General features: G+C 36.2%; 2 protein-coding genes across 2 annotated transcripts; both read right to left on the reverse strand.

Annotated features, from left to right (window-relative positions):
• Positions 1 to 19,561: 19,561 nt before the first annotated feature.
• On the reverse strand, positions 19,562 to 21,587 carry LOC117338394. Its single transcript, XM_033899741.1, has 3 exons — positions 20,543 to 21,587; positions 20,127 to 20,349; positions 19,562 to 19,930 (listed from the first exon to the last, which is right to left on the reverse strand). Exons 1-2 carry the CDS (start codon positions 21,380 to 21,382, stop codon positions 20,134 to 20,136), a joined length of 1,056 nt encoding a protein of 351 aa, XP_033755632.1. The 5' UTR covers positions 21,383 to 21,587; the 3' UTR covers positions 19,562 to 19,930; positions 20,127 to 20,133.
• A 3,741-nt stretch (positions 21,588 to 25,328) lies between these two features.
• Positions 25,329 to 109,490, reverse strand: LOC117337029 (F-actin-uncapping protein LRRC16A-like). Its single transcript, XM_033897777.1, has 38 exons — positions 109,331 to 109,490; positions 108,145 to 108,242; positions 93,381 to 93,431; positions 92,404 to 92,463; positions 91,737 to 91,864; positions 91,166 to 91,331; positions 90,637 to 90,710; positions 90,249 to 90,324; positions 89,621 to 89,709; positions 88,216 to 88,310; positions 78,469 to 78,659; positions 77,781 to 77,858; positions 77,155 to 77,342; positions 73,521 to 73,672; positions 71,200 to 71,299; positions 67,984 to 68,038; positions 67,220 to 67,323; positions 66,785 to 66,922; positions 66,296 to 66,389; positions 64,524 to 64,622; positions 64,142 to 64,270; positions 63,639 to 63,755; positions 62,929 to 62,991; positions 62,543 to 62,652; positions 61,245 to 61,332; positions 60,400 to 60,564; positions 59,959 to 59,994; positions 51,538 to 51,604; positions 44,781 to 45,113; positions 42,355 to 42,453; positions 40,020 to 40,254; positions 39,533 to 39,607; positions 39,058 to 39,314; positions 38,183 to 38,460; positions 37,180 to 37,372; positions 36,841 to 36,948; positions 34,325 to 34,522; positions 25,329 to 34,205 (listed from the first exon to the last, which is right to left on the reverse strand). The coding sequence occupies exons 1-38, from the start codon at positions 109,365 to 109,367 to the stop codon at positions 33,940 to 33,942; spliced, it is 4,890 nt and encodes a 1,629-aa protein (XP_033753668.1). The 5' UTR covers positions 109,368 to 109,490; the 3' UTR covers positions 25,329 to 33,939.
• Positions 109,491 to 116,346: the final 6,856 nt, after the last annotated feature.

Here is a 116,346-nt window from a genome sequence, read left to right on the forward strand (position 1 = left end):
GTTTATATGGTGTCCGGAAACATTAGGTACAGCTATGATAACCCGGTTAGGTTGTCCCTAACTAGTTAGTTTATATGGTGTCCGGAAACATTAGGGACAGCTATGATAACCCGGTTAGGTTGTCCCTAACTAGTTAGTTTGTATGGTGTCCGGAAACATTAGGGACAGCTATGATAACCCGGTTAGGTTGTCCCTAACTAGTTAGTTTATATGGTGTCCGGAAACATTAGGTACGGCTATGATAACCCGGTTAGGTTGTCCCTAACTAGTTAGTTTATATGGTGTCCGGAAACATTAGGTACAGCTATGATAACCCGGTTAGGTTGTCACTAACTAGTTAGTTTATATGGTGTCCGGAAACATTAGGTACAGCTATGATAACCCGGTTAGGTTGTCCCTAACTAGTTAGTTTATATTGTGTCGGGAAACATTAGGTACGGCTATGATAACCCGGTTAGGTTGTCCCTAACTAGTTAGTTTATATGGTGTCCGGAAACATTAGGGACAGCTATGATAACCCGGTTAGGTTGTCCCTAACTAGTTAGTTTATATGGTGTCCGGAAACATTAGGGACAGCTATGATAACCCGGTTAGGTTGTCCCTAACTAGTTAGTTTATATGGTGTCCGGAAACATTAGGTACAGCTATGATAACCCGGTTAGGTTGTCCCTAACTAGTTAGTTTATATGGTGTCCGGAAACATTAGGTACAGCTATGATAACCCGGTTAGGTTGTCCCTTACTAGTTAGTTTATATGGTGTCGGGAAACATTAGGTACAGCTATGATAACCCGGTTAGGTTGTCACCAACTAGTTAGTTTGTATGGTGTCCGGAAACATTAGGTACAGCTATGATAACCCGGTTAGGTTGTCCCTAACTAGTTAGTTGATATGGTGTCCGGAAACATTAGGTACAGCTATGATAACCCGGTTATGTTGTCCCTAACTAGTTAGTTTATATGGTGTCCGGAAACATTAGGTACAGCTATGATAACCCGGTTAGGTTGTCCCTAACTAGTTAGTTTGTATGGTGTCCGGAAACATTAGGTACGGCTATGATAACCCGGTTAGGTTGTCCCTAACTAGTTAGTTGATATGGTGTCCGGAAACATTAGGTACAGCTATGATAACCCGGTTAGGTTGTCCCTAACTAGTTAGTTTATATGGTGTCCGGAAACATTAGGTACAGCTATGATAACCCGGTTAGGTTGTCCCTAACTAGTTAGTTTATATGGTGTCCGGAAACATTAGGTACGGCTATGATAACCCGGTTAGGTTGTCACTAACTAGTTAGTTTGTATGGTGTCCGGAAACATTAGGTACGGCTATGTGTCCGCTGCACGGATCGGACAGCACTATGTCAACAGGGTCCTTCAGGCATCATTCCGTTGAATCAGCATGCTTCTGGAGAATATCCTTTGTAGCAGTCTATGTTGGATCCAGACCGTGTTCCTGGAGAATATCATGACTTTTAGCAGGCAATGTCAGGTTCGAACCATGTTCCTGCTGGAGAATATCCTGGCTTTGCATCAGTCTATGTTAGATTCAGACCCAATCAACATCGACCTACGTTAATTTACTTTCCGTATGAAATGGCGACTTCCTCTACTGGTCGGTGTCCACCGTGACTCGACCATCATATCCAATGTCAGCGTTTTAACATCTCTTTGCAGGAAACTGATCTATTCCGCCTTACTAAACCTCCATCCTCTACCTGTGGTGACGTCACTAGTCTTCTCTGCAATATGTCCCTGGTCCACCTGGATGTTGGATTAAAATGTGATTTAAGAAACAATGGTGATACAACGTCATTTTGTCTACACGTATCTTTAACAAGGATGAGGGGCGATTGCATTATATACATATTTTTGTAAATCTTACCGATACGAAAACAGTCAGTAAATTTTTCTATAACAAGGACAATGGTCGTTCGGCATTGACACAAGATTTTATTCTTACCTTCACTCTATAACCGTTCGGAATCCTTTCTCTGCTGACTGACCATCCACTTCGTGAGACAGTCGTTTGTTGCCGTTAATCCTCTCACAGTAAGCTGGGGACGACTCACAGTATCGGCAAAATGTTTGCTATATCTCATCCCACTTTCTGTCGATGCCCCGGAGCTTGGTCTCGGAATTTGGAACTGGAGGCTAAATGACGGCAGGCGTGGCCCACGTGCACCCTAGAGATAAATAGCAGTAGAGATAATCAAGTACGAAGAATAGCAAATCTACTACAAACAAAAGCATCTTTCATGTATATATTTAAGTTAGAAACGTCGAGGTCTTTCTTCGATATTGGTCTTGATGTTTGGTTTAAGCTAAAGAGAATTAATTAAGTAATAGACTTAACAATGTAACTTCCTTACCCTTGGTCGAAGTTGTCTGTTTCGGTAATCTCTGGTTGGTATAGCATGTTCACCAATTAGTTGTTCAACTTCCGCTTCAAACTCGACGATGCGATGAGCAATCTCCGTTGGATCTGGGTCTGCTTGGACACGTTTTCTAGTACCTCTTGCGGCATTAGGTCTTGCTACAACACGACAGTTGACATGTGGAGGCAAAACGGAATCTTCGCTGCTGGAAGAGGAGGATGGCCTACCATCGTCTTCTATATCTAGATCTGGCATGTCATCCCTTTCTGAGATGTCACCATTCATAACTTTCTTGGCGTATTTGAGAGTTGGTGTAGGCGACCACTCACACCCACTTGACGATACGGCATCTGTATTTACGTCTCCTCCGTTGTCCCCATTCACTGATACATCGCCATGAATATTTTGCTTGCTCCGTTTTCCTATTCGGAAGAAGTTTGACAGTCTTGATGAAATGCTGGAAGGATATCGACTTTGAACTGACAGTGATGATACATCACTGATTGGTGTGACTTGTCTGTAGTCCGCGATTTCCTCATCCTGGGAAAATGTGATATCCATTTCACTTTCGGCTGCCATACTTATTGTATCTGAATATCCATCTGTGTAAGAGGGAGGATACATATGTAGACTTAACACTTCATCCTCTTCTGTATTCGCTTTCAATATAGCTTGTTGACATTTCTCTATAATTTCTCTCGTGACTGGTGCAGTATGGCTCTCGAGATCTTTCTTGGAGTCCGTAAAACTAGAACTTTGGCTAATCACTTCCGACATTTTCCCGCCATCATCCCGGGAACGCTGATCCCTTACTTTGGTAAATTTACAACCCATCTTTATCTGTTTTTTTAGCAGTTAGCAATTGCATGCGTTAATCGTGGCTCGTAGCTAGGCTAGAGTTGCGCGATCCCAAAATGCAATTATAACAATTACTATGACGTCATAATGCTTCAATGACTATTACGTCATGAATAAATTACGGGAGTGATACCGCCAAGTAGCATATATATATATTGGTTGTTTTTTTTGTTTTGTTTCCTTTTTTTGTTTTGTTTTATTATCTTTGCGTGTTTTTCCTTTATATTTTGACAACGTGACGAGCTCTTCTACATCATTTGCTTATACTCAGCATACCTACTAATGAACGTAGTTACCTGTAGATATCATTGCGTATACATGTACTATCTATTGACTCAGATAATGCCCGGCGCATCTAAGGTACTGTCCAGCATGATTTACCCTCGACTTGGTTAATATACATGTACCCAGCAGTCCTACCCGGTGACTTAACTAATACCAGATATATCTAATGAAGATTTCAGCTGTCTTTTAAACGTACATGTATAAAGAAGTATGTCTGTCTGTCTGCAAAACTGAGTAATTGAGGTATTAACAAGATTATGTAAATTTGGATATTGTGTATGTGTAGGATACTGATGAATCGGAAGACTCAAAATTAATAAAGAACTTGAACTTGAACAATAAGATGATTGTTTACGTATATTTACGTATACGGATACGTATATGCATATACGAAAGCCGGTTGTGACCATTTTCGTAGAAAATATATTTTTCGCGTTATATCGCGAAACTTACGCGTTATATCACGAAACTTGAGCGTTGTTACGCGAAACTAACGCGTTATATCGCAAAACTTGAGCGTTATTACGTGAAACTATCTATATATATCTTTATATCTATCTTATATATCTATTTATTAACACAATGCATCATATACACTATGTTTTGGTGATCCGAAGATATAGATTTGAATTTCCTGTCGTAGTTGTACCGAGAGAAATATTTATAATATATGTACAATTCGTATCCATGTATATAAATACATTGCGATCAAAGACCCTTTCATATACATGTATGTGTGTGTAGGATAGGGATATTCCTCCCGAGGGGTCACAAAATGTGGTGAAACCGAAGGCTTGCTCTGTCATTTGAATAGTAAATCAAGGGACAGTACTTCAAGTGTGAGGTTCCATCTATGTCAGTTCGAAAGTGACGTCAACAGCAGCAGAACGATGACAATATCATTTAGTTCACGTCCAAAAGATTGACGAGCTTGAAGTTTATAGCATGGTGGTGCGTCCGTCGACAGTCCGGCGATCATATATCTATGTGACCATTTCAACCCTGTATAGATTTTGACCAAATATGGTATGGAATATCCTCACGTGAATAGGACTCAGTTTTGTAAAATCCTGGGTATGTTCTCGGGATAGAGATCGGGAGTAAAATAGGGGTAATATTTGTAAATCAAATGATTTCTTTAATCCAATTGTGTCTGTAGGATCAATAGAACTTAATCTGGTGTCTTGTCCTCTGTGGTAGAGGGTGGGTCCCGATACGGTAAGTATTTAAAAGTAAAACTTTTAAGTTTACCTTCTTTATCATTTTGGTCTGACAGTCCGGTAACCTCAGATGACACGTCGTTTGTACAGGGTTTCCGGGAAATACAGATTGAATATCAAAGTTGACTGTTTACAACTGAATTTTCAATTCATCCTCTCTGGAATCCAGACGTCCAATACAACATGTACTATTGGTATATCAGTGAGAGACGCTGATCCTGAGATAGCTGAGAGGTCACATATTCTATATCAATTTAATCTTTTTATATCAATTAAATATAACCACCAACAAGAATTTTTTTCAGTATTGCTGAAATATTTCGCCCATCGATACTGGCCATTTGTGCCCTTTTGTAGTATCAATATAGGACAATAGGTCCCAAAGACATTGGTTATTGATGTGTTAACAACGATGAATACACATTTAGGTATGTACAATTTATTTCACACATGAATAATACAAATACATTATGTACATATATATATGCAAGAAATAATGAATAAATAACATTTTATGATTGCTGTGAAGACACGCAATATTTGATCATTACATCATTATAAAATCAAACACGTGTACTACGGTGGCTGATTTGTGCCATTTCGTTATTTCGTCTTTTCGCCCCGAAAAGACGAGAATCAACACACTTTAATTCTCGTCTTTTCGCCCCGAAAAGACCAAAAGACGACAAGTCATACGCGAAAAGACGAAATTAATGCACGCTAATTAGCGACCTTAATTCTCGTCTTTTCGGGTTTAAAAATCTCGTCTTTTCGTCTTTTCGCCCCGAAAAGATTAAATTTAACAAACCTTAATTCTCGCCTTTTCGTCTTTTAGCCCCGAAAACACGAAAGGACGAAAAGACGAGAATTTAGGTTTGTTAATTTTCGTGTTTTCGGGGCGAAAAGACGAGAATGAAGGTTTGTTAATTTTCGTGTTTTCGGGGCGAAAAGACGAAATAACGGAATGGCACAAATCAGCCATCGTGCGTGTACAGTACAATCATTATTTTAAATATATTACCCAATCATGTGTGTAACCTCTTAAAAACTGTTAAAAACTTCATAAATCGCTTTTCATTTGATGGTTTTACCACACTTCCGAGTCAATGATAACCCGGTTAGGTTGTCCCTAACTAGTTAGTTTATATGGTGTCCGGAAACATTAGGGACAGCTATGATAACCCGGTTAGGTTGTCCCTAACTAGTTAGTTTATGTGGTGTCCGGAAACATTAGGTACAGCTATGACAACCCGGTTAGGTTGTCCCTAACTAGTTAGTTTATATGGTGTCCGGAAACATTAGGTACAGCTATGATAACCCGGTTAGGTTGTCCCTAACTAGTTAGTTTATGTGGTGTCCGGAAACATTAGGTACAGCTATGACAACCCGGTTAGGTTGTCCCTAACTAGTTAGTTTATATGGTGTCCGGAAACATTAGGTACAGCTATGATAACCCGGTTAGGTTGTCCCTAACTAGTTAGTTTATATGGTGTCCGGAAACATTAGGTACAGCTATGATAACCCGGTTAGGTTGTCACTAACTAGTTAGTTTATATGGTGTCCGGAAACATTAGGTACAGCTATGATAACCCGGTTAGGTTGTCCCTAACTAGTTAGTTTATATGGTGTCCGGAAACATTAGGTACAGCTATGATAACCCGGTTAGGTTGTCCCTAACTAGTTAGTTTATATGGTGTCCGGAAACATTAGGTACAGCTATGATAACCCGGTTAGGTTTTCCCTAACTAGTTAGTTTATATGGTGTCCGTAAACACTAGGTACAGATATGATAACCCGGTTAGGTTGTCATTAACTAGTTAGTTTATATGGTGTCCGGAAACATTAGGTGTCCGGAAACATTAGGTACAGCTATGATAACCCGGTTAGGTTGTCCCTAACTAGTTAGTTTATATGGTGTCCGGAAACATTAGGTACAGCTATGATAACCCGGTTAGGTTGTCATTAACTAGTTAGTTTATATGGTGTCCGGAAACATTAGGCGTCCGGAAACATTAGGTACAGCTATGATAACCCGGTTAGGTTGTCCCTAACTAGTTAGTTTATATGGTGTCCGGAAACATTAGGTACAGCTATGATAACCCGGTTAGGTTGTCACTAACTAGTTAGCTTATATGGTGTCCGTAAACATTAGGTACAGCTATGATAACCCGGTTAGGTTGTCCCTAACTAGTTAGTTTATGTGGTGTCCGGAAACATTAGGTACCGCTATGACAACCCGGTTAGGTTGTCACTAACTAGTTAGCTTATATGGTGTCCGTAAACATTAGGTACAGCTATGATAACCCGGTTAGGTTGTCACTAACTAGTTAGTTTATGTGGTGTCCGGAAACATTAGGTACAGCTATGACAACCCGGTTAGGTTGTCACTAACTAGTTAGTTTATATGGTGTCCGTAAACACTAGGTACAGCTATGATAACCCGGTTATGTTGTCACTAACTAGTTAGTTTATATGGTGTCCGGAAACATTAGGTACAGCTCTGTTCCCGCTGAACGGATTGGACAGCACTATGTCAACAGGGTCCTTCAGGCATCATTCCGTTGAATCAGTATGTTTCTGGAGAATATCCTTTGTGGCAGTCTTTGTCAGATCCAGACCGTGTTTCTGGAGAATATCCTTACTATTTAGCAGGCAATGTCAGGTTCGGACCATGTTCCTGCTGGAGAATATCCTGGCTTTGCATCAGTCTATGTTAGATTCAGACCCAATCAACATCGGACTACGTTAATTTACTTTCCGTATGAAATGGCGACTTCCTCTACTGGTCGGTGTCCACCGTGACTCGACCATCATATCCAATGTCAGCGTTTTAACATCTCTTTGCAGAAAACTGATCTATTCCGCCTTATTAAACCTCCATCCTCTTCCCGTGGTGACGTCACTAGTCTTCTGTGCAATATGCCCCTGGTCCACCTGGATGTTGGATTAAAATGTGATTTAAGAAACAATGGTGATACAAAGTCATTTTGCCTACACGTATCTTTAACAAGGATAAGGGGCGATTGCATTATATACATATTTTGTAAATCTTACCGATACGAAAACAGACAGTAAATGTATCTAACACAGACAATGGCCGTTCGGCATTGACACAAGATTTTATTCTTACCTTCACTCTATAACCGTTCGGAATCCTTCCTCTGCTGACTGATCATCCACTTCGTGAGACAGTCGTTTGTTGCCGTTAATCCTCTCACAGTAAGCTGGGGACGACTCACAGTATCGGCAAAATGTTTGCTATACCTCATTCCACTTTCTGTCGAAGCTCCGGAGCCTGGTCTCGGATTTTGGAACTGGAGGCTAAATGACGGCAGGCGTGGCCCACGTGCACCCTAGAGATAAATAGCAATAGAGATAATCAATCATTGAAGGATAGCAAATCTACTGCAAATAAAAGCATAATATGTGTACTCATTTAAGTTCGAAACGTTGAGGTCTTTCTTCGATATTGGTCTTGATGTTTGGTTTAAGCTAAGGAATAGACTTAACAGTGTAACTTCCTTACCCTTGGTCGAAGTTGTCTGTTTCGGTAATCTCTGGTTGGTATAGCATGTTCTCCAATTAGTTGTTCAACTTCCGCTTCAAACTCGACGATGCGATGAGCAATCTCCGCTGGATCTGGGTCTGCTTGGACACGTTTTCTAGTACCTCTTGCGGCATTAGGTCTTGCTACAACACGACAGTTGACATGTGGAGGCAAAACGGAATCTTCGCTGCTGGAAGAGGAGGATGGCCTACCATCGTCTTCTATATCAAGATCTGGCATGTCATCTCTTTCTGCGATGTTACCATTCATGACTTCCTTGACGTCTTTGAGTGTTGGTGTAGGCGACCACTCACACCCACTTGACGATACGGCATCTGTGTTTCCATCTCCTCCGTTGCCCCCATTCATCGATACATCGCCATGAATATTTTGCTTGCTCCGTTTTCCTATTCGGAAGATGTTTGACAGTCTTGATGAAATGCTGGAAGGATATCGACTTTGAACTGACAGCGATGATACATCACTGATTGGTGTGACTTGTCTGTAGTCCGCGATTTCCTCATCCTGGGAAAATGTGATATCCATTTCACTTTCGGCTGCCATACTTATTGTATCTGAATATCCATCTGTGTAAGAGGGAGGATACATATGTAGACTTAACACTTCATCCTCTTCTGTATTCGCTTTCAATATAGCTTGTTGACATTTCTCTATAATTTCTCTCGTGACTGGTGCAGTATGGCTCTCGAGATCTTTCTTGGAGTCCGTAAAACTAGAACTTTGGCTAATCACTTCCGACATTTTCCCGCCATCATCCCGGGAACGCTGATCCCTTACTTTGGTAAATTTACAACCCATCTTTATCTGTTTTTTTAGCAGTTAGCAATTGCATGCGTTAATCGTGGCTCGTAGCTAGGCTAGAGTTGCGCGATCCCAAAATGCAATTATAACAATTACTATGACGTCATAATGCTTCAATGACTATTACGTCATGAATAAATTACGGGAGTGATACCGCCAAGTAGCATATATATATATTGGTTGTTTTTTTTGTTTTGTTTCCTTTTTTTGTTTTGTTTTATTATCTTTGCGTGTTTTTCCTTTATATTTTGACAACGTGACGAGCTCTTCTACATCATTTGCTTATACTCAGCATACCTACTAATGAACGTAGTTACCTGTAGATATCATTGCGTATACATGTACTATCTATTGACTCAGATAATGCCCGGCGCATCTAAGGTACTGTCCAGCATGATTTACCCTCGACTTGGTTAATATACATGTACCCAGCAGTCCTACCCGGTGACTTAACTAATACCAGATATATCTAATGAAGATTTCAGCTGTCTTTTAAACGTACATGTATAAAGAAGTATGTCTGTCTGTCTGCAAAACTGAGTAATTGAGGTATTAACAAGATTATGTAAATTTGGATATTGTGTATGTGTAGGATACTGATGAATCGGAAGACTCAAAATTAATAAAGAACTTGAACTTGAACAATAAGATGATTGTTTACGTATACGGATACGTATATGCATATACGAAAGCCGGTTGTGACCATTTTCGTAGAAAATATATTTTTCGCGTTATATCGCGAAACTTACGCGTTATATCACGAAACTTGAGCGTTGTTACGCGAAACTAACGCGTTATATCGCAAAACTTGAGCGTTATTACGTGAAACTATCTATATATATCTTTATATCTATCTTATATATCTATTTATTAACACAATGCATCATATACACTATGTTTTGGTGATCCGAAGATATAGATTTGAATTTCCTGTCGTAGTTGTACCGAGAGAAATATTTATAATATATGTACAATTCGTATCCATGTATATAAATACATTGCGATCAAAGACCCTTTCATATACATGTATGTGTGTGTAGGATAGGGATATTCCTCCCGAGGGGTCACAAAATGTGGTGAAACCGAAGGCTTGCTCTGTCATTTGAATAGTAAATCAAGGGACAGTACTTCAAGTGTGAGGTTCCATCTATGTCAGTTCGAAAGTGACGTCAACAGCAGCAGAACGATGACAATATCATTTAGTTCACGTCCAAAAGATTGACGAGCTTGAAGTTTATAGCATGGTGGTGCGTCCGTCGACAGTCCGGCGATCATATATCTATGTGACCATTTCAACCCTGTATAGATTTTGACCAAATATGGTATGGAATATCCTCACTTGAATAGGACTCAGTTTTGTAAAATCCTGGGTATGTTCTCGGGATAGAGATCGGGAGTAAAATAGGGGTAATATTTGTAAATCAAATGATTTCTTTAATCCAATTGTGTCTGTAGGATCAATAGAACTTAATCTGGTGTCTTGTCCTCTGTGGTAGAGGGTGGGTCCCGATACGGTAAGTATTTAGAAGTAAAACTTTTAAGTTTACCTTCTTTATCATTTTGGTCTGACAGTCCGGTAACCTCAGATGACACGTCGTTTGTACAGGGTTTCCGGGAAATACAGATTGAATATCAAAGTTGACTGTTTACAACTGAATTTTCAATTCATCCTCTCTGGAATCCAGACGTCCAATACAACATGTACTATTGGTATATCAGTGAGAGACGCTGATCCTGAGATAGCTGAGAGGTCACATATTCTATATCAATTTAATCTTTTTATATCAATTAAATATAACCACCAACAAGAATTTTTTTCAGTATTGCTGAAATATTTCGCCCATCGATACTGGCCATTTGTGCCCTTTTGTAGTATCAATATAGGACAATAGGTCCCAAAGACATTGGTTATTGATGTGTTAACAACGATGAATACACATTTAGGTATGTACAATTTATTTCACACATGAATAATACAAATACATTATGTACATATATATATGCAAGAAATAATGAATAAATAACATTTTATGATTGCTGTGAAGACACGCAATATTTGATCATTACATCATTATAAAATCAAACACGTGTACTACGGTGGCTGATTTGTGCCATTTCGTTATTTCGTCTTTTCGCCCCGAAAAGACGAGAATCAACACACTTTAATTCTCGTCTTTTCGCCCCGAAAAGACCAAAAGACGACAAGTCATACGCGAAAAGACGAAATTAATGCACGCTAATTAGCGACCTTAATTCTCGTCTTTTCGGGTTTAAAAATCTCGTCTTTTCGTCTTTTCGCCCCGAAAAGATTAAATTTAACAAACCTTAATTCTCGCCTTTTCGTCTTTTAGCCCCGAAAACACGAAAGGACGAAAAGACGAGAATTTAGGTTTGTTAATTTTCGTGTTTTCGGGGCGAAAAGACGAGAATGAAGGTTTGTTAATTTTCGTGTTTTCGGGGCGAAAAGACGAAATAACGGAATGGCACAAATCAGCCATCGTGCGTGTACAGTACAATCATTATTTTAAATATATTACCCAATCATGTGTGTAACCTCTTAAAAACTGTTAAAAACTTCATAAATCGCTTTTCATTTGATGGTTTTACCACACTTCCGAGTCAATGATAACCCGGTTAGGTTGTCCCTAACTAGTTAGTTTATATGGTGTCCGGAAACATTAGGTACAGCTATGATAACCCGGTTAGGTTGTCCCTAACTAGTTAGTTTATATGGTGTCCGGAAACATTAGGTACAGCTATGATAACCCGGTTAGGTTGTCCCTAACTAGTTAGTTTATATGGTATCCGGAAACATTAGGTACAGCTATGATAACCCGGTTAGGTTGTCATTAACTAGTTAGTTTATATGGTGTCGGGAAACATTAGGTGTCCGGAAACATTAGGTACAGCTATGATAACCCGGTTAGGTTGTCACTAACTAGTTAGTTTGTATGGTGTCCGGAAACATTAGGAACAGCTATGATAACCCGGTTAGGTTGTCACTAACTAGTTAGTTTATATGGTGTCCGGAAACATTAGGTACAGCTATGATAACCCGGTTAGGTTGTCACTAACTAGTTAGCTTATATGGTGTCCGTAAACATTAGGTACAGCTATGATAACCCGGTTAGGTTGTCCCTAACTAGTTAGTTTATATGGTGTCCGGAAACATTAGGTACAGCTATGATAACCCGGTTAGGTTGTCACTAACTAGTTAGTTTATATGGTGTCCGGAAACATTAGGTACAGCTATGATAACCCGGTTAGGTTGTCACTAACTAGTTAGTTTATATGGTGTCCGGAAACATTAGGTACGGCTATGATAACCCGGTTAGGTTGTCCCTAACTAGTTAGTTTGTATGGTGTCCGGAAACATTAGGGACAGCTATGATAACCCAGTTAGGTTGTCCCTAACTAGTTAGTTTATATGGTGTCCGATAACATTAGGTACGGCTATGTGTCCGCTGCACGGATCGGACAGCACTATGTCAACAGGGTCCTTCAGGCATCATTCCGTTGAATCAGTATGTTTCTGGAGAATATCCTATGTAGCAGTCTATGTCAGATCCAGACCGTGTTCCTGGAGAATATCCTGACTTTTTAGCAGGCAATGTCAGGTTCGCACCATGTTCCTGCTGGAGAGTATCCTTTGCATCAGTCTATGTTAGATTCAGATCGACCTACGTTAATTTACTTTCCGTATGAAATGGCGACTTCCTCTACTGGTCGGTGTCCACCGTGACTCGACCATCATATCCAATGCAGGCGTTTTCACATCTCTTTACAGAAAACTGATCTATTCAGCCTTACTAAACCTCCATCCTCTACCTGTGGTGACGTCACTAGTCTTCTCTGCAATATGTCCCTGGTCCACCTGGATGTTGGATTAAAATGTGATTGAAGAAACAATGGTAATACAAAGTCATTTTGCCTACACGTATCTTTAACAAGGATAAGTGGCGATTACATTATATACATATTTTTGTAAATCTTACCGATACGAAAACAGTCAGTAAATGTATCTAACACAGACAATGGCCGTTCGGCATTGACCCAAGATTTTATTCTTACCTTCACTCTATAACCGTTCGGAATCCTTTCTCTGCTGACTGACCATCCAATTCGTGAGACAGTCGTTTGTTGCCGTTAATCCTCTCACAGTAAGCTGGGGGCGACTCACAGTATCGGCAAAATGTTTGCTATATCTCATCCCACTTTCTGTCGATACCCCGGAGCATGTTCTCGGAATTTGGAACTGGAGGCTAAATGACGGCAGGCGTGGCCCACGTGCACCCTAGAGATAAATAGCAGTAGAGATAATCAAGTACGAAGAATAGCAAATCTACTACAAACAAAAGCATATTTCATGTATATAATAATATTTAAGTTAGAAACGTTGAGGTCTTTCTTCGATATTGGTCTTGATGTTTGGTTTTAGCTAAAGAGAATTAATTAAGTAATATACTTAACAGTGTAACTTCCTTACCCTTGGTCGAAGTTGTCTGTTTCGGTAATCTCTGGTTGGTATAGCATGTTCTCCAATTAGTTGTTCAACTTCCGCTTCAAACTCGACGATGCGATGAGCAATCTCCGCTGGATCTGGGTCTGCTTGGACACGTTTTCTAGTACCTCTTGCGGCATTAGGTCTTGCTACAATACGACAGTTGACTTGTGGAGGCAAAACGGAATATTCGCTGCTGGAAGAGGAGGATGGCCTACCATCGTCTTCTATATCGAGATCTGGCATGTCATCCCTTTCTGAGATGTCACCATTCATGACTTCCTTGACGTCTTTGAGTGTTGGTGTAGGCGACCACTCACACCCACTTGACGATACGGCATCTGTATTTCCATCTCCTCCGTTGTCCCCATTCAGTGATACATCGCCATGAATATTTTGCTTGCTCCGTTTTCCTATTCGGAAGAAGTTTGACAGTCTTGATGAAATGCTGGAAGGATATCGACTTTGAACTGACAGTGATGATACATCACTGATTGGTGTGACTTGTCTGTAGTCCGCGATTTCCTCGTCCTGGCAAAATGTGATATCCATTTCACTTTCGGCTGCCATACTTATTGTATCTGAATATCCATCTGTGCAAGAGGGAGGATACATATGTAGACTTAACACTTCATCCTCTTCTGTATTCGCTTTCAATATAGCTTGTTGACATTTCTCTATAATTTCTCTCGTGACTGGTGCAGTATGGCTCTCGAGATCTTTCTTGGAGTCCGTAAAACTAGAACTTTGGCTAATCACTTCCGACATTTTCCCGCCATCATCCCGGGAACGCTGATCCCTTACTTTGGTAAATTTACAACCCATCTTTATCTGGTTTTTTTTTAGCAGTTAGCAATTGCATGCGTTAATCGTGGTTCGTAGCTAGGCTAGAGTTGCGCGATCCCAAAATGCAATTATAACAATTACTATGACGTCATAATGCTTCAATGACTATTACGTCATGAATAAATTACGGGAGTGATACCGCCAAGTAGCATATATATATATATTGGTTGTTTTTTTTGTTTTGTTTTGTTTCCTTTTTTTGTTTTGTTTTATTATCTTTGCGTGTTTTTCCTTTATATTTTGACAACGTGACGAGCTCTTCTACATCATTTGCTTATACTCAGCATACCTACTAATGAACGTAGTTACCTGTAGATATCATTGCGTATACATGTACTAACCATTGACTCAGATAATGCCCAGCACATCTAAGGTACTGTCCAGCATAACTTACCTCGACTTGGTTAATATACATGTTCCCAGCAGTCCTACCCGGTGACTTAACTAATACCAGAGATATCTAATGATGATTTCAGCTGTCTTTTAAAGGTACATGTATAAAGAAGTACGTCTGTCTGCAAAACTGAGTAATTGAGGTATTAACAAGATTATGTAAATTTGTATATTGTGTATGTGTAGGATACTGATTAGTCGGAAGACTCAAAATTAATAAAGAACTTGAACTTGAACAATATGATGATTGTTTACGTATACGGATATGTATATATGCATATACGAAAGCCGGTTGTGACCATTTTCGTAGAAAATAATATATTTTTCGCGTTATATCGCGAAACTTACGCGTTATATCACGAAACTTGAGCGTTAATACGCGAAACTAACGCGTTATATCGCAAAACTTTCGCGTTATTACGTGAAACTTACGCGTTATATCGCGAATATATATATATATATCTTTATATCTATATTATATATCAATTTATTAACACAATGCATCATATACACTATGTTTTGGTGATCCGAAGATATAGATTTGAATTTCCTGTCGTAGTTGTACCGAGAGAAATATTTATAATATATGTACAATTCGTATCCATGTATATGAATACATTGCGCTCCAGGTATTCATATAATCTAATAGACGACTTCCACAATGATCATGTCAAAAGGTATCGGGCCGACCATCACTGCGCCATTGAAACGTTCTTTTTAAGAACGCCGATGTGGCGCAGCGGCATAAGCTGCGGGTATTTCTGGCTAGGCGATAAGGTGCCGTAGATCGTGAGTTCGAGGCCCGGTCAGGGCACGAATCAAAAATTGTCTTCCTTCGTCATTTGTGTTACTATGTTATATATACATGTATATATAATAAATGTCGGCTACGCGGTACTCTGGCTTTTCTCCACCTCCACACCTGGCACGTCTTTAAAGTACCCTGGCTGTTAATAGGATGTTAAACAAAATAAACCAAACCAAATCGGCTACTTTTGAAGAGTATCGACATGAGGCAAATTAAGTTTAGTTAGATTGTATTTTGAGCTTGGCCTCTCCCAAGCTGAAAGTTTGAGTTTTTTTTTTAGCAATAGTAGATAGAGTTGTTCTAAGCAATTCAACACTTAAACGATATTTGAAACGACAGTGTTTAACACGAAAGAAATTAAGTTCTCGGATATATACGATGTTGCATTATTCATTCTCAATGAATTACAAAATTCTGGAGAGAAAGAAAATCTTCGTCCTCGCCCTCCATCTTTAACGTCAGTATCTGATGCTCGAAAACCATTTCATCGTCTTATATAACCTGCTTCTCATAATAACGCAAAAGTTTCGTCATATTATACAATTATCGACCTGTTTTTATGTAAATATGCATGATTTATCAACTCGAGAAAATGATATTTCCCGAGGCCGAAGGTCATCGTATTCACCTGAAACCAGGTTGATAACTGCTTTATTTTATGACAAAACTGAGACATTTTCCTATTACAGAATGATTTTCATTACCTGTTGAATTCATGAATTAAAGATACTAGATATATAAACGGAGGGTCTGACATCTGGGGCAAAAGAGCGGACCTGTATGTCTTAGATGATTTAAATCCTGCTCCTATCGTTGATTCATTAAAGGGTAATTTGGTCTGACAGTCCGGTAACCTCAGATGACACGTCGTTTGTACAGGGTTTCCGGGAAATACAGATTGAATATCAAAGTTGACTGTTCACAACTGAATTTTCAGTTCATCCTTTGTTGAATCAAGACGTACAATACAACATGTACTGTTGGCATATCAGGAAGAGACGCTGATCCTGATGCAACTGAGAGGTCACATATTCTATATCAATTTAATCTTTTTATATCAATTAAATATAACCACCAACAAGAATTTTTTTCAGTATTGCTGAAATATTTCGCCCATCGATACTGGCCATTTGTGCCCTTTCGTAGCATCAATATAGGACAATAGGTCCCAAAGACATTGGTTATTGATGTGTTAACAACGATGAATACACATTTAGGTATGTACAATTTATTTCACACATGAATAATACAAATACATTATGTACATATATATATGTAAGAAATAATAAATAAATAACATTTTATGATTGCTGTGAAGACACGCAATATTTGATCATTACATCATTATAAAATCAAACACGTGTACTACGGTGGCTGATTTGTGCCATTTCGTTATTTCGTCTTTTCGCCCCGAAAAGACGAAAATGAAATATCTAAATTCTCGTTCTTTCGTCTTTTCGCCCCGAAAAGACGAGAATCAACACACTTTAATTCTCGTCTTTTCGCCCCGAAAAGACGACAAGTCATACGCGAAAAGACGAAATTAATGCACGCTAATTAGCGACCTTAATTCTCGTCTTTTCGGGTTTAAAAATCTCGTCTTTTCGTCTTTTCGCCCCGAAAAGACGAAATTTAACAAACCTTAATTCTCGCCTTTTCGTCTTTTAGCCCCGAAAACACGAAAGGACGAAAAGACGAGAATTTAGGTTTGTTAATTTTCGTGTTTTCGGGGCGAAAAGACGAGAATTAAGGTTTGTTAATTTTCGTGTTTTCGGGGCGAAAAGACGAAATAACGGAATGGCACAAATCAGCCATCGTGCGTGTACAGTACAATCATTATTTTAAATATATTACCCAATCATGTGTGTAACCTCTTAAAAACTGTTAAAAACTTCATCAATCGCTCTTCATTTGATGGTTTTACCACACTTCCGAGTCAATGATAACCCGGTTATGTTGTCCCTAACTAGTTAGTTTATATGGTGTCCGGAAACATTAGGTACAGCTATGATAACCCGGTTAGGTTGTCACTAACTAGTTAGTTTATATGGTGTCCGGAAACATTAGGTACGGCTATGATAACCCGGTTAGGTTGTCACTAACTAGTTAGTTTATATGGTGTCCGGAAACATTAGGTACAGCTATGATAACCCGGTTAGGTTGTCCCTAACTAGTTAGTTTATATGGTGTCCGGAAACATTAGGTACAGCTATGATAACCCGGTTAGGTTGTCCCTAACTAGTTAGTTTATATGATGTCCGGAAACATTAGGTACAGCTATGATAACCCGGTTAGGTTGTCCCTAACTAGTTAGTTTATATGGTGTCCGGAAACATTAGGTACAGCTATGATAACCCGGTTAGGTTGTCCCTAACTAGTTAGTTTATATGGTGTCCGGAAACATTAGGTACAGCTATGATAACCCGGTTAGGTTGTCCCTAACTAGTTAGTTTATATGGTGTCCGGAAACATTAGGTACAGCTATGATAACCCGGTTAGGTTGTCCCTAACTAGTTAGTTTATATGGTGTCGGGAAACATTAGGTACAGCTATGATAACCCGGTTAGGTTGTCCCTAACTAGTTAGTTTATATTGTGTCGGGAATCATTAGGTACAGCTATGATAACCCGGTTAGGTTGTCCCTAACTAGTTAGTTTATATGGTGTCTGGAAACATTAGGTACAGCTATGATAACCCGGTTAGGTTGTCCCTAACTAGTTAGTTTATATGGTGTCCGGAAACATTAGGTACAGCTATGATAACCCGGTTAGGTTGTCCCTAACTAGTTAGTTTATATGGTGTCCGGAAACATTAGGTACGGCTATGATAACCCGGTTAGGTTGTCCCTAACTGGTTAGTTTATATGGTGTCCGGACACATTAGGTACGGCTATGATAACCCAGTTAGGTTGTCCCTAACTAGTTAGTTTATATTGTGTCGGGAAACATTAGGTACAGCTATGATAACCCGGTTAGGTTGTCCCTAACTAGTTAGTTTATATGGTGTCCGGAAACATTAGGTACAGCTATGATAACCCGGTTAGGTTGTCACTAACTAGTTAGTTTATATGGTGTCCGGACACATTAGGTACGGCTATGATAACCCGGTTAGGTTGTCCCTAACTAGTTAGTTTATATTGTGTCGGGAAACATTAGGTACAGCTATGATAACCCGGTTAGGTTGTCCCTTACTAGTTAGTTTATATGGTGTCCGGAAACATTAGGTACAGCTATGATAACCCGGTTAGGTTGTCCCTAACTAGTTAGTTTATATTGTGTCGGGAAACATTAGGTACGGCTATGATAACCCGGTTAGGTTGTCCCTAACTAGTTAGTTTATATGGTGTCCGGAAACATTAGGTACAGCTATGATAACCCGGTTAGGTTGTCCCTAACTAGTTAGTTTATATGGTGTCCGGAAACATTAGGTACGGCTATGATAACCCGGTTAGGTTGTCCCTAACTAGTTAGTTTATATGGTGTCCGGAAACATTAGGTACGGCTATGATAACCCGGTTAGGTTGTCCCTAACTAGTTAGTTGATATGGTGTCCGGAAACATTAGGTACGGCTATGATAACCCGGTTAGGTTGTCCCTAACTAGTTAGTTTATATGGTGTCCGGAAACATTAGGTACAGCTATGATAACCCGGTTAGGTTGTCACTAACTAGTTAGTTTATATGGTGTCCGGAAACATTAGGTACAGCTATGATAACCCGGTTAGGTTGTCCCTAACTAGTTAGTTTATATGGTGTCCGGAAACATTAGGTACAGCTATGATAACCCGGTTAGGTTGTCACTAACTAGTTAGTTTGTATGGTGTCCGGAAACATTAGGTACGGCTCTGTTCCCGCTGAACGGATTGGACAGCACTATGTCAACAAAGTCCTTCAGGCATCATTCCGTTGAATCAGTATGTTTCTGGAGAATATCCTTTGTGGCAGTCTTTGTCAGATCCAGACCGTGTTTCTGGAGAATATCCTTACTATTTAGCAGGCAATGTCAGGTTCGGACCATGTTCCTGCTGGAGAATATCCTGGCTTTGCATCAGTCTATGTTAGATTCAGACCCAATCAACATCGACCTACGTTAATTTACTTTCCGTATGAAATGGCGACTTCCTCTACTGGTCGGTGTCCACCGTGACTCGACCATCATATCCAATGTCAGCGTTTTAACATCTCTTTGCAGAAAACTGATCTATTCCGCCTTATTAAACCCCCATCCTCTTCCCGTGGTGACGTCACTAGTCTTCTCTACAATATGCCCCTGGTCCACCTGGATGTTGGATTAAAATGTGATTTAAGAAACAATGGTGATACAAAGTCATTTTGCCTACACGTATCTTTAACAAGGATAAGGGGCGATTATATTATATACATATTTTGTAAATCTTACCGATACGAAAACAGACAGTAAATGTATCTAACACAGACAATGGCCGTTCGGCATTGACCCAAGATTTTATTCTTACCTTCACTCTATAACCGTTCGGAATCCTTTCTCTGCTGACTGACCATCCACTTCGTGAGACAGTCGTTTGTTGCCGTTAATCCTCTCACAGTAAGCTGGGGGCGACTCACAGTATCGGCAAAATGTTTGCTATACCTCATTCCACTTTCTGTCGAAGCTCCGGAGCCTGGTCTCGGATTTTGGAACTGGAGGCTAAATGACGGCAGGCGTGGCCCACGTGCACCCTAGAGATAAATACATGTAGCAGTAGAGATAATCAATCATTGAAGGATAGCAAATCTACTGCAAATAAAAGCATAATACATGTATATATTTAAGGTCGAAACGTTGAGGTCTTTCTGCGATATTGGTCTTGATGTTTGGTTAAAGCTAAAGAAAATTAATGTAGGAATAGACTTAACAGTGTAACTTCCTTACCCTTGGTCGAAGTTGTCTGTTTCGGTAATCTCTGGTTGGTATAGCATGTTCTCCAATCAGTTGTTCAACTTCCGCTTCGAACTCGACGATGCGATGAGCAATCTCTGCTGGATCTGGGTCTGCTTGGACACGTTTTCTAGTACCTCTTGCGGCATTAGGTCTTGCTACAACACGACAGTTGAGCTGTGGAGGCAAAACGGAATCTTCGCTGCTGGAAGAGGAGGATGGCCTACCATCGTCTTCTATATCGAGATCTGGCATGTCATCCCTTTCTGCGATGTCACCATTCATAACTTTCTTGGCGTATTTGAGAGTTGGTGTAGGCGACCACTCACACCCACTTGACGATACGGCATCTGTATTTCCATCTCCTCCGTTGTCCCCATTCACTGATACATCGCCATGAATATTTTGCTTGCTCCGTTTTCCTATTCGGAAGAAGTTTGACAGTCTTGATGAAATGCTGGAAGGATATCGACTTTGAACTGACAGCGATGATACATCACTGATTGGTGTGACTTGTCTGTAGTCCGCGATTTCCTCATCCTGGCAAAATGTGATATCCATTTCACTTTCGGCTGCCATACTTATTGTATCTGAATATCCATCTGTGTAAGAGGGAGGATACATATGTAGACTTAACACTTCATCCTCGTCTGTATTCGCTTTCAATATAGCTTGTTGACATTTCTCTATAATTTCTCTCGTGACTGGTGCAGTATGGCTCTCGAGATCTTTCTTGGAGTCCGTAAAACTAGAACTTTGGCTAATCACTTCCGACATTTTCCCGCCATCATCCCGGGAACGCTGATCCCTTACTTTGGTAAATTTACAACCCATCTTTATCTGTTTTTTTAGCAGTTAGCAATTGCATGCGTTAATCGTGGTTCGTAGCTAGGCTAGAGTTGCGCGATCCCAAAATGCAATTATAACAATTACTATGACGTCATAATGCTTCAATGACTATTACGTCATGAATAAATTACTGGAGTTATACTGCAAGCAACTTATATATGGTTTTTTGTTTTTGCTTTTTTGTCGTTTTTTTTTTAATTTACATCTTTGAGTGTTTTCCCGACGCAACGGACTGTTCTACGTCATTCTCTTATACTCAGCATACCTACCCTTTGACTTAGCTACTGTCCAGTATAACTTACCATCATTTACTTACAGTAATACATATCCAACATATTCATCGACTTAGACATGACTGATACCTAGTATATTTGATAAGTAATCTAATTGACTTTTAAAGGTATGTGTCCATAACTACAGAACGTCATGACCTCTAGTTATGTTCGTCTACACGTGTAGCGGAACTGGATTGAGCCGTATACGTAGCTAACGTGGTTAGAGTCCGGAGGTCACTGGTTCGATTAATGGTGTGGTTCTCTCGCTTTCTCTACTACTACACACATAGCGCTTTGTTCCGGGTTGTGCATGCGCTCTCTACTTTTGTTGAAACTGACAGAAGGTTTGGTTTGGTTTGGTTTATTTTGTTTAACGTCCTATTAACAGCTAAGGTCAGTTAAGGACGGCCTCTCGTGCGTGCGACATGCATGCGTGTGGTGAGTGCGTATGTGTGTTTTGGGAGGCTGCGGTATGTTCGTGTTAAGTCTCCTTGTGATAGGCCGGAACTTTTGCCGATTAATAGTGCTACCTCACTGAAGCATACTGCCGAAGACACCCAGCAGCACACCCCACCCGGTCACATTATACTGACAACGGGTGAACCAGTCGTCCCACTCCAAATATGCTGAGCGCTAAGCAGGTATAATGTGGATCATCAAAATATAATATTTCGTACTGTGATACCAATGAAATTGGTGACGAATTTCATCATTTGTTACGATGTCCATTTTTGGCTATTGATAGAAAGCAATTTGTAACAAAAATATATTAGACACGACTAAACATTGTTAAGTTTTTAGAGCTAATGAATACTACTTGTATCAAAATCGTACGTAATCTGTACGAGTTGATACAAGTTTGTTTAAAATGTCATATTACTTTTGGTTTACTTTTGTTTAACGTCCTATGAACAGCCAGGGTCATTTAGGGCGTACCAGGTTTTGGAGGTGGAGGAAAGCCGGAGTACCAGGAGAAAAGCCACCGGCCTACAGTCAGTACCCGGCAACTGTCCCACGTAGGTTTCGAACTCGCAACCCAGAGGTGGAGGGCTAGTGATAAAGTGTCGGGACACCTGTATATTTGTTGAATGTTGTATACATGTTTTTTTTGTGTACACCATATGTTTGTAAAGAGAATTAAACAAATAAATCTGTCCACTCTAAAACATATCCGATATTTCGTAAAACCGCACACCCACAACTTATTTCTCGGTCATGAAATATCTTTACTTCTGAACTTATATACGTTTCCCGATTATCTCGGTTTTGAATCGGAGAGTTTGGCCTGATAATCTCGGGTATCAAGATATACGTTTCCCGATTATCTCGGTTTTGAATCGGAGAGTTTGGCCTGATAATCTCGGGTATCAAGATATACGTTTCCCGATTATCTCGGTTTTGAATCGGAGAGTTTGGCCTGATAATCTCGGGTATCAAGATATACGTTTCCCGATTATCTCGGTTTTGAATCGGAGAGTTTGGCCTGATAATCTCGGGTATCAAGACATACGTTTCCCGATTATCTCGGTTTTGAATATGAGTGTTTGACCCGACCGGTCCGATAATTCCGGGATTTTGGTCCGATAATCTAGGTTCGAAAACGAGTTTTCCGATAATTTCGGTTTTGACTGCGGGAGTATCCCGATAAACCCTATTTTCAATACGATAGTTTCTCGATTCTCTCGGTTTTCATAATGAGTTTCCCAAGTACTCTGTTTGAGACAAGTTTTCCGATTAATTGGGTTTTGACTATGGAATGTTTTTCAATGTCTCCCCGGATTATCAAGATGATGAATACAAAACTGTCCAAACATCTAAGGATTGAAGAATGAAATGTAGTGTATGGGGTATCTTGAGTACGAGAGTTTGTGGTGTATTTCTGTTTTTGTTATTAAGGTTATTAAGTATCCATATCATCTTGGCGTTATATTTTTCGATATGGTACTGTATAACGTATGTATCGAATACGAAAGTATCTGGGTTATCGATTTTTTAATCTTTTTTTTCCCTTTTGGAAAGTATCCGGAACTACGTGTAAGCGAGAACCTGTAGTCGGGACTTGGCCCCGGAGACTCTGAGGTGGGCGGAGACTCTGAGGTGGGCGGATTCTCATGAATACTTTGCTTGCTCTGTTTTCCTATTCTGAAGAAGTTGGACAGTCTTGACGAAATGCTGGAGGGATACCGAGTTAGACTTATAACCGACAGCGATCGGTGTATATTGTATAATGCTACCAAATCAATGAAGTCATGTTAGTCAACTACTAACTACGGAAGATTATGGAAGCAGAATTTGTCTTCTTTTTTTTAACCATTCAACTTACTTAAATAAGGAAATATATCTGAAATATTGTATATTCGATCAAGATGTTTACGAGTCGTATCAGTGTGGGAAAAACACATACAAATAAAAATTAGAAAATGTCTGTGAGATATAAATGCCCCCGTGGCCACTTGACACCCGGAGACACAGTTTGGTGAGGATCGCATCAGCAGTTCCTGAGATTAGCTTTTTACATTGCATCAGGATCGGACGGGATGGACATGGGTAGCACTAGAACATGCAAGGTCAAGGTAATTCTTGGAAGATTGACCTATTTTGCAGTTTTGGGTGCACTCGTCTGGGGGCCTATCCAATATAGTGTCCAATATAATAATTATCTTGACCAAATTTGAGCGAAATTGTTTTACAGATGTGACAAGATTATATTTTTGTATATAAAGCCCATATAAAGAAAGAAAATATGATGTGACATAGGCAAGCTCTCTAGGAAAGGGGAGGATTATATAGATTTACTTCTATGCTTCCTCTCCGCCCATGAAACATTCCTGTAAGACAATATAATTCTACAGACTGTTTTGGCAGTCTCCAGAGAGAATGTGGTCTCAAGAAAAATGATCTATATCTATAATTTCCCAGTTTGACCTGTTCATTTCCCAGTTTGACCTGTTAATTTCCTCCTCTGCACTCAAAAATTTCCCCCTTACACAACATCAAGTTCCCTTTACCATTGCCCCAGGCCAGACCAAATTCTGTCAGTAAAATCTTTGTATCAATGACCTTGACCTTTGATGTACATAATGTTCATTATCAAGCTATCCATGACATTCCCTTAAAATTGGTCAGTCTGTATGACCTCTAGAGTGGTGACAAAGGACACCATGGCTAGACTGACCAACAGCCCCAACAACGTTTACACAGGTAAAAACAATACGTTTATACAGGTAAAAACAATACGTTTATACAGGTAAAAACAATACGTTTATACAGGTAAAAACAGTACTTACTACCAATTTGGCAATAACATCAATATCATTGTGGAAAACACATGTATGCTGTGATTTTGAACTTTTAACATGGCAAATGGTGGTATGTGAGGGTAGCAAATTTATAAAGGTAATTTTATAGTGAGGAAATTAAGGTTTAAGTTGGCAGTATGTTTGGGTGGTGGTTATAGATAGGTCGGAGAACTGTAAATACAACTACCCCATGCTGAAATGACAAATATCCTAATTACATTCTAAATATAAAAATTCATCCTACAACTACCAATTCTGCCTGAGACCCCTATATACATTATCAGACCAATTAGGTCTCTGAAGCTATGGTAAAAACTCGTTAAACTTTCAGGAGCTAAAAAATAACTAGAATCACAATATCATTATAAATGACATTTTATTGCAAATTGTTATTTTAAATGAATACAAAAGAAAGTTTCCACTCTTTCTTCTCCCCATACTTCAGTACAATGTAGTACACATAATATAAAGGTAATATGCTTAATAAAGGAGTCACATATGATACCTTACTGAATCAGGTAAGCTTGTATTACATATTTGTGATCTGTGCTCAAATCCCATACTGTGTGACCTTTTCTATGACCTTCAAAGTCATAAGGCCAACAAAATATTGATAACATCAGTACCTTTAAAACAATTTAACAGATATCATCATTGCATAAATCAAAACAATGATGTTGTGAGCTTATTAAATTAAACAAATCTTAACTTTTAACATACAAGTTTATCACCAAACTCAAAAGTATTTTAAATATTTTATAGTAAATCATATCAAACTATTCCAATCATTACATCAGTGGTTAAAGCCATCTAATGTAATACTGGATATAAAGGGGGCTAAAATTTCTATTGCATAGATTGACTGAGTGATGCTGAAGTAGGAACCACTTCCCAATTCCAGGGGTATTGTTCACAGTGTTAAAGAAAAACAAAACCTTTGGACATTGTACGAAGATGTAACAGGAATGCAAGAAGACAAGTACAGAAATTGTATCAGATTATATAACAGGTCCGTCCTCAGAAATACAGATACCAGGATATAACAGGTCCGTCCTCAGATATACAGATACCAGGATATAACAGGTCCGTCCTCAGAAATACAGATACCTGGATATAACAGGTCCGTCCTCAGAAATACAGATACCAGGATGAAACAGGTCTGTCCTCAGAAATACAGATACCAGGATATAACAGGTCCGTCCTCAGAAATACAGATACCAGGATATAACAGGTCTGTTGGTGATCGTGTGACTACCCAGTGGGTGATAATGTGACTGCCCTGTGGGTGACAGTGACTACCCAGTGGGTGACAGTGACTACCCAGTGGGTGATAATGTGACTGCCCTGTGGGTGACAGTGACTACCCAGTGGGTGACAGTGTGACTACCCTGTGGGTGATAGTGTGACTACCCTGTGGGTGACAGGGACTACCCTGTGGGTGACAGTGACTACCCTGTGGGTGATAGTGTGACTACCCTGTGGGTGATAGTGTGACTACCCAGTGGGTGACAGTGACTACCCTGTGGGTGACAGGGACTACCCTGTGGGTGACAGGGACTACCCTGTGGGTGATAGTGTGACTACCCTGTGGGTGACAGTGACTACCCTGTGGGTGATGGTGTGACTACCCTGTGGGTGATCGTGTGACTACCCAGTGGGTGATAATGTGACTGCCCTGTGGGTGATAGTGACTACCCAGTGGGTGATAGTGTGACTGCCCTGTGGGTGATAGTGTGACTGCACTGTGGGTGATAGTGTGACTGCCCTGAGGGTGACAGTGACTACCCTGTTGGTGACAGTGACTTCCCTGTGGGATACAGTGACTACCCTGTAGGTGACAGTGACTACCCTGTGGGTGACAGTGACTACCCTGTTGGTGACAGTGACTACCCTGTAGGTGACAGTGACTACCCTGTGGGTGACAGTGACTACCATGTGGGATACAGTGACTACCCTGTGGGTGACAGTGGCTACCATGTGGATTACAGTGACTACCCTGTGGGTGATAGTGTGACTACCCTGTAGGTGACAGTGGCTACCATGTGGGTGACAGTGACTATCCTATGGGTGACAGTGACTACCCTGTAGGTGACAGTGACTACCATGTGGGTGACAGTGACTACACTGTGGGATACAGTGACTACACTGTAGGTGACAGTGACTACCCTGTAGGTGACAGTGACTATCCTATGGGTGACAGTGACTACCCTGTAGGTGACAGTGGCTACCAAGTGGATTACAGTGACTACCCTGTGGGTGATAGTGCGACTACCCTGTGGGTGACAGTGACTATCCTATGGGTGACAGTGAATATCCTATGGGTGACAGTGGCTACCATGTGGATTACAGTGACTACCCTGTGGGTGATAGTGCGACTACCCTGTGGGTGACAGTGACTACCCTGTGGGTGACAGGGACTACCCTGTGGGTGACAGTGACTACCCTGTGGGTGACAGGGACTACCCTGTGGGTGACAGTGACTACCCTGTGGGTGACAGTGACTACCCTAAGGGTGACAGTGACTACCCTGTGGGTGAGTCTTGATTCTCTTAGTCATATTATTCTGAGGATGGATTTGTTAATCTACTTTCTGAAGTATGACAGTTGGAACAGAAAAAGACTTATTTTTATTCATTCTTAAAATTACCAAAATCTGTTATATTGTTTATTTATGTTATTTGGTATGAAATGATGGCATTTGAATATGATATCATCATAATGAAATAAACAAGATTCTGGTGACAAGGTATCATCTCCCAAGGTTGGAGGATAAACAGTTTACAATAACTGAATGTAGAATATTGACCATAATAACTGTTAATGGTATATTTCTCATCAAAGAATCTCATGTTGTTAAATATTTATTTCTCAAAGTAAATATTAAAAGACTTTGATATCTTTCAAATTTATCTCCATTCTGACAACTATGAACTACATGTACGCCAAAAGCTACCAAAACAAATCAGTAATGTTTCTATGCTGATTAACTTAAACTAAATCTCTCTAAATAACAGAGATAACCTCCACAGCCTTTAACTGAATTTCCTGACATCCGTTTTTTTCTGTGAAAATAAATTAAATTAAGGTTACCGTATAAAAGTACTCTGAGGCCATCCATCTGATTTTCTTCGACAAATTAGTTAATTAATGTCATAAACCAATTACATTTGTGAAAAATCTAAACAAACTAGAACAATCTAATAATCATTGGTCACAGAATTAGTTTAAAACAAAGCGAACAGGTAAATCAATCACAGATATGACAAGAAAGAACAAGGCACTTCATCATGTAATGCCATTTATAGGTGATGCTTTGTTAGAAATGGTATTTTCTTTAATACTTAATCAACAACATTGAAGGTAGTTGTTTTTTTTCAGTCTTCCTCTGAATTTAGAACTGATTCTACAATGTATAATTCAGGTAACTTCTCCAATTTCGTAATGACCATACATGTATATATATTATCTCACAGACACCAGTTACATGTTACTGTCAACAAATAAATGATGGTTAAGGCTGTATGCTACCTTATTGTTGAATACCTCCTTTCAAAAAGAGTTCCAAAAAGAGTTCTACAGTAACTATAGAACTGTAACATTGTATTTTATAACATAACATGGTTATTTAAATCAAGAGAAAGTTTCAACAAAATGTATACCAAGATCTAACATTGTAGTCATTCAAACAGGAATCAACAGTAAAAAATTAAACGTTGTAGGTTTCCTAAAATTATAAAACAAACCGTTGTAAGTATATACTCCAGGTAAAGGAATGCATTTTTTGTGTATAGTTCTTTATCTCAATTATAATTCATGGAAGTTAAAATCACAAATATTTTATCTCAAATGATAATTTGAGGAAGACAAAATCACAAATCTAACAAAAATTCAGTTTCCCATGAAAAAAAGGCCTTGGTAAGGTCACAAACGAAGGGACACAACTCTAATAACAGTACAAGGCAATCCAATACCCCACCCATATTATAGTACAGATAACACACACACACCATTCTCCCACACAAAGAGTATTAGCACAGATCAGTTTAGCTATATACAGGAATCAATGTATGACGCAGGAAATATATGCAAATTAGTGTCAACAAAACATGCTTTATGACAGGCAAGTAAATCAAAGACATAATCATAGAAAATTTATACCGGGTATACATAGATACATAATGTATATCTACATATATACATATCTATATTACATAAATGAATAGGGTGTTTTGTTTATAAGCTATTTGTATGTATAATCTATATTGCATGAATGATGAAAAATCAGTGTAATGGCCATATTCTAAAGCAGTGATTAAAATATATATATATATAGAAAAAATAAAATAAAATAAAACTGCTCTGCAGCTTTTGAACACAATTCTTTGCTAACTGTGTATTTGGCACCTTTACTCTTTAATAGTGATAGAATACAATGACAAGTGACAAACAACAATGTGTTATAACTAATTGTCAAATGAGATGTGAGAAAATTGCAGCAACATGATCGATGTAATTGTTATCAATGTATCCGTCCTCATTGTGTACCGTCCTTTGTTCTTTATATTCAAATTACAATTTCTGGGCATTAAAACCTTAAAAATGATGTTGACCAATTTGAATACATTATAAAAAAAAAAAAGAAAAAAAAAGAAAAAAAAAAAATTGGGATTGTTCAAATCAACATGGCACAAAAACTAGGTGAACACTGTTACTTTTTTGCCAAAAATAAATGATGAACAATAAGAATTGCATACAAAATTCGGTTGTTTGATTTAGAAATAAAAAATATAAACTACCACACGAGTGTTTTAGTCACTGCAAACGTATGGGTTTTTCCTCTTTTTGAATATTTTGTGGATTCATGCAAACAGGTTTTTTCTTTTATATATTTACAGTATACCATGGAAACATATCTTGATTACTCATTAAATATTGGAAGGTTTTAATTATTCTTGTGTATATTTCTACTGACATAATTATAATAAATATGTACATTTTTGAAATTAATCAATTAACTTGTTGAATTGTAAAATAACATATATTGCTACATCTAAAAACAATTCTGAGCCCTTATTTCAAAATCCGTCATACAATATGATATAACATCACCAAAACTAATGATAAAGCAATAAATTTACAAAATTCAATCAAATCCTGACAAGAAAAATATTTCACAACGAACATCCAAAATTACAATGTACCAATCCACAGAAACAGCTAGACAAGAGATAGGAATGTCAACAATTTGAACTGGTCTATGGCTATATTTAGTACTTAAGGATATATGCTACCTTACTAACAGAAAATCAATTTCACTGAATGGTACCTTATATTCAGCAAATTTATAATAGGAAATTAAAATTAATGCTGTCAAACTAAAAATACAGTGTACCTGAAAAAAACTCTCAGAAAATAGCATTCTTTCAGACATTGACTTGTGAAATTTAGAGTAAAAAGCTTGATAAGTAGCATAAATCACATGTAAGAAACAAACAGGTATAATATTGCTATCCTTAAGGGAGATAACTCTTTTAATAAACATTAACAAGATCTCATTACAAACAAATTGTTTTCATTATACCAATAAAACCCAAAATACCTGTGTTAAATAAACTTGTTGATTTCCAAATTTGGATAATTAAATTATAACTTGTGACTATACTGATTAAACAATATATCATATACATTGTGTATCTATATTTATTTACTAAATAAATCAAAAACAAAATGACTTTAATGTGCTTGTCCACTGCTGGCAATATTTACCTAAAAAAATCTTATAATAGTGCACCAGATTTTTTATCATCATTACAAATGAAATATTCACTAATTCAGGAAGCCAGTCGTAACATACATCTATGAATGCTATATTATTTTCTGTTTAATTTCAAATACAAATACCAAATACATTTATACATAATGTATGTGTTGACTATGTGGACTGCATTGTGTAAAGTCTGGGTTCAAACTGACATCAAGATTATTTATGACAGATTTTAAATACTGTAATAAAAGTTTTTTTCACACAATGACCTTATTTTTATAACCAGTGACATGATTTACAATCTATGTAAGCAGCTCCACTCATAACAACAGCTACATATATCTGTTTCAGATGATTACTAGAGTGGTAATATTGACGCCTCTCGATACCGTATCCATTAATCCATGAATATAAATCAAAGATGTATCTTTACTGAGAAGTAAGAACTTCAAACAAATCCAGTCTAAGTCTTTACAGCAATATTACAAAAAATCTAGGATCCATAGGTATTTTTCAAGGTAAATTTAATTTAATTAGTAATTTAATTACTACTAACTTACTTTACGTGCTATTAGTTTTATGTATATTTTCCCCTGTAGATAACCACTAACTATTTTATGTATATTTTCCCCTGTAGATAACCACTAACTATTTTATGTATATTTTCACCTGTAGATAACCACTAACTATTTTATGTATATTTTCCCCTGTAGATAACCACTAACTATTTTATGTATATTTTCCCCTGTAGATAACCACTAACTATCTTATGTATATTTTCCCCAGTAAATAACCACTAACTATTTTGTTTATTTTCTCCTGTATATAACCATTAACTAATGTATATAATATATCAAACCTATTTTTTCTGGTTGAGTATGATATATTGAAAAAGAATCCACCCCTAAAAATAGTCTTATTGGTATTTTAATATTTACAACTGATGACAGCAAGGGCCCTTCACCTCACCTCCACTGGTAATGGAGAGGTGTGTAACTGTAGGACAGGTAGTGGAGAGCTGGTCTCTGTTAATTTGATATATCTGTATCATTCATCATCAGCTGTGCAGGGGATACTTCTTTAGAAAAGTAATACTATATAGCCTTGCTTTTGTGACTTCTTCACAGCCATTAAGACAAAATAACTTAAATACCTCAAACTGATATAATAATAACGATAATAAAATACACTCGATGGTAACCTGACTCACATAGTGCTGGTAATGAAAATTATAAAGGGCAGGTCAGCCCTGAAGCTTCGTACATGGTATTAGGCCGACAGGGATACATACTTTATAAAATGTATAAAATTTCTGTATAAGTGAAGATTATACTACAATGTATGTACATTCATATCAAGTTAATACAAACAAACCAGCAATAGTTTGTTATCTACAAAATCACGTAGAAATAGTACATTATATACAAACTTGTTAAACAGCAGAATCTTGGTCTCCTGTAAAAGTTAATTGGTTCTGTCTGCCCTACATACCTCTACATGTCAGAAATATCTGGTCTTCGTCCGGACTAGATTAACTACAATATACCCACCAACCTGGGGAGTGATAAGTTTCTCACTACATATAAAATATGTCAAAAATAGCTTTTAAGTTTAATTATTCTCCACCAAAATGAGACATTTTTCGCAAATAAGAGGTGAGCATAACAAATTTTAACAGCAAAGAATTAAAGCAAGCATGCAGATGTATTTAATAAATAAGCACTATAATTCTAATTTGATTAAATGGAGCAATATGTACTTAATTGGAAGCTATATCATACTCTAAATCAAAGTGTGACTATAGTAGATTTCCCTATATCCGAATTAATCTGGAGAACAAAATCTTTGGTTTTAACAGTTTCAGAAGTGTAGAAAAAATTGATCTGTTTCGATAATCAGATACTGTACATATTTTATCACGAGTTCTAGACTAACACTCATCGAGTGATGTTACATATCAATGAAGGCACTTGATTGCTGTAAACAGTAACCGTGATCAATTAAACGTAGGGTTACTGTTACCATACATATTTCAGTGGTTATCTTATTTTCAGTGATTTAATTTGTATTAAAAGCCTAGATTTTGTTTTCGGTAATTGTAGTTTTAGTACATTGTATTTTACAGTAAGTAATGTGGGTGGTGCTAACTCATCCCGACATTAACATGCTCTAATTAATTTACTAAAATTCAGCAGTAAAATTTGATCTATTGCCTCTAAATAAATTTGTTTAATTAATTCCTAATATCAATAGTTTAAAACAGGTTAATATTTCGACTGATCTCATTGACATCTTGTATTACTACCCACACATCTTGTATCAGTACATTTATGTTTTAAGTCTGTTTTGTCATGAAATTAAGTAGAGATACCACAGTAAACCAAATTTTGATTTTAATTTTCACTTTAATGATGTGTATTGTTTGTCAATAATTTTTAATAGGTATTAGTACCATTTCTACATTAAATGTGCGTGTCACGCAATAAAAATATCACACCAATTATACTTCCTCTTGGCTTCAGAAAGTCGAAAGCCTCAAAGAGCCTAACTGATCATGAATTATCTAGCCTTTCTTGGCTTTTCAAATGTAACCAGCTTTTTCCTTATTGCCCTTGTTGAGACTGAGGGAAGGAATTCCTCCATGAATTGTAACATATCTTATTTTTTTTAATTGTATTACACTATTTCAGGCCCATTCATAAATTCAAGCACTTTGTATAGTTTAGATGTAATACTGGAATTTTACAAGAAATAAAACTTTCATGTGTTCATATCAAACAAATATGGCTTAGTCAAACTTTAAAGCAGGAGGTAAAAAAATATTTATCTAGTAATTGGGAAGGGGGGGAGCAATGCTGTTGCTTTTTGATTTGAGGAGGGGAGATTTCTATCTGAGATATTTGGGAGCCATGTGATAGTGTATCTGGAAGACCTGTATCCAGCAGTACTAAAATTCACAACATGAAAGTCCTCACATTAATTAGAACAATATCCGTACCTCTAAACTTCACAGTTTCCGAGGACTTGGAGAGCTCAAAGTAGAATAAGCTGTTTGATCCTTTGCATGGAGGCAGGACAAACAAAAAAATACACTTAATTCCTTGTTCCCACTTCATATTCCTTATATAAGTTTGTATTAGAAGGGGTGTCTCTGGCTAAGTGTGGAGGGAAGCTTATTGATAGGTTCTATTATAAAACATAGCATTATACCATGATCACATCATCCGCAGCACTTCCTTTTTTATCTTCTGTATCAGGAGTAGATAACTCTGCCTTGTTACCGTTATCATCTTCCTTGTCTAAGTCTTTCCTATTGTCTTTATCTTTGTCTCCATTCACCGATAGTTTCTCTGCGGAATCTGACCTTTTGTCATCAGTCACAGAGATGGGAGATAACTCCTCTGAAGTTGTGGATACGTTCATAGGATCATGAATTGATCGATGTTTCCATTCTAATGAGTTTTCTTTTTCTGGAAAAAAAGAAAGAAATGAAACTGAAAATAACCCAATATTAATTACTTTTATAATTTATGAAGTACTTTAACATACTAGGAACTTCTGTAATACCGTTGATATTTGTGACACTAACCTTTACTTATGTTAGGTAAAGACTGGTCCCGGGGGAGGGAACTGCTCTTTTTCTTTAACTCTGGGGGTGGAGCACCAGTCGTGAGTCCCATTTTCTTTATTTTGTCTTCCACGGACAAACGCAGGGTCGCGGAGTCCACTACCACACCTTCCTCAGTTTTGTTACCTTCTGAAGATTTGTTCTCTCCATCCAAGGAATCTGCTCATTAACAAATAGTTTACAATCTTAAATGGACTTGACAGTGTTATAAAGACAATTGGCTTTTTATACATGTAGTAAAAATAAATTCAGAAGAGTATTGTACATATGCCTAATATATCCATCATCCTATTGTCTTACAAATTAAGTGAAGGATTCATCAAACTTGTAAAATTCGGTGAATGAATTAAATGTATGAATATTAGCCATATAGACTATATAAAACTCTATGAAATCTCATTATGTATATCTGAAAAGTCCTACAAAGATGAAAACTTTCCTGTGACATTTAACACTGGCTACACAAGTCAGATCATAAAGGGAACTAATTCTACACAGTGAATGTTTGGCAGACCACTGTATTAAATAATTGTATTTGGTAGTAAGTATTTGATAAATATGAATTATCTTAGTAGGCAGTATCAGAATTTCAATAGTTCCTTCCAGTTTACAGTGGATGACTAATAATTGTAGAAACTATGTCAGAATTATAGATCTACATAGGTTAGTGGAAATAGAGCAAAGCTGAATGTCTAATTACTAAATCTTCAGCCAGTAGAAGTTGGCCCCAAAAACAATCGAGTTTAAAATATGAAAAAAAGAATCTCAACATAAACCAAAGTGCCAAGGCCACACTCATAGTTGCTGTGCATGAGGGAATGAAATACAGAAGAAAAGTAAGTAGTATATAAAAACAAGAGGCCCATGCAATGGGCCTGTATCGTTCACCTGGCTCTACAGTCACTTTAAAGTTGGTCTAGATCATTTCTGTAGATACTATGCTGATTACCATTTTTTTCAAATATTAGAGCAGGCTAGGTTAATTCATGTCAATAAATTTTCTAATCCTTCATTCTACATTGGCCTAAAATCAGGATTCTTGGCTATCGAGAAATCATTGTTTCAAGATTTAAACCTATTTTGACCGCTTGGACCTTTAAGTTAAGTCAAGATTGTTCATTTGAACAAACTTGGTAGCCCTTCAACACATCATACTACAGGCCCAATATCAAGTACCTGGGCCTCTTGGTTATTGAGAAGAAGTCATTTGAAAATTTTAGCCTATTTGATCCATTTGACCTAGAATGAAGGTCAAGGCCATTCATTTGAACAAACACAGTAGCCCTTCACCCCAGCATACTACAGGCCCAATATCAAGTCCCTGGGCCTCTTGGTTATTGAGAAGAAGTTGTTAAAAGGGAAAAGTTGACACTGGATGACGGAGGCCGCACCACCGCAGGTGAGCTAATATAAGAAGACATCTTCTTCTTTTTTTTAAATTGCATTCCTGAATGTTTTACTGATGATTATCCTATGTCATTTTAAGGAATTTTATTTACTTTAAAAAGGCTGTGGTTGCATTAAAGTTGTGATGAACGGTGAAGATGCATGTTTTAAAACCTCACTTGAATTGGAAATACTATAATTAAGTTTAATTCTTAGATCAACTAATTTGACAACTTTCATGAAGAAAAAAGTCTCTGAAATTTGATTTAATTTGTTCCCGATGAATGGGCGTACGGTCATACCTTATCTGTTCTTGTGACTTGATGAATCGCACGTTCATGTTATATATTTTGTACACGCATTTCACTATCGACTGATTCAAAACATGCAACCACTTTATTACTAACAGAATCTCTGTTGCGGAAACAAGCTTACATTAAGTTTCGCCTCATAACCACTTCAACCAGCACGGCCAGTTTTTTGTGTGGCCTATTTCTATTTCTATCCTACTTTCATTTAAGTATCATATGTAAAAACAATTGTAGATTTCACTTATCGATTTCAAATTGGAAAATCTGAGACTAAAAGCAATATTCAACGGGCGAGGGCCATTTTTATCAACCCAAGAGCTTGATGTGACTTTCCAATGTCGCATCAACTAGAGTGTATACGAGTTACCTCCCCTCGCACAAACCAGGAAGCAAGCGTAATAATTTCACAGAAAATAGTCCAGAATACAGGTCATTTTGTACGATTATAACTGTTTTTCTATAATTCATTTATCTTAAACAAATGTCTTAAAACATATAAAAGCATGAATCATATTACTTAATCACAAACAAGTACTTCGAAGAAGGAGATATTATTGTGTATTATTGGGTGGTATTATTGTCTAGTGTGTTGTTAGCCTAAGGTGGCTGTTTCACAGCACCTAAAAATTAGCATCCTTAAATAATTAGTTCACGAAAAATCATCATCTTAAAACAATAAGTCAGTAAGAAAGAGGACAAATCCTGAACTGTACTGAATGTCTGAAAGGTCCCTGACTACAACTGGAATGAGCCCTTGAGATTAATTTCACTCTTAATTACCATCGCTGACAGAGCTCGGGTTGGAACTTGTGCGGGGTGAGCTCCCAGGTTTGTTTGGAGGTTTCGGTGGACGTGGTTTAAGAAGAGGAGGAGGAGGTCTCTTTCCATCTGTAATTTCAAAGAAGGAGCAGTCATTAGTGGTTCATTGTATTAAATAATTGATAATATCATGCTGATTTAAAATAAACAGTTTTAATAATCTAATTGTATTTCGGATTGCTTTTTCTTAGTTTTCTATTTTAATAACCGATTGTTATGCATACTTCAATTGAATAGAATATCAAAATCTAACCAACTAATGTACACAGGAGTATAAAGATATTTCAATGTGTTATTCACCGATTGACTTCCTGTCTCCTGCTCCTAGAGTATCTTCCGCCTCGGAGCGCCGATTACGTGGGGCTGGTCTTGGTTTTGATGCGATTGCAGGTGTTTTGGGGGATCCGTTAGTTTGAGGTGAAGGGGAGCTTGCTGTAGATCCTCCGCCTGGCGAGGTAGCTGTTGGAGATTCCTCGTCATCTAATACATTATTCTGAAATTTGAAAAGATTTTATTCTTAGTCTCTTCTCAGTTGTCAGCGGACTTTTAATTAGTCTACCACTCCTGAATGAAGTTGAGAAGAAAATATGACATCCCTGTGTGATGTTGAACAAGAAAACTGGAAATTATTAAGTTTCAACTTTGGAAGTCCAGAAAGACACTTAACCAGATTACAAAGAAGAGCTCCGCAAGCGGGAGCATGATATGCCCGTCATGCCAACGAGCCAAAACCCCGTAATATATGTTAAACATAATTGTTTCTAGTTGTATTGTGCAAAATCTTTAAGAAATTGAATGAAAAATAGAAAAGTTTATTCATTTTCTACACAATGCCCATATTTGGCAATAAAAGGGATATAACTCTGCTAAAGTAAATCGCGAAATTCTGTAACACTAACTCGCTTGAGCTTTTGTGCCATAAAATATTTGTAGCCAGTTTCATAAAAATCTGTTGATAAATTAAGGCTAGACAGCACTAACAAGGAATAGTCAATGGATAGACGTACGGACACAGCACAGGGTATACCATAATACGATCGCCGTTTCTGATATTTTGACCAATCAAATCACTGCTTACAAATGACAATGGGGATAATGAAAAGCTTATCTGGTATATTTTGCTATAAGAATGCAATAAACAGAATATCTAACAGTAACTTCAGTAATACGAAATATATTTCACGAGTGGGGCAAATATCTTAATCAAAATAATTTTATCAAAATATCAGCCTCACTTATGAAATATATTTGGTATTACTGAAGACACTGTTAAATATCCTCTATTTCTTCTGAAACTACGCACCGAGGAGAATCTTTTGTTCTGTCGAATCTGTTGCATCATATTCTCGCTGAAACCCATTGGTTTTCCTCCGCCATAGCCAAACTTGGGTTTCATGGGTTGCTTAACCTCAGGTTCAGGTTCGGCCTTGGGTTCAGCTTTGGGTTCGGCCTTAGGTTCCACCTTGGTTTCTGCCTTGGGTTCGGCCTGGAGTTCTGGAGAAGGCTCACGGACAACCTGTGGCTCCGGTGTAGGGTCTCTAGACACTTCCTTCACTGTCTCAGCAGGTTTCTTCTCTGCCTCTAAAATACACATGAATAGCAGGCATTTAATTTACGTGATGCAGTCTCTAGGAGGGTTGATATCAATAAAATATTACCTCAACCTTACAAACATACATCATGTACAACTTAATAGTCCTGTTGCTGTCCAATCAAATGTGATTTTTTTTTTTGGGTGTTTGTGTCAATTTAATTAATGATTAATTCATTTTCTCAGAAATTTCCAAAGTCTGTAAGACATAAATTCAGGACGGAACAGAGAAGACATGAATAACACTATATGCCCCCCCCCCCGACATAAAAATATACATACGTGTAAGTAATTTCTAAACATAAGGATTGCCAGGGTTGAGAGGCCCTGGGTTCAACCCCATTAAAAATAAACGTCCTCAAACACAAGAGGGCTTTCATAAACAAGTAACACATGTATTAATGTAGAACGAATTAATATCAATAAAATATTACCTTGACCTTAAATATATGTACAACTGAATAGTCCTGTTCAATCCAATCAAATCTAAGAAATTAATATTAATACAGAGTGCAATGACCAATCACCTTCCAGTATGTTAATCAGAAGTACATTATAATTAGGATTTTCCTACAATAAGACCACACCTGTAGGTTTCTCCACCTTGGTCTCCTCCGCAGCCTTGCCGTTCCTATCTGGGGATTTGTCTGCCTTCTTATCCTTTTTATTCTTGAAAGGAGACAGTCTCACTTTAGAGTTCCTCTCAAATAGTCCTCCCCCCTTGTTCGATGAACTTGATCGGTCTGGCGAGGATCCCTTCGCCTTGCTGCGGTCTGGTGACTTGTCTGCTTTAGCAGACTCATCAACGGATGGTTTCTTTTTTCTCCCAAATAAACCTGCAAATCTGTTGGTAGAGAATGTATACCTAGGGTTAGAACCCACGTCCCTATAAATTTTGGAATCTGTCACAGTAGTGTAGAGATTTTATCAAATGAATTTATATTTTATAAACTCAGGTTTCAAGTTACTACACTAACTTCGAAAGTCACAAAACAAAACTCTGCTCAGCTACTGTAAATATACTGAGGAATTGGAAAAACAGCTTACAGGAACAAAACTCACCCTGATCTCTTAGGCTCCTTATCTTTATCTTTTTGACTCTTCTCCTTTTTAACTTTGACATCTGAGGCTGACTTACTGCAAAGATACACAATTTGGACTTGCCTGTTTACACAAAAAAATTTTTTACCGAGAATTTTCAGATAGCTACAGGATACAGGATGGATCGAGTGCTAATATGCTGTTAAAAACACTGCTGTGAGATTAGGAACAAATAGTTGATCACATATATTAAAGATTAAAGAACAAAGTTCAAGGAAATAAACATAAGGCTTGTATACTAATCAATTAATTATTTGGTGATAAGAAAGGTTGATGGATATTTGACAGCCACCAAAACATACCTGGACTTTGTATTAATTGGGTAGTACATGTATTCAGATCCACGAGGGATGTACCTAAGGCAACAGGCTGATTTCAGTATATCACTACCTCCCCTGTAAACTGTCTACAACCTAAAATAATCAGTAAAGCAGACAAAGGCACTGACCTTGACTGACCACGTGTGACCTCTACCACTGGCGTTGTCACTGTATTCTCCTTTATGGTTTGCCTGTTGAAGAACATGTCCAGACCTTCGTCAGCTTGAAGAGGTTCACTCATTGCTAGTTTTGCTGTGGCAGTTGGTCGCCGTGACTGATGGTTCTTTTGCCTCTTGACACGACCCTTGTTGGGATTTAACAGTTTTGGACCACTTTGTCCGAAGTTGTCCAAGTCAATGGTGTCTGACAAATCAATCAAATGCATTGTAAACTTTCAACATAATCAATTATACATTGGAAGGATTTGTTTTCTTAATAAACTTGAACATTTCAAAAACAAAAATTAGCATTATTCTGTGTATGCCACAATGCACATAAACTTTTGCTGCAAGATAAATTCCCAAAATGTTCTCGTAACTAAAAGACATGTAGTAAACAGCGACCTTTACCTTGACCCAAAAACCCTGAAACTCCAGTGTGTTTAATTAACAATTAAACGCTTGGTAGATTGTATTTATTGGCAAGATCAATGCAATCTGGGTGACAGATAAATAGAATGACGCCCTGTCAGGGCGTCATGAATATTTATCTGCCACCCAGATTGACAATAAATACAATCTAACAAGCGTTTAATTGTTATATTTACATTAAGATACGTTAAACTTCACTTTCTCTTTGCGAAATCTGGGGTTTAAGTTCAGCTATTCCCCTGTTTGCTCAATTGAAAGAACGGCACATGTCAAATCGATTTCATTGTAGTGCTTGGGTTGCATTCAAATTGATGTGTAATACAAAGCCTCGGCGTGACTATGATCAACGAAGCACCAAAATGACGTCATAATTACGCGATTGTTCTAAGTCGAAATCGTTGCTATGTTTGATTCACCCGCAACGCATTGCTAAACATCTTTTTGACGCCGACGGAAGTGACGTCATGTGATCTGGGCTGCATTTATACGGTGATCAATACCATCTGGTTTAACACAGGAGTAATGGGAGACTGTCACACAGAATGTAAATACAGTGGACCCGCGATAATCCGGACGCCGATAGTCCGGAAAACTCACAGTCCGGACGGAATAGCACGGGAACTGATTTCCGTAACGTTATTTGTACTCACCAGTCCGGAAATTCCGATTCCGATTCCGGAAACCCATTTTGGGAACGGAACGTACTTTTTAATAGTAATTTTCCCGCAATAATCCGGACGATTTTTTCACCACGAGGAGAGAAAAATGTCGGGGCAAGTCACCCGTGTCGACAGCTGTACAGACTATCACTTGATTCGGTGCGTAGTCATAGCGACCGCTGCCAGGTCATAGCCCCGGGTGTTTACCTGTGTTACAATGTAGCTCTGTTTTTATAGCAAGAATTCATGCACTAACATACAGTACGTGATACGATAATTAATCAATCTCAAATTTATGATCAGTAATTTAAAACATCATTAACACTTGTATTGGGTAAACACGGATATCGCCTTGTAGGCCTAACACCATTACGGGAAACGACGACTCATGTGTGTTGTTTGTAGGTCACATATGCCCGCTATAAATAAAACAACTTTCACTTTACATGTTCTTTTAAAAACATAGTTTATTTTCTAGTTTCTACAAAATAAAACAAAACTAGAATCATATCAGAAACATAAGTATATTTATTGTTAAAAAGACTGACAATTAGACGTGTTTATGAAACGTCCCGGATTGTGTATCATCAAGGGAGATAACTCTTACACGACAATTTTTTTGACCTGGTAGACGAAATTTGGCAGTCCGGAAAACTCGTAATCCGGACGGTTTGGGCTGGGAACGAAGGTGTTCGGATTATCGAGGGTCCACTGTATGACATTATGGTCCTTAATCATTAAGTAAAGTTTGATAAAATCAAGGAATGAAACTACTGACAAACTTTGGTGTTACATACAAGACGGATGGAAAGGAAAACTATAGTTGTAGTTTTGTAGTATGAAATGGTGGGCTGATGTATATACCGTAAATATTCGCGTATAATGCACACTTTCCCCATAATTTGATGAGCGTAAAAAATCCACTGCGCACTATACACACTATACCTTTGCCCATCTGTCAAATCTGATGGGTGATTCCAATTAAATGTTGTAATGTAGCTTTGATAACTTACAGATTCCTATCCAGGTGCTATGCTGTAGAATTTAGCCACCGTGCAGTTAAACATTATAATTTTTTTTTTTGAAAATGAACCTCAAAAACTTACCTTCACCCTATACACGAGTGTGCACTATACACGAATATTTATGGTACTAGTAACTTTTGTAGCACAAAACAGTGGGTAGATGTTTTATATTACTGATACTGTAGCTACCTGATGTGACAGAAGATGACAGCGAGCTTGGCGGCTCTTCAGGAATGGATTCAGTCTTGTGGAGTTGACTGTTGTTGGCAAGGTCTTCTGTCGATCCCACTAAATAAGACAATTATATAATTTAATGCCACTTCAAGACTCACCTGCACTTCTTTCAATACATGGCTGATATTTTTGATGCTTTTATACTTACAGTTTAAGTCTGATATCATACGGTGGGCAAAATCACCAGCCACCAATATACAGTCAAACCTGCTAGAATGGTCACTTTGAATAGGCAATCACCTCCGTTCTTCGGCCAGTCTGTGGTCCGCCCGATGGAAAATACTATATAATGAACCTTAAATAAGATGTCACCCGTCTAACACGGCCAGTGGTCACTAAAATCTAGCACTAGTCGTTATCTTATCCTGCATTGAGCAGCCATTGTGTCCGGAGTTAATTAACAACCGAGATGATCACATGACCGGATTTTACTATCGATCATCACATGATTTGTTTTGTTTATGATAATCTTCACACTTGTCGAGTCTTTGCAGGATTAAGCATTATCGTGCAAACCGAGGCTGATCATAGCAAACGTTATGTGAAATGTGCAAACAAACTACAATTGGAGATTTTTTTCAGAAGCAATAAATTTATGAAATTTTGTTTTGTTGTGAGTAAACCTGGATTTACCAGCCACCTGTCTGAGCAGCCAATTTCTGTCGGTCCCTTGGATGACCGCTTAATACAGGTTTGACTGTATGTACAAACATATGAAGTAAAATTGGAGTTGTGATCGACTGAAAACCCAGCCTCTAAAAATACAAGATTTTTGTGTCTATTTATAGCCTGTTAATTATTGTCTTTGATATGTCATGCTAAACTAATATACATATCCTTTGTTTCTGAAGAAACAGAAAAGCCTGTTTTCGATAATTTCCTTGAACTTAAGCCTACTTCCATCAGTACCAGGTAAATAACATTTATATATATATATGGTAAACCTCCGGTTAGTTCGAACAAAATTAGATAACAATTGACGAACCTGTTCGAATTATTCGAAATTATGCTTCAGAAAATAAGCCAGAGTTCGAACTATCCGAGTCTATATATCGCCGAAAATCTCGGCAGAGTAAAATCATTAGACACAAACACACCCATTGTAGATCTGATACGTAACAACGGCGGTCTGAACAATGGCACATTTATAAATAAGTAAAATGATAGTATTTTATTTAATTCAATGTTAATTGATCGTTAAATATTCTTCATTTCGCGATAACTATGATGGTTATTGCGCAAAGCCGCTCGGGCAATGCATAGCCTATAGGCCCCAAAACAGTACAGTACACGATTCATTTGTGACACAAAAGTTAAACATTTGTACAGTATAATTTCCACATGGCTATATTTTTTATCTGAATCAGAAACTATCGCTTTATTATTGTAATAAATGGTCTCTTTAATACATCGAAAGCATAGTCTACATAACTTGTTGCGTTTACGAAAGCAATAAAAATAGGCGATATATGTCGATAAAATTAGGTCAGAACATCAACATGTCTGCTTTTAAATATGCCCAGTCGTATTATCTACCAAACATATATTTGATGCCTGCAAAATTATCCATCTCTAATTGGGACACATGCGGATTGTTTTGACTGGATATGAATGCTTTTTCACATCACTCAGCATGACCGGGCGGCCGATCCTTTCAACTTTAGTGCAAGCGACAACTCGCGTGGCCTGCTTACCTAGCGTGAGGTCGCAGGTTTTCAGGTAATAATTATGAGATGTCCAGTCACAATTAAATAATCATAATGCTAAGTTAACACTATATTTGAAAATACACGGATGATTTCTTAGTTTGCTATAACCACCGCGAATACAAATATCGCATGTTATTTATACATTGTCGGGGCCTAAATTTGCAATCAGCTGTCTCGTGCGTGGTGTATTTTGCAATGTAAAAACTGAATTAACGCTAAAATATGTGGCATATATTAAATCACAGACGCATTCCAATGATCACACATACAATCTAATAACCAAAACGTGCCTGTTGATCAAATTTAAGACTTGGCATTTTTTCTGGGCCGGTCGTCGGGACCGGGTCGTCGTGAGCTTTCAATGGAGTTTGCTGAAAAAAATCTTACTTTACGTTCTTATTTTGACAAGTTCGAACTATCCGAAATAGTGTCAGTTATAAACAACCAGAGTTCGAACTATTAGTAAAGCTAAAAAATATTGTTTTCTTGAAAAAAAATGTGTGTTCAAACTATCCGCGTGTTCGAACTAACCGGAGGTTTACTGTATATACTGACAACAATAGGTTGATATAATTTTGCTATTTTGGAGGACCTTTATATAAATACTAGATTAAGAATAGAGTTTATAAATACCAGATTTAGGAATATCGCATGTCACAATACCTTGTTTACCTGTAATACTTGGACTGGTCAGTTGCTTGGTAACCCCCTGACCTTCACTCTGTTGCTTGGCAACACCCTGACCTTGACTCTCAGACTTTCCTGAGACTGATAACAGCACAGACCTTCTCTTGATCCGAGGCTTGGGAACAGGATCATGTGAAGTAGGGGTGGATTCTGGGGAGGGACCAGCCAATGTGGGTGTGGTCTGAGGGGTGGTGACTGGTGTAACCTTTGGGGTTGTTTGTATAGGGTCAACATGTTCACCTTTGGGAGGAGAAATTTCAGCAGTGGCTTCCAATTTTTGGTTGTGCATTTGTAAAGCTTTTTGTACCTGCTCAGCATCTGGTAAGGAAGCAAGCATGGTTAGCATTTCAACACTACAAAGCACGCAGTTATAGAATTGTCAATGTAAACCAAAAAACTTTTTAAAGGAATATTTCGAAAAAAATAAATGGACATATTACACAATTCTTCATTTTTCACAGTGACTTATATTTAACATTATCACATTCTTATTTTTGAAAATGAAACACCATTTTAGAAATTCTATTTCAGCTTTTTGGTTTACATATCTGTTTATATAGTGTATGATATGATCTGTCCCTAGTAGTGGTAAGCCTGTCTACAGTGGTTGGTAAGCCTGTCTACAGTGGTCGGTAAGCCTGTCTACAGTGGTCTGTAAGCCTGTCTACAGTGGTCAGTAAGCCTGTCTACAGTGGTCGGTAAGCCTGTCTACAGTGGTCGGTAAGCCTGTCTACAGTGGTCAAGAAGTCTGTCTACAGTGGTCAAGATACCTGTCTACAGTGGATAGTAAGCCTGTCTACAGTGGTCAGTAAGCCTGTCTGTAGTGGTCAGTAAGCCTGTCTACAGTGGTCAGTCAACCTACTGTCTACAGTGGTCAGTTATTCTACTGTCTACAGTGGTCGGTATGCCTGTCTATAGTGGTCAGTTAACCTACTGTCTACAGTGGTCTGTAAGCCTGTCTACAGTGGTCTGTAAGCCTATTGTCTACAGTGGTCTGTAAGCCTGTCTACAGTGGTCAGTCAACCTACTGTCTACAGTGGGCGGTATGCCTGTCTATAGTGGTCAGTTAACCTACTGTCTACAGTGGCCGGTAAAACTACTGTCTACAGTAGTCAGTAAGCCTACAGTCTACAGCGGTCAGTTCTTGAAATAGGCTTTACTAATATCTTGACCAAATATAACTGATATTTTGATAAAAACCACTGTTGACAAGGATTACGACTAGAGGGCAGTGTGATGCCTTATAAACCCTGCCTTTTATAGAGAGAATTAAAGTTAGTGATAAAAATCCAACCAGTATAGAGGGCAGTGTAGTGACAAGTATTCCTTATAACCACTAGATGGCAGTGCAGCAATCTATCAATATTTTAACCACTAGAAGGCAGTGTAATGTCTTATATTCCCTGTATTTTATAACTATAAGAGATTAATGCTGGGTATGATAAAATCAACCACTAGATGGCGGTGCAGTTTAATAGAAAAAAAGGGCAGGGTATTAACTATTATACACTTATGTCCACAAGAGGGCAGTGTACTAATTAGTATACACTTTAAACCCTCAACATCATTAATGTAAAACATATTCTACTGATAAGGAGTATTTTTTAGAAGTAGCATTGTCTGTAACATTTAATTAATGGCAGATATAAAACTATTCTTGGTTTATAAGGCAACACACTGGCTTCTATCTAATAATGGTACTTATACAGTGATAACACACAGGTATAATTATTTATATACATGATATATGGTATATGATACAGATACACAGGATTGTCAGTACAGTAGAGTGATGGGCCTTGGCAGAGAATCAGAAGTGCACAAGAGTGATGGAAAAATGTATAAAATATGTTTCAGAGAAATTCTTACAGGATGAAATTCTCAATTGTTTTTAACCTTGTCTAGTTTAACTATTAATGACCTAAATGTCATTAGCAATAAAATTTTAGAAATATGAATTATGTGTCAACCCCCTGTACAGCCCTGGTTCTGCTGCTGAGGTTTCTGGATAAATCATGATATATACATACTCTATGTAGTAATTTATATAGTTATATGATATAAACATATAGTATGTAGTAATTTATATAATCATATCTTTTGTAAAAATAATATGCATGCTACTTCTAATGAAACATGATATATATAACTACAAGAAGGAAACTTCAAACATATTAATTGGTTTAAGCCTTTGGGAAAAGTCTGTACATACTGGTAAGTATCCCTCAGTCATTAAAAGTAAATTCATGACTAAATCTAGTACCTATAAATTTGTATTAAGAGCTACCAATTATGTGTAATAAATCATTTGTGTTGCTGTTATGGAAAAGAAAACCAAACCATGGACTGATGTGATATATTATATTATTTGGAGTCTCAGGGTTAGATATTTTAGATAGTCTATGACAACCTCCACATTGATCCATCATCAAAATATTAATAAGTGTTAAATCACTGATCTAATTACTTACTGTCTCCTGTAAATCACTGATCCCCTACTGACCTGCTATCCTAATAACTTATATCACTGATCCCCTACTGACCTGCTACCCTAATAACTTATATCACTGATCCCCTACTGACCTGCTATCCTAATAACTTACTGTCTCATTTATATCACTGATCCCCTACTGACCTGCTACCCTAATAACTTACTGTCTCATTTATATCACTGATCCCCTACTGACCTGCTACCCTAATAACTTACTGTCTCATTTATATCACTGATCCCCTACTGACCTGCTACCCTAATAACTTACTGTCTCATTTATATCACTGATCCCCTACTGACCTGCTACCCTAATTATCATGCACTTTACTCTGTATATATGTTGTGAATACACATGTCAACCCAAGTTCAGTAATCACTGATTTTTGTAAAACATATTAATATGACATTGTTCTTTGTAAAAAATAAGATTTGTCTTACTTTTGCCTTTATCCATGAAATTCAAATCTCCCCAAGGAATTCCTGGATATGTCCTTTGTTCTATCTTTAAAGTTTTTTTTCTGACATAGTTTAGAAATGTTGTTTTTTTCAAGTAAAGACACGTTATTGTTCTATCTTATTATGTATACATCATTTTGATATAAAGAAGAATACATCTTAATGGACAATATGGCGATATAGACATACACAGCTTTACCTTTTCCTGACATCTTTCTTCCTGTTAAAAAGTTTTATATTGGACAAGTAATATCATTTTGTCATGAATTAATATCAGGTATCTAATCATTTCTTTATAGTTTGTGTCAAGGTGTGCTTCAGAGTTACTTCTTCATGGGAAAATGACAATTTTTTATATTATATATATGTTCATAACAAATTCCATCAGATGAGAGGACATCGTTTGTTTTATCTGAAATTTGGTAAAAGATTCTAAAAAGTAAATAAGGTTGAGCTGAATCTGTGAATTTTAAATTACTTCGTAATAAGCAGAACTTGTATTAAGTCTGTGTGTCTTATGATTGTAGTATTTTACCAGTAAATGTAAAATGTACAATTTAGTTTCTCTGTTATGAATAAATGTATATGTAGACTTAATGAAGCTCCTTATTTTACTGACACCCAGGAAATATGAATAAGATGACTCAATGGTGAACATGTATATGAAGAAGAAAATATGATTTGATGTGGTGAATACTAAGCGTTTTAGTAGATTTGAAAAACTACCTCTGAGACAGATTGAGATCTCAAATTCTTTACTACGAGGTAATTTGTATTGAAATAACTTCATCTGAAAGACTCAAAATTGATTTTCTTTAAAAAAGTGATCAAATCTTTATTAAAATTTTGAGATCCCAATGCTATCTACTAATTCAGAGAAATTAACAACCACCCAAGTTAGTAATAGTATTATATTAGTTCTAGCTAGCTTACTAAGTCTAATACCAGACCAGATGCAGCTTGTCTATCAAAACTAAACCAGGGCATGGAAATTCTACAAACCCATAACTAAACCAGGGCATGGAAATTCTACAAACCCATAACTAAACCAGGGCATGGAAATTCTACAAACCCATAACTAAACCAGGGCATGGAAATGTAACTCGACAAACCCATAACTAAACCAGGGCATGGAAATGTAACTCTACAAACCCATAACTAAACCAGGGCATGGAAATGTAACTCGACAAACCCATAACTATATAAACCAGGGCATGGAAATGTAACTCGACAAACCCATAACTAAACCAGGGCATGGAAATGTAACTCTACAAACCCATAACTAAACCAGGGCATGGAAATGTAACTCGACAAACCCATAACTATATATAAACCAGGGCATGGAAATGTAACTTGACAAACCCATAACTAAACCAGGGCATGGAAATGTAACTCTACAAACCCATAACTATATATAAACCAGGGCATGGAAATGTAACTTGACAAACCCATAACTAAACCAGGGCATGGGAATGTAACTCGACAAACCCATAACTAAACCAGGGCATGGAAATGTAACTTGACAAACCCATAACTAAACCAGGGCATGGGAATGTAACTCGACAAACCCATAACTAAACCAGGGCATGGAAATGTAACTTGACAAACCCATAACTAAACCAGGGCATGGAAATGTAACTCTACAAACCCATAACTAAACCAGGGCATGGAAATGTAACTCGACAAACCCATAACTATATAAACCAGGGCATGGAAATGTAACTCGACAAACCCATAACTAAACCAGGGCATGGAAATGGAACTCAACAAACCCATAACTAAACCAGGGCATGGAAATGTAACTCGACAAACCCATAACTAAACCAGGGCATGGAAATGTAACTTGACAAACCCATAACTATATATAAACCAGGGCATGGAAATGTAACTCGACAAACCCATAACTATATATAAACCAGGGCATGGAAATGTAACTCGACAAACCCATAACTAAACCAGGGCATGGAAATGTAACTCGACAAACCCATAACTATATAAACCAGGGCATGGAAATGTAACTCGACAAACCCATAACTAAACCAGGGCATGGAAATGTAACTCGACAAACCCATAACTAAACCAGGGCATGGAAATGTAACTTGACAAACCCATAACTAAACCAGGGCATGGAAATGTAACTTGACAAACCCATAACTATATAAACCAGGGCATGGAAATGTAACTTGACAAACCCATAACTAAACCAGGGCATGGAAATGTAACTATACAAACCCATAACTAAACCAGGGCATGGAAATGTAACTCGACAAACCCATAACTATATAAACCAGGGCATATAAATGTAACTTGACAAACCCATAACTATATATAAACCAGGGCATGGAAATGTAACTTGACAAACCCATAACTATATATAAACCAGGGCATGGAAATGTAACTTGACAAACCCATAACTATATATAAACCAGGGCATGGAAATGTAACTTGACAAACCCATAACTATATATAAACCAGGGCATGGAAATGTAACTCAACAAACCCATAACTATATATAAACCAGGGCATGGAAATGTAACTTGACAAACCCATAACTATATATAGACCAGGGCATGGAAATGTAACTTGACAAACCCATAACTATATATAAACCAGGGCATGGAAAAGTAACTCTACAAACCCATAACTATATATAAACCGGGGCATGAAAATGTAACTCGACAAACCCATAACTATAAACCAGGGCATGGAAATGTAACTCGACAAACCCATAACTAAACCAGGGCATGGAAATGTAACTCGACAAACCCATAACTAAACCAGGGCATGGAAATGTAACTCGACAAACCCATAACTATATATAAACCAGGGCATGGAAATGTAACTCGACAAACCCATAACTAAACCAGGGCATGGAAATGTAACTATACAAACCCATAACTATATATAAACCAGGGCATGGAAATGTAACTCGACAAACCCATAACTAAACCAGGGCATGGAAATGTAACTCTACAAACCCATAACTAAACCAGGGCATGGAAATGTAACTTGATAAACCCATAACTATATATAAACCAGGGCATGGAAATGTAACTCGACAAACCCATAACTATATAAACCAGGGCATGGAAATGTAACTTGACAAACCCATAACTAAACCAGGGCATGGAAATGTAACTCGACAAACCCATAACTAAACCAGGGCATGGAAATGTAACTCGACAAACCCATAACTAAACCAGGGCATGGAAATGTAACTCGACAAACCCATAACTAAACCAGGGCATGGAAATGTAACTCGACAAACCCATAACTAAACCAGGGCATGGAAATGTAACTCGACAAACCCATAACTAAACCAGGGCATGGAAATGTAACTATACATACCCTCTACATCTACAATAGGGTTTTTTCTGTACAGAGACATTCCACTCCTTGGATTATTTTGCTGTTATGATTTTTTTGATAATGTTGACATTCATTATAGAGTTGTCATAGTAACAGATACTACTATACTAGGAACAAGGTAATCACAGCCACAGTAACAGATTCACCTGATTTTGTTTTGGTATTACCATTACTAAATATTAATGTTGACATAGTAACAGATTTTTAATTACCATGGTAACATAATTACCTGTAACCTCTGTCAGTGTTACTGTCGCCATAGTAACAGATTGTTAATTACCATGCTCTGTGTGAGTCTTCAATGTACCTATAGGACTGTCAGGGGCCATTATGACCATATATATGTCGGGATAGACTCGCCATAGTTGCCTTGACAACAAACTTACCTGCAATGTTAGGGGTCACTGTTGCTGTAACGAGACTTACCTATGACGGTAGGGGGTCGGACCATACGGTTAATTTTACTCTTCCTTCTGTCAATCAATGGGGAATCCTATAAAAAAGTTTAAATTGTTAAGTCGATGACACATAAACATCACAAAGATCAGAAAAAGTCAGAGTCATCTATACACTACAGGTCATCAAAATAACTCCTGTCCATAGATATCTATAACTGTTAATAGATTCTGTAGATTTCTGATGTGATCAGGTTATCACATCAAGTAGTTGTGTGTAATACCTGCATTATCTCATAGATGGTATGTTACATAACTATTTCACATGTAATGTTAATGAAACTTGGATGTAATCAATTATGCTTTATTATCTGATGTATGAAAAAGTTCCCATTTTACTTAATATATCATGGTGTCAAGCAAACTAAAAGTCTTATCTAGATAACATCCTATTAGATTAATTTGAGAAATCTGTGAGTAAAATTTTGTTTGCATCTTCATTTTCAGACCTGCCAACCTTTCAAATTCAAAAATAGTAATTTGGCCCATTTTTTTAGCAAAAAAGAGTAATTCTTAACAATTCTTGCCAAATCTATTGCATCAAAAAGAGTAATTTGCTACTATTTCGAGAGAAAAAAGAGTAACGACCACCACAAAATAGTAAAGATTACTATAAAATAGTAGTAGTTGGCAGGTCTGCATTTTGACTTGAAAATCTACTAGAATATCATGGATATTAAGTTGATGATGGAAGGAAAATTTGATATTTACATGCAGCATTCAACCCAAGGCAACATTTAATTTCATAAACTACAAAATTCCATAATCTTTATCTAAAATCATACATATAGCTCAAAGAATAATGATTTAGCTGAGTAGAATGTGTTTCAAATGTACAGGATTTGTTTGCATGGCCATCATGTTTCAAATGGACAATAAGACCTTAATGGATAAACATGTCGGAATGTAAAAATACTAAAACAGTTGTTTTTATAAAACTTAATACAGAATGTATTTCAAAAATACTATATTGAGTATTAACACTGAAAACTTTCACCTTAGTGACTATATATAGCGTTGTCATTTGACCACTAAGAAATCAAGCTTAATAAGCAGATAAAACTTGTTGTAAAACGGCTGATGTTCACTTATGATTTTAATGATACTATATGCGGGTGCTACAGGTTCCTATAATAACAATCCAAACGAATTTGCCCCGAAAATATATGCCTCTTGTCAAAATCACATAGATGTTACATGTACCAAGGTATGTGTTCTAGAGCTAAATAACTATAAAATTCCTCAAGATTGAGTTCAAAATCAAAAACCATGTAGCTGTTAAAAACTACTCTGTATCTACAATGAAAATGTGGAACGTAAATGTCACACTTAATATGTCACTTGTACCAACATATAAAAGAGAATACTTTATTAAAAAGTCCGTTATTAAGAGATACACAGACTGCTACATCAATTCTAGGTATTCTATGTAGCATCATATATAAATGATATACATTTTAGCATTTAAAACTGAATGATAGAAAAAGTTAATATTTCACTGTGACATTAGTGTTTTATATGGATTTACAAATGATTGAAAGCAAGATAAAAATATATCACAAGAATATAAAAGGGCCTTATTTTATATAACAGGCAGCAAGTGTTAAATAGTATACATACTATAGCAAAGGCCTATTATAATTATGTGTTCTATATATCTTACATACAGTCTACATAATGTTTTAGTACATGTACTGCAAACTCTGCTAAGCATCAAGGAAATAACTGGGAACATGTGAAAATAATGCAAACCCAACTCAGCATGCATAAGGTGAATGGGGGGGGGGGGGGGGGGATTGTTTTCATATATCAAATATAACAGGAAGTAACCTTATTTTCCGTCACTGAGAGGGTATGTCATATCTAATCTGTCAATGATAAGGGGAGGTAACCTTATCCTCTGTCAGTGATTAAGGGGAGGTAACCTTATCCTCTGTCAGTGATTAAGGGGAGGTGACCTAATCCTTTATCAATGATAAGGAGAGGTAACCTTATCCTTTGTCAATGATAAGGGAAGGTGACCTTATCCTTTGTCAATGATAAGGGGAGGTGACCTTATTCTTTGTCAATATTAAGGGGAGGTAACCTTATCATTTGTCAGTGATTAAGGGGAGGTAACCTTATCCTTTGTCAATGATAAGGGGAGGTGACCTTATTCTTTGTCAATATTAAGGGGATGTAACCTTATCCTTTGTCAATGATAAGGGGAGGTGACCTTATTCTTTGTCAATATTAAGGGGAGGTAACCTTATAATTTGTCAGTGATTAAGGGGAGGTGACCTTATCCTTTGTCTCTGCCAGTGATTAAGGGGAGGTAATTTTCTCCCCTGCCAGTGATTAAGAGGAGGTAATTTTCTCCCCTGTCAGTGATTAAGGGGAGGTAACCTTATCCCCTGTCAGTGATTAAGGGGAGGTAACCCTATCCTCTGTCAGTGATTAAGGGGATGTAACCTTATCCTCTGTCAGTGATTAAGGGGAGGTAACCTTATCCCCTGTCAGTGATTAAGGGGAGGTAGCCTTCTCCTCTGTCAGTGATTAAGGGGAGGTAATCAGTGAGAAGGGGAGCTAATCTTATCCTCCGTCAGTGAGAAGTGAGGTACATGTAATCTTATCCACTGTCTTTGATAAGGGGAAGTAATAATTTTATTCTCAGTCTTTGATAAGTGAAGTCAGTGTTATCTCTGTCAGAATTATGTTGAGGTACATTCTCCATCACAAAACATAGAAATTTGTTATCTATTTGAAGAAAGAGAAGTAATAACATTCCCTTTTGGTAAAAAAGAGGTAATATAATCATATATTTAATCTAACCCTTCATTGTAAATTCATGTCAGATCTTAACTGTACATCTACACTAACTAGGATACACACAGCTCAACAGGGCCATCTGCCTGCATGACCATATAAAATCCCCATTATCTCAGCATGTTTCGGGATTTCAGGGTATAAAATCAGACAAGGGAACTCAAAGCTGTTTTCAGCCAATCACACGCCATCTACATTCATACAGTACTCAAAATGTTTCATGTACAAGTGTACCAGCATGTATTACCAAAATCACACAAAAAACATATAGCTGTATATGTCTGTTAATCGGGCGCAATACACAATGCTAGGTTATCTTCAATTAGAGATCTGGTGAAAGTCTGTACAACCACAACGCATCTGTTACCACTCAAATATAATTTTGATAGAAAATCACCAACTACCTATACAGACATCGATACTTAAACCCTGGAAACTGTTTATACCCATATCTTAACATATCATGGTACATCACTGTGTGCAATTTTAGGAGTTTAACATTTCTGAATCCAGGGATAATCCCCAGAAAGGAAATGTGTATAGACAAATGAATGAATAGATGCATATATGGCAATAACTATAATAGTGCATCCATGCACCTCCAATGTTGGGCCCTAGATAAATATAACTTTATTATTCAAAGTTGAATGAATAAAGCCAAAAGGTATATGTGCATATCAGTTATATAACACAATATCTTAAGACTAATAATAAAAGGGTAAAAGTTATTCTACAGATAAATAAACATGTTCATCCATTCAAAGCATGGTATTAACATATATAATGAACATACTAGTAAATATTATCTACATAATATTGTATAATTCAGCATGATACTATATGAAATGTTCATATCTGGTATATACAATGTATATTATGTATGGCATTGAAGCTGTGTTATTTAGGTCTAGCTAGCTGGAGAAGAAGAAAAAAAAAGGATTTTTTTTGTATGAGTATAAGAACACTTACGTAGTCTTGTGTAAAGAGCGAGTGCCATCGAGGTATCAGCTGGTTATTAAGAAAACAAGCTGTCAAAATCACCACAGACACAAAAACTATCTACGTACTCCTTTTCTCTTCACATTCAGCACAAGTTGAGGATTTCAGAAAAAAAAATCATCAAACTTATTCTACTGGAAACTAAAGTCTTGCTTAATTACATTTATTTTCAAGTGACAAATACAACATCAGGATATTAAGTTGAGTTTCCAATGGAAATCAAAGAAATAACCAGATCTTTCTCAGCCAATCATATTTAAGTTTGGACATATAGTGTTATAGAGTAGGACCAGACAGACCTATTTTATTGCCATAGTGATCTATGGACACACATGACCTATCCTATTGTTATAGTGATCTATGGACACACATGACCTATCCTATTGTCATAGTGATCTATCCTATTGTTATAATGATCTATGGACACACAGGACCTATCCTATTGTTTTAATGATCTATGGACACACAGGACCTATCCTATTGTCATAGTGATCTATGGACACACAGGACCTATCCTATTGTTATAATGATCTAGCCTATTGTTATAATGATCTATGGACACACAGGACCTATCCTATTGTTATAATGATTTATCCTATTGTTATAATGATTTATGGACACACAGGACCTATCCTATTGTTTTAATGATCTATGGACACACAGGACCTATCCTATTGTCACAGTGATCTATGGACACACAGGACCTATCCTATTGTTATAATGATCTTTCCTATTGTTATAATGATCTATGGACACACAGGACCTATCCTATTGTTTTAATGATCTATGGACACACAGGACCTATCCTATTGTCACAGTGATCTATGGACACACAGGACCTATCCTATTGTTATAATGATCTATCCTATTGTTATAATGATCTATGGACACACAGGACCTATCCTATTGTCATAGTGATCTATCCTATTGTTATAATGATCTATGGACACACAGGACCTATCCTATTGTCACAGTGATCTATGGACACACAGGACCTATCCTATTGTTATAATGATCTATGGACACACATGACATATCCTATTGTCATAATGATCTATGGACACACAGGACCTATCCTATTGTCATAGTGATCTATCCTATTGTTATAATGATCTATGGACACACAGGACCTATCCTACTGTTATAATGATCTATGGACACACAGGACCTATCCTATTGTTATAATGATCTATCCTATTGTTATAATGATCTATCCTATTGTTATAATGATCTATGGACACACAGGACCTATCCTATTGTTATAATGATCTATGGACACACAGGACATATCCTATTGTTATAATGATCTATGGACACACAGGACTTATCCTATTGTCATAGTGATCTATGGACCAGCAGGACCTATCCTATTGTTATAATGATCTATCCTATTGTTATAATGATCTATGGACCAGCTGCAGGACCTATGCTATTGCCAAAGTGATCTGGTATGTTTTTTATCTTCTAAAATAAATTTGTCTTCTGTTAAATTTTTCTTAGGATCCTTTCTAAGTTTACTATCCAATCTTCAGCCATCTTCTGTAGTTACCAGAGATAATCTGATGTCACTTGACAGTTTCTCCTTTTACATATATAATGGGCTATATAAGACGTATTTAAGCAATGAACAGTGGTTTTAATGTTTTTATAGTTGATATGGCAGCAAGATGTATGGTGGGCAAATGGGAAGGGAAACCCGTTAGGGTTTCCATGCTACATTTGCCCACCATACATCTTGCTGCCATATCGACTATAACAACATTAAAACCACTGTTCAATACTTATATTTACATTGTCTTACCATTTTCGTCAACTTTGAAATAAAACTAAACCAACACAAAAAAATCCTGCCTCTTTCAATGTCACAAGACCCACTGGGTGTTAAAGCCTGAAGCACTGGGTGTTATATAGGCGTATGGTGGCAACTGCCTCTTAGCATTGTGTCAATGGGGAAATGCGTAGCAAATATAAATACATTGTATATAAAGTTAACTTATAGGGGATAATCATCCACAAGTTATTTGGTTATTATGATCCTGCTCTGACATACCCATGATACAAAAAAATTAATATACAGGGTAAGTAGGGTGTAAGTAGGGTCAGGATATTCCACAAAGGTGAAGGTCATCGATCTTCTCATTCCTCTGTTACATGTGTAGTCAATGGTTACAGATATGATGATAGAATTCTGGTGCATGTATACATATTATATAGATGTATATACGGTATATAAATATATAACAGTTTGATACAGAGTTAATATGTTAGCAGTCTGATGCTGGATTAAACGAGACAATGAAGCACAGATATAATGAGGTACTGTATAAAAATACATAGGATACTGGGATAAATAAATCAGCCTTACATAAGATATCTGAATAAATAAATCTGTCTTACAAAAGATACCGGAATGAATAAAACGGTCTTACATAAGATACCAGGATAGATAAATCTGTTTTACATAAGATACCCGGATAAATAAAACGACCTTACATAAGATACCCTGATAAATAAATTGGCCTTACATAATTTTTTTAAGATACTGGTTAAATAAACCTGTCTTACATAAGATACCGGGATAAATAAATTGGTCTTACATAAGGTACCGGGATAAATAAATCGGCCTTATATAAGATACCGGGATAAATAAATTGGTCTTACATGAGATACCGGGATAAATAAATTGGTCTTACATAAGATACCGGGATAAATAAATCGGCCTTACATAAGATACTGGGATAAATAAATTGGTCTAACATACCGTGTTAACTCTACCGGGTGTCTCAATTGATTTGAGTTTCCCAAAGTGTTTCTTTAACTGTCATATAACTGAACTCTTTCCAGGTAGCGTTAACAAAGTTATGATCGGACTAACTACAGTGTTGTATAAGGTGATACTGTTACAGTATATATGAATGTTGTCTGTATGTCCACACTACTCTGTACAAGAAATACTATACATGTCAATACACATGTGCATTTAAACCATTCACCAACAGCATAAATCTGCCACCTGCTGCTGCAAGAAAAGTCAGCATTCCGACAACTTAGTTGTCATAAGCATATACATCAACCAAGGCTAACAGGCAGCAAAGGTCAGAAAAGAGCCGCAGTACTGATGACATGCCAATGAAGCTTACGCTAGTTACCTTGGTAACAACCTCAAGTCTTTGTGACACTGGCTAAAAGTTAATGACAAGTATCAAAACAATTATTGTCTGCTCTTCACAGTCAATTACATGAAAGAGAAAGCATTTAACTTTCGGAAAAAAAGATCTTCCAAAGTTTGCAGACACAATTAATTTTGTGGAAGCTTGAGCCAACTTGTGTTATGACTACAGGAATAGAAATGATGATGGTACTGATACAGGTACAAATACCCCACTGATAACTAGCGTTAATGACACATGATCTATGAACATAATTAACGAGTCAATTTTAATGACCGATATAATCTCCGCAAAAAGCAATGTAGTAATCCACCCAGCAGAGCACTGGTCTCATGCTAAATACATTTATAACATCTTTATATACTATACATTACATAATATATACTAATATATATATAAATATACCGGGATATAAATGTAGATATACTAACAAATAAACAGCAGTAACTTGTCCAGATTTCAATTCATTATGCTTTTACTCAAGAGCTGTACAGTTTCTGAATTATGTTTTAAAACTTTCATTGCTTAGATAAATCATTAACTTTTTATCAAACCAACGTATGTAGCTAGTATTTTTCCATTAATCTTGTAAGCTTTCTGTTCATTTTGAATGGAAAATAATTCTTAATCTTGTAAACAGTACGTATGTTTTCAAAATAAATTTAGAAACAAAATATCTTTGAGCTGGAATCGTTTTAACGTTTAACATAAAGTTAATATCCAGGATATCTATAACTGGGACCTTTGTAGCCTTTTTAGATCAAAGAAGTTTTACAATCCTATTTTCAGTAATATTCTGGTAAAACATGCTTTATATACAGGTATATATATATATATATTTCTTGGTAATTTCTTTGCAAAGTACTTTCAAACATATATAATATTAAATTTGAAATACAAGTTTTATAAAAGTTATCCTAAATGATTTTTGCTCCTGGAAACATATATATATATATATTTTCCAGCTGCAAAAACCAAGTATTACCAGGGTATCACAAAAATCATTTCAGTAGTAAAGCACACGTATCAGCATAAATTAAAGTAAAATGACAAATTTGAAAAAAATACACAACTGTGATACAAGCATACCTGTCATGATTCTCATAATGTACATGGCACAATAAATTAACAACATCATAGTGTTTAAAATTCTGCTGGTCAAACTTCCCTAAAACAAATCTGCAGCAGTGGCCAGTCAACAGCGATGGACAGAAGATAGACAGCGATGGACAGTTAACAAAGCACAATAGGATGGTAAGACACTAGCTGAAGAGCTGAGTTAAGTCTACAACTTATCCTTATCTGGGAATTTAGTCCACAACATTGGATTTTATAGCTGTTAGTAATGCCATTAGAATTTTTCACTGTCAGATCAATTTAAAAAAAAAGAAACAAGAGAAGTACTAGATAATAGCTACCGAGATGAAATCAGTTCCTTCACACCAGAGTCTGATCTAGAGTACAATGTATCAGGTTATCAGTAAATATATAAAATATTGTGAAGTAAAAAATCGGAGTATGTTTTGATATTGAATTTAACAAGTTTGAGGTACTAATATTTTCACAAAGATTTCGTGGTATTTCAGATTTAAACAATATCAAGTTTGTTGTCATTATGAATTTCTTTTAAATGATATGTAGGGACTGAATATAGGCCAAATTGCACTTAATGGTCGACAGGAAATCACCCTGGACAGAAATATACCTATTTTATTTTTAATAGTAAGGAGGATTCCAGCCTCTTCCTCTGGAGATAAAACACTGTATCGACTATAATAATATTACACTGGGGATTTCTGTCAGATATGGGTACAAATACTGGAGATTGTTTAGAAGAATAGTACGATATAAATATATACCATTGGTGAGGAATCCACCTTGAGTGATATCTTTTCCTGACTTTCTGGTTTTTCCTTTCCTTCATCTAATTTCTCCTCTACCTCCTTGCTTACCAGTTCTTCTTTCTTAGACTCTCGCTGACTTTTCATAGATGTACTGCTCTTCATCACATTCAAGTGGTTTGTCTGCAGACAAAGGTCAACACAAAGGTCAAGTAATAAAAGCTCTCAAAATAAGGGTGCACTGGAGAAGCAACATCAAGGTCGTGAACTGAAAACTCAACATCAAGTTTTATACCTGAAACATTTAACTTGTCAGCAAATAGATTATGTACAAAGATATTTTCAATAAAAATGTCGGGTGTATTGGAAAACGATGTTCAGGTACTATAAAGTTTTTGTGGTTTTTCAATTTAAACTTAAATTGTGAAGGGCATAAAACAATACATTCTTCACAGCATAAAAGACAAACATTTATCTGTGAAGTGAAACATCCATCAATTTGATAAGGAACACTGAGTTACATGTCCAAAGGTCTAATATTAAATTAGATTAGATAAATAACTGTCAAAACATTTTAATATCATAGATTGTAATTATATACTTACCAGTGTTTTGTGACTTGACGACAGATTATAATTATATACTTACCAGTGTTTTGTGACTTGACGACAGATTATAATTATATACTTACCAGTGTTTTGTGACTTGACGACAGATTATAATTATATACTTACCAGTGTTTTGTGACTTGACGACAGATTATAATTATATACTTACCAGTGTTTTGTGACTTGACGACAGATTATAATTATATACTTACCAGTGTTTTGTGACTTGACGACAGATTATAATTATATACTTACCAGTGTTTTGTGACTTGACGACAGAGTATCTATAACTTCATCCATGACTTTATCAGAAATGTGGGTAGCTATCACTAAATTCAGCTCACTGAAATAATATACACTTGGTCAGATATGTTGGAAGCTTCTACTGAATTTATCTAATTAAAACAAAATGCACTTTATCAGAGGAGTATTTAACTAAATACAGCTTAATGAAACTTGTGTTCAATCTTTATGGTTTCTATAAACAGACCGACATAAGATCGTAATAATCAATGCATTGTATATATATACATTTGTAGGGTCAGGGTTTGCACTGGGCATTTTTTAATGATAAATGGGGTGCTTTTCAGATAAAATGGGGTCCCTGTGAATAACTTGAATGGAGCTTCCAGAAAAAATGGGGTACTTCTATGCTTCAAAATGCTATTGGGATAGCTTCAACGCAAACCCTGTAGAGTCATGAAATAAAATATTGTTTATAGAAATCTTTAGCAACTGAGCAGATATCCCATACCTAAGTTTATTAAATATATCTTTAGGAACTGAGCAGATATCCCATACCTTAGTTTATTAAATATATCTTTAGGAACTGAGCAGATATCCCATACCTTAGTTTATTAAATATATCTTTAGGAACTGAACAGATATCCCATACCTTAGTTTATTAAATATATCTTTAGGAACTGAACAGATATCCCATACCTAAGTTTATTAAATATATCTTTAGGAACTGAGCAGATATCCCATACCTTAGTTTATTAAATATATCTTTAGGAACTGAACAGATATCCCATACCTATGTTTATTAAATATATCTTTAGGAACTGAGCAGATATCCCATACCTTAGTTTATTAAATATATCTTTAGGAACTGAGCAGATATCCCATACCTTAGTTTATTAAATATATCTTTAGCAACTGAGCAGATATCCCATACCTAAGTTTATTAAATATATCTTTAGGAACTGAGCAGATATCCCATACCTTAGTTTATTAAATATATCTTTAGGAACTGAGCAGATATCCCATACCTTAGTTTATTAAATATATCTTTAGCAACTGAGCAGATATCCCATACCTAAGTTTATTAAATATATCTTTAGGAACTGAGCAGATATCCCATACCTTAGTTTATTAAATATATCTTTAGGAACTGAACAGATATCCCATACCTAAGTTTATTAAATATATCTTTAGGAACTGAGCAGATATCCCATACCTTAGTTTATTAAATATATCTTTAGGAACTGAGCAGATATCCCATACCTTAGTTTATTAAATATATCTTTAGGAACTGAGCAGATATCCCATACCTTAGTTTGTTAAATATCTCTGTCTCCACACTGTCCAGGATATGTTTGGTAAAATCTTTCGGAAGAGAACTTTTTTCTCCACAATTTGTTTCCAAGTCAGAAAGCACCTCCTTTTAAAAAGAAAAGAAAGATATGTGAAAGATCTAATACAGAAATCCTAAATCTTTGGCCAATAAATATGTTATACATTTATCTAAGTTTTCTTCCAGTGTTACATGAATAATGGAGAGTGGGTTTCGTGTGATTGTATCAGGAGTACAAAATTTAAGACTGTTCATTCCATAAATACTTCCATTTGTTAGGAGTTAATATTCTCTACAATCCTATTTTTAAACAGAAACACACAATGAAGAATTACAATGTAGATTTTTGAGTCTATGACTTACCTTATCAGCCAGAACAGAAGAACACTGGCTACCAGTACATTCCAACATGTCTTCAACTGTTTTCTGTTCCAACATAAAAATAATATTTAATGGATCTATTCTCGTCTCCTGTTTCACCATTGTTACTTTACAGATTGTTTCTTCTCTCTTCTTCATTTTTGATGTTTCCAAAGGTTATTCTGCTTTTTTAAAGACCAATCATTTAATTATCAAACCTGATCTTACGACCAATCATTTTATTATCAAACCTGATCTTACGACCAATCATTTAATTATCAAACCTGATCTTACGACCAATCATTTAATTATCAAACCTGATCTCACGACCAATCATTTAATTATCAAACCCGATCTTACGACCAATCGTTTAATTATCAAACCCGATCTTACGACCAATCGTTTAATTATCAAACCTGATCTTACTGTGTGATTTATCACTTGCTAAAACAATCTTTGATAGAATTTAACATTTTTTTAACTACGTGAAGGGTAGGATTCAAAGACAAAATATGAAACAATAAATATTTAAGACCATTAAATGTTCCCATGCGAGTGTGGTAATTTGTCTTTCACTCAACATCGTCTACGATAACACACAGACCATTGGTATGACTAACAAAGCTAAAATCTAAAACCATTTTAGGTTTATGATTATCGCCAGTGGAGGTTTACATGTGACACCTTGAGACTCTCAGTCGACTGGACTATACCTTCATATGTTTCTCCAACACCTGCCTCAGTGTGTCCGACATTTCCTTGAGGCAGGCTTCCACAGGGTTACCTGTCGACAGTGACTTGTTGGCTATGACTTGTAGCTGTGGTAACAACTGCAGTAACAATATTTATAACATAATTATGAATATAAATAATTATATTATATTATAATATGTTGTTATAAAGTGTTTCTACACTCTTCATTAGAGTTATCCCCCTTTACCTATGCAGTACATCTAATATATTTCAAAAGCAAAAAATCTTAATTCTACAAAAACTTAAATATCCAAATAATTAGTGGTTACTTATGTAATGTAGTTACTTCCGTATCTGTTTTACTTTAAAGGACGGGCCTGCACTAACATCATTCGGACATGTACAGTTACCTCTGAGATGACAATGTAAGTACCGGATTTGATGCTATAGAGGGATAACAGTTTAGTTCTAGTCTTTATGATGATGTAAAGACATTCAATATCTAAACTGACATGTCTCATACCTGTTTAGAGTTCCCTGCATCCTTGATAAGACTACTGGCCATGTCCATATCAGACTGAAAGTCTTCTGTGTTACCGCGGTCAAGGGCGTTAACAGTGTCCTGGTTCTGGACCACCAATCTGTCCATCATCTGTAAAGGTCAAGGTCAAACAAGGTCATTGTAGCAAAATCATTCTTCAACTTCAACAGGTATACAATATATGTAGGCTTGTGATTCACAAGTAGTCAGTACTTCACCAGTAAATTGTGTGGAACAAACTTTCGTCAGATTTTGTTTGTTCCAGAAATAATACCAATTTGAATACTTGAGTATTGGAAATCTAACTGCCAAAACACACCAATGACTTCTCGTCATTGACTCAGGAGATGACAGATGTAAGTACCTGTTGGGTAGAGCTGACCAGAAATCCCTGCTGCATCCTGAAGCCCTGGTCAGAAGAATATTTCTGTGGACTATGGTTTCTCTGAAGTAACATCTCAATCTGTTTAAACAACAAAACAAAATTCATCACAAAGTGAACATGGAGTAGCCATACAATTACTACTTGGAAAGGAAAACAATAATTCATAATGTTAAGAAAAGATGTCAAGTTAAATTAATTTTTGTGTTTTTAATTAACAAGTGGCCCGAAGGACCTACATCACTCACCTGGACATTTCTGTGATCATGGTAAAACACAGTCATTTAAGTTATATTACAAATACATTTCCCGGTTTGGGGCGTGCCACTCAGTACATGTACCATGCATTTACAGTCAACATTTTTTTTAAAGAAAATTAGCTTTCTGGTTCCAAAGAAGATTAAAACCAAATAAAGTTGAAAAAAAAACTTGTGTAACAATCAATTTAAACTTTCTATATTTGGCCTTTCCTCTTTGCCTCTGGGGGAATAGACTTTTAAGTTAAACCCTATTATGCTCATGTTGCCCAAGGATGCTGCAGACCAAATTGGATCAAAATCCTTGATCTAGACAGAAAAAGGATTTCAAAGAAATTCCTTTTTTCCCCTATGGGGTCCCACCCCGCCAACTTCTTGGGAGCCAGCTGCACACTTCTATTTGTACAATGTTGGATATCCTTCCCCTGATTATCCTTCACACCAAATTTGATCAAAGTCCATCAAGTATATCTCCAATATCCATTTTGGGCCTTGGCCTTCCAACCCACAGGGAGGCCAGATCCACCATTTATACATCTTCGCTAGCCAAGGCTTCTGATAACGTTACACTCCACGAACCCTTGGCTGATATAGTCGTCAGTTCTGGCCCTCTAGCGGAGATTCGAAATTACCACCCTTTATTCATGAAATTTTCGACCAATCAAAATGAGCGTTACCAATGTACTTCATCGGTGATGTTTACAGACACACATGAAGGCTTGTGTCAATTTCGATGAGATGTGTGATCAATGACTTATATAAATTGATCAGACACTGCGAATGTTTCCCAATGATTATACGTCTCTGTATTTAGGTAAAATGCCATGACATAGTCGACAATGTAGTTCTGTACTGGGTGCCGCAGTTTTTATTTAATGCGAAACCAAGCCTGAATGTAAAACGCGATTTGATTGGTTGCCCTGGGATTCCAGGGCGTGACGGTTTGAACACGACTATATCCGCCAAGGTTCGTGGAGTGTAACGTAATCAGAAGCCTTGGCTAGCGAAGATGCCATTTATACAAAATTAGTTATACTTCACTCAAGGAAGAGTCAGACCAAATTTGGACCAATTAAAGAAATGCTTTATTTCTCCTATTGGGCCTTGCTCCTCTGGGATAAGGGTTATCAGACCCACCAATTGTACAATTCTAAATCCACACTGATGCTTCTAGTCGTCAAAGATGAATGATATTCATAGCAATATAGTCCCCTTTTGGACTCTTAGTAGGGCTTTCAAAATTGTACAAATGGTGGGGCTGACAACCCCCCACTCCTATTTTCCAGACGAGCATCTGATCAACTAAATTACACATTTAATTGAAGAAGATAAAACAATGCTTTTTCACACAGGAGTGTTCAGTAGCATATCATGTATATTGTATGAGGTTTAAACTGGTGTACCAGACAGTTCTAAGACTGTTTCAGTCTCTCTAAAACAATAGGTCAGTTGGCCATCACGGTCAGACTGAGTAGTACTTCAGCGAGTGTGTTGTACCTTCTGTAGAGCAGTTTCTGTCCTCTCTGGATGTTGTTTCAGGGCCGACCCAGCATCATTGATTGGAGTTGGCATCTTCTTCAGTGTGTAATTTCTATGGTTGATAAATAACAAGGATTAATTTACAAAGTCATTAAACACAAATTACACCTAAATTTCATGTAAAATGAAATACATAACATACACTCATTACACAGATTTTTATTTATCTTTTAACGCTAATTCTGTATTAATTATTCTTTATTTAGCTAATTTTGTTTTTGTAAGAAAAAAGGGAAAAAAATCATCATATTTATTTTAACTTATTATTCTTCAAAACCAGAGGAGAAACATGAAAACCATTGATATAACCATAGTAGTTAACTGTGATTTAATTTAAGTAAGTAAGTAAGTAAGTAAGTAAGTAAGCAAATGATTATCACAATGCTCGATCAATAACATCTACCAGTACTAAATACTGAGAAACAAACATAGCAACGATGTTCTTACTTCTCCAGAGCTCCAGCGACATCTTCGAACCCCTGTACAGTGGTAGAGTTTTTATCCCACAGAATAGATCGCAGTTTGGTGTTTATTTGTAAGGCCTTGGACAACATCCTTGCTCCAAAGTCTCCCATTTGGTTTCCGCTGTTAACAACATAAAACATACGATCAGCAGGGACGTTTTCGTTATGGTAACTAATGAGAATGGTTGTTATAAATAATGCAAACACGGTTTCTTATCATTTTGTTTTTTAAATGACATGTGATATGATATTTATGCTTGTAATTAAGTCTATCAAATCTCTTTTAATTGCTTGATATCAGTTTCCTTTGTAATCAGTATTGTGGAAAAGAAAAAAGAAAAATTAAAAAGGTTATCTCCTGTTACAAATTATATCAGATTTATTTAGCACCAATATATTTGATTGTTTAATAACTTACCTGATGTCAATTTCCACCAATGTAAGGTTACTGCCAAGAGCGTTGAGTATTGTTGATATATTACTCTTCAGCTTAGAATCCGCCAATGACAGAGACTCCAATTGCTGTTCAAAATAAATCATCATAGATTGTGAAAAGTTTGTTAAGTATAAAATGACAGGAGATAAGACTACAGGAGACTGTAATACTCACCTGTTACTTAGACAACGTAAAAGTTGATATAGGTCATTGATGTGGATGCTAATTTTAAGCTGGCTAACTATTCATACAAACATAGGAGTAGGTGAAATGTCATATCCCTAGCTTTCTTGCTTATTCAGAAAAAAACAAAAAACAAAAAAAACAAATAGATATCAAACACATTTGATCCCAGTGACCATTAAAGTAGGTCAAGGTAATAATTCATTTCAGTCCAGCATGCTACTAGTCAAGTATGACTCTAGCTATAGGTAACTTGGTTATAAAGAAGAAGTTGTTTAAAAAATTCAAATCATTTTACCCCTGTGACCTTGAAAGAATATCAAGATTATTTATTTGAGCAAACTTGATACCTCTTCATCCCAGCATTCCACTGGAATAATATACAGATCCTGGGCCTCTTGTTTAATGAGAAGAAATTGTTTAGATGGAAAAGTTGATAAGGTAAGGCTTCATTAATGAGCTAATAAACTTATATTGATACTACTTACATTCCCAAATATTCCAAACTGACATTAGCATTGTATGTTTCAATGGCTGTTTCCTGCTAGTGAATGTCAACTTACATAATCTTCATCCTGAATCAGCTGAACAATGGCATCAAGGACGTTTGGCAGGTTCCTGGAATGCAAAAGGCAAAAAAACATAATTTATATGACAATAGAACCTCATTTAATCTCTTCATTTTTTATAAAATTTTAGTTATTGTAACCACTTGTGATTTTGTTAAATGAAAAGTTTCAAAGTTTTGTTTCTAAAAAAAACTGATCCTGGTTAATTGTCACCAGTTCTAAATCATACTTTTTGTTGGGCTTATATTTTATGCCTTGTTGAGCTGTGAACAATAACTAACTCCAAAACAATCAAAATGTACATGTATAATAATCTTGTGTAACAATTAGCAACTAAATTTGTAACTTAACATAACAATTATTAAATTTCTAATTATGCTTTTACCTTGTGACATGCATAGGATCTCTATCTAACACAAGTCTATTATAGATGACAATAGGACCTCTATCTAACACAATAGGACCTCTATCTAACACAATAGGACCGCTATCTAACACAAAAGGACCTCTATCTAACACAAGTCTATTATAGATGACAATAGGACCTCTATCTAACACAATAGGACCTCTATCTAACACAATAGGACCTCTATCTAACACAAGTCTATTATAGATGACAATAGGACCTCTATCTAACACAATAGGACCTCTATCTAACACAAGTCTATTATAGATGACAATAGGACCTCTATCTAACACCAGTCTATTATAGATGACAATAGGACCTCTATCAAACACCAGTCTATTATAGATGACAATAGGACCTCTATCTAACACAAGTCTATTATAAATGACAATAGGACCTCTATCTAACACAATAGGACCTCTATCTAACACAATAGGACCTCTATCTAACACAATAGGACCTCTATCTAACACAAGTCTATTATAGATGACAATAGGACCTCTATCTAACACAAGTCTATTATAGATGACAATAGGACCTCTATCTAACACAATATGACCTCTATCTAACACAAGTCTATTATAGATGACAATAGGACCTCTATCTAACACAATAGGACCTCTATCTAACACAATAGGACCTGTATTTAACACAAGTCTATTATAGATGACAATAGGACCTCTATCTAACACAATAGGACCTCTATCTAACACAGGTCTATTATAGATGACAATAGGACCTCTATCTAACACAATAGGACCTCTATCTAACACAAGTCTATTATAGATGACAATAGGACCTCTATATAACACAATAGGACCTCTATCTAACACAATAGGACCTCTATCTAACACAAGTCTAGTATAGATGACAATAGGACCTCTGTCTAACACAATAGGACCTCTATCTAACACAATAGGACCTCTATCTAACACAAGTCTATTATAGATGACAATAGGACTTCTATCTAACACAATATGACCTCTATCTTACACAATAGGACGTCTATCTAACACAATAGGACCTCTATCTAACACAATAGGACCTCTATCTAACACAAGTCTATTATAAATGACAATATGACCTCTATCTAACACAAGTCTATTATAGATGACAATAGGACCTCTATCTAACACAATAGGACCTCTATCTAACACAATAGGACCTCTATCTAACACCAGTCTATTATAGATGACAATATGACCTCTATCTAACACCAGTCTATTATAGATGACAATAGGACCTCTATCTAACACAATAGGACCTCTATCTAACACAATAGGACCTCTATCTAACACAAGTCTATTATAGATGACAATAGGACCTCTATCTAACACAAGTCTATTATAGATGACAATAGGACCTCTATCTAACACAAGTCTATTATAGATGACAATAGGACCTCTATCTAACACAATAGGACCTCTATCTAACACAAGTCTATTATAGATGACAATATGACCTCTATCTAACACAATAGGACCTCTATCTAACACAGGTCTATTATAGATGACAATAGGACCTCTAACACAGGTCTATTATAGATGACAATAGGACCTCTATCTAACACAATAGGACCTCTATCTAACACAATAGGACCTCTATCTAACACAAGTCTATTATAGATGACAATAGGACCTCTAACACAAGTCTATTATAGATGACAATAGGACCTCTATCTAACACAATAGGACCTCTATCTAACACAGGTCTATTATAGATGACAATAGGACCTCTAACACAGGTCTATTATAGATGACAATAGGACCTCTAACACAAGTCTATTATAGATGACAATATGACCTCTATCTAACACAGGTCTATTATAGATGACAATAGGACCTCTATCTAACACAATAGGACCTCTATCTAACACAATAGGACCTCTATCTAACACAATAGGACCTCTATCTAACACAAGTCTATTATAGATGACAATAGGACCTCTATCTAACACAAGTCTATTATAGATGACAATAGGACCTCTAACACAAGTCTATTATAGATGACAATAGGACCTCTATCTAACACAATAGGACCTCTATCTAACACAATAGGACCTCTATCTAACACAAGTCTATTATAGATGACAATAGGACCTCTATCTAACACAAGTCTATTATAGATGACAATAGGACCTCTATCTAACACAATAGGACCTCTATCTAACACAAGTCTATTATAGATGACAATAGGACCTCTGTCTAACACAATAGGACCTCTATCTAACACAATAGGACCTCTATCTAACACAATATGACCTCTATCTAACACCAGTCTATTATAGATGACAATAGGACCTCTATCTAACACAATATGACCTCTATCTAACACCAGTCTATTATAGATGACAATAGGACCTCTATCTAACACAATAGGACCTCTATCTAACACAATAGGACCTCTATCTAACACAAGTCTATTATAGATGACAATAGGACCTCTATCTAACACAAGTCTATTATAGATGACAATAGGACCTCTATCTAACACAATAGGACCTCTATCTAACACAATAGGACCTCTATCTAACACAATAGGACCTCTAATACCAGTCTATTATAGATGACAATAGGACCTCTATCTAACACAATAGGACCTCTATCTAACACAATAGGACCTCTATCTAACACAATAGGACCTCTATCTAACACAATAGGACCTCTAATACCAGTCTATTATAGATGACATAGGACCTCTATCTAACACAAGTCTATTATAGATGACAATAGGACCTCTAACACAGGTGTATTATAGATGACAATAGGACCTCTAACACAAGTCTATTATAGATGATGACTTACCTGGGTCTGATGTGGTCAAAGTTACGGCCAATAGCCAAGTTTTTAATTCCTCTATTGTTTCTGATCCAGTTGCACAGACTGATGAGATTTTGTTCGATACCTGTTAACACATATGGAACATACAAATTACTTCGAAGTCCTAATAACTAATAAATCTTGCCCGGTAAACTCCTACCAACATGTACTAAGAATTCTATGTTAAATATTAGACCATTCTGTAGAATGTTAAATGCATTCTCAACCTCCATAGACTGCCAAGCCATAGCTATACCATAGATACTGACAGAGAGAAACGAAGTGAAGTAACTCTGATCGATCAAAATGGCGAAATGGTGATCAAAGAGTTTTACAAAATTAGAAAATTGTGTCTTGAAATGATTAGGTTAAATAAAAGAATTGTTATGTTGGAATCGATTTTAACATTCTATATGTACAGGATACTCTGATGAAGAAATGGAAAGTCACCTGGTAGCCATTTTGTATTGGTGCCACTTCCCATAAATACAAAGAAGATCTAACATTGTCTTCCGTAATACTAAATATATCTCATAAATGGGCCTAATATTTTGACATTTTTCACAAGTGCGTAGCACAAGTGAAAAAACATCAAAACATTAGCCTCACGAGTGAAATGTATAATTACTGAAGATACTGTTAGATATTCTGTGTATTACATTTTTATAACAAAACATAACAGGTCAGCTTTTGATTTTCCCCATTGTCCTTTGTAAGCAGTGTTTTGATTGGTCAAATCAGAACAAATGATATTTTTCACTAGTTATGAATATCACTTTTATAGAATGAATAATTTTCGATATTTCACTGATAAAAATGTAATATAACATGCAAACAGCCTTAACAGACCACACAAATGTCACAATCACTATGCCAGATATATATAGGGTGACTTTTTATGACCATATCTAATTTGAAATACATACAGCAGCAATTCCTGATTAACTCTTGTTTCAATAAAATGTATTCCTGAATTATACAGTTTACTTTTAACTAAATGTTGGCTACATGCTTCAGTCCACTAAATGATCCTGACATCAATCTTTATTAAGTGTTCTCTATAGCAGTGTACCCTAGGTCTGTTAACTCAAATGACGACTCCAGGTTTGTCAGACCAACCACAGAAGTGAGTCAATTCAAAAGATAATATAGAATAGGCTGTATTTTCTCCAGCACCCACCATGCGCTGAATGTCTTTATTTCTGGATTCTTTTCATTGTAATATGGATAAAATAACTGTTTGATTATAATTGTTCCTTTTCAGTACTTTTTAACCTTTTCCTGGATAATAAATTACTGACATTTTGTATATTAAAGTGAAATGTGGAAATTAAGTGATGAATCATTTTAAAACAGGGAAATAGATAACTTATGTTTCCTTAACTAAATATCTGATAAATATCTGATAATGGTGGGAAGTAGAAACCAAAATTAATGTGTAATTTAAAACTCAATCACTGAAAAAAACCTGAAGGTCTTCACTTCAGAAATATATTTGTATACATATTGTTTTTTGTATAAATATCATTTTTTGTATAAATATTGTTTTTTGTATACATATTGTTTTTTTGTATACATATTGTTTTTTTGTATACATATTGTTTTTTGTATATTGTTTTTGTATAAATAGTTTTTTGTATACATATTGTTTTTTTGTATACACATTGTTTTTTGTATAAATATTGTTTTTTGTATACATATTGTTTTTTGTATAGTTTTTTGTATACATATTGTTTGTTTGTATACATATTGTTTTTTGTATAAATGTTGTTTTTTGTATACATATTGTTTTTTTGTATACATATTGTTTTTTGTATAAATAGTTTTTTGTATACATATTGTTTTTTTGTATACACATTGTTTTTTGTATAAATATTGTTTTTTGTATACATATTGTTTTTTGTATAAATAGTTTTTGTATACATATTGTTTGTTTGTATACATATTGTTTTTTGTATAAATGTTGTTTTTTGTATACATATTGTTTTTTGTATACACATTGTTTTTTGTATACATATTGTTTTTTGTATACATATTGTTGTTTTGTATACATATTTTTTTTGTATAAACATTGTTTTTTGTATAAATATTGTTTTCTGTATACATATTGTTTTTTTGTATACATATTTTTTTTGTATAAACATTGTTTTTTGTATACATATTGTTTTTGTATAAACATTGTTTTTTGTATACATATTGTTTTTTGTATACATATTGTTTTTTGTATACACATTGTTTTTTGTATAAATATTGTTTTTTGTATACATATTGTTTTTTGTATACATATTGTTTACAAGATGAATTACCATTGTTGCTGAGGTCCAGACTTCGGAGACAGGCGATATTGCCGACACAACTTTCCAGTACTGTGGCTCCCTGTGACATCAGCTCGTTACTACTGAGGTCCAGGTGTAGTCCAGTCACGTGTATGTTACTCGCTATCCCTAACAGCAGCTCTCTAAAACATCAATATTTGTTTAAATAAGTTCATGCAAATCAAGTAAATCCTCTCCTTCTTTCTCTACATACTCTGAACCATTCAACGTTCAAAGCTAGAATGAACCGTAAACGTCCCCATAGAAAACCCAAAACATGTGCTTCAATCTGATTGGTCCAAAACCCTTGTACGATACAGGCATTTGTCAGCATATTCTTATTAATATTCCTTTCTTACTCCGCAATTAATATTTTTTAAGCTGCCGTTGAATCCCCTCCTTAATCGTATTGTATATATGTATAGTGATATGGGTCATTGTATTTTTTACATTTTCACTTCCATAGATAGCTAAACATTGGACTTCATCGAATTGTATTATTAGAGAGTCTTACCAGAGCTGTTCATGGGGAAGTTTAAAGGCAGATATACGAGTAACAAGTATAACCCGGGCTCTTCATGGAAAAAGTTTACAGCCAGGGTTTAAGAGTATTACCAGAGCAGTTCATGAGAAAGTTTACAGCCAGGGTTTAAGAGTATTACCCGAGTGGTTCATGAGAAATTTTACGACCAGGGTTTGAGAGTATTACAAGAGCAGTTCATGAGAAAGATTACGGCCAGGGTTTAAGAGTATTACCCGAGCAGTTCATGGGAAATTTTACGGCCAGGGACTAAGAGCCTTACCTGAGTGGTTCATTAGGAAGTTTACAGCCAGGGATTAAGAGTATTACCCGAGCAGTTCATGAGAAAGTCTACGGCCAGGGTTTAAGAGTATTACCCGAGCAGTTCATGAGAAAGTTTACTGTCAGGGTTTAAGAGTATTACCCGAGCAGTTCATGAGAAAGTTTACTGTCAGGGTTTAAGAGTATTACCCGAGCAGTTCATGAGAAAGTTTACTGTCAGGGTTTAAGAGTATTACCCGAGCAGTTCATAAGAAAGTTTACTGTCAGGGTTGGAGAATCTTACCCGAGCAGTTCATAAGAAATTTTACGGCCAGGGTTTGATAGTATTACCAGAGCAGTTCATGAGAAAGATTACGGCTAGGGTTTAAGAGTATTACCCGAGCAGTTCATGGGAAATTTTACGGCCAGGGACTAAGAGCCTTACCTGAGTGGTTCATTAGGAAGTTTACAGCCAGGGATTAAGAGCAATACCTGAGTGGTTCATTAGGAAGTTTACAGCCAGGGATTAAGAGCCTTACCTGAGTGGTTCATTAAGAAGTTTACAGCCAGGGATTAAGAGCCTTACCTGAGTGGTTCATTAGGAAGTTTACAGCAAGGGATTAAGAGCCTTACCCGAGTGGTTCATTAGGAAGTTTACAGCCAGGGATTAAGAGCTTTACCTGAGTGGTTCATTAGGAAGTTTACGGCCAGGGACTAAGAGCCTTACCTGAGTGGTTCATGAGAAAGTTTACTGTCAGGGTTTAAGAGTATTACCCGAGCAGTTCATGAGAAAGTTTACTGTCAGGGTTTAAGAGTATTACCCGAGCAGTTCATGAGAAAGTCTACGGCCAGGGTTTAAGAGTATTACCCGAGCAGTTCATAAGAAAGTTTACTGTCAGGGTTTAAGAGTATTACCCGAGCAGTTCATGAGAAAGTCTACGGCCAGGGTTTAAGAGTATTACCCGAGCAGTTCATGAGAAAGTTTACTGTCAGGGTTTAAGAGTATTACCCGAGCAGTTCATGAGAAAGTTTACTGTCAGGGTTTAAGAGTATTACCCGAGCAGTTCATGAGAAAGTTTACTGTCAGGGTTGGAGAATCTTACCCGAGCAGTTCATAAGAAATTTTACGGCCAGGGTTTGATAGTATTACCAGAGCAGTTCATGAGAAAGATTACGGCTAGGGTTTAAGAGTATTACCCGAGCAGTTCATGGGAAATTTTACGGCCAGGGACTAAGAGCCTTACCTGAGTGGTTCATTAGGAAGTTTACAGCCAGGGATTAAGAGTATTACCCGAGCAGTTCATGAGAAAGTCTACGGCCAGGGTTTAAGAGTATTACCCGAGCAGTTCATGAGAAAGTTTACTGTCAGGGTTTAAGAGTATTACCCGAGCAGTTCATGAGAAAGTTTACTGTCAGGGTTTAAGAGTATTACCCGAGCAGTTCATGAGAAAGTTTACTGTCAGGGTTTAAGAGTATTACCCGAGCAGTTCATAAGAAAGTTTACTGTCAGGGTTGGAGAATCTTACCCGAGCAGTTCATAAGAAATTTTACGGCCAGGGTTTGATAGTATTACCAGAGCAGTTCATGAGAAAGATTACGGCTAGGGTTTAAGAGTATTACCCGAGCAGTTCATGGGAAATTTTACGGCCAGGGACTAAGAGCCTTACCTGAGTGGTTCATTAGGAAGTTTACGGCCAGGGACTAAGAGCCTTACCTGAGTGGTTCATGAGAAAGTTTACTGTCAGGGTTTAAGAGTATTACCCGAGCAGTTCATGAGAAAGTTTACTGTCAGGGTTTAAGAGTATTACCCGAGCAGTTCATGAGAAAGTCTACGGCCAGGGTTTAAGAGTATTACCCGAGCAGTTCATAAGAAAGTTTACTGTCAGGGTTTAAGAGTATTACCCGAGCAGTTCATGAGAAAGTCTACGGCCAGGGTTTAAGAGTATTACCCGAGCAGTTCATGAGAAAGTTTACTGTCAGGGTTTAAGAGTATTACCCGAGCAGTTCATGAGAAAGTTTACTGTCAGGGTTTAAGAGTATTACCCGAGCAGTTCATAAGAAAGTTTACTGTCAGGGTTGGAGAATCTTACCCGAGCAGTTCATAAGAAATTTTACGGCCAGGGTTTGATAGTATTACCAGAGCAGTTCATGAGAAAGATTACGGCTAGGGTTTAAGAGTATTACCCGAGCAGTTCATGGGAAATTTTACGGCCAGGGACTAAGAGCCTTACCTGAGTGGTTCATTAGGAAGTTTACAGCCAGGGATTAAGAGCAATACCTGAGTGGTTCATTAGGAAGTTTACAGCCAGGGATTAAGAGCCTTACCTGAGTGGTTCATTAGGAAGTTTACAGCCAGGGATTAAGAGCCTTTCCTGAGAGGTTCATGAGAAAGTTTATGGCCAGGGACTATAAGAGCCTTACCTGAGTGGTTCATTAGGAGGTCTACGGCCAGGGACTAAGAGCCTTACCTGAGTGGTTCATTAGGAAGTTTACGGCCAGGGTTCGAGAATCTTACCTGAGTGGTTCATTAGGAGGTCTACGGCCAGGGACTAAGAGCCTTACCTGAGTGGTTCATTAGGAAGTTTACAGCCAGGGTTCGAGAGCCTTACCTGAGTGGTTCATTAGGAAGTTTACAGCAAGGGATTAAGAGCCTTACCCGAGTGGTTCATTAGGAAGTTTACAGCCAGGGATTAAGAGCTTTACCTGAGTGGTTCATTAGGAAGTTTACAGCCAGGGATTTAGAGCCTTTCCTGAGAGGTTCATGAGAAAGTTTATGGCCAGGGACTAAGAGCCTTACCTGAGTGGTTCATTAGGAAGTTTACGGCCAGGGTTCGAGAATCTTACCTGAGTGGTTCATTAGGAAGTTTACAGCCAGACATATCCAAATGCTGCAGATCATACACGCTAGAAAAAAACTGCTTCCATGATGGTGGAGCTGTTATTTCTTTCACTTTCTTGTACGAGAAGGTATTCCTTGCAAGATTCAGATGTGTGAGAGTGGCACAACAGCCTCGCAGTAATGGCCCGCACAGCTGGAGAGAGAAATACATTTATCTGATACGGAAAATCAGTTTTTTTTTTTGTGCTGTACCTTCACTTTTAGCTTTTGTATAGGTGGGAAAGGGTAATTACTACTGTAGTGAGAATATCTGACAGTAATTTGTGTGATGTAGACAGATAGCAGAAAAAGATTTTAAAACTTTAATACTCAACTAATCCTCATGTTAATCTTTAACAAGCCCTACCCTCAGGTTGAGATATCCTTGTCTACATTACACAGGGTTGAGAGATTCTACTAATCTCACACTAATCTCACACCTTACGATAAACAAGGATATCTCCCCTAATTATAAGGTGGGAATACAACACTTGACAGGGGTAAGAGGATAGTTGTTAAACCTATCTGGCTACCAGAATTTGGTGGACAATGGTTATAATTACCATTACCAATCATATAGTAAAACACTTACATTTTCCAGGGCACAGTCTACACCAGACAGGTCCAAGTGTGTGAGTGTGTTCGGGCTGGCAAGGAAGTGGTACAGCTTCTGAAATCCAAAAATTAACGTTAGCAAGTTCAGAGGTTTTACATTATCACAGTCCCGACCATATCTTGCTCTATCCATTATATTCCAGCAATGTTACATCACCGCTACTCGTCATGCTCGTCCTAAGTTACATAAATATCAGTGTGTCTATCATAGGACTGAGAATGAAGGTCAAATGTTGATTAACAAGAGTTGTCATGAGACAACATAGTTCGCCGAGCGGGTTGAAATTTCACACATCAGTTTTTTTTAAAGTAGGTCAAAGGTCATGGTCAAGGACAGCAGGTCACTGTTACATAAAACTTGAACCAAGCTGTCTACGGATGTCGCCGATGCTTGACGAGGTGAGCTAAAGGGGAATATTTTAACAAACATGTCTAAAGAATAAAGTTACAAGGCAAAAGGTCAAAGAAACAAAACCTGGCAGAAAAAATATCAAATTAGAGCCGAAATTTTATTTTGCTTATAAATCATTATTATCTTACTGTATGGAAGGATATGTTTTGTTATGTATTTTTATAGATTTTCTGAAGAGGCTGTTTTTACCATTTTCATGTCCAGAGGTACAGACCATATTACAGATCCTAATAAACACCTGAGCTTTTCTCACCTGAAGATCCTCGCCCTTGGCTGGATTATCAGACAGGCTGAGGTTTAGAAGTTTGCTTCCTACCACAGCATTGTGTGACAAGGTCTCCGCTACTTTGTTCAGTCCCCTCCCCGTAATCTTGGCATGGCTGATGTCTAAGTGAATCAAACCTCGACACAAACTCCCCAGTGAACCAATCAAGTGGATGACAGCTATTGTAAATAGAGAGAAATACTACATAGCTATATACATACAAAATCGATGGAGGCACACCTTGTCTGGACAAAGTATCTGAGGACACAATTAATTGTCACACCTTGTCTGGACAAAGTATCTGAGGACACAATTAATTGTCACACCTTGTGTGGACAAAGTACCTGAGGACACAATTAATTGTCACACCTTGTCTGGACAAAGTATCTGAGGACACAATTAATTGTCACACCTTGTCTGGACAAAGTATCTGAGGACACAATTAATTGTCACACCTTGTCTGGACAAAGTATCTGAGGACACAATTAATTGTCACACCTTGTCTGGACAAAGTATCTGAGGACACAATTAATTGTCACACCTTGTCTGGACAAAGTATCTGAGGACACAATTAATTGTCACACCTTGTCGGGACAAAGTATCTGAGGACACAATTAATTGTCACACCTTGTCTGGACAAAGTATCTGAGGACACAATTAATTGTCACACCTTGTCTGGACAAAGTATCTGAGGACACAATTAATTGTCACACCTTGTCTAGACAAAGTATCTGAGGACACAATTAATTGTCACACCTTGTCTGGACAAAGTATCTGAGGACACAATTAATTGTCACACCTCGTCTGGACAAAGTATCTGAGGACACAATTAATTGTCACACCTTGTCTGGACAAAGTATCTGAGGACACAATTAATTGTCACACCTTGTCTGGATAAAGTATCTGAGGACACAATTAATTGTCACACCTTGTGTGGACAAAGTATCTGAGGACACAATTAATTGTCACACCTTGTCTGGACAAAGTATCTGAGGACACAATTAATTGTCACACCTTGTCTGGACAAAGTACCTGAGAACACAATTAATTGTCACACCTTGTTTGGACAAAGTATCTGAGGACACAATTAATTGTCACACCTTGTCTGGACAAAGTATCTGAGGACACAATTAATTGTCACACCTTGTCGGGACAAAGTATCTGAGGACACAATTAATTGTCACACCTTGTCTGGACAAAGTATCTGAGGACACAATTAATTGTCACACCTTGTCTAGACAAAGTATCTGAGGACACAATTAATTGTCACACCTTGTCTGGACAAAGTATCTGAGGACACAATTAATTGTCACACCTTGTCAGGACAAAGTATCTGAGGACACAATTAATTGTCACACCTTGTCTGGACAAAGTATCTGAGGACACAATTAATTGTCACACCTTGTCTGGACAAAGTATCTGAGGACACAATTAATTGTCACACCTTGTCTAGACAAAGTATCTGAGGACACAATTAATTGTCACACCTTGTCTGGACAAAGTATCTGAGGACACAATTAATTGTCACACCTTGTCTGGACAAAGTATCTGAGGACACAATTAATTGTCACACCTTGTCTGGACAAAGTATCTGAGGACACAATTAATTGTCACACCTTGTCTGGACAAAGTACCTGAGAACACAATTAATTGTCACACCTTGTCTGGACAAAGTACCTGAGAACACAATTAATTGTCACACCTCGTCTGGACAAAGTACCTGAGGACACAATTAATTGTCACACCTTGTCTGGACAAAGTATCTGATGACACAATTAATTGTCACACCTCGTCTGGACAAAGTACCTGAGAACACAATTAATTGTCACACCTTGTCTAGACAAAGTATCTGAGGACACAATTAATTGTCACACCTTGTCTGGACAAAGTATCTGAGGACACAATTAATTGTCACACCTTGTCTGGACAAAGTATCTGAGGACACAATTAATTGTCACACCTTGTCTGGACAAAGTATCTGAGGACACAATTAATTGTCACACCTTGTCTGGACAAAGTATCTGAGGACACAATTAATTGTCACACCTTGTCTGGACAAAGTATCTGAGGACACAATTAATTGTCACACCTTGTCTGACAAAGTATCTGAGGACACAATTAATTGTCACACCTTGTCTGGACAAAGTACCTGAGGACACAATTAATTGTCACACCTTGTCTGGACAAAGTATCTGAGGACACAATTAATTGTCACACCTTGTCGGGACAAAGTATCTGAGGACACAATTAATTGTCACACCTTGTCTGGACAAAGTATCTGAGGACACAATTAATTGTCACACCTTGTCTGGACAAAGTATCTGAGGACACAATTAATTGTCACACCTCGTCTGGACAAAGTACCTGAGAACACAATTAATTGTCACACCTTGTTTGGACAAAGTATCTGAGGACACAATTAATTGTCAAACCTTGTCTGGACAAAGTATCTGAGGACACAATTAATTGTCACACCTTGTCTGGACAAAGTATCTGAGGACACAATTAATTGTCACACCTTGTCTGGACAAAGTATCTGAGGACACAATTAATTGTCACACCTTGTCTGGACAAAGTATCTGAGGACACAATTAATTGTCACACCTTGTCTGGACAAAGTATCTGAGGACACAATTAATTGTCACACCTTGTCTGGACAAAGTATCTGAGGACACAATCAATTGTCACACCTTGTCTAGACAAAGTATCTGAGGACACAATTAATTGTCACACCTTGTCTAGACAAAGTATCTGAGGACACAATTAATTGTCACACCTTGTCTGGACAAAGTATCTGAGGACACAATTAATTGTCACACCTTGTCTGGACAAAGTATCTGAGGACACAATTAATTGTCACACCTTGTCTGGATAAAGTACCTGAGGACACAATTAATTGTCACACCTTGTCTGGACAAAGTATCTGAGGACACAATTAATTGTCACACCTTGTCTGGACAAAGTATCTGATGACACAATTAATTGTCACACCTTGTCTGGACAAAGTATCTGAGGACACAATTAATTGTCACACCTTGTCTGGATAAAGTACCTGAGGACACAATTAATTGTCACACCTTGTCTGGACAAAGTATCTGAGGACACAATTAATTGTCACACCTTGTCTGGACAAAGTATCTGAGGACACAATTAATTGTCACACCTTGTCTGGACAAAGTATCTGAGGACACAATTAATTGTCACACCTTGTCTGGACAAAGTATCTGAGGACACAATTAATTGTCACACCTTGTCTGGACAAAGTATCTGAGGACACAATTAATTGTCACACCTTGTCTGGACAAAGTATCTGAGGACACAATTAATTGTCACACCTTGTCTGGACAAAGTATCTGAGGACACAATTAATTGTCACACCTTGTGTGGATAAAGTATCTGAGGACACAATTAATTGTCACACCTTGTCTGGACAAAGTATCTGAGGACACAATTAATTGTCACACCTTGTCTGGACAAAGTATCTGAGGACACAATTAATTGTCACACCTTGTCTGGACAAAGTATCTGAGGACACAATTAATTGTCACACCTTGTCTGGACAAAGTATCTGAGGACACAATTAATTGTCACACCTTGTCTGGACAAAGTATCTGAGGACACAATTAATTGTCACACCTTGTCTGGACAAAGTATCTGAGGACACAATTAATTGTCACACCTTGTCTGGACAAAGTATCTGAGGACACAATTAATTGTCACACCTTGTCTGGACAAAGTATCTGAGGACACAATTAATTGTCACACCTTGTCTGGACAAAGTATCTGAGGACACAATTAATTGTCACACCTTGTCTGGACAAAGTATCTGAGGACACAATTAATTGTCACACCTTGTCTGGACAAAGTATCTGAGGACACAATTAATTGTCACACCTTGTCTGGACAAAGTATCTGAGGACACAATTAATTGTCACACCTTGTCTGGACAAAGTATCTGAGGACACAATTAATTGTCACACCTTGTCTGGACAAAGTATCTGAGGACACAATTAATTGTCACACCTTGTCTGGACAAAGTATCTGAGGACACAATTAATTGTCACACCTTGTCTGGACAAAGTATCTGAGGACACAATTAATTGTCACACCTTGTCTGGACAAAGTATCTGAGGACACAATTAATTGTCACACCTTGTCTGGACAAAGTATCTGAGGACACAATTAATTGTCACACCTTGTCTGGACAAAGTATCTGAGGACACAATTAATTGTCACACCTTGTCTGGACAAAGTATCTGAGGACACAATTAATTGTCACACCTTGTCTGGACAAAGTATCTGAGGACACAATTAATTGTCACACCTTGTCTGGACAAAGTATCTGAGGACACAATTAATTGTCACACCTTGTCTGGACAAAGTATCTGAGGACACAATTAATTGTCACACCTTGTCTGGACAAAGTATCTGAGGACACAATTAATTGTCACACCTTGTCTGGACAAAGTATCTGAGGACACAATTAATTGTCACACCTTGTCTGGACAAAGTATCTGAGGACACAATTAATTGTCACACCTTGTCTGGACAAAGTATCTGAGGACACAATTAATTGTCACACCTTGTCTGGACAAAGTATCTGAGGACACAATTAATTGTCACACCTTGTCTGGACAAAGTATCTGAGGACACAATTAATTGTCACACCTTGTCTGGACAAAGTATCTGAGGACACAATTAATTGTCACACCTTGTCTGGACAAAGTATCTGAGGACACAATTAATTGTCACACCTTGTCTGGACAAAGTATCTGAGGACACAATTAATTGTCACACCTTCGTCTGGACAAAGTATCTGAGGACACAATTAATTGTCACACCTTGTCTGGACAAAGTATCTGAGGACACAATTAATTGTCACACCTTGTCTGGACAAAGTATCTGAGGACACAATTAATTGTCACACCTTGTCTGGACAAAGTATCTGAGGACACAATTAATTGTCACACCTTGTCTGGACAAAGTATCTGAGGACACAATTAATTGTCACACCTTGTCTGGACAAAGTATCTGAGGACACAATTAATTGTCACACCTTGTCTGGACAAAGTATCTGAGGACACAATTAATTGTCACACCTTGTCTGGACAAAGTATCTGAGGACACAATTAATTGTCACACCTTGTCTGGACAAAGTATCTGAGGACACAATTAATTGTCACACCTTGTCTGGACAAAGTATCTGAGGACACAATTAATTGTCACACCTTGTCTGGACAAAGTATCTGAGGACACAATTAATTGTCACACCTTGTCTGGACAAAGTATCTGAGGACACAATTAATTGTCACACCTTGTCTGGACAAAGTATCTGAGGACACAATTAATTGTCACACCTTGTCTGGACAAAGTATCTGAGGACACAATTAATTGTCACACCTTGTCTGGACAAAGTATCTGAGGACACAATTAATTGTCACACCTTGTCTGGACAAAGTATCTGAGGACACAATTAATTGTCACACCTTGTCTGGACAAAGTATCTGAGGACACAATTAATTGTCACACCTTGTCTGGACAAAGTATCTGAGGACACAATTAATTGTCACACCTTGTCTGGACAAAGTATCTGAGGACACAATTAATTGTCACACCTTGTCTAGACAAAGTATCTGAGGACACAATTAATTGTCAAACCTTGTCTGGACAAAGTATCTGAGGACACAATTAATTGTCACACCTTGTCTGGACAAAGTATCTGAGGACACAATTAATTGTCACACCTTGTCTGGACAAAGTATCTGAGGACACAATTAATTGTCACACCTTGTCTGGACAAAGTATCTGAGGACACAATTAATTGTCACACCTTGTCTAGACAAAGTATCTGAGGACACAATTAATTGTCAAACCTTGTCTGGACAAAGTATCTGAGGACACAATTAATTGTCACACCTTGTCTGGACAAAGTATCTGAGGACACAATTAATTGTCACACCTTGTCTGGACAAAGTATCTGAGGACACAATTAATTGTCACACCTTGTCTGGACAAAGTATCTGAGGACACAATTAATTGTCACACCTTGTCTGGACAAAGTATCTGAGGACACAATTAATTGTCACACCTTGTCTGGACAAAGTATCTGAGGACACAATTAATTGTCACACCTTGTCTGGACAAAGTATCTGAGGACACAATTAATTGTCACACCTTGTCTGGACAAAGTATCTGAGGACACAATTAATTGTCACACCTTGTCTAGACAAAGTATCTGAGGACACAATTAATTGTCAAACCTTGTCTGGACAAAGTATCTGAGGACACAATTAATTGTCACACCTTGTCTGGACAAAGTATCTGAGGACACAATTAATTGTCACACCTTGTCTGGACAAAGTATCTGAGGACACAATTAATTGTCACACCTTGTCTGGACAAAGTATCTGAGGACACAATTAATTGTCACACCTTGTCTGGACAAAGTATCTGAGGACACAATTAATTGTCACACCTTGTCTGGACAAAGTATCTGAGGACACAATTAATTGTCACACCTTGTCTGGACAAAGTATCTGAGGACACAATTAATTGTCACACCTTGTCTGGACAAAGTATCTGAGGACACAATTAATTGTCACACCTTGTCTGGACAAAGTATCTGAGGACACAATTAATTGTCACACCTTGTCTGGACAAAGTATCTGAGGACACAATTAATTGTCACACCTTGTCTGGACAAAGTATCTGAGGACACAATTAATTGTCACACCTTGTCTGGACAAAGTATCTGAGGACACAATTAATTGTCACACCTTGTCTGGACAAAGTATCTGAGGACACAATTAATTGTCACACCTTGTCTGGACAAAGTATCTGAGGACACAATTAATTGTCACACCTTGTCTGGACAAAGTATCTGAGGACACAATTAATTGTCACACCTTGTCTGGACAAAGTATCTGAGAACACAATTAATTGTCACACCTTGTCTGGACAAAGTATCTGAGGACACAATTAATTGTCACACCTTGTCTGGACAAAGTATCTGAGGACACAATTAATTGTCACACCTTGTCTGGACAAAGTATCTGAGGACACAATTAATTGTCACACCTTGTCTGGACAAAGTATCTGAGGACACAATTAATTGTCACACCTTGTCTGGACAAAGTATCTGAGGACACAATTAATTGTCACACCTTGTGTGGACAAAGTATCTGAGGACACAATTAATTGTCACACCTTGTCTAGACAAAGTATCTGAGGACACAATTAATTGTCACACCTTGTCTGGACAAAGTATCTGAGGACACAATTAATTGTCACACCTTGTCTGGATAAAGTATCTGAGGACACAATTAATTGTCACACCTTGTCTGGATAAAGTATCTGAGGACACAATTAATTGTCACACCTTGTCTGGACAAAGTATCTGAGGACACAATTAATTGTCACACCTTGTCTGGACAAAGTATCTGAGGACACAATTAATTGTCACACCTTGTCTGGACAAGTATCTGAGGACACAATTAATTGTCACACCTGTCTAGACTAAAGTATCTGAGGACACAATTAATTGTCACACCTTGTCTGGATAAAGTATCTGAGGACACAATTAATTGTCACACCTTGTCTGGACAAAGTATCTGAGGACACAATTAATTGTCACACCTTGTCTAGACAAAGTATCTGAGGACACAATTAATTGTCACACCTTGTCTGGATAAAGTATCTGAGGACACAATTAATTGTCACACCTTGTCTGGACAAAGTATCTGAGGACACAATTAATTGTCACACCTTGTCTGGACAAAGTATCTGAGGACACAATTAATTGTCACACCTTGTCTAGACAAAGTATCTGAGGACACAATTAATTGTCACACCTTGTCTGGATAAAGTATCTGAGGACACAATTAATTGTCACACCTTGTCTGGACAAAGTATCTGAGGACACAATTAATTGTCACACCTTGTCTGGACAAAGTATCTGAGGACACAATTAATTGTCACACCTTGTCTGGACAAAGTATCTGAGGACACAATTAATTGTCACACCTTGTCTGGACAAAGTATCTGAGGACACAATTAATTGTCACACCTTGTCACGACAAAGTATCTGAGGACACAATTAATTGTCACACCTTGTCTGGACAAAGTATCTGAGGACACAATTAATTGTCACACCTTGTCACGACAAAGTATCTGAGGACACAATTAATTGTCACACCTTGTCTGGACAAAGTATCTGAGGACACAATTAATTGTCACACCTTGTTTGGACAAAGTATCTGATGACACAATTAATTGTCACACCTTGTCTGGATAAAGTATCTGAGGACACAATTAATTGTCACACCTTGTCTGGACAAAGTATCTGAGGACACAATTAATTGTCACACCTTGTCTGGACAAAGTATCTGAGGACACAATTAATTGTCACACCTCGTCTGGACAAAGTACCTGAGAACACAATTAATTGTCACACCTTGTCTGGACAAAGTATCTGAGGACACAATTAATTGTCACACCTTGTCTGGACAAAGTATCTGAGGACACAATTAATTGTCACACCTTGTCTGGACAAAGTATCTGAGGACACAATTAATTGTCACACCTTGTCTGGATAAAGTATCTGATGACACAATTAATTGTCACACCTTGTCTGGATAAAGTATCTGAGGACACAATTAATTGTCACACCTTGTCTGGACAAAGTATCTGAGGACACAATTAATTGTCACACCTTGTCTGGACAAAGTATCTGAGGACACAATTAATTGTCACACCTTGTCTGGACAAAGTATCTGAGGACACAATTAATTGTCACACCTTGTCTGGACAAAGTATCTGAGGACACAATTAATTGTCACACCTTGTCTGGACAAAGTATCTGAGGACACAATTAATTGTCACACCTTGTCTGGACAAAGTATCTGAGGACACAATTAATTGTCACACCTTGTCTGGACAAAGTATCTGAGGACACAATTAATTGTCACACCTTGTCTGGACAAAGTATCTGAGGACACAATTAATTGTCACACCTTGTCTGGATAAAGTATCTGAGGACACAATTAATTGTCACACCTTGTCTGGACAAAGTATCTGAGGACACAATTAATTGTCACACCTCGTCTGGACAAAGTATCTGAGGACACAATTAATTGTCACACCTTGTCTGGATAAAGTATCTGATGACACAATTAATTGTCACACCTTGTCTGGATAAAGTATCTGAGGACACAATTAATTGTCACACCTTGTCTGGACAAAGTATCTGAGGACACAATTAATTGTCACACCTTGTCTGGACAAAGTATCTGAGGACACAATTAATTGTCACACCTTGTCTGGATAAAGTATCTGAGGACACAATTAATTGTCACACCCTGTCTGGATAAAGTATCTGAGGACACAATTAATTGTCACACCTTGTCTGGACAAAGTATCTGAGGACACAATTAATTGTCACACCCTGTCTGGACAAAGTATCTGAGGACACAATTAATTGTTACAGAGATATATTTACCAGGTAATTTACTACATTGAAATTACAATCTTTATTGATAAATTGCCATGTGGCCAAAAATTGTTGTCTGACTAAAATGATTCATTTTAACTAAAGTAAATGGATCTAGAAATTATGTTTACCAAAGTCAGTGAAACGTTAGTCACAGTGTATGTATTTTCAGTTTAATTCTTTTGCAGTAGTGGTGTAAAGCATTGGTATTCGTTAAATACCTGATGATTCTCTAGGGTTGTACCTACCTTTGTCATCTATTGTGTTTTTTGACAGATCTATACTATGTAGTGATGCTGAACTGTTGGAGAGTAAAGCCACTGAAAGCTTCTGAACAAAATCTCTGGAAAAACAAATTACAGAAGAATTTATTCAATCTACCTTTGAATAATTTGTTCGCCATCTTTTGATATGCACATATGATGCTCTAATTTTTATAAATTTAAAAGATAAACTAAAACATTAATCCATTTTTTATAAATTTAAAAGATAAACTAAAACATTAATCCATTTTTTATAAATTTAAAAGATAAACTAAAACATTAATCCAATTTTTATAAATTTAAAACATAAACTAAAACATTAATCCATTTTTTTTTTATTTTAAAGATGAACTAAAACATTAATCCAAGTTTAACTCACTAATTCAAATTTCGGTTTAGAAACCTAGTTCTGAAGTTTAACATTTGTCTCACTAATTCACATTTCAGTTTAGAATCCTAGTTCTGTAAGTTTGATATTTGTCCCATCTCTAGTTATATAGACCAAAGCCAATCTCAATACCAAGAGATAATTTCCAGCTAGCCCTATGATGACTCTGAGTAAATTAAACACCCCACTTCATGACACTTAATTACTATTGATAAATTACATTTCAATGCAGACCAAGAGACATTTATCATGTGTAAATCTTTGAGTCACTTGACCATAAACTTGCAATCATTTTTAACCTTTGGTAAAAAGACTATAAACTTATGAGTTTATCGTACCAGTTAATCCCCGTGTCTCTAGACTATAAACTTATAAGTTTATCGTACCAGTTAATCCCCAAGTCTCTAGACTATAAACTTATGAGTTTATCGTACCAGTTAATCCCCAAGTCTCTAGACTATAAACTTATAAGTTTATCGTACAAGTTAATCCCCTGTCTCCAGACTATAAACTTATGAGTTTATCGTACCAGTTAATCCCCAAGTCTCTAGACTATAAACTTATGAGTTTATCGTACCAGTTAATCCCCGAGACTCCAGACTATAAACTTATGAGTTTATCGTACCAGTTAATCCCCGAGTCTCTAGACTATAAACTTATGAGTTTATCGTACCAGTTAATCCCCGAGACTCCAGACTATAAACTTATGAGTTTATCGTACCAGTTAATCCCCGAGTCTCTAGACTATAAACTTATGAGTTTATCGTACCAGTTAATCCCCAAGACTCCAGACTATTAATGTAGTTAATGAGTTTACTCCTGATCATGAGTGACCAGACGTTAACTTTATGAGTTAATCCGTAATTCACTTAGAGACCTTAGACTTAGGAGTTGAATTCTGAGTAACCAGACCATTAAATTATGAGTTAATCCCCTGAGTCACCAGACTTAAAACTTGTACACCAATCCTGAAGTCATCAAACTATAATGTTATTAACTTACGAGTTTATCCCTGAGTTACTTAGACACAATTCTTTTATCACAGCATTTCTTCTCATCACCTTGAAAACTTCTAATTGAGCATCCAGTGTCTGTAATAGATGAAAATGTTACATTCTGAAGAATAGTTTCAAACCAATACAAACGTCAACTTTTTTAAGTCAACTATTTATTTTTAACAATTGCGAAATAAGTTATACCAACTTATCTATATACATGTAAATTGATTTATCACACTTATTGGTCCGGATGGAAGTGTGTGAGGGGTCTTAGTTCGGGAGGATACAGGAGTATCCAAATAAACCCCATGCGGTTGAGCAGGTGACCCAATACCTTTTCTTGTCAAATCAGGGAATTGAACCCTGGCCACTTAGGTGAAAGCCAAATACATTTACCACTGCCATTAGACCACCTTTATATAAAATTCCAAAAATAAAATACTGGTAAGTCACTCAGAAGGAAAAGCTTAAAAAATAAAATTTAAGGTATTCATTTGTTGTAAAAAGAATGTCTATTACCGGTAGTAAATGCTCTTCTCTGAGGCTTGAAGTTTGAATGTGCACACAAGTATGCATACACTGTACTACATTAATGTTCTACATTTAGGAAATATAAATGATGTACTACTCACCAGCTTGACATCATTGGCATCTAGCTTTGTAAACCAGGTATTGTGTTCTAACGCTCCTATTATAGGCACAAGATCTCTGGAAAACATCAATGGCAATGTCGAAATACAATATAACACAACTTCAATACATTGTAAATTTAGCAACTATATTCTTTTACCCCCATGTGTAGAATTTGTGTTCAGAACCTAATTGGGTACAGTCTCAGACTCCAAACTTCTACATCGTTAAGTAGAACTTCCCTATCCCCTAGGCTGGACTGTATAAATCAATTATGCTATATTGTTTGTTTGCTTGCATACAACAAGTGAGCAAGTTGAAAGACATACCTATGAATTATTATCTTGGTTCTAAATGGTCAAAGTCAGTAAGTCTAGATATATAACTCACCTTGGTTCTAAGTGGTCAAAGTCACGAAGGCAGAGTTCCCTAGAGTCTTGAGACAAGTAGATTGTATCGATATCCTGTGGATTAAGAAAACAATATAAAACACAATTCTTAAGTTAATATTGATAGCATACAGGTATTTATGTACCCATTCGACCTCTGCCCTGAAGGTCACACACAGGTATATTTAAGTACCCCGTTTGACCTCTACCCTGAAGGGTCACACAAAAGTATATTTACGTACCCATTCAACCTCTGCCCTGAAGGGTCACACACAGGTATATTTACGTACCCATTCCACCTCTGCCCTGAAAGGTCACACACAGGTATATTTACGTACCAATTCAACCTCTGCCCTGAAGGGTCACACACAGGTATATTCATGTACCCATTCGACCTCTGCCCTGAAGGGTCACACACAGGTATATTTACGTACCCATTCGACCTCTGCCCTGAAGGGTCACACACAGGTGTATTTACGTACCAATTCAACCTCTGCCCTGAAGGGTCACACACAGGTATATTTACGTACCCATTCCACCTCTGCCCTGAAGGGTAGGCTGTGGTAGTCACACATACAAGCATACATCATTGTGTATCCTCCACATGGACCAGTCTCCTTGGAGATGTTTTTAGTCATATCTGTCATCATCTTTGTACGTTCTGGTGGGCACACATCTATTTTCTTTATTAACCTCCTGTTAGAAATAGAGAATGTCTGGTTCAATAATTGGTAGCCATCGTGTTCTGTAAATTACCTGAATTTATAAAACCACCTGAATTTATGTTGTTCTTGAAATCACTGGAATCTCTATTGTTCTTTAAATCACCCGAATTTATATATAGTTCTTTAAATCACCTGAATGTATAGTGTTCTTTGAATCACCTGAATTTGCCACTGTACTTTAAATCATCTGAATTTTATATTGTATTTAAATCACCTGAATTGATTTTGATCTTTAAATCACCTGAATTTGTATTGTTTGTTAAATCATCTAAATTTGTTTTGTTCTTTAAATCACTTGAATGTATATGTTCATTCATATGAAAGGTCATTATTAAAAACAAAATTGAAATGAAGACAATTCTCCACTAGTACATACTCTATGGTGAAATCTGGAAAGATGTGACGAAGGGATACTGCCAGGTGTGTGATCATGTGATTCACCTCCTCAGTCTCCGCCTCCAGCGTCACAAAATTGTACGTCTTTCCATCTACAGTCACTGATAACTGTAAGAAACAATTCACAGTAGTGGTATATTGAAGCTGTATATCTCTGAACACTGCAGGAACAAACAAGAACACTGCAACATCCAATTAAATACAGACAGAATGAGGGATGTATAGAATGTTTTTTGGTTTGTTTTTATTTAACATCCTATTAACAGCCAGGGTCATTTAAGGACGTGCCAGGTTTTGGAGGTGGAGGAAAGCCGGAGTACCCGGAGAAAAAACCACCGGCCTACGGTCAGTACCTGGCAACAGCCCCACGTAGGTTTCGAACTCGCAACCCAGAGGTGGAGGGCTAGTGTTAAAGTGTCGGGACACCTTAACCACTCGGCCACCGCGGCCCCTAGAATGTACATATGAGTGGGCTTATAACTGCTGGAAAACGGGCTAATATTGCAGGATAAAGGTCTGTATAGTATAACTTAATTAATTAGTAATTAATATGTATGTTTCATGTATTGAAACCTGATACATTGTTGTTTATCTAAATATTAAAATCAATCAGGAACTTTATTTAAGATTTAAATGATATAACATACCTGGTTTGGCTTTTTACTTTCTATAGCTTGTATGTCCAGGTAGTTAAAGTTATTCTCCAGCTGTAAAGAAAGAAATATGTCCTATTTCAATTTTTGAATTTTTTCAAATACAATACTATATTGTAAGTTTTTGCTACAAGTGATAGGTACCAGAACATAACATAATTATACAGCTGTGTAGTTCAGATAATAACACTTGCCACTACTAGGAGAGTTTAGCAATTGTGATTAACACATACAGTAATATGCATCAACAAAATTAATGATTACAATGCAAATTAAAACACACAGATACATATACATAACACTATATGAATTACAACACATAGCAACTCATGCATGTTATATATCCGATCGATTGTTCTTACCTGGTCTGATTAACATTTCAGTCTATACTTACCTGTTCTAATTAACATTATATAGTTCCATAATCAATTGATAAATACCAACCGTTTCAGATTACCTTGGCCCTATATAACTAAGTTGTAGAGGGTGTGTATAGTATAGCCGTACAGAATATTACACAACCACAACATAATTTTGTACCCACATGTGTGACCCCTTCACCATGACTTCCCCCACACAATAGACTCTCCTCATTAAGAGGTAAACGGAGACCTATTACAACAGCTGATTTGTCCAGATCTGGGTACTATCATATTATCTGTTTATCTAACAACTTTAACAAATAAACAGGAATACAGGGGCTGGCTGAACTGGCACCCTACTTCCTGGTGAAAATAATTTGTGAGCCAGAATGGAAGTATAATTAAGCTTTGTATCTGAATAACTCTGCCATTTATAATATAAACTGAAAATAAAATCTATATACATGTAGGTATATAGCACCATGCTGCTTTGTTATACTAGAGATCTACAAGATTAAATATGAACATAGAATCTTACAATATATATGACAACAATATAATTGACTATCACAATTAACTGCTAAAACTTTCGAAAAAAAAAATCCTTACCCTGGCTGGTGTTTTTGGAATGAATACAAACAGTCGGCATCCTGAGAAAACCTACAAAATAAAGTTGTAATTATATAACTATACATGTACTTAAAATGTCCAGTAATTACCAGTAATGGTATTCCGTATGATTAAGCAATTGTACCGTACTGCAATTTCTTCGGAAGGCAAGGACTTCCAATATGTAGGTAATCAAGGCCTTATTACTCTGTACAATAAATTACTCTACAATATATGTAGCGGGTTATAAAGATTACACATATTCACTTTTAGGTTCAAAATAAATGATTCTTAGAAGTTATCATTTCAAAAAACACAACTCTTTAAAGAGCTTTGGGATGGCTGCAGTTTCGTAATTCTTGCATGAAATGGAAATCTATGTATTTAAATTGATTCATGGTTTTAAAAATATTTCATTTTTAATTTTACAATGCTAGTGTATTGATGTATGTCAGACTTTACAATATGTTTAGAAATTGATAGGTAATATTTGGTTAAAAGCTGATTTAGGTATGCTCAGAAAGACATACTAGGTCTAGATGGCTAAACCTTGATTACAGGTATAGGGCGTAGAAGATCGTTGATTACAGGTATAGTGCGTAGAAGATCGTTGATTACAGGTATAGTGCGTAGAAGATCGTGTCATTACATACATATAATTAATTTTTCTTTGTTTTCATGGTAAATACTCAAATGTGATTGGTCGAAAAATTCTTTTCATTCTTCTATGAAAGAAATTCCGAGAATAGCGTGAAAAATTTGACGTCACAATACGACAATTGACGTTGCGTATTGATTTGAGAAAAAAAATCCCATTTAAAACCAGTAAAATTGTACATAAAACATGTTTTAAATTAGAAAATCATTTTCAAAAATTAATTATAAGCATTAATTGATGTCAATTTTTTTTTAAGTTTCATCGCGGTATGAAACAAATTTTGTTTGCAAACTTCTGTAAGAATCCGCTACGCAGATTCATACAGTTTGCAAACAAAATTTGTTTCATACCCCGATGAAACTAAAAAAAAATGACATCAATGATTAAATAAATCTCTGAACTATAGGGAAAGGGAATTTTTAAGTGCAATATACAATTTGTTTATTGTTACAATATTGGCAGATTAACCTCGACCTGCTAGTTTGTGAAATTATATACTACACCTGTCTGACAATTTGTTTTTTCTCCCTAAGACTTACTCTAATTATTGTTACATATAAGGGTTCTACATATACTGGATTTGAATTTATAAGCACATAATTCACTTACAGAAAACTCAAAGGCAACAAACTTAACAACTTGCCAAGAGGCGGCCTGTACTGCGCACCTGGGTATTCAGTTATTACGGCAAAACACTAATTGAAGTTCTATTACAATTCATGCAAATACTAGGGGTAATTTTCTCTTTACAAATGGATAGCTTATATATTATATATTGACCCAATTTGGACTGAATCCTGCCATATATAAATAGAAGAAGAAGGATTTGAAGAATTTGCAATATTCCGGCCCACGTACCCCTCAGGCCACTGAAGGTCCTATCTGACCATTTATACAAAATGTATTTCCCTTTCCCATAGGATGCTTCAATTGACATTTTGACTAACTTCAGTATTTCATTCAGTAAAAGGATTTCAAAGAATTTGCAACCGGAACATGTATATATATATATGACCCAAATTGGTCCTGCCCTACAGGCTCTTCAGGGGGACAGGTCAAACCTTTTATACAAAACAAATGGTTCCCCTTCACCCAATGCAAGGATACCCTAAATCTTTTCATTCCTATATACCTACAGATAAATTAGAAGGATTGCTACATTTCCCCTAACTAGGCCCCACCCATCAGGCCCATGGAGATTGAGGCCAACATTTTACACAAAATTAGTTTCCCTTCATCTAAGGATGCTTCAGACCAAATCATTTCATTCCTACAGAAGTTTCAAAAAAATTAATTGCTATATTTACTTGACTCTACATTCACCCCTCAGATCCACTTTTCATTCAAAATTAGTTCCCTTTTACATATAATTAAGGGTTACTTCAGATCAAATTTGGTCTAAATCCAATGAGTCATTCATGACAAGTAGTGATTTGTAGGAAATGTTGACAAATTAACAGGCAGAAGACACTAGCTGTGCCACAGTTCAAACCATTTTCAAGTATTATAATCTATTTGAAATCAGGGTACGAAACAAAGAATTTTTTTTTAAGAAATGGTGTCTATATATTGCTACTTAGCATTACCTATTATGGAATTTTATTGAGCATCATACAGTTGTTTCATGCCTTAATTATCAGTCAACAGTGTTTTAAAACTCTTCCCCGAGGTGTTGGGACCAACCCAATGAACTGTTTCCCAATTCAAGGCCGCTATTATATTAGGCTGAGGAACGCGATCCAAAGTTGACGTTCCTTTGGCCTCGCAGTACGCTGTAAGAATTCATACAAACCCTTTTATGACATTTTATGTGGTAGCCGAATCCCTATTTTCAATTAGATACAACAAACCCTGATATGAGATGTCTTCAAACCTTTCTGACTTTGAATCTAAAGAGCGTTGCTAGAGATAATGCTTACAAATCACGATCAGAAAGACGCTTCATCATAATCATTTGGGTGTTTCGGCGCGTACAGATGTTCCTCGCCAGTAAGCAGTCAAAAATATTGACCGGTCAACAGTCGAAAATACTTGATTTACATTTACATAGAGAGACAGGTAACAATTATAATTATATACCCATCCTCTGATTCTGTATTGAAATCAAATTATTTTAGTTCACAATTGTACATTTACAAAACAACTAACTCATACAAGACAATTTGCATTGGCCATTATATAGTTACAGGACCCAACAAATGTGAAATTAAAAAATTCAACTTCATTTTATTTCTCTTTTCACATGATACTACTGCATAGAGAAAACATTAACAAGAATGCAACTTTGTTTCTTTGATATAGGTCAAAGGTCAAATGGTAGGTCAGAGTGACCTAATTTTCATATACAGACATGTACACACCACCTCACCTAGGTTGACATACATGTATATATATATGTCCCAAGTGTTAGGATCCAGTGACAAGTAGTGTAGGATATGGTGCCTACTATATTCACCAACTCTTTCTTTGATGTAGCTATAGGTCAAAGGTCAAACTAGTGATCATGATATAACAGACTTCCCCATAATACACAGGTAACACAATGAGATATAGATAGGTATACATCATACATTACAGGTATACTCAAAGTGTAATATGGCTCATCAGATTATTGTCCAATAATGTCCTCATAAACCACAGGTAATTGCTAACTACAGTCCAGCTAGGTCTCAACAAACTTTCCACCTGGACACACCTGCCCGAGGCATATATGTTGTACAGTATCAACATTACAAAACATCTGATGTTTGGTGAAGACAATACACACACTGCATGTGTCTTATACACTGTGGTTATTTAGAGTGAATGAGCTAGTGTACATGTCCACTTGTAAATTAAGGTCAATCTGAGGTCAATGATACTGTCATAAAGATCAGTCATTGAATATATTCATCCCTAAAATCCTGTATCATCTCATAGAACATTACGAGGGTTAATCATATTGCTGGAATATAATGTTGCTCTGATGGCTGAAATCTTTGCAGAGTGAATATCACAAAGACAAAGTGTGATGAGCGTGTATCACCTGGCTGTTAAACAACTCCCACTCACAGTTGTATGAAAATCTTTGCAACATTTTACGTAAATCTAATTTCTCATAGATACATTGTATATTTATTGGTGAAAAGGAAACAAGTTTATCAACTTATCTTAATCTTGTTAATTTGGGAGGAAACTGGAGTAACAGGAAAACCTGTTTTCTAGCTCTGATAATTGAAACTTCTATAATCTGATTGAGGATTCAAACTTCAGTCACTTGGGTGAAAAACAAGTATTTTACGTTTGCTTTCATTCAGCTTTTGCCAATTGGCAAGTGACCCTAAAGTTTATATATTGAAGTCAGATAGGAAACAATCTTTATTAGGATATTCATTTTGATTACATATGGTGAAAATAGGACAATATAATTTATATACCAGCTAATGTTACTATAATTCTGATTATTAGCAACGTTAACTTGCTAAATATAAGTAATCACTATTAATTCAAGGGAAACAACTCTATTCTCTGTTAAAATTATTCATGGATTTAAATATATATATATGTAAATAAGCCCCGCTGTGACATCGCTAATTTCGGTAATTGTACAAACATTCAGCATTGAATGACTTATATACAACATTTTATATGTAATACAAACATATATTGCATCATATACATGCATGTACTCCAAGTTTTGCCTTTCCACTTCCCAATCCATACATACTTTCATGTTATTTGAAATTTAAACTTTTTTATGAACTGAAAAACAATCGATCTATTTAAAATATTATAGAACCTTCTGGTTTTACTCACATTTTGAAAAATTTCAAAAATCATAATCTACTCTTAAATTCAAAGTCTTTGAAAAAAAATAAGATTTAACATCCAGCAAATTGTTGGTATTTCTGACTGAGGAAATATAAGGTTGAGATTCAGTATAAAGCTATGTAACTGTTTACTGGGCTAAGGAAATCGGTCCTCAGTCGTAACTCACCACAAATATTAACTTCCTGTTCATCTAAATACATGCATGTAAATATATATATACTTATTTACTAACCAGACTGGCATCTATGTACAGATCTAGAGTTTATAAGCGTCAATCATTTCCTTGCTTATTCATGTTCCAAGTACTGTACAAGTCATTGTGAGTTATATACATATTCAAAAGGGAAGTTCATCTCCTTCAATTCTTAAATGTATTATTTTTTTTACATATTCACAATTGTAAGTCACTGTAATGTTTAAAGACATAGGGAAGTTCAGGTCCCAAGCTATCAATTACAGCAGGGTTGGCAAACATGAGATGTATCAACATGAAACAACCATCAATGAACATCTGCTATAACAGTGACTTGATACATACAATACACATTCATGTTCTGTACGATACACATTCGTGAGTGAAAGTGAGATTTAACAAAAAAAAGTAGAATAGCAACAAAAACTTAATAGACATGTACAGATGTATGACGGGGATCAGGTGGGGTATATTTGTGTTCCAAAATACTGCATTACCTTTCAATACTGAGAACTTTAACCCATCTGTGATGTATATATTGATGTAAGATCTAACATATCGCACTGTAAGAAGTCTTGTCAGCAGGTTCTTTTACGATATCGAATGGCCAAAATGAGACAAGATAACAAGCCCAGTTTTTCTGTCTCCTTGTGGTATATAGCATTTTGTAATAAGAGAGAATGCAAACAGCTATACATAGTTTTTGCAGAATTTATTGTTCACAAACCCAATTGCAGACAAAAAAAATCACAATATCCCTTTAGACAATGTGAAATTAATTACATATTAAATATATTAATTTTAATATTAATTGGTTTTATTTTTATTTGTTTTATAAAGATTTTAAAAAATCTATACAGAAACTCTAGATGCTGAAATTAGGCAACTGTCATTTTTGATTGCAAAAAGTAAATATCAGTCAGAGTATCAGGAATGGATAAGGTTTATATATAGATATCATTTATTCAGCAAGTATAATTAGGTGACATCAAAGAGTTTCTGTTCACCAAACAACTGCATGGATGTTTGAAAAGACAATATAAATTACAATTTTATAAGAAAGACATGAAATATTGATTTTAATTTAATTTTTCCTCAGACATGTAATACACAAATATCTTTGTTATAGTAACTTTCCTCTGATTTCTACAGACAATATCTACTGGTTGATTTACACGATGCCCGACAGATCATGATTTCAGATATTACGGTGGTGTCACATTTTAACTAGGTCTTGGAATTAATCTTGTCACATTTTAACTAGGTCTTGGAATTGATTTCATCACATTTTAACTAGGTCTTGGAATTGATTTCATCACATTTTAACTAGGTCTTGGGATTAATTTTGTCACATTTTAACTAGGTCTTGGAATTAATCTTGTCACATTTTAACTAGGTATTGGGATTGATCTTAATTGTCACATATTAACTTGGGGTTGGAATTTATTTCGTCACATTTTAACTATAGGTCTTGGAATTGATTTCAATCTCAGATTGCAAGCAAACTTAGAATAACAATACAAGTACATGTAGATCGATCGAGTTATAATGTTTATCACCTCATTTATTATCTGTTTCAGTCTGTTACTGTATAGTCTGTACTGCATGGCCACATTCTACCTATACACTACACGCAGGATTCTGGGAAGTGATATATACTGTTTACACAGGAACGTAACCTATACTATGTACCTCTGAGTTTCATCATTATCGGAGGGACTGTCTGGTAATGAACCTTGAAGAGCTTGGTGAGATAACGAAAATTAAATGCTTGTACTTAAGATATCAGACACCTAGTCTGTGTGGATAATGTACCCTGCTACTATATATCTACTGTATACCTGGTATTTTTCGCCCCAGGTTATTTTCGCCCTTGAGCAACACAAAAGATATTCGCCCCATTTTAATTTCGCCCTAAACTACTTTTAAGAAATGTATTTTCCTCGTTCACAATCGGAAAATTCCGTTCGGAATTCTCGATACAATTGCACTCGGAACACTCAGGATTTATCCAGTTCCCCCATTTTCTTTTCTTTGCATATCCCGATGAGGTGTGAAATGTAATCAGGTGTGAAATATACAACGTTCACCTGTGTTCAGATTTACTTTTAGCCTATATTGATTCAAACAGTATTAGGTGTGCATGGTCGATTTTAAGCAAACACGACGAGTGGTAAGTTCACCATGCCGTGACTAATTAGAAGTCTATATCTAGCTACTGACCAGTGTTTTCTTTTGTTCATTTGTCATCGATTGAAGCCACAAGCGACGGTGAACTCATAAAATCAGTCTTCACAATGGCAGAGACCTATCTGTGTGCATCACTTTAAAAATTACATGTACTTAGTATTTATAGCTTTTGTTTTAAATCAAATATACTAAACCTAGTACGCTGTTTTAGCCGATATTCACTCCAAGTGATATCGCAAATTTACAAGGCCTAGATTTAGATCTAGATTTTATTTCACATGCATAGATTTGAATAAAACAATAACCTATTTTATAAACTTAGTGTAAATATATAACACGTGTTGCTTGTAATTGTATAGGATATAACACACTTGAAAAGTACGAGGGTACAGTGTATGTTTTAGATCCGACTACAAGTAGCCTATGTACGATAACTTGTAAATCCTGCAATTGAGCTTGAAATGTTCGCCGTCATCTTAAATTCGCCCTATCATCAAAGGGCGAAAATGGCGAAAATTAAACGGGGGCGAAAATTACCAGGTATACAGTATCACAAACTGGCCTATACTACATGTTCTTAATTGTATCACACGTAAATATGTAAATACAGTATAGTGATGTCAAAAATACTTTGACATCATGATCACTATATATGCCGTCGGAGCCAAAATGTGACAGAAAAAATCTTAAACTCCTGGTTACATTAAATGGAATTAATTAAATTTGTCAATAATTGGATATTTCACCTATCATCGCCTAACGATTCACGTCGACCATGTCAAATTATAGAACATGTTTAACATTCCATATTACATATAGCCGTTCACGTAAGATCCTCTATGTACAATGTGCTGCAATATATATAACTTGTCGATAACATGTAAACCTCTGACAGCCTATACTAGTTGTAGCCTAGTGACATTATAGAGCTGTATATATGGTAATCTCTGTATAAAACATGTAAACCTCTGACAGCCTATACTAGTTGTAGCCTAGTGACATTATAGAGCTGTATATATGGTAATCTCCGTATAAATTCCTCGTCAAACTCTTACTTCCTGTTACATTATTTTACATGTGGAAAGTACAGCACTTCAGTTTAAATTATGTCACTCAAAAGTTTTCAAAGTGGTCTCAATTTACAAACACAGCTGCCCTAGATGTCGCCAATATTAAACCACTCTGTATGTATGTGTATAAGTCTAGTGTTGTCAATATAGATATGGGTCATCAAAACCACTCTGTATATATGTGTAAGTCTAGTGTTGTCAATATAGATATGGGTCATCAAACCACTCTGTATATATGTGTATAAGTCTAGTGTTGTCTATATAGATATGTGGTCATCAAACCACTGTATATATGTGTACAAGTCCAGTGTTGTCAATATAGATATGGGTCATCAAACCACTCTGTATATATGTGTATACGTCTAGTGTTGTCAATATAGACATGTATAGTGATCAAAACTCTTCTTATATCCCTTCAAAATAAAGGGTGAATGCCTTAAATATAATATATGGATCTCTTTCAGATATAGTGTAAAAATAACGTCCGCAACAAAGTCCAAACAAAATCAATATTTTGCAAGATAATAAAAACAACTTTAAACAGGGAATACATTTTTGTTATCGTTTTACATATAGTGTAGACAGAATCGGGGATGTTTTAAAAGCAATTCAATTGTTTGCTTTGGTTTGATGAGAAATGCCCACGATTTTAACCACTTAAGTTGGGGCACAATGGGGGTAGTATCATTAAAGAATTTGTAGATTATTGATTTCCAGGTGTTTCTGTATTTACATTATAATGTGGTGTTTTATGTTTATCCATTTATGTGTAGTAATTGTCTATGTACATATACACTGTACTGAACTGTACTGTACGTTGAAAATCAGTTCGATTACTTTAAAGCTTCCAAAATTTCCATTTTTGTGTCAATTAATCGTCTATGTACTGTATGTGTTGAACATTGATCATTTTAATTGATATAGCTTCCAAAAATTGATCCAGATATTTTCATTTTTAAAATGAACATGGTGCATCTAGTGATTTCAGTGTTTTTTTGGGATTTGATTGAGTTGCAGGTCATGATCATGATCCAATATAAGGCTGACCTGAGGTATATAATCAGATAAGATGTTGAATCTGGTAAACCAGACAAATATACTCATATATACTGTGGGATGTTATACTCCACTCACATCCCATTTTCGTCTTTTAAAAGTACCTATATATATGTTTCATTCGATTTTCTAGTTTTGAATCCTCTATGAATTATGACACTGATCTCTGCACTCAGTCGGAGCAGGGCTTCCAGTAGACCTGTGAGAGTATGTTTTTGACTCCCAAAAATGAGATTTGCCTCTTTGGATTGAAAGGACACTTCTACTTGACATGTTTTGATCCTTCAGGTTTCAGAGAAAGTGATTTGATCTCTGAAATTGCTAAAAATCAAGGGTCAACTGGATGTCCTCCTATCAGAGTGTCAACTTCCGAGCGGGGCACCAGAAAGGGTACATTTTTGCATTAAAATGACATTAAAGGTAAAATCAAATCGTAGATTTACCAGTTCATACCTACAGTTGAAGATTTACCAGTTCATACCTACAGCTGTAGATTTACCAGTTCATATCTACAGCTGTAGATTTGCCAGTTCATATGTACAGTTGTAGATTTACCAGTTCATACCTACAGTTGTAGATTTACCAGTTCATATCTACAGTTGTAGATTTACCAGTTAGATCTATACAGTTGTAGATTTACCAGTTAACGTTCATACCTACAGTTGTAGATTTACCAGTTCATACCTACAGTTGTAGATTTACCAGTTCATACCTACAGTTATAGATTTACCAGTTAGATCTATACAGTTGTAGATTTACCAATTCATACCTACAGCTGTAGATTTGCCAGTTCATATCTAGATCTACAGTTGTAGATTTACCAGTTAGATCTATACAGCTGTAGATTTACCAGTTCATACCTACAGCTGTAGATTTACCAGTTCATACCTACAGTTGTAGATTTACCAGTTAGATCTATACAGTTGTAGATTTACCAGTTAGATCTATACAGTTGTAGATTTACCAGTTAGATCTATACAGTTGTAGATTTACCAGTACATATCTACAGTTGTAGATTTACCAGTTCATACCTACAGCTGTAGATTTACCAGTTCATACCTACAGTTGTAGATTTACCAGTTAGATCTATACAGTTGTAGATTTACCAGTACATATCTACAGTTGTAGATTTACCAGTTAGATCTATACAGTTGTAGATTTACCAGTACATATCTACAGTTGTAGATTTACCAGTTAGATCTATACAGTTGTAGATTTACCAGTTAGATCTATACAGCTGTAGATTTACCAGTTCATATCTACAGCTGTAGATTTACCAGTTCATACCTACAGTTGTAGATTTACCAGTTAGATCTATACAGTTGTAGATTTACCAGTTAGATCTATATCGTTGTAGATTTACCAGTTCATACCTACAGTTGTAGATTTACCAGTACATATCTACAGCTGTAATTTACCAGTTAGATCTATACAGTTGTAGATTTACCAGTTAGATCTATATCGTTGTAGATTTACCAGTTCATACCTACAGTTGTAGATTTACCAGTACATATCTACAGCTGTAATTTACCAGTTAGATCTATACAGTTGTAGATTTACCAGTTAGATCTATACAGTTGTAGATTTACCAGTTCATACCTACAGTTGTAGATTTACCAGTACATATCTACAGCTGTAATTTACCAGTTAGATCTATACAGTTGTAGATTTACCAGTTAGATCTATATCGTTGTAGATTTACCAGTTCATACCTACAGTTGTAGATTTACCAGTACATATCTACAGCTGTAATTTACCAGTTAGATCTATACAGTTGTAGATTTACCAGTTAGATCTATATCGTTGTAGATTTACCAGTTCATACCTACAGTTGTAGATTTACCAGTACATATCTACAGCTGTAATTTACCAGTTAGATCTATATCGTTGTAGATTTACCAGTTCATACCTACAGTTGTAGATTTACCAGTACATACCTACAGTTGTAGATTTACCAGTTAGATCTATACAGTTGTAGATTTACCAGTTAGATCTATATCGTTGTAGATTTACCAGTTCATACCTACAGTTGTAGATTTACCAGTACATATCTACAGCTGTAATTTACCAGTTAGATCTATATCGTTGTAGATTTACCAGTTCATACCTACAGTTGTAGATTTACCAGTTCATACCTACAGTTGTAGATTTACCAGTACATATCTACAGCTGTAATTTACCAGTTAGATCTATACAGTTGTAGATTTACCAGTTAGATCTATACAGTTGTAGATTTACCAGTTTGTAGCAGGTGAGGAAGAATGAAAGCCCTCCCGCATGATGACGATAATTATTATGATTTATACATATATTTTTTTTCAACTTAATGAAATTACTTTAAAAAAGTAGTAAAAAAGAAGAAATAAACTGCATAATCCCACACTTGTTTAAAAAGTCCAGTCCAATCAAGTATTTAACTAGGTGTGTTACATGATTTACAGGCAAGTTCAAATGACTATATATTATATGGTCAAGACATCAGAGGTTTCTCACCATGTTAGTTTATTTAATTCAACTATACAATTACCATAACAGATATTATCATAGTTTTTCTGTCAAGCCTGAAGGTTTGTGATGAAGAACGTACAGTCTAATAAGTCTTTCCAAATTGTACACATATAGCCTTTAGTAATTCTAAATTGTACACATATAAGTTCAACAAATATTCTTCATAAAATAAATCAATATTTTCCCATAGAAAATTAATTAAAAAGCATTCGCCCGACACTGCTTGGAAATTTCCTCAACTTCAGATAGACTCTACGAAAAGGCATATAAGGAAGTTCCCAAAAAGCATTCATGAAACTGGGGCTGGTTATATAATTATATAATCTAATTTCAAACTTCCATCATGGTAACCTTAGGCTGGCTATATGATTTAATTTTAAACTTCTATCATTGTAAGGGCTGGCTATGATTTAATTTTAAACTTCTATCATTGTAAGGGCTGGCTATATGATTTAATTTTAAACTTCTATCATTGTAAGGGCTGGCTATATGATTTAATTTTAAACTTCTATCATTGTAAGGGCTGGCTATATGATTTAATTTTAAACTTCTATCATTGTAAGGGCTGGCTATATGATTTAATTTTAAACTTCTATCATTGTAAGATTATTCATTCACATTTATATAAAAACATTCTGTGATTGATATTTATTCATTATTGATTAATTATCTGTATTTGAAAAATAGTCCCATGTGTCATGTAAACTCATCAGGTGATGGATTGTTTTGACCAGTGATAACACATATCTTTATCTCTATTAATGAACCAATAGGTACCACCTGTCTGATGTTATGTACATAATACCACATCCTGGTCTGATAACAACTGTGTTTATTACATTGAATATTTGGAGTATCAGACTGTACATATAGCCACCTCGGAGAATCGTAGATAAAACACTTCCTAGTTAGACTATTTATATAGATGAATAATAATATCAGAATCTGTTTACCCAATCAATTTTTCCACCTTATCACACAACATATACCAGAATGGACACTAATTCTAAAAAAAAACAAAAAAAACAAGGTTAATGTTAAAATTGTTTTTTCACTAATGATTACTACACCTTTATCATAATTGGACAATACCTTACATCGCGATAAGGATGTGGAGCAGAACAATTAATTCACCTTAGTTTGTATGTCATCATTAAGCATTAAGATTTACACACTCAATTGCAAGAGACAAATAACAAGAGGCCCAATGGGCCTGTATCGCTCACCTGGCTCTACTATGTTGATTACCTCTTTATTAAAATATCATAGTAAGCTAGATTTATTCGTATTAAAAGATTTTCTAGTCCTACATTCCAGCATTCTATTGGCCTAATATTAGGTCTTGCAGGCTCTTGGCTATCGCAAAATTATTGTTTACAGATTTAAGCCGATTTCATCCCTGTGACCTTTAATGAAGGTCAAGGTCATTTATTTGAACAAACTTTGTAGCCCTTCACCCGAGCATGCTACAGGCTCAATATCAAGTCCCTGGGCCTCTTAGTAATTGAGAAGAAGTCGTTTGAAGATTATAGCCTATTTGACCCATGTGACCTTGAATGAAGGCCAAGGTCATTTATTTGAACAAACTTTGTAGCCCTTCACCCCAGCATGCTACAGGCCCAATATCAAGTCCCTTGGCCTCTTGGTTATTGAGAAGAAGTCGCTTGAAGATTATAGCCTATTTGACCCATGTGACCTTGAATGAAGGTCAACGTCATTTATTTGAACAAACTTTGTAGCCCATCACCCCAGCATGCTACAGGCCCAATATCAAGTCCCTGGGCCTCTTGGTTATTGAGAAGAAGTCGTTTGAAGATTATAGCCTATTTGACCCATGTGACCTTGAATGAAGGCCAAGGTCATTTATTTGAACAAACTTTGTAGCCCTTCACCCCAGCATGCTACATGCCCAATATCAAGTCCCTTGGCCTTTTGGTTATTGAGAAGAAGTTGTTTGAATGAAAAAGTTGACGCCGGACTGACGGACGACGGACGCCGCCCTTCAGGCAGGTGAGCTAAAAATTGCTCATCTTAGGAAATTCTTAAGTACTGTTAGTTCTTATGCATATGCTTTTTATGAAAATGAATTTTGTAAAGTTTATGTACCTGACTGATCGCATCAAAACGCAGGTAAAGTCTGTAAAGATGTGTTAATGTGTAAAGATGTGTCACTGTGTAAAGATGTGTCACTGTGTAAAGATGTGTTACTGTGTAAAGATGTGTTACTGTGTAAAGATGTGTTACTGTGTAAAGATGTTTACAGTGTAAAGATGTGTTACTGTGTAAAGATGTGTTACTGTGTAAAGATGTGTTACTACATGTGTAAAGATGTTTACAGTGTAAAGATGTGTTACTGTGTAAAGATGTTTACAGTGTAAAGATGTGTTACTGTGTAAAGATGTTTACAGTGTAAAGATGTGTTACTGTGTAAAGATGTTTACTGTGTAAAGATGTGTTACTGTGTAAAGATGTTTACAGTGTAAAGATGTGTTACTGTGTAAAGATGTGTTACTGTGTAAAGATGTGTTACTGTGTAAAGATGTGTTACTGTGTAAAGATGTGTTACTGTGTAAAGATGTGTTACTGTGTAAAGATGTGTTACTGTATAGAATTTACCTATCAATTTCAACCAACTCATTGTGTCAAAAAATTATCAATTGGAAAACAAACTGACATTTGCTTTTGCTTCATTGTGAATTCTCATAACTATTTAATGCATGTTTATTTCCACAATACCTATGGTAACTGCAATATTTAGTCATTACAATATATGTGCACAGTGCAGCAGACACAAAAAAAAAAACTGTCTAATACAACAACTCACTGGAAAAGGGAGAAAAATATCATAACTGTATTCCTGTTCTTCAAAAGCTTAATATTTTTTCATCCCTTCTACATTTTTCCAGTATATATATGATAGTTTTAACTTTGCAGGTCCCTGGAAGTTTCTCAAATGTGGATAACTGATGACCTGACACGACCTTAAAGTCAGTTAAGCAGGATAATTATAAGCAGATTGCCATTTTGATCACTTCGAGATCTAGAGGCTACAAAGCAGATGTGACAAAGACATTTTCAATAATTTGGGTTGCTTTTGGGGACAGCAGCCCCAAGTAAATGTAACATTTAAACTTGTCTATAAATGGGTAAACTGTAACAATTTTAATTTGCAACAAACTTGTTTATGCAGGTCAGATTATTCAGTTCTCTTAATCTTGCATAAGACACTTTGCAGAGAAACATTCACACACATATACATGCTGAAAGTTCTATACTCACCAATACTCTTTGTTCCCATTTCTCAGCTTTTGTTTCCTGTTTGACCATACGTTTAATGAACAGCTTGACTCTCTTCCCAAGAGTCTCACGTATGCTGTCTGAAATTGAATAACATTTTGTGTAAAAAAATTGAATTCTGAATGTATCATCAATATTGTTATCGCTATTTTCATTGTCAGAGAGGCAGTTACTCAGAAACACAAAACCCATTATCTAACATAAATGTTTTCTTTTTTAATGTTTCATGTTTAAACTCAAAGCATACTGTATATACAGTAAACATTCTGTCATATATATACATATCTATGCCAGGTATCTTAGTAAGAATGTTCAAGTCAAAGTTAAGCCCCTTGAGGAAATCCTGAAGCTAACATTGGTATTTGTGTAATTTCATCCAGACATGGTCATCATATATATATATGCATGTTAAAGTATCAAAACAGGAAAAATTTAGTTCTCCATTTTGGAAAATCTTTCAAAACAAAGTTTGGCTTTGTTTCTTTAACTCAATCATTTTTTTAACAGCTGATTACAACATATGTCAACTGTAATCAACTCGGTTTCAATGATAATACATATCAAAGTGAAAATATGTAACAGATTACTATTTTTAATCTCCAGTTTGAGACTATCAAGATTTACATATAGGATATTAATTGATAAATTTACTTAAATCAACTGGAGCATTCAAGTTCAAAACTTTACATTTAATTGCCAGAAACACGGCACTACAAACATGTATAACTTATAATCAGTAATATTTTCATTCTATAATGTATTCTGTAAGATATTTAAATCTAACAAAAGGAAAAGATATATTAGTTGAATTCGTGCAATATGTTTAATTTACAGTGATGTATTGAAGGTGTTGTATCAATGTATATACAACCCTGGCCAATAGCTAATGACAATGAGTATAAATGACAGTACGTCATCCATGCTTGAATGATCACAACATGAACTGAAAGTAGTTTACTATGATCTACTATCCCCTTATTATTACAGTAACACCGTCTTAACATCTTTTAAACAATATCTTACAAAAGACAAGGCATTAATATTAATAAGAACAAAAGTAACGTCCTTTATCGAACGACTGCGGTGTAACCGCTGATGTAAACATCACGGAAGTGTGCCTCTTCACTACTTCAGGGGCCCTCATAGTTAGAAGGCGTGTCGCTTTTACCTTGTATGTCACGAGGTACATTGTTGACGGATGCCATTTTGACAAACTGACGTTAGTGTCTACCAACAACAAAAATAATCCCCAAGCCAGACGAATCTGGTGAGGACTGCAACGCCGAACGTGTAAAAGTCACAACACGGAAGCTGGTCTGCGAACTTCACGTCGCCATGTTTTATGAGGAAGTGACGTATGGCGCGCAAGAGATTGATTTTTTCTTACTATTTTTAGAACAATAACAAACACACGTGGACCGCATACACATATGGTGTTTTCCCGCCATTATTTCAACATATTAGCAAATGTAAATTTGATTAAAGTTTTCACATTTGATTAATATTGCTGGTAAATATTTCCGTTAGGTAGCAAACTCCCGGTTCGACTAATGCTTGGTAACTGTACAAAGATACAATTTACCGGTTCGCTGGCTACCGAGGTTACGCCCTGAAGTCACGAATCAAATGTAAATATAGAGATTTGTTAGATGTGTGTGACGTCACAAACACATAAAAGACTTAGTCAGAATATTTTTCTACAAACCCTAATTTTGCATGAAATAGGATAATTGCATTCGTGACATGATTTAAAAAAAAAATTTTTATCGCGGACTTTAATCTGAATAGGCAGAGACTGGTATATACGTCTCTGGAATAGGGAAGTCTATTTAAAGTAAAGTAATCATGATCTACGTATCAACAAAACAAAAGTTCGAGGGGTGACTGTCAATTTTCACATCACAAAAAACAACACACACACACACAAAACAAAAAACTACGAAAGCCGGTTGGGACCATTTTCGTAGAAAAAAAATAATTTTTTTTCGCGTAATAACACGAAACCATCGCGTTATATCGCGAAACTTTCGCGTTATTACGCGAAACTATCGCGTAATATCGCGAAACTTTCGCGTTATTACGCGAAACTAACGCGTAATATCGCGAAACTTACGCGTTATTACGCGAAACTAACGCGTAATTACGCGAAATATTATTATATGACTGTGATTTCCCCCCTTTCCAGATTGGGCAATTCTAAACATTATCCCTTTGATCAAATATTATTATCAACCCCGAATCCGTGCCTCAGTGTAGGACAAAACACCCCCGTCCCTTACTCCCCCCCCCCCCGGACAAAAGCCCCTTCTATATAAATTTAGTTGGTATACGTTATATACTATTAGTAAATCTGTATTTTTTAATAGTATTTTAGCAATAATCATCGATTACATGGTGCCATCAGGTTCCTAAAACATCTCCTTTTTCAGTATCTGTGTCTCAAGTTATAATATAATGACTGCCTTACCAAACATGTTGCTCTGTCTTGTAATCATTTCAATTTTAGGAATGATTAAAATCAAAGAAATCATATAAAAAAACAACAAATTGATACCTGTGCAAATAAAGACATTTCACTGTTGATACACATGAAGACATTAATGATATATTTCTTTTCATGAGAATACAACATCAATGAAAATGTACATATATTGAAATTAATATTTTTTTTTTATATATATAAAGGAGCTTTTGTCCACTTTTTGATTAGTATGAAGGGGCTTTTGTCCTAGGGGCTAATGTCTAGGGGGGGGGGGGGGGGGGGGGGGGGGGGGGGGGGGCTAATGTCCGGGGGGGCTTTTGTCCGTACCCTCTCTCGCTACAGAGTGATACAACCACCCAATAACTCGAATACGCACCCAAATATAATAACAGGGACTCTCCCGCAATCCGTGACGTCAAATCCAGGGTGACATAACAATCCAACAACTTGATTACACACCCAAATATAGTAACAAGGGAATATCCAACTATCCGTGTCGTCAAAAATGCATGCTTACATGTACGTGTAGGTATGTACTCCCGGACAGAGTTTAATAGACTGAATTTTTAGATGTTTTAGCATTTACATTTTGTTGAATTTTAAGCAATAATAAATAATGAAGTTTAAATTCATTGTTGACTTTGACTTTTTAAATGTCATTTTGAACCTTTCTCCAGTCGATCACTATTATTTTTTCAATCCTATGACAGGTAATGATAATCATTCTGTAATATGAAAATGTTGCAGTTTTGTCATGTAATAAAGCAGTTATCAACCTGTTTTCAGGTGAATACGATGACCTTCGGCCTCGGGAAATATCATTTTCTCGAGTTGTTTATATATCATCATATTTACCTGAAAACAGGTCGATAATTGTATAATATCACGAAACTTTTGCGTTATAATGCGCAGCAGGTTATATCAGACGATGAAATGGTTTCAGAGTATCAGATACTGACTGTAAAGATGGAGGGCGAGAACCAAGATTTTTTTCTGTCCAGAATTTTGTAATTCTTTGAGAATGAATAATGCAACATCGTATATATCCGGGAACTAATTTCCTTATTGTTAAACACTATCGTTTCAAAGTTCGTTTACGTGTTGAATTGCTTAAAACAGCACTATCCACTATTGTTAAAAAAACTCAAAATTTCAGCTTGGGATAGGAGGCTAAGCTCAAAATAAAAACTCACTAAACTGTCGTGCCTCATGTCAATACTTTTCAAAAGTAGCCGATACTTTTTATAACTATCAATATATATTCGTGATATAACGCGTTAGTTTCGCGTAATAACGCGTTAGTTTCGCGTAATTACGCGAAAGTTTCGCGATATAACGCGTTAGTTTCGCGTAATAACGCGAAAGTTTCGCGATATAACGCGTTAGTTTCGCGTAATAACGCGAAAGTTTCGCGAAATAACGCGAAAGTTTCGCAACAAAAAAGAGAAAGAAAAAAAAATGAAAAAAAAAAAAATAGATCTAGGCCTAAAAAAAAAATAAAGAATTAAATCTTTTTAGTACAACATTCTGATAATTTCATTTTTGATTCTAAAAGACCATAAAAATGAATCTCAAAAAATGCGTCTGATTTCAAATTATCTCAGCGCTTACATAGAATAACTTATATTTTTAGAATTATAAATATGCTAAATGTATATCTCATTAAATGTAAGAAATCTGATATACATTTCTTATGAAATATTTAACATTTTTAATAAATAAGATAACCATAACAGACATCTTTCATTGGATATTTTGTTTTGATTTTTTTTTCGGTAATCCCCATCTTACCGTGAACCCCCACAAACAAATCAACGCAGCGTTAGTTAGTTGCTTTCATCCAGACATATTTTTGATCTCTTAAAACCAATGTAGAAAATGCGTGTTTTGATGAACACGATGTAGTTTTCAATGTTTGAAAGTTTATAGGCGAAGGCATAAATACATTTACGTGGCTTATAGGGTTTACTAATAAAAAAAAAAATCAATTTTATTATATGCTGTTAGTTAACCAACCAAAAATTAACCAACAAAATAATAAGATGATATATACAAAGATAAAACAGTAACACATATCTTATTGTTACATTTTTAAGGAGTCTAAATGTATGAGAGTATAAATCTATGTATAAACATTATGTATATATGTTCTTGGTAACAGGTACATGTGATACATGTGGACCCATGTAGAATTGGAGCCTGATAGGACTCCATGTAAACTTGGAGTGCACTCGGAGTGCACTCCAAGTTTACATGGAGTTCAAACGGAGTGCACTCCAAGTCCAAACAGAGTGCACTCGGAGTGCACTTTGTGTAACCTTTAGTCTACACCCAACTGTAAGTTAGTAATTTCTTGTGCCCAACCGTCAAACCACGATCGACGTAAACCGTACTGATCTACCAACGGGAGGTAACTCAAAGTATCCAAATATTTTTATATTGAAAGAATATTTAAACTTGTTATTGAAGTCTTTAACTCTGGAATTTGTATTTCCCACGTACAGTATGTACAACTATCAAGTAGAAGCCAACTAGACCTTTACAAAAACTGAATTCAGGGGAACATGCCAACACTGTATTCCAAAAAAAAAAATTAATATTGTTCATTGGTAAATCAATCGTGACGCTTTAATCTCTATAAGCCATGTCATTATATTATTTTAATATTACATTATATTATATCATACTAATATATTATATTACACTTTATACAATAATGTACATTCATTTTTTGTTACATATTCTAACTTTCACTTTTCAAAAATGCATAAGTATACATATACAATGTCATGAAGGATCCCTCCATTCTCATAGGTCACATGTGTCAACAGTTGAGTATGCTTGTCTGTTGTATATTTGTGAAGTAAATAGTCTGATGATTTGTTTTTCTTTATAGTAATTTTTTCTGAGAATTTATAATATAATTTTACATTTATATATGATAGTATTTTCGATAAGAGTCTTGACTACCTGTGCATAAATGCACATGGACTTTTGGTCAATGCCTGTCAATAACTGATCTTTATAGATATAGTGTGAATGTTTATGTTTGCGTTATCTCCCTTAAATGTTTGTTATGCATGTAATTTTTCATTTCAAAGTAAATCTATATATTTGATATTCATATCTATAAGATCCATTTGCCACCTTAGGAGAGAATTCATGTAGGCTTTACCTGTTATTCAATCCTTTTGACTTTTATCATGGAATGTCAATAAAATTTACAATTTATTGAAATGAAACTGTAATCCAAATTAAAAATTCATTGAAATAAAACTGTATTCCAATTAAACAAATCTTAAAAAACATAACAGCTTTCTAATGTACGGTATATATATTTACATCTCTGCCTTCTTCATCTTAGTAAAATCTGTCTGCGAATAAATTAGCGTATACGCAGTGAAAAAAAACACTCAGCGAATTAATAAGGGCGGGAATCGGTACCATAATTATGACGTCGTTTATTTGTGACGTTACCGGAACGTCAACTAGACGGCGCCATTTTGAAATGTTTCCCTGTTACCCGATGAAATCTGTACAAAAAGCTAACGTCAAGTGAGTATTTTGTCAAAAGCTAAACTGAATATTGCGGAAATATGCGCATATTTAACTTCTCCGCGAGGTGGGCTAACAACAGCTAACGTAAAGTGAGTATTTTGTCAAAAACTAAACTGAATATTGCGGGAAAATGCGCATATTTAACTTCTCCACGAGGTGGGCTAACAACAATCGACTACGTCACGACTGAATCTGTGTCAACACACAAACATCCGAGACGATCAATTAATTAAAAACGTAAAAGGTATTAAACAAAAATTTTAAGTTGTTCCTTTTAATTTTGTTAACAATACTGGCGTCTTTCTTTACGTAGCAACTACAGCTGCCGTAGTTACCAACGTCGCAACACATCCCGACTTTTATTTTCTTATTACGGCATTTTAACGATTTGTTTAATGTACAGTAAATATAAGAATTGTACAATATTTTGAAATTGTATATGGTAGTATGCCTGCAGTTACCAACGAACATATTCTATGAGCGCTATCGCGTTCGAGCATGTAATATATAAATAGAGAATACATGGTCAGTGTCTTAACCCCTATTGGTAGAATTCATATAATTAAATCATTGATGGTATCGCAGTTAAATCACTTTTTTATTTTATTATTTTACTCCCAAATCAAAGTGTAAACATTCGTAAGAAGTTGAATTCTATTCTATTTCAATATTTATGGAATGGCGGGTCAGACAAAGTCAAGAGGGATGTTATTGTTCAAGAATATGTTAATGGAGGTCTAAAGATGATTAACATAAATGCTTTTATTTGCTCTTTAAAATTAAGTTGGAATTGAGCATTGTTCCACACTACTGAACAATGGCAGTTTATCTTTAAAAAAAAAAACATATTGATACTGATTTACTATGTTGTGGCAGTGAACATATCTATCTATCTATCTTTCAATACAATTATGCATGAATAAATGTAAAAATCAATTTTTGAAAGATGTGTTTAGATCATGGTATCAATTGTGTTTGCAGCATGACAATTGAGGAAACGATGAGCTTCTTTTGAAAATACCACTTTGGTATAACAAAAATAAAATATGTGTTGGGGGAATTTCGTATAACGACTGGTACAAAAAAGGAGTGATTAGCATATATGAGGTTCAAAGATGTTTTACGTTAAGTTGATAAAAAATAATGTAACACCATCTGATAAAAGGAAATGGAACTCTTAATTTTTGATGATCTTAATGATAAGGATTGGGTAAAAATATTCAAAATTCCATTTCAGGATACCAAAAAATACAAATCTCCAATGGTTTCAGTTCGGAGTGGCTCATCGTATCTTGACAATAAATTCATTCCTGTGTAAAATTGGCCTGGATACTTCCCTCTATGTATCTTGTGTAACTCTGAGAGGGAAACTATCACATATATTTTTTGGGAAAGTAATGAAGTACAGATTTTATCACAAACATTTGGAATATCGTTACAGGCATTACTTCTCTCCTTTTCAATAAATAAATAAAAATTCTTTAGACTGATTTCTGTTTATTATCTTCCTATATAAATAGGGTTGATAATGAAATTATCATATTTGTTAAACAATTTATATACAGAATGAGGTGCTTTCACAACTCATTACACATAAACTCTTTAGGTAACTAAATTAAGGCAATTGTAGAGTTCAAAATATATTGTAACTGGTAAGGATGACTCTGCCAAGGAAAAGACTGAAGTGGAATGGAGTAAATGGGAAAAGTTAGTTGAATTATGAGGTGGGTATTTGGTTTAAATGGCCAAGTATAATTAAAATATTACCATTTCAACTATTATTGATACAATTTTTACATATCACAAGAAGCACACTTATTTGTATTTAGTAAACCACTCCCAGCCCTTGACAAGGCCAAACATACTGCATCTGGTCTACCTCCCACCGTTATTTCTACTACTTTATTATTTATTTTCCTTTTTAACAATTTCTTTTCCATAACCTCTTCTTTCACACTTTCCTGTCTGTCCTGTCAATAAAGTGCAATACATATTTATGTTTTTGGTAAGTCATTTCCAACATACAATAGGCAATTAATTTCTTTATATGTTTTTGATACTGTGCCCTCAAGCAGATGTGAATGATGTCTGGCTGTGAATGGTTGTGGATCACAGCATGTGATGTGGAGGAATTACTTTTTTAG

Source organism: Pecten maximus, chromosome 11 (assembly GCF_902652985.1).
Source record: "Pecten maximus chromosome 11, xPecMax1.1, whole genome shotgun sequence".
NCBI lineage: Eukaryota > Metazoa > Mollusca > Bivalvia > Pectinida > Pectinidae > Pecten > Pecten maximus.

Coding starts and splice junctions, on each gene's coding strand:
- LOC117337029 (XM_033897777.1), bottom strand. CDS start 109,367: ATGGCATCCGTCAACAATGTACCTCGTGACATACAAG. Junction 66,390..66,784: donor GTCGCTGGAGCTCTGGAGAA/GTAAGAACATCG, acceptor TATCAACCATAG/AAATTACACACTGAAGAAGA. Junction 59,995..60,399: donor AGGTGGATTCCTCACCAATG/GTATATATTTAT, acceptor ATTGTACTCTAG/ATCAGACTCTGGTGTGAAGG.
- LOC117338394 (XM_033899741.1), bottom strand. CDS start 21,382: ATGGGTTGTAAATTTACCAAAGTAAGGGATCAGCGTTCCCGGGATGAT. Junction 20,350..20,542: donor ACAGACAACTTCGACCAAGG/GTAAGGAAGTTA, acceptor ATTTATCTCTAG/GGTGCACGTGGGCCACGCCT.